The 141432-nt window shown below is 50.1% G+C and overlaps 2 protein-coding genes across 3 annotated transcripts; one reads left to right on the top strand and one right to left on the bottom strand.

Annotated features, from left to right (window-relative positions):
* The first annotated feature begins 17219 nt into the window (after nucleotides 1-17219).
* Nucleotides 17220-88510, top strand: GREB1 (growth regulating estrogen receptor binding 1). Its single transcript, XM_032430159.1, has 32 exons — nucleotides 17220-17621; nucleotides 22381-22500; nucleotides 24891-25067; nucleotides 31611-31793; nucleotides 33215-33358; nucleotides 34218-34346; nucleotides 37764-37877; nucleotides 38363-38506; nucleotides 40883-41068; nucleotides 44506-44856; nucleotides 45762-45890; nucleotides 46577-46705; nucleotides 47307-47504; nucleotides 48229-48409; nucleotides 49800-49995; nucleotides 51367-51503; nucleotides 58985-59324; nucleotides 60353-60468; nucleotides 61991-62190; nucleotides 63660-63749; nucleotides 66643-67271; nucleotides 69819-69921; nucleotides 72035-72193; nucleotides 73127-73269; nucleotides 76448-76609; nucleotides 78314-78518; nucleotides 78885-79059; nucleotides 81297-81515; nucleotides 82375-82510; nucleotides 84745-84945; nucleotides 85407-85545; nucleotides 86697-88510. The coding sequence occupies exons 1-32, from the start codon at nucleotides 17465-17467 to the stop codon at nucleotides 86858-86860; spliced, it is 5856 nt and encodes a 1951-aa protein (XP_032286050.1). The 5' UTR covers nucleotides 17220-17464; the 3' UTR covers nucleotides 86861-88510.
* Nucleotides 88511-93751: 5241 nt separating this feature from the next.
* NTSR2 (neurotensin receptor 2) lies at nucleotides 93752-102010 on the bottom strand. Of its 2 annotated transcripts, none has more exons than XM_032430090.1 (4): nucleotides 101369-102010; nucleotides 96959-97115; nucleotides 95281-95371; nucleotides 93752-94280 (listed from the first exon to the last, which is right to left on the bottom strand). In XM_032430090.1, the coding sequence occupies exons 1-4, from the start codon at nucleotides 101990-101992 to the stop codon at nucleotides 94112-94114; spliced, it is 1041 nt and encodes a 346-aa protein (XP_032285981.1). In that variant the 5' UTR covers nucleotides 101993-102010; the 3' UTR covers nucleotides 93752-94111. The 2 variants fall into 2 exon arrangements, with proteins under 2 accessions (XP_032285981.1, XP_032285980.1); XM_032430089.1 differs by having other exon boundaries at nucleotides 96959-97208.
* Between the last annotated feature and the right edge of the window lie 39422 nt (nucleotides 102011-141432).

A 141432-nucleotide genomic window follows, 5' to 3' on the forward strand; every position in this document is an offset into this window, starting at 1 on the left:
GAGTCGAAGCTCCCTGACAGCAGGGCTGTCCTTCGTCATTTTCATCACCGTGATGCCCGATAAAAGCTCAGCTCTTTGTTGAGCACCTACTATGTGCCAGGCAGTGAAAAGGTGCTTTCCAGTCCTGGGGTCATTTAAGCCTTCCAACAACCTTATGATAATAGGTATTATTATCCTCATTTTGCTGGGAAAACGGAGTCTCTCTGAAGTGTAGTCCCTTAACTACCCAGTGTATACGAGGCACTTAGTGGATGTCGGGTAAATGAGTAACTGACAGCTCCAAGCTAATTGATGGAAGGGAGAGGCAAAAGGAGAGAACTTGGCCACCATGAGCCGGAAGAGCTGGTCCCAAAAGTTCAGAGGCTTTGTACCTTTTGGTTATTCCTCTTTGCAATTTTCAAGCTCCAAATTAGAGGTGAGGTCGGGGAGGGAAGGGGATTTCAATGTAGGCAAATCACATAAGATGAGGGAATAGCTTTGTGACCAGTGAGGACATCAGCTTGACTAGTCCTAAAAAAAATTAAAAATAAAAGATAAATGGAAAAAGTGCCAGCCACTGTGCTAAATACTTTACTCCATTATCTTATTTGATCCTCACAAAACTCCTTTGAAGTAAGCCTTGTTATCTCGGGCTCATGACAGAGGAAACCAGAACTCAGAGAGTCAAGGAGTCTGCCCAAGGTCACACAGCTAACAGATGGGTGAGCAGCTGCCTGGGACTCCAGGTGCGAGCTTAGAACTTCCCTGAGGCGTGGCTACTTTCTTGTAAACAAAAGCAAGGGATGGAGATTTCATTATTTATGCTTGGATTTTATTTTGTTATTTGCTGGAAGGAAAAAACGGATGTTATGCAGGTTTCTTTTATGCTAACAAAACCCAACAAATGGCCTTATCCCAGGAAGAGATTCTGGCTCAGTCAGTGCGGGGAGAAGGCCAAGCAGGAGATGAAAGTTTTGGGGTCACCAGAAATAACCCACTAGGAGTGACTGGCATGTGATTCATGGTGGCGACCACATTTTCCAAACCAGAATCAGCACTCCATGCTCTTTGTGTCTTTGTTCAAGGATCAGAGAAACTCCAGAAAGTACTTTGTGTGCAGAAATATAGTAATACATTATAGTCGCTTCTGCTTTAATGAGACCTATGTGTTCCTAAAAATCACGGCATCGTGCAAAATTGCACAGTAAGAACCACAGGGCTTATGGGAAAATCGGGGTTACAGGCACGCCCTCAAAAACTTCATCAGTGGCACACTGGGGAAAAAAAGATACAATCTTCTTAGAAAAGGAAAGCATGGTTTTACACATGCAAAATGGTTAGGAAGTACATAAATACTGCCATAAATATGGAACTTTACTGTGAAGTGCAAGATAAACGAAATGAAGCTTTGCATTTGGAAGTGGGCGTTGGAAGGGTTGCAGCTTGTGAGTTATTGTGAAGTAGGGGAAGGAGGGAGGTGTGGAATCGTATGGAAAGTTCTAGCATCAGATGTGGATGGGCGTGCCTCAGCACGCACATGGTGATGGAGGTAGCTGGTGGATATTTGAGGGATGTGCGTTCTGTGAATTGTTAAGCAGCTCAGTTTAGCTGGGCACCATTCTTCTGCATTCACCATAGTGTTTCTTGCACAAGAAATCACTCCTAGGCGCACAGAAAATTCAGTGTTCACGTTGTTCTGTAATCTATTAATCTGTTGGTATGAATTTGCAGTTTAGAAACAAGTGTTATAGCAGAACTGTCTGTATACAGGAACAGCATAACAGAATGTCTAAAACTTGTTCACGTGGAAATGTGTGGCTTTCACATCCCCAGCCTGTCCACTCAGTAGCCATAGGTCCCTGCTACAGACTGAAGGTTCGTGTCCTCTCCGAATTCATATATTGAAGGCTAAGCCCCAGTGTGATGGTGTTGGGAGGTGGGGCCTTTGGGAGGTGATTAGGTCCTGGCAGGGGGCTCATGAATAGGATTAGTGCCCTTACAAGAGACCCCCAGAGAGCTCCCTTGCTCCTTCCTCCACGTGAGGACACAACAAGAAGACGGAACCAGGGAGCCGTTCCTCATGGTCACCGAATCTGTGGGCACCTTGATCTTGGACTTCCAGCCTCCAGAACTATGAGAAAGAAATGCTTTTTGTTGAAGCCCCTCTGGGTATGATATTTTTGTTAATAGCGGCCCGAATGGCCCAAGACCATCCCTCAGCTCCAAAACCAGGGGACAGCCTGGGTCACCTCGAAGGGCTCCTTCTCTGTAATTTTTGGGTCTCTTGTTGAATGGGCTGGTGACAAAGCATGGCCCTCCAGTCTCTCAGAGGATAATAAAATCTTTTTTTTTTTTTTAATTCTCTTTGTATCCCTGTTTTTTTCTCTGATTGCTTTAGTGTCTTTTCTTCTCCTGGATATTCTTTTCATGCTTCAGTCCTTCTTCAGATGCTGTGACCCTTGGATTTTCAAAATGTGTGTGTAAGAATGAAAGAGAAGGTCGACTGGGAGCCTTGTGTCCTCCGGGGGAGCTTGTAGCCTGGCAGGTGTTGCTTTTTGGGTGCCCAGGACAGGATCAGCTGGTATTCTGGAGGTTTCTAAATGCAAGACTGTGTCTATACTAGCGGGCCTAGGTCTCCTCAGTTGATTCAGTTTATGTCAAGAGGAACCCTGGGGTGTTTTGCCGGGTGGGGGGTGAATGCTTGTGTGCTGGCATTCTGCAGGTGGCCATAGGGTGGGAGTGGGGGCACCAAGTGCTCTGTAGACAGTATTTCAAAGAAGCTTCCTATTTTCGGAATTGCTTCTCCACTTAACACATGCCAGAGTACCGAGTCTCTGATTTTTTGTAGGACCATTCGGCTTCCCCCCGGGTATGTATCATACCGCGGTACCCTTCTTCGGCATCAGCCCACAACTTTTGTCTCTCTAGTCTGGCTTCTGGAAGTTTGTTAAACCTAAACAAAGAAGTGTAGTGCTCAGGTCTGTTCAGGGAGGTCAGGGCCACCACACAGTAGAAGAGATGCCAGAACTGGGTTTTGAAGGATGAGTAGGAGTTCATATCACAAATGAGGGGCAAGGGCTTTCCAGGCAGACGGAACACACAGTCTGCACAAAGGACGGGGAGGCATGACGAGGCAGGGAGACCACAGGAACTGAGCAATCAGCGTATGGCAGCGGCGGCCGTACCAGCACTTCACAGTTTGTAAAGCGGATCTAAAGGGACACGAAAAACTCTCAGGGAAACCTTTTATAAGAGCCAAGGCCTATTTATTTGTTAATGGTGTTATCATGACCTCCAGGGCACTTTGTTGGACAGGTGGAGGCTCTTCTGCCTTTTGAAAGTCATCGCATCTAGCCTTTGTGGTCAGAAAGAAAAATATAGCCAACACTTCCCAGTCTCAGATGTCAGTGTGGTGAATACATCTAGGCTCGTCCTAGTTCATGTGCAGGGGATTTGGCTGGGGGAGAATAGCATTTGAGGTGGATCAGAAGGAAGGGGTTTACGGCAGGGAGATAATGTTGGCATTGAGATCTATGGGATTTGCGGAGCTCTGTTCAGAAGGGAGACTCATACCAGAAACATCCTTACGGAGCCAATGTTTTGAGCTCTTTCCTCCTTACATTATCTCAGTGCCTTCTCACGTCAAAAGCCTATTTTGACAGTAATGGAAAAGCATAGTCAATTCAAAGGCATTGGAAATCAGACCTAACGAGGACACATTTTTCTTTGCTACTTTTCTCCTCAGGATGATGACAACTTAATACAGTTTATAAAGTTAGCACATTATAGGAAAGCTTAAAGAAGCATCACAAAAATCTTGAATTCTTTCATTTAGAGGCAATCACTGTAGACATTTTTCAATATATAAGCATAAATATAATATATAAATTGTATATAATGTATAGTGTATCATGTTATATGTAATATATAGTAACACGTGATATATGTTATGTAACATTGTTTAATATGTTAATATAATAACACAATGTTACTAATATATAAATACAAATATGTATTATAACATATAACATGTAATATATATTACATAAAAATGTGTACATATATATTTCTATAACAATTTAAAATCTTTTTTTTGCTGCATGTTACATCCTAAGTATATCTGCGTCATTTAAAAACTCTTCATGCACATAGCTTTTGTGCATGTGGATATTGGAGAGTGCATTAAGCATCCCTTTCTTGTTGGGCATTCCTGAAGCATCCAATTTCCCGCCATTCCAGACCGTGCTCTGCGTGGCAGACACTGCAGCAGGCACTCTGTGTGGTCGCCGGCCCCGTGGGTCCTTCTCAGACCCGACGGCCTCCCCAGATGGACAAAGCCCTGGGTGCCAGGAGTTTGCTTGGACTCCCGGAGCCTCGCTCAAGCAGAACCACCAGGGGGCGCTGCCCCTACCCTTGCTGGGAAGGTCTAGGATGAGTGGGGTCTACTCCAGCCCTTTCTAGGGAGACGCTGCTCAGCTGCGATATGGGGTTTTTCCTTCCACCCTGGAGCTCCTGGTACTTTTGGGAACTGGGCCTAGAAACAGCTGAGAACTCTTTTTGCTGACTGGAGCACTAACAAGAATAATCTAGCACTTTGGCCTTTGTCACAAAAGGTAGATGACATGAAAACCCCTGGTCATATCCAAGTCATCTTTGCGGGGCCAATAAAAGATACTGACAAGAAGCTAGAAATAAGCATTAAAGGTATTTAGCACAAATAAAGTGAGCTCCCATTCCTTCTTTCCTTTTTCTTTTTTGAAGATTTCATTTATTTATTTGACAGCTAGAGAGCACAAGCAGGGGGAGCAGCAGGCAGAGGGAGAAGCAGGCTCCCCGCCAAGCAGGGAGCCCGATGTGGGGCGGGGCTCGATCCCAGAACCCTGGGATCATGACCTGAGGCGAAGGCAGACTTAACCGACTGAGCCACCCAGGCGCCCCTCCTTTTCTTTTTCAATTAGGATTTGATGGGGATTCCTGGACTTTGGAGTCAATTACAACAGGATTGTGTAGGAAGCTCTGGCAGGAGCTGGTTTTTCTTGATTTCCATAGTGGAAATGATTTAAATAAAAGAAGTTTAAGGATGTGCATCTGTAGCTCTCTGGGGAGGTTTCCCTGGTGGGGTATGTTCCTGGTATTCGCGGAGATTATGTTCCTGGGGTCAGCGCGGCACCTGCAGCGGACTGGAGGGCCAGCTCCCCGTGGCAAAGCCCGTGCTCCTCCTCTGCTGACCCTTTGTTCTCTGCGCAAGAGTACGCGGTTCCACTCCAGGTACAAAACTTTCATGTTGTTTAAAAAGAGTCGGTTTGACTGCTGGCGGTTAGACTGACAGATTGGTATGTACCTGCGTGGAGAGCACTCTGACCCAGCAAAACATTTCAGCGCTAAGAAGACAGAGAACCCTGGCATCTGCCATCTGACCCAGCGGGAGCCCGGGGCAGATGGAGCTCAACTTGGAAGGTCTGCAGCTGAAGTTTTCTTTTTTTTTTTTCCTAGTTGTTGTTGTAGCCCCGGGAGCAGATACTGGCTTTGAAACCCTTCCCTTGGCTGGCTTGACAGCCTCTGCTTTTCTGGGCCGGGGCCGGGGAGCCAGGGTGTCAGGCTGACCGAGCCCTGCTCTCAGGGGCATTAAGGGCTCCCCACGCGATCAAAGGCGCAGCCTGGGGAGGCAGCACCCTCTGCAGGCGCTCCCACTTTGCCGAGTCGAGCCTGCTCTTGGCTGGTGTGTTCATGGGCTGCCTGAAATGACCAGCTTTTTGTAAGGTACGGTGCATCTGACTTTGGGAGTGGAGCACCCACTATGGGGGTTGGAAAGATTTGTGTTGGCTTTTTGCTTATTGTAAAGACAGCATTGGTCTGTGTCGAGGAGAACAGTGGCAAAGCATTAGCTTTCAGGAAAGTGCCGGGGAGCAGTGCACCGCTGAAGTCCACCGGATGAATTAGTCTCCTTATTTTTATTGTTTGCAATGGTATCTAGAGGGGTTGTGAATAATTAGTTCCGCACAGGGTGGACACAAAAGCAGCAGTGAGTATAATTATGAATGATATGCTAAAGAGATCTACAACCCTTTTTGGATCCTGCCTGGTTGTTTCTGGAGAAGAGTTTTTCAGTAGTCTCTTCTTTCCTGAAATTCTTCCCTGGCTTTCTTCTGAAGGTGCTTCTTCCCCAGCTGGAGGGGCCACCCCCACTGCTTTGGAATTCCAGGGGAGAGAGCTTAGGGACGGATGAAGCGCTCCCACGTCGTGAACAGATGTCTTCGTGGCGTCTTGGTGGTCAGGCAGCTGTGGGGAGGACAGCCTCAGATGGAGAGCCGGAGGATTAGACAGAAGTCAGCCCCTCGCCCTGCTTTTCTTCCTTAAACAGCACCTGTGGAGTTTATGAGTTCCTCCAGGGAAAATCGGAGAAATCTACATTAGAATGCCGTTTCCTGCCCGGAGGACTGTCAAAGAGTTTATAGGAGACCATTCTGCCGTCTGAATGCGTTTATGGCCATATCATATATTCAGGGCAGACTGTTCCTACACCCCCATTCTTCACGGGGGAGGGCCCCAGCACGCCTGTGGAAATTACAGAATGAGGCTGAAAACACCGGCTCGAGAGGGCTGCGCTTAGTTGTTGTTGTTTTGGGTTTTTTTTTTTTTTGTGAAACTTTGGACTCACCGGAAATACCCCCATGGTTGGGTGGTGGCTGAAGGATTCTTAAGTTTTGCTGTGGAGAGGTTGGGGGAGGAAGGAACAGGGATTCGTGGCAGCTCAGATTGGAGCTGGCGTTTGGGGGTGTTCTGGTGCGACTTTGGGGTGGGGCTGTGTCGCTGTGGCTGGCTGGGGCATGTCTCATCCCTTCCCGTGAGGCCCCGAAAGGGCCGCAGGATTCAAGGGGAAGGCCGTCACCTGCAAGGACGGGGAGCCCGAGGCCGGAGTGTCCGAGGTCTGCAGGTGTGTTGTGGGTGTGATTCGGAATTGGAGGCAGGTGGCGAAAGGGAAGGAGAGAGGGGCCTGGCAGGCAGCTGTGGAAGGGTTTTCTCTGTTGAGGCCTTGAACTCCAGAGCACGGCCTCGTTCTTCTCTGCCACGGTCACTTCTCTAGTCGAGGATGAGAGACGGAGGACACAGACAAGTGGGTACCAGACCAAAGAGCCTCTGCTCATGGGAGGGGCCCCGCAGGTGTTCGTGAGGGAACAGGCGGCCGGTCAGAGCATGGCTAGAGGATCCTGAGCACTTGGCTCAGCAAGCTCCTGTTTTCTGCATTGAAGTCGGCCCGCCTCCCTCATCCTGCATCTTCCACGGGGGCCAGTCTGAGCTGCAGTATATTGCAGTATTGTCCTATAGACCTTCCTGAGGAAGGCTCCGTGATCTCTGAAGTGCAGCCTATGCAGGTCTGTGGAGAGTCCTTTTCCTGGTTCTCCAGGGCTGATTCTAAACATGTTGGCAGGGCATAGTCTGAACTGGCCCCTCGCCACGCTCCTCCCCTGATCCACCACATCCATCCAGATCTGCGCCAGCATCTGGAAGGACCTGCCTTCCCCAGTCAGTGACTGGGTCCCACTGGGTCAAGCCTGGGTGCATTGTCCGCCTTCCACCCAGAATGCCATTTCTTCTTTGCAGCAAACCGATGCTCATCCTTCCTGATTCAGCTTTTCGAGGAGGCCCTTTGAGATTGACCTGAGATAGAAACTTCTACGCTCTTCTGTCTCCTTCGAGCCCCCTCCTTGCCTGTATCCTCGCCAAGGCAACCACCACCCTGTACTTTGCGCCGTAGTGTTTACCTGCTTTTCCTACACAACTGTGAGTGTCTTTAGGTTACGGACCCTGTCTGGTTCACCTTCACCCTTAGCTCCAAGTGGGAAGGAAGTATTTCTGCTATATATCCAAATTAGACTATTTAAGCCTTTAATTTTGAGGCTAAACCATGATCCTGGAAGGGGAAAGTTCACTTTTTCACCGAGGAGGCATAGGACGGGCCAGAAGTTGTCGATCTGTGGCTTAGGACAGACCCAGCTGTCTCAAGTTGGGGCTGAGCCCCAGGAGGCCTTCAGCTGTGTCTTCTCTTGGAGCTTGGCGTGGTGGCCTGGGTGGAGGTCGGAGGCTCTCCAACAGCCTGGGATGATTAGCAGAGTCAACAGCCATTTCTCTGCCAGATCTGCTCTCTGTAAGAAACTGCTCTGGACTCGGTTGCTGTCTCCAGCAGTTCAAACCCCCTAGGAGGTGGGAGACGCGCACTCTGTGTTCTTAGGAGGAAAAACCCCCCGGAGCCTAGTGGGGGCGGCAGCAAAACGGTGGGGGTGGAGGACAGAAGAGGGAGTCACACATTTGGCTTAAGTGGAAGCTGCAGGAAGAAGAGGCACAAACAGGGCGGGTGAAGCAGCAGTGTGTTCATGAGGAAAGAACAAAAGTGCACGTCTTGTACTTTGATGTTCAGCAGACAGGGTTTCCTTCTGACCCCGCTTGGAATAGGATACAATGAGGTCAGTTCAGGTGATGTACCCCGCGGTAGGGGGGCAGGAGCGAATAGGCTTTCTGGAACTGTAGCAGCAACGGCATCCCCGGGGGCCCAAATTAAAACCTCGGGCTTGTTTACTTGGAAGAGGTGGGGTTTTAATCCAGCACCTGAATGCTTTCAGACAGGACTGCGCTCCATTTTCATAGCGTCCTCGCTGTAACCTTCCACGGGTCCTTCCCCGCTCCCTCCTTCTAGGAGGTATTTTCTGGGGCCCTGCGGCGTCCCGGGGAAATGAAGGAGGTGACTAGAGTTGTTCCTGCTGTCCAGGAGCTTCAGGCTTTGAGACTTAGAAATCATGTCTCTGCTTGGGTTGGCACATTTCAGTCGGTGCCAGAAGTTGAATGATTTCCGCCGGAGTAGAAATTAAGTCAGAGTCTCTGGTTAGCATCTAGAAATTGGAATTATGAGCAGTTAATTCCAAATTTAGACAAGAAACTAGAGTTTATTAATATCTGTGTGCCAACCGCCCTCCGTATGTTAGTTGATTTGGCTCTCCCTACAACTCCGAAAGGTAATTCTTAGCCTCCTGTTACAAATGAGGGAGGGGTGGTTCAGAGAGGTCAGGTAACTTGTCCAAGGCCACACAGCTTGAAAATAGCCTAACTATGAATTAAGCCCCCGGTAGTCTTCCTCCAAAGTACATGCTAAATAGGTGGTAAAAACCACCTAGCAGGCAGATTATGAATGTTTTGCAAGGCCCAACTTTGAAATTCGTTTGAAGTTGGTAAAGTTCAACTTGACCGAGAGGCTTATCATAACTGGAAGGGAGCTGCGAGGCCTTCTCTGAGAGTCCCGCTGGTTTTGATCTAACTGGACACCATGACGAAAGACTGCAGAGCTTGTTCTCGGCACATCGTGGGCCTCCGTCTCTGTGCAGAGGGACTGAGCCAATAATGTGTGTCCTGGGTGTTTGGGAGAAGAGCTGGCTTGGACGAGTGTGCAGCAGGAGAGGTGTTTGCTTTCTATAAGGAGCAGAACGACGCATGTGCAGCACCCAGGGGTACGCAGAGCTGGGTGTCGTCTTAGGAAGGGTGTTCTAGCATCTTCCGCAAACTCTGTTAACTGTTGACAGATTTGAGCCCTGGGTTTAGGAAGAGGTGCCCCATTACTTAACTGATAAAAGCAAAGTGAAAAGTGCTCAGAAAGGAACTGGAGAATAATTGTGGGCTCAGAGGTCAGCTGGACACATAAGTCTTCGGATTCCCCAGCAAGTGTCAGTGAGCCTTTTAAGATAAACGGATTCTTCTGCCTCTTGGGCAAAACTTTTGATCTTCTATTCAGAAAGAAAGAAAGAAGACAAAGTCACTTTTCAAGGAAGGCTGAGCTGGAATATTTTTCTTTGAATGGGCTGGAGTCTGAGTTTCCTGCTTTAATCTCCAGGGAATGGCCAGTCGGGCTGACAGAGAGGCGGACACTGTCCAGGCCCCTGCTTTGCCTGCTTCCTCTCGGAGTGGTGGTCGGCCTGCCCCCCTCCTCCCTCCTGCAGACCTGTCTTCAGGCAACATTCTTAGAATGCTCTCGGTTTCCGTTGTCTGGCTAGAAATGTGTCTTTTTAAATGGGGCTTTTCTTTTACAGAGGCTTTATTTTCTTATCCCTGGCAGCCCCCTTTTTGGTAAAGCATCTTTCAGGAAAAGCCTAAGGCAATTTTTTTTTTTTTTCCTAAGCAAAAGTTTTAGCTGGCTGGACAAGTGAACATTATGAGAAAAACCCAGCAATTTAAAAAACGTCCTTGAAAGCAAAGACTCTCCTGCTTTGGGCTGTTATTGGACATTCTAAAATTATCCAAAATGTAGAACCTTGGATAAGTCACTTAATCTCCCCCTGCCTCAGTTTCCTAAAGTGAAATGAGAACTGTGCTCCGTGCATCTTAGAGCCTTGATGAAGAGGATCTAAAATGACAAATATAAGTGGAGTAGAGGGGCTGCACAAAGTGGCCCTGATAAATGATAGCTGTATTTTGATTTTAATATGTTCTTGGGCTTTACAGTGCTAAAGGAAATAATAAAGATAGGATAACAACATATGCTTTAAATCCCAGACTCCGTGTCTTCCTCTGCAAAATGAAGATAATCCTTTTGTCACAGAGGTGCTAACACACAGTAGCTGCTAGACAAATACTGGTTTTCTTGCTCTTCCATTCAAACTTGGGTCTCTCTCCATGTATATGTTTGTTTGTTGATTTACAAATTATACATGTGGACCGCAGTATATAGTATGTATTATTTACATTCTAAAACAGATACCAAAAACTAATTAAAATTATCAGATAAAATAGATATAAACAGAAGTGTTGCTATTTTCTTTTTCTGTGCTCCTTGTGGATCTAATGCTGAGATCTGTAGGAACTATAATGGGGACCTTCCAAGCTCGGTCACATGGTTCTGTGAGTACAGGTAGAACCTTCTCTGAGTTAACTGCAGGAGGTTATGGGCTCCCAGAGATTCCGATGTGTGTGCGTGCTTTGTCCCGTGAGGCCAACTTCCCGGCTTTGTCCTTCAGAAGTTTAGAGGAATGCCGTAGCTTTCTGTGAAATTGGGAAATGTCACTACTGGAAAAAGCACTGGAAGGGAATGGTAATACAGGTTTGTAACCCTTAAACAGGGTGTCTGAGATGTCCTATTCTTCGAATTGAAACTTCTTCCCGCTGCTTTGCATGGGAGACGTTCTTTGCAGATGGGCTTTCAGTTCCAGAAGGGGCAGTAGCTGTGTGTCATTAGACACGACTCCCAAACTTTCTGAGCTTCAGTTTCTTCGTCTGTAAAATAGCAATAAAAGTAGGGATAGAAATAATGGCCAGATAGGATTGTTGCTAGGATTAAATGAGAGAATCTTGAGGAAGTGCTTGGCAGTCTGGCCTGCCTTTGCTCTTGGTCTGTCGCCCGCCACCATCTTCAGGTGCCTTTCTACTGAGGTTCTGCATGTCTTCTTATGCCTGCATTTTATTTATTTTTTAAACATAACCTTCAGTTTTTAATAAGCGTGACTATGAACACAGTCTAAAAAGACAGAATTAGAACCTTTAAAATGAAAAATACCTATTTCTACTGCAGGTCCTGCTACCTAGAAAGGCAACTGTCTTTTAATTTTTTAGTTTTTTAATTCTTTTCTGGAATTTTCTACTTAACTTACAAATAACGTGTGCTGCAGTTGTTAATTTCTAGATCATCTTTATACTTGTCTGTGGCATATGAGAATTTAGCTTTCTCACGTTTCCTTCCCCCTGTCTCCAAAACACACTCTCCAGTGCACATACCCGGACACACACACATGCACACTCCACTTCCCTTTCCCCATCCTTCTGAAATAGTTCTATCACAAACTTTGCTTGAATCCATATTCAGCATAGACTTACAGCTATAATTAACTTAAATTTTCAGTTCCTGTATATCTTATTTTTCCTGCAGCTACTAATTGTCTCTATTTTTTTGTTTACTTGAATTTTTATGGACGTATTAATAATTCATCTCAATATTCTGATAGAACTTACAAAACTCCTTTTAACATAGTTCAACACATCGGATAGTCCGATCTGTTACATTGTTTTCTTCTTGGAGACATCCTTTCCTGAGCTGTTGTCCTTATCACCTTTGGAACCCCTTTCTCTCCTTATGCTGGATCCCCTGTCCTGGGGTCTCATGTTTTCAGATTTGTCAGTATTCTCTGCAGAAAGAATAGTTGGGAGATATGGTTTTGTTGTTTTGTTTTTTAGATCTTGAATTTCTGAAAATAGTTTTATTCTACTCGTACTTTGGATTGTTATTTTAGTTGGGTATAGAATTCTAGGTAGCACGTCACTTTCCCTCAGAATTTTTGAGGGCATTATTTCATTGTTTCCCAGGATCACTGTTGAGAAATCCAGAGTCATTCTGATTATTTTCAACTTGAGAATGTGCCATTTTTTTCTTTCTGGATCTTTGGGATCCTCTCTTTATCCTTGGTGTTCTAAAATTTCCTTTTTCATTTATTTTGCTGGGCCCTTGGGTTATTTAAATCCAGAAACTTAAATCGTTTGGTCCTGGAAATTTTTTTGGGTTATTTCTTTGGGAATATTATTCCCTCCTTTTTCCTTGTTCTCTTTTCCTGGAACTGCTATTGGACCATTGATTGATCTAATTTTCTTACCTTTCTTCTCTTTTGTGTCTTTATCTTCAACTCTGTCTTCTAGTCCTTCCAGTAAAGTTTAAGTTTCTATTATCATTTAAACAGTTTATAAGAGTTCATTTTTGTTTTCTGCATGTTTACATTTTCTTTTTTAAAGACTGTATTTTTTTTAGAGGAGTTTTAGGTTCGCAGCAAAATTGGGAGGAAGGTACCGAGAGTTCCCATACACGGTGTGCCCTGACACGTTCCTTGTTGACCTTTATAGCATTCTGTTCTTGTTTTGTGGATACAGTATTCCTCCGAGGATGTGAATTATGGTGGGTGTTACCCTTGCAGTTTTTGTTCACTCTCTTTTATCTGTTTTTTTTTTTTTCATCTCCACCTTTTATGTTAAAAGCCTTTGTGATGCTGATGATCTTTGGATGTCTGCTTGTTGTTAAGGAAGGTTTTGTGAAAGGTGCCATACATACGATGTAGCTGGTAGGGGGCTCCCTCATGGGATGCGATTAGATGTGGATCTGTGGCACTGTGGGTACCCCCAGTTTTCAGTGTCTGCCCATCCTTAAGCCTGGGTGTCAGCATTCTCAGGGAACCAAACAGGGAAAAGGAATGAGAGGGGAAGACACTTCGTCAATCATTACATAGACTAACCTGGTCCTCTGTTTTCAGTCCTGCACCCTGCTTGTCAGCTATACCCCTGAGTCCAGGTTCTCTGTGATTTTTATCTTAAGTAAGCCTCCAGGCTTTGGTGGAGACAGGGAAGAGGCTGCTGGGGGTGGGGGAAGAGTGGGGAGGGACTGGACCCCCAGGTCTTCAGCCCCACTTTTCACTGTGTTGCCTGCAGTTCTTAATTAAGCCTTTTCTGGCTTCACTTGTGGTTTGAATTGGTTTGCTTCCTAGAGGATGCCTTAGTTCTTACTCTTTCAAAATCTATCACCACTTCTCCTCTGCTTTGCATCTTCCAGATTGCTTGGGCCCATCTTGTCTGATGTTGTCTGCTCACTCTGTGCATGTGTGTATATATCCATGAATTCCTCCCTCTCCTCCTAGTGCCCTTTGGGAGGGAATAGAGCTAATGCGCGTATTCCATCTGTCCCCTCTCCCTGGAGTCTCCTCTCTCTCCTTTGTCTCCGTTTGTGACCATCCTTGATCTTCCTTGAAGTGCATGCCCCACACTTATTCTAATTGAACTTCAACCCAACCTAGAACTTGCTGCTCTTTGTAACGGAATGCTCTAAAGGACAGAGCTTGATTTACTGGTGCTACGGGAGGAGAATGATTATAGAGCTCTGCAGGTAGGAAGTTGCCACATAGGTCAGTTTTGCCGTCCCCCCCCCGCCGCCCCCTGGTACTAACAGAAGGGCCACAGAATTTGCATAGGATTCTCAGTGCTCCTTCTCCCTCCTTATTGACCCGTGTTTCCTTGTTATGATTTCAGATGCATCATTAGGTAGGGTGTGGGGTACCTTTTCTCTGTATTTGCTTATAGATACTAAAGCTTCGATGTTTGCTTAGGGTTGCACAATTTTCCATTTTTTGAGTGTGAAGACTCTTCTGTGCCTTGGTTCCTTTTGCGTTTCTCCTCTCCCTGCCCCAGGCTCCTTCCCTCCTTCCGTTACCCTTCCCCCCCTTCCCTCCCTGCTCCTTCTTCCCTGCACCCCACCCCAATTCTATTTCTTTTTTTTGAACAGGAGTTCCTTCAGGTTACTTATCATCTCCAAGGTTTGAATTTGTCATCTTTAGAATGGGCTTCATAATATCGCTCACCTGACCAACCAAACGTATTAGGCAAGGGAGCATGCACAGAGCCTTGCACACAGTAGCTGGACAGTGAATGTTCGAGTGCTTTCTTCCTCTTCATTGTTCCGTCCACATTAGGCACTGTCTACTCTAACTGGTGGAACCCTCTGGGCTCAGGGTGCCAATCAGCCATCAGGTGAGCGGGACAGGACCTTGGGAAGGTAGGGTATGGATGCCTCCATCATTTCTTTTGATCATTGAGCATGATTCTGTAGAGACACCATGTAAAACGGGATGGACTTAAAGCTCCTTTCTGTGTGCCTTAAGCTCTTTAGACAGACATCTATAGAAATAGACATTTGTGATGTTTCTAATTCGCAGCAACTTTATAGACTGCCCTGAACCGAAAGTAATGCAAGGGTCTCCAAATGTGGCTAGTAACCCCTCATTTGTGTATTGAGGGGTCAAGGCTTCCTTGCATCAGGTCAAGGAAAAAGGCAGACACGAGGACCCTGGAGCGCCTTCTGACCCGGGCTGTTTGGGGGGGCTCGGGCTATCTGGGGGCTCCCGGCAGCTGACCTCTTTCTCCAGCACCTTCTCTGTGCGAGGCTAATTCTGGAGGCTCATTTCCCCAGGCTGGAAGCAGGGGCTGGCCAAGGGGCCCTGTGGTCAGGGATTATTGCTCCCAGCAGCAAGTGTTTAATGGTTTTCATTTACTTGTATTTGGAAGAGGAAAGGCTGAGACTTCCTTACAATAGAGGTAGAGAAACAACGTGACTACTTGGCCCATTTTACGGTCAAGAGGGAAACCAGAGCTCTCTCAGGGCACGCCCATCTTGAAATGGCTCTGTGCCCAAACAAGGGAGGCTTTCCTATGTGCGTCTTGCATCTTAAGTCAGAGCGCCCTGTGAGGTGGTGGCTGGCTTGTGAAGCTGGGCTCACAGCTGGTGTGACCGCGGGCATCACTGTAATGTAGCACCAGCTACTACCGCTCTGTGGTCACGTTGGCCCTGGCATCTGCTGGGATTCTTTAGTCAAATGCTACTTTGAAAATCAGCAGTATGGTAGATGAGAAATATACAACGATATGGAAGTACTGAAGGATCTATCTCCTTTCCTCCCTTGAAGAGAGTTTATACGTCTCTTTTCTAACATCGGTAGGCTCTTTGTGAAAATCCATCTGGTATCCATCAAAAAGAAGCCCTCACATTTTAAAAGTTGAGTTTCTAAAGGCCACAGTCATGATTATAACCCAGTAAAAACTAGAAATAAGTAAGACTAAGGGCATCTGGATGGGCTCAGTTGGTTAAGTGTCTCACTCTTGATTTCAGCTCAGGTCTTGATCTCAGGGTCATGAGTTTGAGCCCTGCTTTGGGCTCCATGTTGGGTGTGGAGCCTACTTTAAAAAAAAAAAAAAAAAAGAAGGCTAACTTCCTGCCCTTCAATCTTGACTATTTCGAAATTAAAAATGCATTCCTGGATAATTAACCCTATTAAAGAGGGAATCAAAAGGGGGATTTCTGTCTCAAAAGAAATGAAAAGGAGAACACTTTATACCAAACCTATGTGCCATAGCGAAAGAGACATCCAGAGGAAAGTATGTAGCCTGAAATAGCTTCATTATTAAAGGAGGTGGAAAATAAAGATGATTTTAAGAAGTTTGGAAAAAGTACAACAGATTAAGCCAAGAGGAAACAGAAAGCTAACTTTAATGAAATAGAAAATAAATGGAAAACATTAGGAATATAAATTTAAGTGCTGCTCCTTGGAAAGTACTAAACAGAGGTTTACCACGTATCATCAGAAAGAAATGTCTGAGCAAGGATCTGCACCTTCACTCAATGGAATATGATGCGGTCATGACAGTTATTTTAAAAGCATTTGTAAGAGGATTTGAGTGAAATGTTCATGTCCAGTGAAAAGTGCAGAATCAAAAATTTCATTTATAGAATGATTATAACTATGTGAATATAATCTCCCATCTCCCTCCTGTCCCCAAGTTGTGAAGAAAATTAAGTCTGGAAAGAATACATCATCCTAGCATGGTGCGAATGAGGTGTTGATGCTCATGACAACACAGAAGGACCTTGAAAACATTGTGCTTATCTGAAAGAAGCCAGTCACCAAAAGACCATAGATCATAGGACTCCATTAATAGGAAATTTCCAGAGGCGGCAAATCTACAAAGGCAGAAAGTAAATTAGTGGTTGCCAGGGGCTGGGGCGGGGAGGGGGGGGTTTGGGGGATTAAGGAGTGACAGCTTAAGGGTATGAGGTTTCTTTTTGGGGTGATGAAAATGTTCTAAAATTGAATGTGTGATGGTTGCATGGCACTGAATATACTAAAAACCATTGAGTTGTGCACTTTAAGTGGGTGAATGGCATGGTATGTGAACTGTATCTGAAACTGCTACCAAAAAAAAAATCACAGTGGTTATCTTGGGGGATGGGACTATCAGTGATTTTTCCTTTTGTTTGTCCACCCTCTTCTGTAATTTCTAGATTTCCACGTTTTCCAGGTGTAATTCTACATTACTTGTATAAAGGAAATGGTAATGAGCTACAAAAACACTTTAAAGGAAGAATGTTAGCTTTTGGCCTTTTAGCAGAAAAGGCAGTGATGGGAAATCTGCTAGCCTACCTTCTGAGAAGGTGCGGGGAGGTCTTGTAATCCTGCAATCTGGAGATGGTGGAATTGTGAGCCGCCGTCCCAGACATAAAGTGGCGCGGGGCTATTCTTCTGTAAAGTCAAGGAAAATAAACCATCATTTGTCTGAGCTCTCTTGGGGGCTGGATCCCATCTCAGGGAAAAGGCGGGGCGGGGTGGGGGGGCGTGGTCTGTGGAGCCAGGGATGACGAAAGAGCCGGTTTCCAGCGCAATATGCGAAGAGGTGTCAGCCTCGGCTGTCTGAGTGCTGAATTAGAGAAAGCTGTTACTTCGGTAACTTCCTGTCATTGGCCAGCACTAGCTGGTGCTGAGAACCGCCCTCTCCTCTCGGCCGAGCGGGGCGATCCACGGCCCTTCCCTGGCCGTTCCCTCCTTGTAATTGGTTCACGTCTGCCTTTGGGCTTCGGGCGCAGCGTCAGTCTTTTCAACTGACGCTGAGATGTCATTTTAAACAGCATCCTCTGTCGTCCTTTCTGAAGATGGGAAACTCTTACGCCGGACAGCTGAGGACGACGCGCTTCGAAGAGGTCCTGCACAACTCCATCGAGGCATCCCTGCGGTCCAGCAGCCTGGTGCCCCGGCCGGTCTTCTCCCAGCTCTATCTGGAAACAGAGCCGCAGCTCTCCGCCCTGGAAGGTAGGAGATGCGTTGGGGTAGGTCCTGCGTCTGATGCAGCTCCTGTTGTAACAGAACAGGGAACTCGCTCCTCTCCCCTCTGTGTGGAAGAGTCTAGGAGAAAAGAATTATTAGAAAAAGAAAGGTGCACTGACCTTTTTCCTTGGCTAAGACTAAGTTTCGGCCATAAAGTTACAAGGAATGCAGTTATTCATTGGATAACGGGGGAAGGAAGAGGGCTGCATTGGATTGTCGTGAACTGGTTGTTACTGATGCTCTCATTAGAAGGTTTGACCTTCTCATTTGGGTAAGTCAGAAATTTTAACATGCTTTGGCCCTTGGTGATATTTTTTTCTCTCTGTCCCAGGATTCATGGCCATATCTTTGCAAAATAGTTTCTAGGTGGTTTCTCTTTGTGATCACAGATATAAGAGCCCTCTAGAAACTTTGAAAAAAACCAAGAATAAACCCTAATGAATTGAACGTGTGCCAGGAATGAATGAATCAATTATATTCAGGCATGGGGACAACTTTAGGATTTACTTAGCTATCTAGAGAGTAAAATGGTTGTGTTTTCAATCTTTAGTGTGTCTCTTTAATAGCCATGTGTTTTTTATGTCAGAAGTAACCCCACAGCAGTCCATGGGACTTTTGGTCAGTTTATGCCTTCCACTGGAAGTTCCCTGCAGACTTCACTTCGATATTGAAGGCAAAAAGTCCCGTTGTTTGAAACAAAAATAAATCAGTTAAGAAGGCATGCATGCAGTATGGCAGATCCTGTATTGGGGTAGTCACCATGTGTGTGGGTCAGTGTGTGTGTGTGTGTGTGTGTGTTGGCAGGGTGTGGGGATGGCTGGCTGGGAGGGTTGCACATAAGGGAAAATGAGGCACAGAGCTGCTTGTGTGGAATCTGATAGTTCCTTATTCTAGCAGGGACACACAGTTCCTTGTGTCCATCTTTGAAACGTCCTTACAACGTTAACTTTACAAACAGCCACAGTAAGGACCTAAAAGAGCTGGATGAGGGTCTGGGAGAAACCGAACCATGCTCAAAAGCATGAATTAGGAAAACCAAGAATTCTCTGTACATATTGAAAGTACGCACGTTTTCCAGCAGGGGAAGCGTCCCTGCAACACAGGGAGGAGATGAGAAATGAGTGGGGCATATAGCCTGTGTTTTTGGCTAGCTGACAGACTTATGTAAAATGTATGCATTAAACAGTCAGCCTTAGCTACTTTCAGTACTGAAAGTCTTTGTTGCTAATGATAAATTAATGATGGTGACAATGATGACTTAGTCCATGTGAATGGCACTTTAAAATGTACAAAGTTCTTTCCACCTGCACCTACTAAAGTGATTAAACCCCATGATTTGGGACGCTGGGAGATGGGTTTGCTTGGAGGTTGCAGTGTCGAAGGAGTGCCCGAGTCAGGGAGTTGCACCCTTAGCTTTGGCAGCTCCGTGATAGAAAGGGGGCAGCAGGTGGTTAAGTAGGCGGGGGTGGGGGTGGTGTGGTGCTCACCTGGGGGGAGAGAGGGGGAGAGGAGAAAACCCTGGGAGGTTCCCTGCCAGCTTTTCCTTCTGCCTAAGATCTCTGCGGACTACCTGGGAGGCTGCATCTCGAACATCCTGACTTGTTAGGATGCCCTCCCCTGCCGATAGGGCATTGGGCAGGTGGCACTTTCCGGGGACAGCTTTGAGGCGTCCCCTTCTCGTGCCTCCTGTGTTGAGTGCAGCAGGCGCCCCGCCAGCTATTGGTGCAGCCCCCCTGTATGAAAACCAGAGCAGACCCTCCAGCTTTTCCTGTTCGTCCGCAAACAGAATAGAGAAACCCTCCCGAGGGGCAGGAAGGACAAAGGAAGGGTCTGGTGGGAAGGGGAGCACTCTCTTTTTTAGTTTGCTGGATGTCACCATGAACTGAACACACAGCTCTCCCCCTGGATTCTGTGTTATAAAACTTGGCGCCGATGGCTTGTCCTGGCCACACCTTGTTTTGTCTGTCTGTCTGCCAGGGTCTCTTACTGCTGTCCTTCCTCAGACAATTACATTAAAGATGGTTTTTATGGCCAGGCTGCTGGTATCCTAAACACCCCTGGGTCTGTTAACATCTTCCGTGTTCCCGAGCAGGGGCCTTATGACTTTGTTCCCTGGATTAGAGGTCTTACCACACCTCCTTCCAGGGGAAAAGGCTTTTATGGGCTATTTACTTTTTTTTTTTTAGTTTTTAGAGAAAGACCAAACAAAACAAATCCCACTCCAGTGTTTTGAGATAAGTATTAATTAATTAAACAAGATGCGGTTAATTCTTGCAGCCTCACCCTTCTCAAAATGTCATGTGGTTTCTTCTTGTGGAAAGGAAAGAAAATTTAGCTCTGCAGAGTGAAGAAGTGGGACAGCATCTCTGGGCGTCTGTGTTTTCGTGTTAAGGTCCTCAGCTTCCAATGCGGTTGGTCTTGTCTGACGCCGTGGTCATGGCCCCCGCCCCCGCCCGACCTTGGCCAGCAGTCTGGTCTGGTCTGCTCCCGGCTGTAATAAGTCTCCTCACCCTGGCCACTGCCTGACTGATCCCATCAAAGGCCCTGGGATGTCTGGTGTAGACCTTTGATCTTTGAGGTCTGCTTTCTCATCCACTGGATTCTGAGCTCTTTCTTTGACTTTCTGAGGCTGAAGGACCTCCTCTTCCATTCTTTCAGAGAGACTGAATTCCTCTTCCATTTGGCTTTAGCAGAATAACTGCAGACAGGCATTCCTGTGTGCCCTCAGAGCTCCAGGGTCTCTGAGTTCTCGCTTCTTCTTACTCAGATTGTTGGGGTCTTTGCCCTTCCCTCCCAGCCTCTGGAGTCTCGGCTCCGGGGGGAGAGTGGGTGGTGCAGCCGAGCGCTCTGTGCCGCCCACTCCGTAGGTGGCCGCAGGACAGTCCCAGCCCCCATGGGGCCCTGTGCTGCGTAGCTGGCGCCTGGGGTCTGGGCGGGACTCTGTCACTTAGGCTAAAGCCACTCCATGCCTGCATTTAATGGCAGGAAGGAAGCATCCGAAGGAAGCTCCGGAGTTTATCCCCACCACCCCCTTGTGTGCTTCCTGGGTAATCTTTTTATGGTCTTCCTGCCACCTTGGTGTACTCTAGGCTCAGAAAGACGAGACACCAGGGTTCTTCACTTCCCGCTCTGACCTACCCAAGGTCATGGGCATGAGCTGGCTTAGAATGTTCAGTTTCTTCTGCCTCTTGTCTCATGGGCACCTTTAAAATGGTGGCCACTGTACTGATTAAATCACATCAGGAAGACTGTGCAACGCTGAGGGCCGTATTCCCCCACATAGACTATAGCAGCTCAAAGTGGCCCTATATAACCACCTCATTTTAAAGATGTGGGATCTGATGCACAGAGAGGTTAAGTAACTTTCCTGTGGCCACACAGACAATGGCAGGCTTGAGAACTGAAGCTTGAGTTCCCTGATTCCCAGCCCCTCTCTTTCCACTGCACACGATTCCATCACTAACCTAGAACCACTTAACCCACTGGATGGACGGAGGGTGCGAGAGCCGAGGAAGAGGAGGTAGGAGAAATGGGAACACAGAAATGAGCACTAAAACAGGAGGCAGAGAAACAAAAAAGAAGAAAAACTGTCTTCCAGCCCAGCCCATTTAAGGATGCTTGTAATGACCCTATTCCATGTAGAAGGTTGCATGCTAGTTACTAAATGACATTTAAACCTGGACAAGTTGAGAAAGATTTTGGCCAAAAATGTCTATTAAAAGGAGTTAGGGTGATACTTCCATAGCCTGGGAAATTCATTTAGATGAACCCCCTTCTCGAGCAGTGCTGGGTAAACGGGGCCTGAGGGTGTATGCCCATATCAGCTGGGCATGGGTCTCCCGGGCACTGCCTCTGCACGAGCATTTTGTGGGGTGCCTGGGTCACAAAGATGAGTGAGGGCAGGGACCCCACTCTCTGGGAGCCGAGAGTCTGCGGGGAACGACAAGAAGCTCTTTTACCGCCGCGATGGAGTAGGGAGCAGTGGGATTTCCACGGCCAATCCCTGGCTCTTCTGGCCAGTTCCGTGTTTGCCAGGACTCCTAAAATGCGACTGCACTTAAAAAAAAAAAAAAAAAAAAGTTTCCTAAAGTCATAACATGCTTGGCCTTGTTCTGAAATGGCACTTTGTGTGTATGTGCCAGATTTGGGTGTGTTTGTATTTCTAGTCCTGTCTATGCATCCACTCTTCCCTTGGGGATAAATAGACACGTAGAGTTTATATGACGGAGAGGCAGTTCACACTATATTTTGTATTCTAAGTGAAGCTGGATAGTCAATGGCAGAACATCAGCCGCAGGACATGGGCCTCACATGCACCTGGGAGCCTCCTGGCTGTGCTTCTTAGCAGGTCACCGAAGAGCTGTGGGCCAGTCATCGGGTCCCTCTCTGTAAAATGGTCTATATCTTAATCTTTGGCACCTCCCGCAGAAAGATTTTTGGAGTGCTTCATGTGCCATTCTTATCAACCAGTTATGTCTGTATTGAACCCTCGTGCGTGAGCAGACTCGGGCAGCTCTGCTGGATGGAAAGAGAAGGAACCTGAATTTGAAGTCACGAGGCCAGGCTTGGAGCCTGAGTCCGTGACCTTGGGAAAGTCCTCTGACCTCAGCTGTCCCCTCTGAGCAGAGAGAGGCATGATGCCTGACTCCCAGCGTGTCTGTAGGGATGGGTTAATTATTAAATGGCTGCGACTTGCTGACCCCTTGCTTCTGCCTGTCTCCTCCCTCCCCTTTGCCACTTCTAGGTGGTAGCCGAGTGGACAATGAGGACGAGGAGGAAGAGGGAGAAGGGGGACTGGAGCCCAACTGTCCCCCAAATCCCTACCAGATGCACCCTCCACCTGAAGGCTGCTGTACCATGGACGGTAAGGCTGGCCCGTGGGCTCCCCCCAAGCCCAGAGTCTGCGGCTGTGCGCCGGTGGGTCCCCTGTGCCCCTGCCCCTGGCTACACCATCCCGGGGACTGTCAGGCTCACCAACCCTCGGCACTCTTTGGACAGCTCAACTTTACAAATGGATTTGGGTCCAACAGTTCATTTTTCTACATTGGTTGTTTGGAAACTAGAATATATTTCCCAGTTCGGGTCTGCTTGCGCTGACGTTTCACTCAGACTGATTAGTAAGAATAATCTTTGTCCGCGATCGTAATTTACTGTTGAAGAAGGCAGATATGTGTTCTCTCAGGAACCCTGTAGAATCAGTATGTTACTCCTGTTGCAGTGTTGAGGAACCAAGGCACAGAAATGCCAGGTGGGGGGCACCTTGGTCTGATGATAAGAGCTCGTGCTCTGCACTCAGAGAAACTTGGAGTAAACCCCTGGCTCTGTCACTCACTAGCAGGACAGACTCTCTGAATGGTGTACGTTCATCTGCCCTGTCCCCATACCAGCTGAGTGATGTCACTAGTCAGTCAGTTAATTCAGTAATGATTGGGGCCCCCACTCTGGAAATATGGAGATAAAAGGTACAAGAGCTCCCAGTTTAATGGAGCTATGTAGGTAAGCAGACACTTTGCACACGACGTGGGAAGTGCCGACAGGGTGGGGTGGGCAAGCAGGGGTGCCTGGGAGCACAGGAAAGGTTCCTTACATGGGTAGAGAGTTTAGGGAAGGCTTCCTGGAGGAGGTGGCCCGTTATCTGGGTTTTGGAGGATTAGCAGGAGTCTGTGAGAGGGTTGGGAGAAACTGGGACATTCCAGACAGAGAAACAGCATGTGCAGAGGCTCGGGAGGGTGAGAATATAGGCCATCTGGGGAGCTGCTAGCAGCTTATTTAGGTAGGGGTCTGAGGTGTGGCTGGGCAGGGCTTGGTGCAGTGGTCAGATGGGGTGTAGAGGTCCCAGGCGCCCTGTGTGTGGGCCTGGACTTGACCTTGTGCAGGATGGCGGCAGGGGAGGCAGTCAGCCCTCACCGGGGCTACTGTTCCAGGGAGAGAGAAACCGGCACAATGGTTCTTCATGAGGTAGGACTTCTAGTGTCCACATGTTAAGAGGTCACCTAATTAAAGAAGGAAACTGTGAACTGTCCAGTGGTCATTATAGTGATTTTCAAAGAATTCTCCAAGTCGACGTAGTAAACACTCTGTCCATGGCCTGTTTTCCTCCAGCTCTTCAGAAGGAAGGGCCCAGGCCATGTAGGTAGAAGGCCTGTAGGGTGCTTGACCTCAGCCTCAGGACTTTGCTTAGCTTCCCTAAGACAATGAAGGGGAACCACCCCAAGCTGAGGGGCGGACCTGGCTCTATCCCGGCCCACCTCTTAGCAGCTCTGAGCAAATCATGGAACCTCTCTGAGCCTCGATTTCCATCTCTGCAAACTGGGGGCTGAATCACTTCCCCAGAGGTGATCCAATGAGAGCTTTTGCAGAGCTTAACCTGGTCCAGTGCCTGATGCACAGTGAGCACGGGCTCCGGGCCTGCCAACCTCCCCGCCCCTCAGGGTCCCTTCGTGGCCCTCCCCCGGGGGCAGGTGGGAGACTCTGGACACAGGTGCTGTAGATGGTGAAGCGGGTGCATGCCGGAGGGGTCTCTTCACGCTGTAGAGTGTTGGCAGGAAAGCCTTGGGACCGTCAGGGTCATGTTAACTCTCATTGTCTCAGTCGGTAGCTAAGGATGGAACCGACCCAGGAGATGGGGCCGAATGTGCCCTCATCCAGGAAGACCTGGGAGAGGACCCCTCTAAATAAATCTCAGCTGTTTCTTTCCTTTTATTTCCAGATATTTTAGGGCACTTATTATTCAAATGGGAAATATATTTAAAAGCTCTAAAATACAAAATGTTCAAAAGGGTATAGAGTGCAAGCCTCCTTGATGATCACTCTCCTTGTGTCCTGGTCCCAGTCCCATCCCCAGAGGCAGCCAGCATTACCACGCTCTGGCTCTTCCTTTGTGACATTTGCCTATTCCTCATACATGTGAGAAATGCAGGGTGTAAAATATACCACGTTACTCACAATTTCTTATGGATTTATCTTGGATACATTTTAACTGACCACCACTTGTCTACCATTTTTCCTGCTGAGTTTCACTTGTACATGAATATTATATGGTGACACGATAGTCTTCAGAGGAATTAACATGCAGCAAGTGTCCTGAGTAAATATGGTTATAATTTTATCTCTTGGAACTAATTTTAAAGTCAGCCGCACGCAGAGGTGAGGTTTGTTCCTGACAAGATCTGGAATGTCCTCCCTTTGCCCATGCAGAGCCTGGTTCTGGGGAAGCCCCTTGGCACGCATGTGAGCCCTGTCCATTCCTCCTAGGGTTCTGCCAGGCGGGGAAGGACCTGCGTCTTGTCTCCATTTCCAGTGAGCCCATCGACGTCCCTGCAGGCTTTCTCCTCGTGGGGGCCAAGTCCCCCAGCCTGCCGGACCATCTCCTGGTGTGTGCCGTTGACAAAAGGTTCTTGCCCGATGATAATGGGCACAACGCTCTTCTTGGTAAGTCCCTTCTTTGCGGTTCCATCTGCATTTGGGGCAGGGACAAGGGAGGCCTTTGGGGGTGGAGGGGCAGGCCGCCTTTGGGGGCCTCTTCATCAGCAGGTCCTGGCTGGCCCTGTTTGTGTTTTTCAGTTGGCTATTTCTGTGTGGAATTGGAATATAAATGAGATTTATTTTAAAATGTGATGAACTTCCTATAGAGAACCTGTCCTTTAGAATTAACTTTTTTGGATGTTTGTTCGTCACAGCTTTTCTAAGTGCCTACCTGTGTCAGGAATAGGATACGGACCTGTCCTGGGTGGTTTCAGAAGCCATCAGACATGAGGTGGAGGGAGAACAGGGCCGAGTGGGTGTTCTGCTTGCAGAACAGTCATACCTTCTCCATAAAGGAGGGAGTGATTCCCACACGTGCTCGTGGCTGTTCGGCAGTCTGGCCCCTTCACCAGGCCTGCTGTCTCCTTTGGAGGAGGACCAGGCAGGTGGAAGGGCCGTAATGATCTGGTCCAGATATAGCATCAGGAACAGTCTTCACTGTGGAACATTTAAATTTCGCGCTTGATCCAGCCCCCAAAGCTGAGTAGGTACATGCACGTCAGTGGTATTTATTGAGCACAGTTTATGTCTGAGGCATCACGTAAAGGACCCGAGGGGAGGAGAGATGGAGGGGAGGACAAGAATGGAGCCACAGAAAACAAAGAAATGGTTCCTGCCTCGAGGAGATGCGGCGGTGGGTTAATGCTGGGAAGCAAGGCAGGTGAATGTGGGTTGCAGGGACACACATAGCTCTGGGACAGTGACCCGAGAGAGAAGAGGTTCAGGCCGGTGTGGGCTTATCGTCACTAGTTCTTGAAAACAAGAATAATCCCGGAAAATTCACTCCGCCCGAGAAGCTCATGGAGTCCTTCCGTCTTAGGTTTAATTTGCTCATCGAGCCCACTCAGGATGCAGCCTGCTGGTAGGACAGTGCTGGTGACTTGGTCAGCGTTTGATCTGGTGGCAGCCGGGGCTCCAGCTGAATTCCACCACTTTGTGACTGTAAAGGAATTGTGAGGGCAGTAAATCAAGGAGGTTCTGGGTCTTGAAAGGTGGAGACAAGAATCTTTCAGTGCATTGGCCGCCAGCCCCCAAACAGCTCTAGCTCCTCAGGGGGCCAGTGCAGAGGAAGTGGGGTCTTTGTTAATTGCTCGCCAAAAAGCCATCGGAGGTGGGTAACGAGGGCTGGTTGGTAATAACCGATGCTTTCTTCTTTTAAAATAACTTTATGCTCTCAGCTTGCACACTTAACACTGTTTAGGTTTCCTGCAATTAACCCTGATGGCTGCACAGGCAGGGTGGCCCTGCAGCGCTCCCCGGGGCCTGGGCTCAGTGCTTTTTAGTGATCTATAAAATGGAAGCTGTGAAGCATCTTGGGGGAAGGAATGGCTTTAGCTCCTAATTTATAATCCCCCCCCCAAACTATAATGAAGGGAATCGTGTTTTAGTGACTTTGAATCAACCGAGGGATTTTTGTCTGAGAAGATGAAAATCTAGGTGTATGTTTCCAGTTGTTGACGGTAATTCATTGAAATTGGCTGACAGCTAAGACGGAAGAAAACACTGAGCTAGAATGTTCATTTTTTTCCTTTGGGTGTAAATGAGTCCTGTGTTCATTCAGCAGGCAAAGCATTGAGCGTTCACGGAATGTAGACCCCGGATGGCAGGTGGGCTTTCAGTTTAGCCCCGGGGCCCCAAAGTCAAGTCCAACCGGCTCCTTCCCTGGGGGTTTGCCACCTGGTGCGAAAGCTCAGGCAGACAGGGACTCAGCTCAGAGAGCTGCAGAAATAAAGCTTAAACTACATCTCCGTGCCGCACGCTGTAGCTGGGGGGCTACGGAAGGGCGCACTGAGCCCCGGTGACGGGAAGGGTGTCTCCGAGGGTGTGGTGTTTGAGCTCGGCCCTGAAAAATCAGTGGCGTTTTGCCAGTCAGAGAACGATAGCAGCTAAACATTAATAGCAGCCACCTTACTGAGCACTGACCGTGTGTTGGAAACTGCTCAGTAGGATCACATAAGCCGGCGCGGTGGGTACCTTATTATCTGGCATTTGTATGTGAAGAAATAAAGGCACAGAGAGGTTAAGCGACTTGCTCAGGGTCACCTAGCTAGTAAATGGCAGGTCCTGAATTTGAACCCAGGTGCTCTGGCCCTGGTCTCATACTCCAGAGGACGGGGTGCTCTCGGGCAGGAGGGGGGGCCATGTGCATGAAGGAGGATGGTGTGCTGGAGAAACAGGGTGGAGACTGGGTATGGGGGCTGCTTGGGCCCCACTTGCGAAAGGCTACGGTGCCCGGGAAGTCTTTTTTTTTTTTTTAAGATTTTATTTATTTATTTGAGAGGGGGGAGGAGCAGAGGGAAAGGGACAAGCAGACTCCATGCTGAGCAGGGAGCCCTACACGGGGCTCGATCCCACAACCCTGAGATTATGACTTGAGCCAAAACCAAGAGTTGGATGCTTAACCAAATGAGCCACCCAGGCGCCCCAGGAAGTCATTTTTAAACTGTCGAAGTAGAGAGAAGACTATGATAGTATAATGTATCTGTTTTTCTCTTCAGCAGTTACTAACACAGTTGCATTTCACTCCTAACTCTTCCTTCTCTACCCTCTGAATTATTTGGAAGCAAATCCCAGACCTGTCATTTCATCTGTAAGCATTTCAGTGTGTATCTCTAAAAAGTAAGGGCTTTTTGTTAGAAATCCTGTACCATTATCATACCTAAAACATGTAACAATCATTCCATAACATCAGATATCCAGTGTGTTCAAATTTTGTCTTATAGTTTTTGTTTGTTTGTTTTTACAGTTGGTTTGTTTGAATCAAAATCCAAACAAGATTCTCCCAAAGCATTTGGTTGACCTGTCGATAATTTTCTCTTCTTGTATAGGCCCCTCCTTCCTAGTTTTCCTGTAACAGTTTCTATGTTTGGAAACGTTCAAATAAGGTGATTGCTATGTTTTTAACTTGCATTTTAGAACGATCTCTTGGAGCTCACATGAGCAACTGATTTCTTCCCCCCCCCCCCCCCACCTTCCCAAGGGAGAACTAGAGGCTGGGGAAGTAGTTCTGAGCTTTATTGTAGGATTCTAGAGAATCCCGGGGTCTTGTTGGTTATGTTCCAAGCCTGCTAATGTACCATCAGCGTTAGCCCATCTTTCCATGCCCATCATCCCCATCCCGTTCCTGTCTCATCTGAACCCCGACTCGGTCCTTAAGGCTTTGCCCGCCACTCGGGTGTGGCATGTGCCCGCCTATGAAGGCTCCATCCTTGAATAGAGCTCGGAGCCCCTCTTGAGGTCCGACCTCGCCTGCCAGGCCCCATTGAGCCCTGCCTTGCCAGGAGGTCTTCCCACAGAAGGGAGAGCCTGGCTCCGTGTGTGGGAGCAGTGATGGTGCTGCCATGTGTGGTCACGAGAGACTCGATTTTATGGACTGTCTCTTGTGCTGTAGGACATCGAAGGAACCGTGTCTCTCGACTCTGGATGTTTGTGCCTGGGAGTCTGAGGATTCGGGCTGCATCCCATGCTCTCTGTCTTCTCAAGAGATTATCAACTCCCCAGTCCTGAGGCAGATTTCCAAAGAGAATGGCTCATTTTATGCATCCTTGTGAAAACTTTTATTGCCTTGCAGACAATTTCCTGAAAAATTAGAATTACCTCATGTGTTCAGCTGGGCTGATTTCAGCCATTTCCCCCATCTCCTGGGACTGGTTGGGAAGCCGTCCTGCGGTTTTCTTGATCAGCCCCTTCCGTGGTCCCAGATCACCTCTCCGAAGAGCAGCCTATTCTCCTGGCCAGAAATTGTTGCCAAAGCAGGAGAGCAGCTTGCTTGCTGCCTCCCTAAATATTTGCTGGACCCGGTTCCCCCTTCTGAACCACAAGGAGGGGTTCGTGATGGTCTGTGCTTCCCGATGGTCTGTGCTTCCCAGCCCTGCGTCTGAAAGGGAGCCGAGGTTCCACAGCCCACGTTACTCATGGAATGAGGGCCTGACATCCGTGTAGCTGCTTCTGGATGGCCATGCTGGCCTTGGCACGGCGCTCCTGGCATCCCACAGCCTTGCAGTCATTCTTGTCCACCCATCTTTTCAACACTTGGTGTTGGAAGATTTCTCGGGGCCTCATTCTTTGATGGCAGTTGAGCTGTGCATATCGTAAGGGATCCAGGTTGGAGATAAAGGCATAAATAAAAAACAGTAGGTTATTATTTCAAAGAATATGCAGAAATCCTAAAGTGTTCACATGGATCGTTACGTTGTTTCTCCTGCCTTCCCTCCCGATATTTACTGACTGTCTACCATGTGCTGGACGCTAGTCTGTGCACATAAACTTACATGTACACACACAGCCCGCACCTACGTGCACTCACACCATGATGCCGGTGCTTTGGAGCACGGGGATAGTTATGGGGGAAAAAGACGTGAAATTTCGATAAACATAAAAGAAGAAGTTACCATGGTCTTCTGAGCAGTATAAAGAGCATTATAGGGGGTTGAGAACAGCAAGCTTCAGCCCTTTGGGTCAAGGAAAGCTCTGAAGAAGTCGACATTTGAGTTGGGCATTGGGTGACAGTGGGACACACACAGGTGGGGCTTCTGTAGGAAGGAGCATGAGCCTGGAGGCAGGAGGGTGGTGGGAGTGGGCAGGGGGGTCCAGTTGGCGATTTGGCAGAGCAGAGTGGGGAGCAGGAGTGGAAGCTGGAGATGGGGGTTGGGTAGGATTCGGGGTGGCCTTGAATGTCATGTCTGTGGGTCTACACTCCGTTCTCGTGCTAGAATGGAGCAACACACTGTCTGCATCCCCTTTGGACTCTTACATAACCTCTCTGGTTCTCAGGCTTCCCCAAAGAAGGTTTTGCTGTCCCGACTGACTAGTTGTTATGCCAGTAAAGCTGAGTGACCTGTCTAGAGGACAGCAGATGACCAGAACGTCCCTGGTTCTCTGTGCACGTTCATTCCCTTCCTGTCCCCATAAAAACAAGTAAATGGAGAGCACGGTGTTTGACATTTCTTGGTGCCTTGTCTCTTTGCTCTGGTGCACAGAGAATGGATTCTGGAAGGTTTCAACCAACCTGTACCCATCCTGTGGCTCGACCAAGAGACTTGTCCTTCTTTCTAAGGCCTTTGAAGGAATATTAAATTTGCTTAGAGTAAAAGAGATCAGAAAATCCAGTAAGTTTCTGTAACGTAGATGTCTCGTTTCCCCGTGGAGATGTGGTGAACCTTCACTAACATGTTATTTTGAACGTTAGCCAGAGGCCTCAGGAATACCCTGTTTAAAAAAGCAGAGTTTGTGCACATGGCCATATGGCCCTCCTGGGCAAAGTCAGAGTGACCTTTGTAAACTTGCAGTCCCTGAATATGACAAAATAGATTAGTCTCAGCTTCAGGGGCTCCCCTACCAAAGGACTTTGTACCATGGAAACCAGACGCACCAGTGGGCGAAGCGAGGTCTTAAGGAAGGCTTTCTTGAGATGGTGGGTGTGAACACCAGCAGCTGTAGGGGGGAAAGGCAAATCGGCCCATTTCTCCTCTGTGAGCCAGCGGTTCTGAGGATGGTTTGATTGGACTTGATAGTTCATAAAGCTCTTTTCATGCGTACTCTCTGGATTTTAACTGTTCATAGGAGGTAGTTTTGTCATGGGGCAGCCTTTCTGGGGCCTCACAGCTGGTGGGAACCTCTGTCCCTCCCCAGGAAGGCCCATTCGGGCCTCAGCAGCGGGACTCCGGCACGGTGACGGCCATGCTCTTGCAGACGGTCTCCGCTCCCTTGGCTGCCGGGCCCCCAGCATTCCCTTGCCGCCATTCTGGCTGCACCATGGAGCTCTCCTCATTTCTTTTCAGCAACTCATGGGATCGGGGTGCGATCTGGGGCTCCCAGGAGGTCTCTCAGTGTATCCTAGGGTCGAGATTCTGTGACTGGAGATAGGGACGTACCACCTTGTTACAGGTACTTGATCAGTGTAGACAGTTGAACACGACAGTTCTTGTCTTGTAAAGTTTGCTCTGTGTAACAGGCTTTAAAATCTGCCCCTGGGGCAAGTTCAGTCTTCCAAGCTTGCCGGGGCGGGGCGGGGCGGGGCGGGGCGGGGGCGGGAGTTGTCCATGACTAAGTCTTCTTGGTCCTTCTTCTGTTTGAGTCGAGGTCATACTGACCCCTGGCCCAGCATAAGGTGCCAGGGACATTTGCCTTGTGGAATTTTCTGGTTGGTGGCACAGAATGAGGATAAGAGTTTCCATTTTTTTTTTTTTTTAAGATTTTATTTATTTTTGACAGAGGGACAGAGAGAGTGTACAAGCAGGGGGAGAGGCAGGGGGAGAGGGAGAAGCAGACTCCCTGCTCAGCAGGGAGCCCGATGCGTGGCTCAATCCCAGGACTCTGGGATCATGACCCGAGCCGAAGGCAGACGCTTAACCGTCTGAGCCACCCAGGTGCCCCTCCATGAGGTCTGTATTATTTGAAGAGGATATTGAAGGTAAGTTGGAGACATTCATGGTTTGTTTCCTCCCCCAGGTTTCTCTGGGAATTGTGTTGGCTGTGGAAAGAAAGGCTTCTGTTACTTCACAGAATTCTCTAATCACATAAATCTTAAGTTGACCACTCAGCCCAAGAAGCAGAAACACCTGAAGTATTACCTGGTCCGCAATGCACAAGGGACTCTCACCAAAGGACCTCTCATTTGTTGGAAAGGCTCAGGTGAGCACTTGGGCTTTGAGCAGGGTTGGGTGGGTGAACCGGGGGGTGGGGGTAGGGGTCTTCCAAGCGGGCCCAGGTGCCAGGCAGCAGGACTTTGAGGAGAGACTGCTCTGCAGGCATGATTGCAGGCCAAAGGTCAGCCCCGGGAAATCACAACGCCGCTGTGTGTTATGGGTGGGTCTAGTACCTGCCGAATTGCGTGGGACATTTAAAAGCTGATGGAGGGCCACACCGTGCTGTGCCTTCTTGTGGCAAGTGTTTGGGGCAGACGTTCTCAACCGGGGGTGATTTTGTGCCCCGTGGGACATTTGGCAATGCTTGGAGACCTTTATCATCCTCATGACTGGAGAGCGCTAGCTGTCATCTGGCGGGTGCAGGCCAGGGACGCTGCGGAAATCCTGCATCGCACACAACAGCCCCCCACAGAGAATTATTCAGTCTAAAATATCAGTGGTGCCAAGGCTGAGAAACCCTGATTTAGAGGAATAATGGCTTGAATTATACTTCTCTCTCTGTCCTGAACTCTGTGAACAGAATAGAAAGGCCAGCCTTACAGTCCTGTCTTTGAAGAAGTTCCTGGGCTTCTCTCCTCCCTCCCTGTCTCCCCGTATCACCCATGGCTAAGTCATCTATGGAGGGAAGAGGGCGGTGGTGGGGGGGAATGGATTTTCAGAGGCCCAGCCATAGGTGGTCCCTGGTCCCTGAGATACCCCCCCTCACCCAGTTGTGGAGGGACATGTCCCAGGAGGGGTCTCTGCGAGAACCTTTTGTCCCTCACTTGTCTGCGTTGGCTTACTTCTGGTCGCCTGGCCTCCCCCAGCCAGCTGCTTTGAAGAGAAGGAAGGGCTTCAGGAGGGGCTGGCTCTGGGCATTCCTCCCCACCCCTCTCGTCTTCTTAACATCACTTGATAAGTATTTCTTGAGCTCCTGCTGTGTGTCTGTCATTTTCTAGGTCCTGGGAGGCAGTGGTTCTTCCACTGTGGGACCAGATAAGAGTCTGTGATCGCTTGCTGTGACCAAGTTCCTCATCAGCTAGATGCACCACTGCTGGGGTCCATCTTTCCGGCAGAGGGTGACTTTCAGGATGGAGTTGGAGGGAGCCGGGTGTTGGCTCTTCCTCTCCTTCTGAGTAATAGTCTGTTCTTTCCTTGGACTTGAAGGGCAGCGATGGGGTGACTCATTTGTGTCATCTCAAATGCTCACGATGCCTCCCACTCCTGATAATCAGAGCTGTCCCCCAGACAGATTCCCCTGGCCTTGGCACGGAGCACCCCTGCCTCCCCCTGAAGCAAAGCTAGGAAGGTGTTGGCACCATTTGAGTTATCTAGGTATCTAGCTCTCTTGTGGGACAAACTCCAGTCTAGAAAGCATTTCAGAACCGGTGGGGAATTGGTTTTCACCCATGCATCTTGCCCCCTTAGAGTTCAGAAGCCGGCAGACCTTGGCCAGTACTTGCTCGAGTTCCCTCTTCCCGCCCGCGGAGAGCTCCGGGCCTCTGGCTGCCTTCTCCAGTGAGCCCGTTCCTGGACCAACGCCGAGCATCCCGATGGGAGCCCAGCCTGCAGGTGAGCGGTGGGCGGCGAAGCGCCAGAGGTGCTGGATCTGTGGGCCTGACGTGTCCCTGGCATGTCCCTGGCGTGTCCCCAGCATGGCGGCTCGATGAGGCAGCCACACATTCTTCAAGATAAATAATAGGCGTGCTTTGTCTTCTTTCCCAGAGTGCCTTTGTGTTTCATCTTGAATTTGTAGTAGTTTCCGGCACAGCGTGCTATGTTTTTCATTTGGAAAGATGTCCTTCGTTCCTGTTGGCTACGGAAAGTGATCCCCTTGTTGGTGGTGTGGTCTGATCAGCATGATTCAGACACAGGGCAGCTGGCTTCAAAACCATGCTCTGAACCCCCTCATCGTGCCACCTCACCCACAGGAAACGTTTTGTGCTACCCCCGACTCTGGAGTGCCTTCTAGACCATTCTGGCTGATGTGGGCATTTAAGCAGTGCAGTGAGGCTCAGAAGAGCAGTACCCCCAACTTCCCCCAGCATTATCCTCAGGCCCGGGGAGCCCCAGGCCCCGTGAGCAGCCTGGAGCTGGGTGACTGCAAGCCTGACAGGTTTCCTGAGCATGTTCGGTACAAGCCTGAGCTGGGAGGGTGAGGGGGAGGTAGGCGGAAGAGCCTTGCGTGCACCCCTGGGATTCAGGGGCCCCCCTGGCTCCTCAGGTCTCCCTGGTCCTGCTTTCACCCAGGCCGTGCTCATTGGAACAGGAGTGTGTGTGCGTGTGTGTTTGTGTGTTCTCAGCAGGCAGAATCACTTCTTGGCATAAAGCTCGTTTATAAAAATGGAAGAAGAGTAATTTCCTGCTAGCTGGGCTCACGGAGCGTCCTGTGAACTGACTTTGCGCCCCCCTTCTCTCTCTCTGCTGCCAGGACCAGCCTCTGAGCACCCCTCGCTGATGGCAGCCGTGGGCCCAGCTGTGCTCAATGGCCGAGATTCCCCGAAGCACCACCAGCTGGCGAAGAATGACCTGTCGGCCATGCCGCGGCCCTCGGCGCTAGGTGCCGTCGCCTGTCCAGGGGGGTCGCGTTTTCCTCCGGGCCAGGCTGTTGTGGGGGTTGCGGGAGCCACCGTGCTGGGGCCATGGCGCCTCCTGGAGTTGGTGTGGCGTAGAGGGCGAGGCAGGACCAGCCAGCAGGTGCCTCCCGAGTCTTGGGGGCCATCCAGGCCCCGGTGCTGGGTGGGACCGCAGCTTCGGCCACCGACTTGGGTGATGGGTGTACCCAGGAAGCAGTGGGCGGCCAGTCGCCTGTGGGCTACGCATCAGGAGGGCTGTAGAGTTCTGGAGAAATAGGGGGCAGCGTGGTGTCAAGGGAAGAATGTGGGCTCCCAAATCAGATAAATGTGAAATCGAAACTCAACCATGTCTCTTATTAGTTGGGGGATCTTGGACAAGCCTTCTGACTAAATCGTTGCCTCATCTGGAGATAAGAATTGTGCTCTTAGGGCAGCTGAGAGGGTCAGATGAGGGGCTGTATGGAAATTCAGGGCACATCTGGAGGGCTTCCTGGAGGAGGTGACAGCTGAGCTACTACTTACAGTTGGGGAAGCAAGCGAGGTGGTAAGGGAGGGAGCGTGGAAGAGGATGAGGAGGTGAACGAAGGGGTTAAGCAGACCTTCTGCTAGAGCTGAGGCCATGGAGTCTGACTCTGGGCTCTGTGCTTGCCCCTCCGTGCTCGCGGGAGCCATTTAGTGAGCCAGGCTTCCCTCTCTCCTCCTCCATGCACAGAGCTAAGTGGATTTGGGGATCCAAGACTATCCACTGGAAGCGCCCGTAGCAACTGTCCAGCCCCACACTCTGGTAGAAGAGGAACGTGAGGCCCAGAGAGGCAGCCCAGGCTCGCCCAGGCTTCCCTGCTTCTATTACGTGGCCAGCAGAGGACTTCCCTGGTGGGAGTCTCCCTCTTAGTTGAAGGACCAGTGTCTTTTCTGAATTGGACCTGAGACTCCCCAGTCCTAACCAGCATGGAATCCAAGGTCAAGCCTTTGTCCCTCTTCCTGCAGAAGGAGCCCCAGGCAGGCCCCCACTTTTCTTCCTGTGACTGTGAGGTGCTGAATTTAGGGTGGCCAAGGACCAAGCCTCTGGGACGGTGACGGCAGACCTGACCTGTGACACCTGCCCTGCCCAACCTTCACCCAAGCAGCAGGGGACGAGGGCCTTGCTCTGGTGAATGAGGAGCGGTGTGGGAAGGAGAAAGCCCTCAGGTCCCTAGCAGCACTCCAGCCCTGCTGGAATCTGGCCCCAACCAACCTGTAGAACCTCATTCATTCCCTGCTGTTTCTGCTCAAGACCTCCACACTCGGGCTGTGTGGGAGGGTTCAGTGCCCTCCCCGTCCTGTCTCTACCCCTGGCCATACATCGTGATCTCAAAGCGTTCTCCCCACCCCGCGGCTAACCGCGGCTAACCGTGCCTTTCAGGACGTAGCTCAGGTGTCCCCTCCTGCAGGAGGGCTCCCTCCCTCTCTGGGATGCCCCAGGTGTCTGTCTCCCTTGCCCGGCCATGTGTGTCCTGCAGGTAGCGAAGTTCCCGAGAGCAGCGTCGGTGTCCTCCCCATCTTGGGGCCCCTGGCGCCCGGCTGCCGTGGATGCTGACTGACTGGAGTTGTTTTAACAGCATAGACAAAATGGCACAGGTCCTGGGCCCTCCCGCCCGCTCTGGGGAGAGAGGAAATCAGGTTTAAGAAACTGTTTCTGAAACTACAAGAGGTCTTGAATATGGGCTTGAGGGCTGTGGCTCAGGGGTTCTTAGCGGAGAGGTACTGCCCCCTGGTGGGGGCTGTTAGCAGGTGCCCAGGATCCTTCCTTGGTGGTCCCACCTGGGGGTCCGGGTGCTCCGTGTCCCGCAGTGAGTGGTCTGCATAATGAAGAATTGCTCACCCAAAGTGCCAAGTAGTGACCCCCTCCCCAGTACCGGGAGCCACCACGAGAAATGGTCCACGTTGGGAGCGCAGGGACAGCTCTTGGGGCCGTCACTTTGGTAGAGTTGATGAGCTGAGTCCACACTAGGGGCGGCTAGAACTTGTGTCCCAAAGGGGAAAATATCTGTAGACCTTCCGTCCTTAGTGTCGAGGCCCAGCGCCTCCTTGGTAGTTTAATGTGGTTTTCGGGGCGCTGGCATGTTCATGCCTGTGGGAGGGCTTCTGTTGGCACTGGAGGATGGATGTTCGGGCAGCAGAAGCTGTGGTCTGAACAGAACGGCTGTGATCGTAGCTGCCTCCCACATTGCCAGTGGGGGGTGGTCGACAGAGCCCACCTGCTTGAAAGCTCTGTGTAAACAAAGTACCTTGTATTTTAACTTTTTATTCACTTTATTCGTTTCTGATCAGTCTAAGGAAGAGGTGAGAATAACTTTATTACCTTGAAGAGACTCTAGAGCAATAACCCTCAAACCGCAGAGCACTCAGGCATAGCCGGGGCGCCCGGGAATAGTGGCAGTTTTCTCCCTCTGGTTTCCAGAGATCCGGTTCTATAGGTCAAGGCAGGGCCCAGGAGCGGGCAGTTTTAACGAGCCTCTGCTGCTTCCGTCCAGCTCCTTCTCAAACCACATTTACAGAAACGTTGCTCTAAACTATGGTTTTCAACCCCGGTTGTGAGTTAGAGTCACCAGGGAGCTCGGGGCCCTCACGATGCCTGGGCTCCCCCAGGTGCTGGGTTTTGGTTTACTTGGGATAGATAGGCTTGCGTCCAGGCACGGAGAGATTTAAAGCTTTCCCAGGTGAGTTTATCATGCAGTCATAGTTGAATGTATAGCTCTAAACGTCGGGGAAATTTTGTGTCAGATTGCTAAAAAAAATATGGTAACCGATCCTTGATGTTTTGAACATCAAGCGCGAGTCACGCACATGCTGTTATCTAGAGTGGGCAGAAATGACTCGACAGCAGCAGCGAGCTCCGAGCACCGGCTTCTGTTCCCCTTGATTTTTTTGGTCTGAGGCTAGTGGTCAAGGCTAGGGTGGGAGTCGAGCACAGGTGGAGCAGTACTGCCCCCCAGTGGTGAAGCTGTGATGGTGGATTCAGTGGTTGGTTTGCAGAAACTCATCCTCTTACTGGAATGTTCAGAGGAGGACCGGGAGGAGGATGTGATCTTGGGGGCTGCCAGTCAGTGGGCCCAGACTCTGTGCTTTATGTGCATGCTCTTTGGTCTTTATCAAACCACCTTTCACGGTCAGGTTTATGATCCCATTTTAAAGAATAGGGTGCCGAGGCTCAGAGATAATGCTCAGCACTTGGGTGGTTTGGAATGAAATGTTTACTGAAAGGGACAGGATGTTTCCTCATGCCCAGATACTTCACTAAAACGGCTAAGAACCATTGTAAAGCTCTGATGTTTAAAAATTGCAGGTGTTCTCCAAATCAGGGGAATGTTTTGAAACTCATCCTTAGTGACAGCCTAATCTGTACTCTGAATGTCGTCTAGGTATCTTATCAAACTCCGGGCCCCCCAAAAAACGCCACAAAGGGTGGTCTCCAGAATCTCCATCAGCTGCAGATGGTGGCTACTCCCAGGGTGGTGGGAACAGAGCTAAGTATGGTAAGTGACAGCGACCTCGCCAAAAGTCCAAGACTCGGGGGCCGGTGGTGGTGCTGGTGCTGAGGTCTGGGGGGGGTGTGTGCACGTGCACACCGTGTGAATTTGTGTGAATTGGCGAGGATGTTCTAGGGGGCAGACTTGGGTATGACCGAAGGGTCTCTCATATGTTGGAGCCGCACAGCAGAGCCCAGGGTCCTTGTACAGTAGTAAGCTAGCTCCTCGACCCTGAAGAAATTTAAAACGGGCTTGCCTGTCACGTGGCAGAGAGATTGAAGAGGAGACTGTGTTGTTTGGTGGGGAAGGTTGGATCAAGCGACCTTAAAGATGCTTTGACCTCAGGAATCTGTGATTCCAGGACTCAGCTGTTCCCCTAAGTAGGGGTAAACATCAGGCTGCAGCAGATGTGTAGGCCGGCCTGACGTCGGGTCTGCCAGAGAGGGAGGCCCGTCCCACGCGTCTTCCTAACACTCTTGGCGTGTTTCTAGAGAGCGCAAGCATGTCCTGCGTGCCCCAGGTTGGCTTGGTGGGACCAGCTTCGGTCACGTTTCCTGTCATGGCCTCCGGAGAGCCGGTGTCCGTTCCCGACAACTTGCTGAAAATATGCAAGGCCAAGCCGGTGATATTTAAAGGCAAGTATAGCAGTGGGACAAGTGGTGGAGGTCGGGGAGCCTGGAGGAGTCCGCAAGGAACAGGCAACAGGCTGAGGCCAGGGGTGTCCTCCTGAGAAAGCTCTAAGACCCCGCCCAGGGCAATGAAAGAACAAAGCAGACCAGTCACTAGCGTAGCCCCTGATCAGATGCCGAGAGTTCTAGAGCTGGTCACGGTTTTCCACAACGAGCCCGGGAGAAATGATTCGGTTCCACGATGTCCATCTGTTCATTCATTCACGCATTCATTCAGTCAACCTCACTGAGCTGCTGCCCCGTGAACAGGCCCAGTACGAAGCACCAGGGATCAGAGACGGATCCATCAGCCCCCTGCTTCAAGGACCCCTGGTCGGGCGGATGGTCCTGTTGTCACCCTGGGCCACTGGTATATTTTGACTATGAAATCTGACTTTGGGAAAGGAATGTCTATGGTCACCCTGTGGAAGCATAAAAGAAAACTAGATTCGATCTGTTTTGTGACAGTTGGCGTCCAATGTATGCTGCGTGGAGGTAGATGTTTGGCTCAGCTAAGGAAGTCCCTCTCCAGTGAAGCAGGAGATCTTGAAATGTGAAGCTTGGGCGGGACTTGTTTGATGATGGTTTTCACTGGTCCCTCATGCTGGCCTATGATAACACACACGCGTGCATTCCGATCCTTAAGTTAATACTGTATTTGGTATCGTGTTTGTAGGAAGAGAGGAAAGAGGGTGGTGGGAGAGTGGGAGAGAGATCTTACAGGCAGTTAAGAACTAACAGAGGCACTCCTTTTTTCTAAAAAACCAAAAGTGGACAGGGTATTTAGGAATAAGGGTGCAAATCTGGGTTTTGGACTGGGCATGAGACAGGGCCAATATCCCATTGGGCCCTGTTAGCTGATTAAGGTGGAGGTCAGCACGCAGCAGCATTACCTATGTTCTTCGCATGGCCATCTCGTGTCCGTGGTAGGCCCTGAGAACACAGTGATGGGAGAACAGAGCACGGTGATACGGGCAGGACCTGCACCTGCACCTCCCCCGAGCCAGAAGCCCCAGGGAAGTCGGGGTGAGGGTCCAGCAGACCTGTGTCTAATGGCTAACGACCTCAGATGGAGACCATCCTTCTTGTTCCTCAAGTTCACTGCACTTCCTGGCGCAACTGCTCTGTTCGAGCCATGAGCTCTTTGTAACATGCTTGCTTCCCTGGCTCTCCCCTCCCGCCCCCCCCCCCCCCAGGCCCAAACCCCACCTGTGCTTTAAGATCCACCCCCGTGCCTTCTCTGTGAGACTGCCTTAGTTTCTCTTTCACCTGGGCCCCCATACAGCTTGAATCATAATGCTGGTGAGCAGTGGCACCCCCTTTGTGGTCCCTGGTCCAGAGAACCAGCCCCCCCACCCCCAGGACCTGTTAGAGGCGTGAACTCCCAGGAGCATCCCAGAATCACAGTCAGGCCCCATTCCTGAATCCTAAGCTGTGTGGTAGGGTCCAGCACTCTGTGTCTTAGGCTGCCTTTCAGGGGATCCTCATGCACCCGCAGGTTTGAGAAGCAATTCCTTGAGGGTGTGATCTGTCTCAGTCATCAGATTCTCCCTGGAGCCAAGCACGACGCCTGCACGTAGCATACAGCGGGCGTTCAGTAAGTGTGTGTTTGGTGCGTAAGTGTAGACCGCCTGAGTACAGGACAGCACACACGTATTTAGCACATCTGATCATCTCAGCAGCCCCACGGGGACTGCGTGTGTTCACCCCATTGTACAGATGTGGAGACTGAGGCTTAGCGATGTCAAACTTCCTGCCCAGGGCCCCCCCCAGCTGGTGCACCGTGAGGAGGAGAGTCCAACCCAGCCGGGCTCTTCCGCCTCTGGGGGTTGTCATCAGAATGAATCTATAACGTGCGCTAAAGTGTTGGTCAAGTTCTGTCAGGGCCTGGAGCCTCTGGCCTGTACAGTGATTTATTTTCCTAACCCAGCTTGCTCAAGAGCCCCGGGAGGATGTGAATCAGCATCCCACATTGGGGAGTCGGGGCGGCGGGGGGCAGCTGGTTGGCAGGCAGTCAGCAGAGAGCCAGAAGGTGCTGCTTCCACGAAGCGTTCTGTTGTCCGTGCTGAGGAGCGGCCCGGGGTGACGCTTCCGCCACGGGCCTGTCCCTCTGGGCCGCTCACGTGTGAGATAAGGCAGTGAACACATGCCACAGCCCTGGTCCGTTATCCGAGCCGCTGCGCCAGCTCAGCAAGGGCCGGAAGTCCGAGGTCTCCCCAAAACGGGGCACGAGAGTTACCCCAGCGGCATCTGGCCTGCACGCTTTGGCCCCCTTGTGTTTGGAGATGCCACACGCTGTGCCCACTGCCAGCTGCCGAGCGGACGCGGCTTCTCCTTCCGCAGGCCACGGGAACTTCCCTTACCTCTGCGGGAACCTGAACGACGTGGTCGTGAGCCCGCTCCTGTACGCATGCTACCAGAACTCGCAGTCCATCTCTCGGGCATATGAGCAGTATGGGGCCTCCACCATACAGCCCATCTCAGAGGAGACACAACTCCTGCTCACCGTCTACTATCTCGTGCAGCTGGGTGAGTCTCCCTCCCGTTGCGCGGGAGTCGCTGGTACACTAATCAGCGGAGTGGGAAATGCAGAAGCTGATCGCGGCCCGTCACCCGGAGCCCTTGTGAAGCCACGGGGCCCGTGGGGATGGAAGCCCGGGGAATCCGGGCCTGGGCAGGGCTTAAAGTGGGTCAGAACCTCTGGAGATAATCCAAAAACCATGCACCTGCCAATTCAGATGCGCAGAGGGATCAGGGAATAAAACAAAGGCTCTGCCCTCAGGAGAGTATATTCTAGTGGGAGAGGAGCCGTAAACAGGCAGAGCGTGTGAGCAGGGAGAGGGAGCTCTGTGTGGGGGGGATTGGCTCAGCATCACGGAGAAGGGCCTCTGTGACGAGATGGTGTTCAAGGGGTCTGAGGGGGAAGGGGGCCCAGAGGGGCCCGTGAGGAGGTGGGGGAGGCGAGGGAGAGGCCCGTGAGGGCTGCGGGCCAGGCCTGGTGGCTGTAGCACAGTGGGGGAGGGGGTGCCGGCGGAGGGGCAGGGCCTCGGGGTACGGCCAAGAGTTTGCACTTGAGACACACTGACAGACAGCTCCGTGTCCGTCAGCTCCGTCCGTCAGCTCCGGCTGCCATAGCAGAGTGCCTCCGCCTGGGGGCTTAAACGGCAGACATTTATGCTTCAGGGTCTGGAGGCTGGATGCCCAACATTCAGGGTGCCGGACGGTCGGGTTCTGGGGAGGCTTCCCTTCCTGGCTTGCAGACGGCACCTCCTCTGTGTGCCCCCGGGCCCTTCCTGGGCGCATGCGTGTGGGGAGAGGGACAGAGGGTTCCGGTGTCTCTATTCATACCACCACCGGTCCCACTGGACCAGGGCCTCACCCTATGACCTCACTTAACGTCAGTCCCTCTTTAAAGGCCTTATCTCCAAAGACAGTCACAATGAGGGTTATGGCATCCACATATGAGTTGGGGAGGGGGCACACAATTCAATCCGCAGCACCTCTGGAATGCATATGATCTGACCTTCACTTCCAGAAGACCACAGCGGCTGCTGCGTGGGGCTGGGTGGTGCAGGGGCTGTGTTGTCCCAGTGAAAGTGGGAGGTGGCTTTGACCACTAAGGGTCACGGGAGGGTGGCGCTGGATTTTTTTCTGAAGCTGTAAGGGCGGTAGGCTGTCTGTCTGAGGGAAGGGAAGGAACGGTGCAGCCTGGGTTCTGCCCTGAGTCCCCAGGTGGATGGTGGAGCCAGAGGGTGAGCATAAGTTCTGCCTTGGCTGTTTCGAGTTTGAGATGCCCGTGAGGCTGCCGAGGGGCGAGTTGCAGGATTTGGCTGGACAGGACTTGAGCCCCAGGGAGAAGGTGCAGCTACAGTTTGGGGGACACTGGCCCAGTGATGATCTGCACTGAAGCTGGGAGACTGGAAAAGAGCCCCTGGGAGAAAGGTGCCGATGTTTGAGCTCCGGGGCACCCCAGCAGTCAGAGATCTGGAGGAGGAGGTGGATGGAGAGCCGGGGAGGCACGCGGTTGGGCGGAACCTTGAGAATGTTGCCTGGAACGGTCAGGATTCTGGGAAAACATGGCGTGTGTCTTGCTCTTCCTCACGATCCACAGTTCATGCATCAGTAAGCCCTGCTTCGTCCCAGACCCACCCTTGTCCACCTTCCCCATCGGGCCTTCCTTGCCAGGGAGCTGCTCTTATCACGTCTGTTACAATTGTGAGTCTGATCGTATCTGTTCTCTGCTGGAGCCTGCCGAGCTTTCCTATCACACACTCAACCCACGCTGGTTCCAGGGGCCACGTGATCGGCCTGCCTCCCGCAGTCCCTCCAGCCCTGCTGTCCCCCCAGGCATACCAGTCTCCCCTGCGCTGGCTGTTCCTTTGCCGAGAAACACGCCTGCCCAGGACATTTGCACGACTACTGCTTCATGGCCTCCGAGTTTTGGTTCGTATGTCATCTAGAGAGGCCTTCTCGTCACCGTATCTAAGACAGCGCCCCCTCCCCAGGCCCCCGTGGCTCTGTCTACTGTTTATCTTGTGTTTAGAGCACTAGCACCCCCAGAAATTACATGCCATGTGTATTTGTTTACTGTAGGTGCATGTCCCCCGCTTAGGATGTAAGTGCTGTGAGACAGGATGGTTGATTTCGTTCTCGTCTGTGTGTCCAGCAGTACCAGCCATGTAAAGTTGGCTCTCAGCACGTGTTGAAGGAACACTAGACATGGACGCAGAATCCCGTGAAAGCATTTCAGGAGAGGGACCAGCCCCCTGAGTCAGTGAGGCCAGGAGCGGAGTGAGGGCTCATTATTGGCCATTGGGTTTGGGTGTCTGGAAGCGATCGGCCCCTCTGATGATGAGTGCATACGAGGAGTGTGGGGACAGAAGCTGTGCATGCGCTGTGGGGGGTTGGAGAGAGGAGGTGAGGAAACAGGCGTGGTGAGGGTAGACAACTCTCCCAAGAGCTTTGCTTGGTGGCGGTGATTCCACAAGGGGGTGTGGGCTCAGGGGCAAGATTTTAGAGATGGGAGGTCTAACAGCTAATCTAATAAAATCGTGGCCTAGCCAGGTGAGGGGGTGGTGTGATCCCCGTCGTTCAGGTCAGGAACCAGTATCCTAGGATAGCTAGCTCTCGGTCTGAGCTGGTGCTGGGTAGAGCTGGGAGGGAGCACGTCTTCTGAATTGAAGTGGGGTGCTCTTCCTTCAGCTCACCCAGATACAAAATTTGGACAAAGGCACCAGAAAATGTCTATAGGAAAGAAATGCTAGAAGTATTCAGTCTCACTAGGCATCTGAGAGGCACAAATGAACAAATCAAGTAATGTTTTTCAGTGAAATTAATACCAGCGATGGTATCGAGTGGAGCTAAGGGTGCAGTAAACCCAGTGTCCTCACTGCCCTTAACGTCATGGTGGGTTGGCACACTTGGACCACCTGGAAAGAGCCCGATCATGTGTACTAGCTGGCTCTAGAAGCCCGGTTTTGAGAATTTAGGAAGTTAGTAGGTTCCATCCCTGAAGACGTGTGTTGTGGAGGTATTTATAGCAGTGGTTATTTGGAAGCAATAGAAAGATCAACAGTGGAGACACTGCTGAGTAAGTGGCGGTGAATCGCTCGAAGGGACCCGGTGTGCCCAGCGACAGTGACACCCGGCTCTGCGCACAGGGGCGGGGAACGAGACAAGCCCTGAAGTCGGAGGCTTCAGTCTTTAGAGCGATTTAGAACCTGTCGCTGAAAACCAGACTGAGAGACAGGCAGGACGAGCTGCGGCGTGGTTAGGCTGGGGAGCGCGGGGCTGCTCGCGTGCCCTCCCGGTGCTCGCATCGCAGCCTCCCAGCCTCTGTAAGACGGTGGAGCCCGAGTGATGCGTGCTGGGTTACTGCCGAGCCCGCCCGCACGCCTCTCCCCAGGCCCGCGCTCCGTGCTCGTGGGCGGGCGCTGAAGCCTCTCGGGCCGTCTTGTTGTTGCCAGCAGCCGACCAGGTGCCCCTGATGGAGGACCTGGAGCAGATCTTCCTGCGCTCGTGGCGCGAGTCGCACCTGACGGAGATCCGGCAGTCCCAGCAGCCGCTGCCGCAGCGCTGCCCGCCCGCGCCCGGTGCCGCGGCCCCGGTCAGCTCGGCGCAGCTGCCCTGGCTGGCCGGCCTGGCCGCTAGCTCCGGCAACAACAGCGTGCACATCATCGAGTGCACCTACTCCCTGGCTGAGGGCCTCTCGGAGATGTTCCGGCTGCTCATCGAGGGCAAGCTCGCCAAGACCAACTACGTGGTGATCGTCCGCGCCTGCCGCAGCCCCGCCATCGACTCCTGTGTCGCGGTCACCGGTGAGCCCCGCGCCCGAGCGTGGCGGCTGCGGGAAGAGCAGCTGTGTCCTCTTCCGTTGCAGATCCGCGCACTTTGCCTCTTGTGGCCGGGGTTTGTAGCAGCAGTCGGTTAGGGACTGCGGTTAGTGCCCTCCTGGTGTGAGGGGCGCGTGCGCTGGCTAGCGCGCCGAGTTAGGATTCGTTCTTCCTCCGAGTGGAGGGTGAGCATCCCCATTTCCCCCTAGAGAGCCTGGGCAACTCTGGAGCCCGGACAGACGGGGTGGAAAGCCCGGCTCCACGCACCTGGTGATGTGACTGGTCCCTCCCTGACTGTGGCCCTCCGTTGCTTTAACTAGCTAATGCAGAACAGCAACAACAGCGATCTTGTATGATGTAGACTAATGAGTCAATTAACTCAATTAATTAATAAATTATACAAGTACTTATTGAAGCCCTACTATGTGCAGCCGCTGTTCTAAGGGCTGGGGACACAGGCACGAAGACAACGAGGTCCCTGCTTCCCCGGAGCGGACATTCTGGCGGGGGAGGCAGACGCCAGACACAGCGCAGAACATCTCGGGTGGAAGGGCCAGGGGATGGAGGATCCCATTTGGGAAGCTGGCTATTAAGAGGAGTCAGGAGAACCTATCGACAGAGGTGACGTTGGAGCAGGGGCCTGAGAGAAATGAGGAGGCAGGCGATGTTGCCACTGGGGACAGCTGTGGGGCTCCGCAAGACCATGTGGCAGCACTCTGTGCCTCCCACGTTGTAGGGAATCAGGAGGCCAGGGCAGAGGATGGGACTAGGCCGTTGTCTGGGGATAGGGAGAGAAAGAGAAAGAGAGTGGTGAGCACAGACTCTGCCATCGAGGGGCTCACGTGCTAATTCTAAGTGGAGGGGCCCAGTGAAAGTTGTTTGTTTTCCAGGAAAATACCAAGCCCGAATCCTTTCCGAGAGCCTTCTCACCCCAGCGGAGTACCAGAAAGAAGTCAATTATGAGCTGGTTACGGGGAAAGTGGACTCCTTGGGGGCCTTTTTTAGCACCCTCTGTCCAGGTAGGCTTGTAGTGAGACAGGTGTAAGTTCACAAGTGGGAGGGGCAGTCCTCTCGGAGCCCGTTCCCTAGGACCTGCTGAGGCCGGCCTTGGTTTGGATGTGCAGGGTGACCCCTTCATTCTCCGTGTTAGCATTTACGACCCTTTCTGTGGTGGTCTCTGGCTGGTCATCTTCCTGCACTGACTGGGTTCTCCTAGGTGGGGGGGGGGGGCTTGTGGTTCCTGGTTTTTGGGGCACACGAGTGTCCTGTGCCTCTTCCCCTGTACCTCCCCAGCCCTGTGCACTGTGGCTCCCTACCCCCCCCCCCTCTGAATTTCTTGAGTCTTTGTGTTCTATGCTGTGAATTCTGTGCCTTCCTCCCTTCTTTGCCTGGCTCCTCACCCCATTTCCTCCCAGAAACTTCTGCTGACCCTTCCTTCTCTAGGATGGGCTCGGACCCCTTCCTCCTGTCCTTCAGCACCTGGCTCTTCCTTCTGTCCTGGCACCTACCACCTCACAGTGCAATTTTCTCTGACATAATCGCCTTCGTTACTAGGCTATGGGCTCCTCGACTGGATGGGCCATGTCTTCTCTATTTCCATTACCCCAGTCCCGGACAGTGCCTCATACGCAGGTGTCGCATGGAGGTTTGCTGAGTTTCACTGGGATGGAAAACCCACTTCTGTTGTTCTCTCTGTTTTGGGCAGAGGGTGACATTGACATTTTGCTGGACAAATTTCATCAGGAAAATCAAGGCCATATTCCGTCCTCACTTACTGCCTCCTCTGTCACCAAATCAGCATCCCTGGATGTTGGCGGAGCTCCGGCATGCACAAGTGAGTGATGTGGGGAGCCTGCGGCCAGGATCTGGGCTGACGAGACAGCACCCAGGGGGCGCCAGGGGGCTATGAGGAAGCAAGGCAGGGCATTTTCTGAACATCAAAGTGGACTGATAAATAATTTTTATTTTAGTCTTTAAAACACTAGTAGTCTCATCCTACCCTGAAATGGATGCTTGTACACTTTTCCAGAGATGGCGTATTTCTCTGTGTAGATTTCCACCTTATCAGTGCATCATTGAAATATGTTATGTATCCTGAGTTCCCGAAGAGCTGTGATGGTCTCCCTCTCTTCCAGAGAACTCGCAGCCTCTTCCAAAGTCCTGTCTCAGGGTCAGCTTCCCTGGGATGCTGTCTTTGTCCCCTTCAGGTAGAGAAGGTCACTGCCTCTGTGCTCCCTGAGCACTGTTGATCCTTTTATTATTAAATTCTGAAAAGTATGAAATGTACATAGCCCAGAGTAGGCACTTGATAAATGTTGGTGTGATCCCCCTTTGGTCACTCTGTGCGCTAGGCAGGGCCCTGCTGCTGGATTCCCTAGCAGACGTCCAGGGTGTTGGCCCTCTGCATCTCACCTTTATGGGGCCTCTGGTTCCAGGTTACAGTCTGGAGCCCCACCACATCCGGCCCTTCCAGCTGGCCGTGGCTCAGAAGCTCCTCTCCCATGTGTGTTCAATTGCGGATTCCAGCACTCAAAATTTGGACTTAGGATCCTTTGAGAAGGTGGACTTTCTGATTTGTATTCCCCCCTCCGAAGTGACCTATCAGCAGACCCTGTTCCGTGTCTGGCATTCAGGTACGGGGCATTTGGGGGGCAGGTTGTGGTGTCTGTGTGGGAGAAGCTTTGATTCCCTTAATTTCAGATTTGGAATTGAAATACCAGTCTTTGCCTCTAAAGTAGGTAGGGCAAGGATTAATACCCCCATTTTATAGATCATGAAACAGATGCTCAGAGATAGCAAATTGCCCAAGATTTTATAATCCATTAAAGCAAGAACCATGACTTGAATTTCCACTCTCCCCCACTCAGGTCAACAACCCATGTGTTGATATCCTGCTTCAACTTCATGTACTTTCCCTGTGCTTTCAAGGGGATGAAATATGAAAAACACAAAGAGTCAATGTCTTCACTCAGAGGATTTGTTTTAGGGTTCCACGGCCTTCAGGCTGGGAGATGATTTTGCTGGGGATGGCGGGGAGGTCCCACCGAGCCTAGGATCACCAGCCTCATGAAGCCAGCTTTGCTATACCCCCTGGGTGGGCCACTGTGCACACACCTCGATAGGAAACAGGCCCGCCTCTTCGCCCAACTCCTACACAGACATACGTGTGACCACGGTGTGCATGGGGTCAGGTGCCCCGACTCCCCCACGTCTCCCACATCCCCGTAGTTTTGGGGCCGGCCAGAATGCTAGCCGGATAGCAGGTGCTCACCAGGTATCTGTTGAGTGAATGAGAAACGAGTGACAAGGGTTTTACTTGGCATGGATTACTTGTGATGTACTTTTACCACGTTACAGGGGTTTTACTGGAGCTTGGCTTGGAAAAGGAGTGTGTGACTAAGCAGAGGGTCGAACAGTGTGTTTTGAAACTTGATGCCGAAGCGCAGACGAAATTTAAGTCCTTTCTGCAAAACTCCTTTCAGAACCCACATACGCTCTTTGTCCTGATCCACGACCACGCCCACTGGGATCTCGTGAGGTGAGAGTGGCTTTGGCACATGGCAGGGTTGACGGGTTCCTTCCCTGAATTAATATGTGGATGACACTCAGGCCTGTGGGTACAAGCCTTGACAAGACGAATGATGTTGGGGTTTTGGCATTTGTAAGCAGATGCCATGGATGTATTCCAGAACCTTAGAGCTGCAGATTATCTCGGGGGACATCTAGCGGAGCCTCTAAAAGATGCTATCATGATCTAAGGCTCAGGGTCACAGGGCTGGGGTGCGGGCAGGAGGGTGTTAGTACTGAGCCGGCCTAGAACTAGGGCCTCCTTTTCTGTACCCCACCTGGCGACAAGGTGCGCCCTGGTGCGGGGAGGGGATCCTGACTGGAATAACTCCCCTGCTGATGGAGGCCCCATTGGCTTCAGTACCGAGGGTCGCAGCTGGTGCCACCCTTCTTTAGGGGCGATTTTATGGACTCAGTTCAAATGAATGTAAATCTAGATGCATTTTAGATGCTGTCAGGCTCGGAGTCTGGCAGGATTCCTGATTTACCAGGATCTGTCATCTCCCTAGACTGGCCCGAGGGTTGTGCATTTAGACATTACCACTGACTGGGTGGGGAGGGGTGAGGAGGGAAGGGAGATCCTGGGTCAGATCGCAGAGGAAGGCTTTGATTTCTCACGGATGCAGAAGCATAGGGCTGGCCAGAACCTCAGAGATCACCTATACGCAGGGCATGCGATATAAGGTCCCTGCATGGGCTCGGAGGTATTTGAACGTCCTGAGTTGTATAAAGAGCTATCTTGTGAATATTCATTTGGGGGGTAGGTTTCTCAGAGTAGCCGCCTGCCACCCAAAAGCCGAAGAGTTTTCTATTCTGCTGGGTGGCTAGGACAGAAGGCTGAGGTCATGGCCTGCAGGGAACGGCTGAGCTGCGCTTGTATCCTGGGCCCCTGGTCCAAAATGCTTCCCCTTCCTGGTCCTGTACCTTTCAATTTAATATGGAATGTACCATTTTATATTCTCTGTGGATCGTTTCAGGTCAGAAGGAATTTAGGGGAAAGAATTTAAGGAGACAAGTACACACTCAGATGGGGCCAAAGGAGCATTCCTGGGTGAGAAGCCCTGCTCTACAGGAGTGGGTGGTTTGTGTACCCCGCAAGCAGTCCTCCATAAATACTGTTCCCCTGGCTAAGTTTTTAATAAGCAACGAGGGTCAGGGGAGTCCCGGACAGGTGCCTGCAGTGTGGTCATTTTTTTTTTTTTTCTTAAATTTTCCTGGGCAGAGCCAGAAGCCTTGATTACTTGCACATTTGCGGGTGGGGCTAGTTAGAAATGTATTCAACTGCTTGATCCTTGTAAAATTACAGAGCAGTTTTCGTCATTCCACTCACTGTGTCTCCCCCGCCCCCTTTCCTCCCTCAGTAGCACCGTTCATAATCTCTATTCCCAAAGTGACCCGGCCGTGGGATTGGTGGACAGATTGCTCAATTGCAGGGAGGTGAAGGAGGCCCCCAACATCGTGACGCTCCACGTGACTTCCTTCCCTTACGCGCTGCAGACACAGCATACCCTCATCAGCCCTTACAACGAGATCCACTGGCCTGCATCCTACAGTAATGTGAGTGCCACGGGGCTGCTAGGCCTGGTGTCCCCGTGACCCTTGAGTCGGGAGAAATTCTGTTTAGTAAAAACCTTGATTAACTGGTGTAGTTGGGGGTCAAGAGGGTCTCCTGTTTCTTGGATCTTTCATGTGACCCAGAGTTAGATTTAAACCCTTCCTGGTCTTTAGAAACTTTCCCAAAGGATGTTAGTTATCTTCCCCATCTGAGGACATGTACTGTTTAGTCTAGAAGCCTTGGAAAGGTTCCTGCTTTTCCTATCCCCACATCCTTAAGCTGCAAGGCTCAAAATCCCCTTCCTCAAATGGAACAAACCTCCATAAAACCTGGTGAGGTTTTGGTTTATCCCCTGCCTTTTCTCATCAAAATAGAAGGCTACAACTGATAATTTGAGACTTCTGAGAATAATTGGAGAATTCTGGGTGGTTGGATTCTACTTAATTATACAAGTAACAAGCAAACCTCAAATTCTAGACTTTTTGGGGGTGTCCCAGACTCATCTGAGGGACTTACAAAGATACTGATGCTTGGCTTCAGTCCAGCAGACTTGGAATCATTGTTGGTAATACCAAGTGTTTCTGTAGCACTTTCGTGAGCTAGGGAGGCACTGTTCTGAGTGCTTTATCGTATGAACTCCTATAGGGGGCAGAGGCTAGGATGATTTCTGATTTACAAATGGAGAAAATGAGGCAGAGGAGGGTTGAGCTAGGAATGTTAGGTCAATGGGAGTGAAATTGATTAGATAAATGCATTTCTTCCTGCTGATTTTAATAGCAAGCTGAACGCAAGATGGTTGATGGGCCTATTCCTAAAACTAGCTTAAAATTGTTGGAAAGAAGCCATTTTAACCAAGAAAGTTGTGGGTTTAAAACACAAGGCTGATGTTTTTCTTGGCAGAGACACTAGGGTCAGATGAACGAAGAGTCTTGACTGATATGGATGCACCATCCTTTAAGTATAGAGTGCTCCGTGCTCTGGGTCTGCAGAGGGAAGTAATATATAAAACGTCAGCTGCAGGACTGCAGAGTCAGCACAATTTATTTTTATTTACAAGATTCTATTTATTAGAGAGAGAGCATGTGCATGTGTATGCACATGAGCTGGGTGAGGAGAAGAGGGAGAGAGAACATCTCAAGCAGACTCCCTGATGAGCACGGAGCCTGACATGGGGCTCAATTTCTCGACCCTGAGATCATGACCTGAGCCAAGATCAAGAGTAGGATGCTTAACTGACTTGAGCCATCGAGGCTCCGCACGTCAGCACAATTTAGATCAAGATGCCTGTGCCAGCCATCTATGTGCCCAGCGTGTGAATCTCTCCATCCCCGCAAATGCAGTGTTTGTGTGACTGGTGTTCTTCTCTGTTTTAGGGAGTGGACTTATATCCTGAGAATAAGAAGTACTTCGGGTTGTCAGAGTTCATTGAGTCCACCCTTTCGGGACACAGCCTCCCTTTGCTCAGATACGACAGTTCCTTTGAGGCCATGGTCACGGCATTAGGAAAAAGGTACATGTCTCTGTTGGAAGTTACTAAAATGCTCAGGAGTTGAGTGTAAGCTGAAGAGTGTGCAGCCAGAGAATTCCAGGAAGGGGGCCACCTTCCTCCTTTCTTGGGTGACTCTGTCCCTCCACTAAAGGGACCCTGGTTTATTTCTTGCCCTGCCTGTGGGGCCAGTGATACCTGTCATGCCGTTGTTCCAGAATGTTTTAGAGATGGGAATGGGCAGTGATATGTTGGAATGTGGGAGGGTGTGTTTGAGACACGGGGAAGCCAAGAAAATGGGAGGAGGTAAGACACCAAAAGATTTAAAGGAAATGATAGTGACAATCATAGTTGGCTTCATCCTTTCATGTCCCATGTGTATCATCTGCCGAGTGCTTATTTTATACTGTTTGCTGTTCCAAGAGCCTCGCCATCTCTCTTAGCCAGTTGCTGTTATTATTTCCATTTTGCAAATAAACTGAGGCTCTGAGAGACCCGCATGACTTTCCGGGCCCCACATCTGGCCAGTGACAGAACTGGCCATGAACCCAGCATCAGCCTGACTCTACAGCTCACCCTCCGACCCATGTCATGGCAGACCGCTGAGGCAGGTTTTAATGCTGCCATTTCTCAGATGAGGAAACCGAGGCCTGGGAGGTTAAGTGATTGCCATCATCACCCAGTTCATGCGCCATAAAGCCAGGCAAAGGTTTACAGACTGGCCATTTCTCAGATGAGGAAACCGAGGCCTGGGAGGTTAAGTGATTGCCATCATCACCCAGGCAAAGGTTTACAGACTGGCTACTGCAAAACAGAATGAGTGGTTCTGCCACGGGCTCTGCCACCTTCCCTCATGGCGCCCTGTTCTCTTGTGCCAACAAAGGGATTAAATTAGATGTGGGTTTCTCAAGCTGTGTTCCAAGCTGTACTGCTTGGGCTGCATGCAAATAGCTCTTAGGCCAAAAGGGGTTCCATGGTCAATGTGTTTGAGAAACCTTACATTTAAGGTTTTCTTTTCCATGAGAGTTCTCCGAGCCTTCTGTTGCCACACGTGCTGTCAGTCCTGAGGAGGAGGCTCGAATGGGCGGCATCTCCGGTGTGTGCCCTGGGATCAGTATTCCCCAGAATGCCTTTGAGAAGCTGAATCCGTTTCAGTGAGGGGATGCTGGTGGACTTAATCCGCTCTCCACCTCACACGTGGGCAGCTGGGCGCTCATACACTTGCTCAGGGAAGGAGCCCTGCCTCTGCCTCTCTGCCCTGCTCTCCTCATGCAGCAGCTTCTGTTGGGTGCTTGGTGAACTGTCACTTTGGGCCCAGTACTCGACGTTTATTGCCTAAAATATCCTCATGGCAGCACAGTGGAATAGGTACTGTTATCCCTGTGTGGCAGAGGAAGGAATGGACTTAAGTTGGGTCCCCTGTCCTAGGTCACATGGGGGGTTGGTAGTGAAGCCAGACCTAATCCTTGTCACTTGACTCCAAAATAGTGGAACCACCAAGCCATATGGAGCAAGGTCTCATGGCCAGAAGGCCAGACTGGCCGCGGGACCATACATTCTGGCTTTACACTTAGGAAAACGTGAGTTTTAACCTTTGGCAAATCACTGAACCCATATGAACTTCCATACCTTCACCTATGAACAAATCTACTTTTCTAGTGGCTTCTCATGAGAGTTTGATGAAACGGGAACACATGCAGACTCAGGAATAGTTGTGTGCTGGGAGGTCAGGCTCCAGAATCACGCTTCCTGGGTTCGAGTCCTGGGTCTGTCACTTACCAGCTGGGAGACTTTAGGAATGTTTCTCATTCCTCTGCGGGGAGAATAATGTCTACCAGATGGGGATGTTATGAGGATTAAATGAATTAATACATACAAAACTTTTTTTTTTAAAGATTTTTTTTATTCATTTGAGAGAGAGAGAGGCAGAGAGAGCACAAGCAGGGGGAGAGGCAGAGGCAGAGGGAGAAGCAGGCTCCCTGATGAACTGGTAGCCTGATGTGGGGCTTGATCCCAGGACCCTGGAGATCATGACCTGAGCCGAAGGCAGACGCTTAACCATCCGAGCCACCCAGGCGCCCCTAATACATACAAAACATTAAGAGCATGCCTGGCGCACGTTATTACATGCTCACGGCAGCTGCAGCCAGCACCGACACGGCTTTGTCCCCACCATCACCACTGTCACCATCGTCCTCACCACTGTCCTCTTCCTTTCTTGCCTCTCTCCCCCTCTGCTGAACCGGAAGTGTTGCGCAGAGATTAAGATTTCCATTTCACTAAGTGAGAATAGGATAGAAAACTCTGGAATGTTGAGTCCTTGGAGACTCTTAGGACCGCCTAGGAATCATTTAACCCAGCCACCCCACCCCGTCTTATAATTGTGGGAATTGAGGCCCAGAGAGGGGAAGTGATTTGGCCAAGGTCACACATCCTGTTTGTGGCAACCTGGATTATAGCCAGGTTTGATGTTCTCTCCACTGTGCCATGCTGCCTTTCCCAGGAATCCTCTATCTGGAAATCTCTTGAAACAGGCAACTTGGACAGAAGGCACTAAGGGTAAGAACACATTGGTTACTGCCTCTTGCCACGATGTGCATGGCCAGCCTGTTGATTTGCCTTGTGTTGCACGCAGACCCTAGCATGTGACTGGGAAGTCTGCTTGCAAGACCATGAACTTACTGGTATTTAAGAGATTTAGACATTTAACAACTCCCATTTTTATTCCAATATGTTTTCTGTGGAGCTTCCTATAGGGCCAACCACAAAGGCTTAGGGGTAGGCACATTCTACCTATACCTGCTGTTTGGAGCTGGGCTAATCCCTGCCTCCCACACAGTAGTTCTTTTTTTCTTTTTTTTTTTTAAACAATAGCTTTAGTGAGGAATAACTGACATTCAGTAAACTGCAGATATTTAAAGTGTTCAATTTGGTGAGTTTTGACATATGTAAACACTGGCAAAACCTTCACCACAATTAAGATAATGAACAAGAGTTTCCTCCTACCCCTTGGTAATTATTCCTTCTTTGCGTTTCTCGCTGTAGACTATTTGCATTTTTCTGGTGTTTTATATAAATGAAATTATGCAGTATATGTCAATAGTTCACTCATTTCTCCAGTGACCGATGATGTTGAGCATCTTTTCATGTGTTATTTGTCATTTGTATGTCATCTTTGGTGAAGTGTCTCTTGATGAATTGACTCCTTTATCATTATGGAATGACCCAAAGAATATTATTCTTTGTTCTAAAATCTACTTTTTCTGAAATTAATATAGCTACTCCAGCTTTCATTTGATTAGTGTTAGCGTAGTTTATAATTTTCCGTATTTTCACTTTTAACCCACTTGTGTCTATATTTAAAGTTGTTTTCGTATAGACAGTGTATAGTGGGGTCTTATTTATTTATTGCATCTGACAGTCTGTGACTTTTAATTGAGGTGTTTAGACCATTTACATTTAATGTAATTATTGATGTGGTTGTGTTTAAATCTACCATCTTACAATTTTTCTATTTGTTTCATCTGTTCTATGGACTCCCTTTTTCTGTCTTCTTTTGGATGAACTGAGCATTTATGATTTCATTCTCTCCACCACTTGCTCATTAGCTGTAACTCATACGTTCTTTTAGGTGTTGCTTTAGACTTTATGGTATATATTTTTAACCTACTTTCTATTTCAAGTGATATTATACCATTTCATGGATAAGGATCTTACAGTAGTATATCTATTTCTCATCTCACAGGCTTTGTGCATCTATGCTCATACATTTTACTTAAATACGTTATAAACTCCACAATAAATTACTTTTGCTTTAGATAGTCAATTATCTTTTAGAGATATTTAAATAATAATAATTTTTAAAAACATCTTTTATATTTATGCACATAGTTACTACTTCCAGTGCTTTTCATTTCTTTGTGTGGATTTATCTGGTTTTGTTATCCCTTTCTGAAGGACTTTTTTTCAACATCTGTAGGGAAGGTCTGCTGGTGATGCATTCTTTAAGCTTTTGTGTGTCTTTATTTTTACTCATTTTTGAAAGATATTTTCCCTAGGTATAAAATTCAGGTAGTTTTTTCTTTCAGTACATTAAAGATGTTGCTCTACTGTCTTCTGACTTGCACTGTTTCAAACAAAATCTGCCACCATCCTCACCTTTGTTTCTCTCTGTAATGTGCCCTCCCCTCCCAGCTCCTTCCATCCACTGACCAGGCTGCTTTAAAAAATATTTTAATTTGTTACTGGTTTTAAGCAATTTAAGATATGATTTGGTATAATTTTCTTCATGTTTCTTGTACTTACTTGAATTTTCATTACGTCTGAGGAAAAATTCAGTCATTATTTCTTCAAATATATTTTTCTACATTCTCCTTCTCTCTGTTAGAGTAATCCAATAACACATACATTAAGCTGCTTGCAGTTGTTTCATAACTCTCTGATGTTATTGTTTTTGTTTCCCTTTGTTTCATTTTAGATAGTTTCTGTTGCTATGTTTTCACATTTACTAATCTTTTTTTCCTGCTGTGAGTCATATCTGGTTTGTTTGTTTATATTTTTTTTATAAAAGCAAAGGAGTCTTATATGACAGGAAGAAATTCTTCTCCTAAGAGAAGAAGTTGTCTTCTAAGAAAAGAAGAAAGACAATTTCAGGTAGCACATGCATGAATGTATATACACATTGATGAATTGATGATAAACATTTACTTGTGTTTGTTTATTAATCAGGGTTCTACCTTGCAAGTGACAGAAACTCAACTTGAACTACCTTAAGAAAAGGAGAGAAATGTAGTGAGTCATGAAATAAAAGGAGAGGTTGAATAAATAAACCACAGAATGTCAGAGATGCAGCTGGTTTCAGGAGCAACTTAAGTTAGGTATTAAACACTGCTGTGACTCTGTTGTCTTGTCTTTGGTACCTCTCTTTGTGTTGGCTGTATTGTATCTCATTGCACTGGCTTCTTCCATGAAAACATCACCCCTCATTGCTGCTGAATTACACAGTCTTCAGCTTCTAGAGGGGGACTGATTGTTTTAAACGTTGTTTGAAAAATTCCAAGAAAAGACTGATGACCTGTCCTGGGTCAGGTACCCATCCCTGAATGCATCTATTAATGCTGGCAGGGCAGGGCAAGTCCAAATACCAAGATGGTAGCTCCCATGAGAATTTAGGGTCCAGTTCATCTTCTCTCTCAGGCTTTTTAGTTTTGATCTCTAGAATTTGAGTCTTTTTTATATCTCCACTTACCATTCTTAATCTTTCCTGTAGTTTCTTAAATGTATGGAATATAGTGACAATAATTGTTTTAATGTTCTTATCTACTAATTCTATTATTTGTGTTATTTCTGAGTCAGTTTCTACTGATTGATTTTTCTCCCTCCTTATTATGGGTTGTATTTTCTTCTTTAAATATCTGGTAATTTTTGAGAGGATTCCAGACATTGTAAATTTCACCTTGTTGGGGCTGGATGTATTTGTATTCCTATAAATCTTCAGCTTTGTTCTGGGATATAGTTAAGTTACTTGGTGATGGTTTAATCCTTTCAGGTCTTGCTTTAAGCTTTGAGCTTTGTTAGACAGGATCAGAGCAGTATTTAGTACGGGGCTTGGTCCCACTACCAAGGCAAAACTCTCTAAATATTCTGTAATGTTCCACAAATTCTGAGGTCTTCCATGCTGGCAATGGGAACAGGAGTTATTCTAAACCCTGTATGAGCTCAAGGCATTGTTCCTTTTAATTCTCTTGGATGATTTCTTTCTTGGCCTTGAGTAGTTTCCTCACCTATATGCACTGATCACTACTCAACTGATGACTTGGGGGACACTCTGTAGCTCTCCTGAGTTCTCTATTTGTGCAGCTTATTCCTCTCTGGTACTTTCCCCTGTGAACTCTTGCTACTCGATTTCCCTGGACTCCAGTGTCTTTCCTCAAGTCAGGGAGACCACTGATGCTTTGCCTGGGTTTCCCTTTCCTGACCACATTCCAGAAACTTTTTTAAGGAAGAAGCTGGGGGCTCCTCCAATTTTTCCATTTCTAAGGATCACCGTCTTTCACTTCCTGATGCCCAATGTCTTGAAACACTCTTATTTCATATATTTGTCCAGTTTTTTTGTCATTTCAGATGGGTAAATATGGTTCCTGTTCTGACTCTCCTTGTCCTTTGAACAGAGTTGAATGCTGGTACTTCCCACCATATCAGAGATGGGGAGAAAGTATGCTTCCTCCCAAATGACATCCTGCCCTTCTTCATCCCCCTTCATCCCACCTTGCTCAGGGTGACAAGGGGCCACCACAGTGGGGGCAGTACTGTAGGGCAGGGGAGACCGTGCATTTTCCACCCTGCTCTCTTCTTTTCTTCTTGGGCACTATTTGGCCAGTGCACCAGGGGCAGGGCAGAGCAGTCCTTGGACTGCTGAGTCCCCTTTGTGCCAGAATCTGCAGATCAGTCATGCCTTCCTGAGACAGCAAGCCAGCTCTCCAACTTATAGAATCCATGATGTAGTTGAAATGCTAAGGACAAAGAATGAAGAAAAGGAGGAGAATAGTAGACAAGAGAAGACCTCAGAAACTCTGTGGAAGGTGACTGATTGCCCTGATAGAACTCTCGGGGTGGCATGGCCATGGTAAGGGGCCGATCTTTGTAGATCGAGAAACTTTTTTTATCTTCGCCCCAAAAAGCCACTGTGTCAGGGGATACATTCCAGCGAAATAAACCCACAAGAGCATCATGTGTAAAGCAGATGTCAATTTGTTCCTACAGAGAAACACAGTGGCCTCCAGGGATGGCCTCCAGATCTGTTTCTGATGCGTGGGTCAGAAGAGTGCTTGCAGGGCATGTGGTCTTGGCGGGGTCACCACTTTTTTGTGGAAACACAGATGGTAACAGTTTCTGAAGCCCAAACTGGGGTTCTTGATTTGACTGAGTATGTTCTGATTTGTAATTCATCTGTCAAATCACATCTAGTTACATTTCTGATTACTCATTGTGCTTGAAACAGACGCAGAAATGTGCCTTCGGGATGGTCGCCCTCAATCTGGGGAATGTGATCGCTGCGCTTACATGCTGATCGCTAGTGGTTCTATTTTCAGTGGGAACTGGGGGCAGATTACTGTACAAATTAAGCTGATGAGAGATGAAACCATCATTTGTTTCATTCACTCCTCTCTTTGTTCATTGCACAAATATTTATTGAGCCGCTACTGTGCACCAGGTGCTGGAAAGCACAGAGAAACAGCAAACCTATGCGCTTCTTTCCTAGCTGGAAGTGACAGAGCAATTTTTGATTTGACTTCTAAGGAAGGCTTCCCTTTCAGGTTTGAAACAACCAGCTTCGAAAGGAAACACAACCTGGATGCCACCTGGGGGTCACCGTGCCCGCATCGCTGGCTGTGTTGGGTCCCTCGTTTGCTGGGCGCAGGCCCTGCTCCTCCTCCCGGAGCACTCCGGGCATCCTGGAGGTGGCCAGCAGCCCGGTCACGGCTCCGTGTCTCTGTTTATTGCAGGTTCCCCCGCCTGCACAGCGCGGTGATCAGGACCTTTGTTCTCGTGCAGCACTACGCGGCCGCCATGATGGCTGTGAGCGGCCTCTCGCAGATGAAGGACTACACGTCGGTGGAGACGCTGGAGATCACCCAGAACCTCATCAACTCCCCCAAACAGTGCCCCTGCGGCCACGGGCTCATGGTCCTGCTGCGGGTGCCCTGCTCGCCGCTGGCGGCCGTGGCCTATGAGCGGCTAGCCCACGTGCGGGCACGCCTGGCCCTGGAGGAGCACTTCGAGATCATCCTGGGCAACCCCAGCTCTGGCATCACTGTTGGGAAGCACTTCGTGAAGCAGCTCAAGGTGGGCGCTGGGGGCAGGGACAGGAGGGGTGGAAGGTGCCTGGGAGAGGAGGGGGGAGGGGTGATGGTGTGGTGATAAGCACCTCGGCCCCCTCCATGCTTGGCCAACCCTCTGGCTGCCTCTCTTGCCCCATCCCTACCTGCAGTACTAAATTACTTATAAATGTTGCCCCCCGCCCCCAATGCATTGTCTTGCTCTTTTTTTTTTTTAATGATTTTATTTATTTGAGAGAGAGAAAGAGCGAGCGAGCACGAGTAAGGGGAGGGGTGGAGGGAGAAGCAGGCTCCCCCCTGAGCAGGGAGCCCAATGCGGGGCTCGCTCCCAGGACCCTGAGACCATGACCCGAGCCGAAGGCAGACGCTTAACCGACTGAGCCACCCAGGCGCCCCTTGTCTTGCTCTTTTAAACTTCTGGGCTGCCGCGTGCCTTTCATTCTTCCTGGGAGTGCTTCTCCTCCTCCTTGGTTTAGCCAACGCTTATAGGCCTGTAGAACTCAGCTCCTGTCTTTTCCTCTTTCAGGAAGCCGCCCCTCCCTGCCTCCGGGTTCTCCTCTGCAGTGGGGCTGGCGTGGTGCTCCCTGCCTGTCCTCTGGCTCTTTCCAGGCGGTGGAGGGCAGGGACCACCCCCATAGTCCTCAGGCCCCCCCAGACTAGCACAGTGCCTGGCCCCCAGCTTCTCACTGAACCCACAGAGAGGTGAGGGAAAAAGCAGGAGGGTTACAAAGAATCCTGAGAGAAGAGGTGAGCAGGAACCGAGGGAGCGGCATGGCTGAGAAAGCACAGTAAAAAGGTTAGACCAATTGAGGATATGCACTTTTCTTCCCGAGGATCAGGCAGCACATATTCTGTGGATCGCTAACACGTGCCGGGCAGTGTGGCTGGGAACGCAGCCGTGAAGCAGACGATGTGCTTATCTGTCCTTCTCACGAAACGCTTTCAGTCAGGAGGAGGACACCATAGATCTGTCAGAGCTGGGCTAGTCCGAAAGTAAGGAGTCTCCCCGCCTTATTGCTTTTTAATTATCCGCAGATGTGGCAGAAAATTGAGGACGCGGAGTGGAGGCCTCAGACCTACCTGGAGTTGGAGGGCCTGCCGTGCATCCTGATCTTCAGTGGGATGGACCCTCACGGGGAGTCCTTACCGAGGTCAGGGGAGGGGGCTGTGTGGCCCTGGGGGTCTTTGAAGAGCCAGCTGCCTGTACCCACAGCTCTGGGGGGGTGGTCGGGCCAGGCTTCCAGTGCCCAATGGCAGGTGGAGTCTTTACATTCAGAGTCATCATAGAGTTGTGCATTCATCATGACAGTTTCCCAGCCTGTGGCACTGAAATGTGTCTGAGGTCTGGGCAGCATTTTCTAATTCTCAGACAGGCACCATTTGGGCTCACGGGGGGTGGGATGGCTGTGGCTGGGCCCGGTGGGTGGAGGTCTTCCAGCTGGGGTTAGGGTTTGATGCCTCCCTCAGTTTCTCCCGTGAGGATCACCATGTGCATTGGGGATGACTGTTCTGTTTAGGAAAGTATCTGATCATCTTGGGGGTCAAGGCTCCACTTCTGGTATCTCGCTGCTGGGATAGCAGGGCCCTCCCGGTGTAGGAGGTGTTCTGGGAAGTGGGGAGGCAGCTGATGCCCCTTAGGTAGAGCTGGTTTCCACATACACAGCTGACTGTCTCAAAGGCTGTGTTCCTTTGGAGACCACGGCCATGGAGAAGTCAGCTGCAAGCCCCCTCAGTGTCTCCTGGGGTCTCTAGGCCGTCACATGGACAGGTAGACACTCAGGACAGAAGGTCACTGGGCCTCCAGTAAGGCAGTTCCTTGAATGGGTGGCAACAGGTTGGCTCCTGAAGATTTACTTAATACCATGGAGAAGAGCAGGTGGCCACGCACATCTTTCCGGGTATAACCAAAGAGTGAGAACTGACATTTATTGGGTTCCTGTCATGTGCTGGCACTGTACTAGATTCTTCTCATGTGCTGTATTTCATTTTACTCTCACTGCTATCACCCTGAGGGAAGGTAACATTTGTGTCCCCTTTGAGCAGTGAAGAAATGGGACTTACCGAGATTAAGCCTGGTGGACCATGGACTCTCGGCTGCCCGACTCCAAAGCCGGGGATCCTTCCCCTGGGCCACCCCACACTTACACGAGGGCTACTGCACACAGTGTCCTCACAGGCCGGGTAAAGGTGACTTGATTGTCACCCTATCCCTAGCATCTAGCACAGTCCTGGCACATTTTAAGTGCTGATTGAATAATTAAATGTCCACTGACTGCATATAGTCTTCAGACAGTGCACTTAGATGGCTATTAATATTAATTCTCATCTTTCAGATGAAAATCTGAGCCTGCAAGAGGTTGCCCAGCTTGTGGAAGTTTCTGGCCCTAGAAGTAGCAGAGCTGGGGTTCAATCTGCTTTTCTTCTGGCCTGAAAATGCTCTCTTGATGACATGCAGGACAGGGCTGAATCCATAGCAGGTGCCCCAGGAGACTTACTGTTAAACTGACTTGGTTGCCAAGGGCTCACTGTACTGTGATCTGCTTTTCTGTTTGCACAAGTCCTAGGGCCCTAAAGAGGCGGCAGGGGGCTGATCCCGATCCCCATTCCCCCCAGCGCTGGGAGTGGTGCCTCATTGTAGAAGACCCTCAATAGATACCTTCTTGTTCCCTCCAGGTCTCTGAGGTACTGCGACCTGCGTCTGATAAACTCCTCCTGCTTGGTGAGAACAGCCCTGGAACAGGAGCTGGGCCTGGCTGCTTACTTCGTGAGCAATGAGGTTCCCTTGGAGAAGGGGGCCCGGCACGAGCCCTTAGAGAGCGACGCGGAAAAGCTGAGCAGCACAGACAACGAGGATGAGGAGCTGGTGACGGAAGGTGAGGGGTGGCAGGTCCACCTTGCCTGCTCGTCTTGGGGGCAGCCTGCACTTGTGTGGCCCTGGGGCCCGTCTCACGGGCAGCAGCTCCGATGAGCACTATCTAGATACGTTTTTGCAGAAGATGGCACACCCCTGATTGCATTCAGATTTTGCTCCCCCCCCACTTTTGGTGGTATGAGAAAATGGAAACCCCGATTGCTTCTTCCTAGCTCTAGAATTCTTAGAGAATAGGAAGGAAAATTGCGATTTCTCAGGACTCCGTTTCCTACTCGGTTTGACTAGTCAGTGACTTTACTGCCCCGTATAAGCTTTGCTCGCGTATTTCCCGTGTGAACCAACAGGTTGGGTTTATTATGAAGTTTGATGAGAAAAGGCCGGTTTCATTCCAAGACATGAAAATCCAACACTATATTTTAATAGGACACGTAAATCAGAGCAATGCAAGGCATCTGACTGTTGTCAACAGTGCAGCAAGAAAAAAGACAAAGCTGTTTATAAACGCATGGGACGTGTTTGTGGGGTGTGATGCAGGGTTGGAAGACCCGCTTTCTCTTCCCGCTGCATCTGCTGGCTGTGTGACTTGGGACACGTCGTGCTTCCTTTACTGGCCTCAGATTGCTCACCTGTAAGACAGAGACTAAAAGGCCCCCGGGACAGACTCTGCTGGAGCTATAGCAACCTTGCACAAATGTGATTGTGACCCTGACATTAAGATGCCTCAATCTCCCTGTTGCCTGTGGGATGAATCCGCATTCCTGGCATTTTACAGCCTACCTCTCTAGTCTCACTGCTTCTCACACAGTACCCCATGCTGTTAGTCACACTCAGCTCATCGGGGTTCCCTGGCTGTGCTCTGCTCTTGTCACCTCTGGGCCACACAGAGGCTCTCCCGTGGCTTCGAGCTCCCCCTCCTTTGTGCTTCACTTAGAAACCCCTGCTGGCCCTTCAGGGCTCAGGTCGGGTCACTCCTTCCAGAAAGTCACCTGCTCTTGCCTTTCTGTGCCCGGCGGGAGCCTGGCCTCCAGGCTCCCAGGTCTCTCTCTGCGCTCCTTACATCTGTAGCTGTGGCTCGTGAGAAGGGGCCTCCATGAGCCGTGAACGCCTGACTGGCCTGTGTCGCCCCCCTTCTGTCTCCTCGGGGCTCTGTCAGAGGCGGGCGCCTGCAAGATGGTAGCTGGGTGGGTGGATGGATGGATGGATGCATGGATGGATGGATGTATGCATGGATGCATGGATGGATGGATGCATGGATGGATACATGGATGGGTGGGTGCATGGATGGATGCATGGATGGATGGATGCATGGATGGATACATGGATGGGTGGATGCATGGATGGATGCATGGATGGATGGATGCATGGATGGATGGATGCTGGGTGTGAACACACTTTGCAAACTCTGAAGTGCTGGGCGAACACACGAGATGATGGTTATGAGGCGTTTTCAGCACATGTGTCTTGAAACAGGCCCCACCTCGGAGAAGAGGAGCCCGGTGAAGAGGGAGAGGTCCTGCTCCCACGATTCGGTGTCTTCGTCCCTCTCCTCTAAAGCATCCAGTAAGTCTCCAGGTGGGAAAGAGTGCACATCTGGATGTTTCTTTTGAGATTTCAGAGAATGAAAAAAGATCTTTATTTTCACCTAGAACTGGAAAGATAAGGGAATCTTTGAAGAACTGGAGCTTCTTAGAGATTGTGTCTCTGGATTGGGGTCTGGGACGTGAGGAGTTTGGGCAGGACGTCAGAGTTCCTGGGAGAAGATCATGGACTCTGTCTCCCTCCGTGGCCTGTGCTGGGCAGTGTCCCCTTGCTGCTCTCCCGGCAGCTGTTGGTTTAGGGAATCAGCGTGCCCTGGGGGAGGAGAGGGGCTGGGGTCAGGTGTTCTTGTCGAGTCTAAAGGCAGAGAGAAGTGGACACAGATTCCCTGGGGGAAAAGCAACAAAAGGCAACAGGTGGTCCCTGAGCCCGGGACCCAGACCACAGGGAAATGTGGGTAAAATGCCCAGTCTCTGCCTAAGGGATGCTTGGTGTCTGGGAGCAGTCAGGACTGGCCCACGTGAAACAGCATTGCGGTCTTCCTGTGCAGCCATTACCGAGAACCGACTTGGTATCTGAGTCAGGGCAGAAAGAGAGATGAGCTACAGACCCGCTGTCAGGGTGTTCATGGTTCCTCATCAGCCGTGTGATAGCACGACAAGGGCTGCGTTGCTGTTTACACACACACACACACACATGACGTGGGACAGTTGCATTGCTGTTTGCACACACACACACACACACACACACACACACATGACGTGGGACAGTTCCGTGGATGGAGAGGTAATTTTGCCTCAGGTGGGGGCAGGTTTAAGGGTAGGGTGCGGTCCCTGCAGGGGAGCGGGCTGGGTCGCCACAGCCCCGCGGCCCCTTAGAGGAGGGCCTTTGGGTCTCAGAGGAGAAGATACTCAGGATGGAGGAGGCTCGGGCTGTGGAGGGGCATGTGGTGCTTGGGCACAGGGCGTGGTGGTCCCTGGCTGTGGAGGTCAGAGAACACCGGGGGATTTGGTTTCCTGTCTTCTGTCCCCTCCTCACGCAGCCCACAGGTGACAGTGAGCCAGGCTGAGGGGGGTCTCCCTCACAGTTGTGCCCAGAGGGAGTCAGAACGAGGACTCCTTCACATCCTTCTGCGGCAGAAGGGAGACCTAGTCCTCGGCTCGGGGTAGTCCGAAAAGCCAAATGCTGTAGCCTCTGGTGTCGTCTGCCCCAAACAATATAGGGAGCTGGCGAATGGGTGAGTGAATGAATCTGTGCTATTCAGAATAGAGAGGAATCGTGCTTTGTTCGTCCCCAGTCCTGGTGGGACAGCTTTCTAGAAGGTTCTGGGGACACACTGGTCTGTGCAGCATCTTCAGGAATAGAATGTCCAGGCTATGAGCCAGGCTCTCTCCTTCTGGAGTTCTTCATTTAGGTGAGGTGACTTTCTTAGCCAAGACTCCTCGGAAGAAGGTCCTGAGGTCTTAGGGGTCTCTGATGAGATGCTTCTCATGGCCTCGGCTGCCATACATTTCAGAGATGAGGGAATGGAGGCCCAGGGAGGTGAGACTTGGCCGCAGCCACCGAGTCAGGGTGGAGACCTGGGTGAGGGTGGGTCTCATCTTTATAGACTGATAGTTTCCCTGGATTCAACTGGGGACAGACCAACTGAGGTTTGGGGGTGGACGGAGAGAAACGTCCGTGTGGGTGTCCATCCTCAGGGTCCTACTGGGCTGGCCCTCACAACCTAGGGAAGCGGATGAAGACACTGGGGTTCCCTTGGTCTACTTTTGGAATCTTGTGCCTCTTTGATGTCCTTCAGGCCCATCTGTCCCCCTTGTCCCAGGCCAGTGCCCGGGTCCCTCACAGCCTCCCCATATGTGCTCTTCGGGCTAGTCCATTGACACTGAGCCAGTCACTTCAAGTGCCTTGCCCAAGCGCGAGGTATCTCAGCAGGAGCCTCCAGCCGAGGGGGACTAGCCAGTGCTGCATTTCCTCCTTCCGTGAGCCGTCTGGAAGGGCGCTAGATGCAGGCCGTGGAGCCGAGTGGTAGGGCCCTTGGGGGGAGCTCAGATCCAGAGGGGAGGTTGCCTGAGCGGCGTGGTGCGTGGGGTGCAGGCTGAGCCAAGTGCTGCAGGGTGGCCAGAAGGCCTTTCTGAGGCAGGCCTCCCTGGGTCTGTCTTCTGTCCACACCGTCTCCTGGGAAAGGACAGAGTTAAGACAACGATGCAGTGTCCCGTCTGCCCTGCTTTCTGCGGGCCCGAGGTCTGCAGGGCTGCCGTGAGCTGCCACGCGAGCCCTGGTGCGTATGGCTGGGATGATATGAGAGAGCAGGGTGCTGCCCGGTATGTGGCCACACTCCCCGAGGCCTCAACGTGGTGCACGTCGGGGAGGGGCGGAAGGAAGTCCTGGCTCGGCTGGCTGCTCTGCGTTTCCTCCCCCGATCCTTCGAAAAGCTAGGTAATTCCAGCGTTTGGTTAAAGCCTCCTGAGTCCTGAGTCCCGCGCGGCTCCCTGGCAGTTTGCACGAGAAGCTGCCATTGTGCTGGTGCAGAGGCTAGATGTGAGCTCCCCGGGGGGACAGCGGGGAGCAGCGTCCCGGGAACACCTGCACAGGGCGTGCGCAGAGCTTGAGCCGGGTGCTGTGGAACAGATTGGGTCGGGGCTTGCAACGGAGAGGCTTTGAGGCCGTGTGCAGGGTGCTGGGGTGAGTGTGGGGTGAAGTCTCGCCCCGTGACACCGGCTCTCTCTCTTCAGCAAGTCGTGGCTCTGTCCTAAGACAAAAGTTTCTGTGTACCCAGAGGGGGGATTTCGTTTTCGTTCGTCGAAGTTCCCAGTGATTGTCAAGTACGGGTACTTTGTGTCACAGGAACAGGAGTGGTGGGCGGTTTGGTGAGGGTCCTTCCTGGGGCGTGACTGACAGGTGCATCCCTCCCTAGGCTCGGCGCTGTGCGGCGAGTCCTTGGCTCAGCCCGGGCCACCGTCGCAGGGGGAGCGGGCCAGGTCGCCACAGCCCTGCGGCCCCTCGGAGGAGGGCAGGGCCCCCGGGGAAAGACAGAGGCCCCAAGCAAGCCGGGGGCCACCGTCGGTCATCAGCAGGCACAGCCCTGGGCTGGCCCCCCAGCCGGACTCCGGCCTGAGAGCCAGCCAGAGGAGCGTCCAGGTGTCGGTCACCCCGTCGTCCTCCCAGCTCTCCTCCTCGGGCTCCTCCTCCTCGTCTGTGACCCCCGCGGCCGGCACGCTCGTCCTGCAGGCCTCCCAGTGCTCCATGACCAAGGCCTGCCGGCAGCCCCCCATCGTCTTCCTGCCCAAGCTGGTGTACGACATGGTCACGGCCACCGACAGCAGCGGCCTGCCCAAGGCCGCCTCACTCCTGCCCTCCCACTCAGTCATGTGGGCCAGCTCCTTCCGCCCCCTGCTCAGCAAGACGATGACGTCCACGGAGCAGTCCCTCTACTACCGGCAGTGGACGGTGCCCCGGCCCAGCCACATGGACTATGGCAACCGCGCCGAGGGCCGCGTGGACGGCTTCCACCCACGCAGGCTCCTGCTCAGCGGGCCCCCCCAGGTGGGTGCTGCCCGGCCGGGGCCTGGGCTGCGTGGGGGTTCTCGTGTTCACGCCCACAGGGGCCGGTTTGGGGCTGACAGCATCCCCTTAGTCACATCTTGCCATTCTGACGGCTGACCCCACAGTGGGCGGGGGCTTGGGGGTCGGGACCTGCCTGCCACCCACGGCTGGCTCATGTCCAGCCTCGGACCTCAGGTGCTTGCCTCGCGGGATGTGGGGGCGGAGAGCTTCTCTGTGGGTGCTTCTTCAGACCCTGACTCTGCTCTTCCCACATTAGTTCATTTGGTCCCCACGGCCAGTCTGTGCCAATTAGAACCCCCCCTCCCACCCCCACCCGGGGTTCTGCACCGGAAGGTTTTGGTGAAACGTATTGGGGAGGCAGGAGGCCTGTCCCTATCCCAACCTCTCACCTCACTGTATTTTCCTAACAACAAAAGACCGTTGCAGTTGTCAAAATGGGAGACATCTGCCAAGTGCTGGGAGCGTGTGAAGATGACCGTGTCAGGTCTTGGAAGGGGCTTTGTCAGAACAGTGCAGAGGTGGGAGGTGGGCTCGAATTCTGCCTCAGACAACACCTGGCACCCTGGGCAGGATCCAGCCTTCTCCGTGCCTCAGTGTCCTCTCCGAGAATGAGGAAAAGAGTAGCACCTGAGTCAGAGATGTGAGCAGTAAACGAGAGAGTAACCACAGGGTGCCTGGAGTACAGCCTGACCATAGAGAGCAGGTAACTGTGGGGTCAGTTACTGCTGTTTTCACCCCCATCAATACCGTCCTGTCCCGTTTCATGATGGCTGCCTTCGGACTCAGCCTGTTAATTTCCTTACAGTCTGCTCCAAGAAATGCAAACCCGCAAAAACATGTACAAGAATTCTCATTTTAGGATTGTTTACAATAGTCAAAAACCAAACTGGAAACAACTGAAGTTCCATTGGTCAAGGTCGGTTGAATAAATTTGGGTATAACTGTATTACACAGTTCAGCCATAGAAGGTTGGAGGTAGATATCTAGATACTGACACTGAAATTGCTCTAAGGTTTTAAATTGAAAAATTTGAAATTGAAATTGAAAAAAATCGAGTTACAGAATAATATATACACAGTGTAATATCAATTAGGAAAATAAGTATTGGTGTGTACGTATATGTCTCTGTGTGCGGAAATACCAAAAAAAAATTCCCTGGCGGAATTGCCACTGAAGAGGGCGTGGGCTTTGTAAACGTTCTTCTTCACCATCACTCTGTATTTCTTGAATGTTTAAATGAATGAGCATATATTAACTTTTTATAAATTTGAAAAAGGGGATCCAGGTTTCTCCATACTGTCATGTTATTGAATGTTATCTTAAAAAATTTCACCCATTTGATAGGTGAAAAATAGTCTATTATAGTTTTATTAAGGTTGAATATATATACTTATGGGTCACTGCTACGACTTTCACAGTGATTTTTCTGGTGTGTTTCTCTTATTTACTTTTCCTTTAGGCATTTGACCTTTTCCTGTTGCTTTGCAGGAGCCCTTTAGAGATTATAGATGTTAATCCTTTGTCTATTATTACATGTATGGCAAGTATTTTCTCTGAAGGTTCACCCGGTCGTATTTCATATTTTCTTTTCTAAAGTTAGTTATTTCTGTTCATCCACATTTGTTGAGTACAGAGTATGAGCCAGGCATTGAGCTGAGAACTTAGAAAGCACATTCCCAGAGTAACAGGGTGGGAGGTTAGCCCACAGGTGCCCGTTTAACCACCTGTGACCAAAGTGAACTAAGACTCAATAGTGTCCTAGCCTGGTGTGTGGCTGAGGGAGTGAGGGACTCTATGATACAAGAAGAAAAAGCAGGAAGAGAAGAAAAATCATTTTCTTTTCCTGGCCTTAGGAGGAGAGAAATGAGATGCCAGACTTTTAAGTCTTGCACAACAGATTTTGTTCTCTTATTAGAGACCTATCGATTAATGCAAGAATAGCAATCTAATTATGCAAGATTCTCTTTTTTTTTTTGAGAGAAAGAGTGCAAGTGCATGGGGGGGAGGGGCAGCAGGAGAGGGAGAGAGCAAATCTCAGGCAGGCTCCATGCCCTGCAGAGAGCCAGATGCGGGGCTTGATCTCACAACCCTGAGATCCTGACCTGAACCGAAATCAAGAGTTGGACTCTTCACCGACTGAGCCACCCAGGCGCCCCCATACGAGATTCTTCTAAGACATTATTACGCTTTTTATTGTCAGTTCATCTTTTGAAGCAACCTTTCTTCAGTTTGCTATTAAAGTCCTATTTCTAACAGCTTAGAAAATGTGGCCAATGAAAAGTAGAGATGCATTGCCATGATTTATAAGCAGGCAGGTCTGCTGCTCACGGGAGTCCTTCTGTGGCCTGCCATCCTTCTTTAGGTCACATTTCCCCTCAAATGGCTTTGCATCCCCCTGGCTCTTGCTTTAATGAGGTGGGGTCTTGGAAAGAGATAGGTGACACAGAGCCTGTCTGGTGCTCCAGCTGGTGCCTGCACGTAGACAGGCCCTACTGAGCGTTGGCTCCAACTCCAATGTCTTCACAGATTGGGAAGACAGGTGCCTACCTGCAGTTCCTCAGTATTTTGTCCAGAATGCTCATCCGGCTGACGGAAGTGGATGTTTATGATGAAGAGGAGATCAACATCAGTGAGTTATGCGTTGGTGACCCGTGGGCTTAGAATCCTCTTTAATCAGTTTCTCGGGTGACTTGATGTCTTCTCCCATCTAGATGGAATTTTCAGATCAGTGATCCCACTCATCCCGGGGGCCTTGAGGGGTGCTTTTTTCTCTCCCTTGTTTGCCATTGTTTTGCTCAATATCAGAATAGCTCTGGGAGGCCTTCGTGGAGATAAAATTGCTACGCTGAAAATAACCGCTGTTTACTGCGTATCTTCCAAGTGTCCGGCACTGTGCTGGATACTTTACATAAATTGTCGCATTTAACTTTCTGCACATCCCAGTGAGAATAATTGCTTATTTCCTGATACGTAACATGCTCAGGCGCCCAGCTGGGAGATGGCAGAGCTGGAGCTGAACCGGATTTGATGGCTGCTTCTAGAAAGCAGGGTTATCCATCAGGGGAATTTCCCACTCAGGCAGCTGAGCGCATAGGTCCACATCTTAGGGCAAAATGGAAGTATATGATATGTGGCGAAAAGCCATTTCTCCTTATTCAGGGAACAGAATTTGCCCTGATTAAGGTAAGACTCCCTTTGAACAGGGGTTTGATGCTCCCCTACCTCCTTGTGTGGCCTCCAGTGGCTCATCCACGTGGTCTGGTAAATGAATCTGTTGCTTTGGGAATTAAAATTTGCGTGAGGAGGCCTGTCTGTGTTGCAAAGAAAGGGAATGAGTAGATTGCACTGGCATCTAAATAGCACTTCTCTTTATTTTTATTGTATACATTTGAAGTGTACAACTTGATGATTTGATACGTGTATAACATTGTGAAATCACCACGACGATCAAGCTAATTGACATGTTCATAGTTACCATGTTCACTGCAGTGTTATTCACTGTAGGCAAGATACACAAACAACCATGTGTTGTCCGTTGATGGATAAATGTCCATCAGCAGATGGATGGATAAAGAAAAGCGTGGTATATACACCCAATGGAATATCATTCAGCCTTAAAAGAGATGAAAGTCCTGCCATTTGCAAAGACATTTCTTTAGATGTTCTTGACTGTGTTTGAGTTTTGACTTGGAGAAAATTTGGAACCAAGGAGGCTCATCCATCCCTTAGTCTTTCCTTTGAAGGAAAGAGGAGGGAGGCTCTTCATCCAAGCTCTGAGCTTTCACACCTCCCCCCTCACAGTTTGGAACTGAATTTCAGATGAAAATCAGACCTGTTGAGTCTCTGTGTCCTCACTTTCTTGGATATCCCAATGACAAAGACAGGATTTGAGCCCAGTTTGTTCAACTTCAAAGCCCATTTTCTCAGAAACTCTCCTATTGCCTTGGTTTTCTCTTTGGGAAAGCATGGATAATTGCTGTTTTAAGGGGTGTTGTGAAGATTAAGATACATATGAAGCACTGAGCACTTATTACACACGCAATAAACATGCCTCTCCCTCTTCTTTGTTTGTTTCTTCTCTTATGGACACGCACTCTGCCCATGTGTACATACCATGGCTATAAAAATCAATACATTATGTAATTTTAGTTGGACCGTCTAGATTTTTTTACTTTTTTAGCCAACCAGCACTGAATGAGCATCATAGATTATACCAGTTATGAGGTAAGATGTAAGATAGAATTTGGGCCATGAGTAGTGTTAGCATTCAGAAGGGAGAAACCAGTGGGCTTGAACACTTAGGCTTTCTAGAGGAGCATGAGGAGTTGGTCATATGGCTGTGTAGCATTTAGATGTAAGACAAGAACGAGAACTATGTTAGGTTCCATTGGCAGTGGGAACCAGTATGCTGCATATGGGGTGGGGCTTGCTGGGGGGATGTGCAGAGCAAGCAGTAGGTATATTGGGAGGAGCTGAAGTCAACATGGGAGCCAGAAATGCAAACCCATCCCACAGGAAACAGCACAGGCCATGGATAAGAGGTAGACCCAAAGGCACCTCTTGCTTCCTTGGAACAATCCTGAGAATGCGGTATGTTCCAGGAGCCTTCCAGATACAGTAGCATCCCCTGGTAACCCACAGACTCAGCAGCAGCTCTCCCGCAAGCATCACCCATGTACACATTTAAAAATCAATCATTCTCACTTCCTAGTTTGTCACCTGTGTTTCTACCAATCTTACAGATCTCAGAGAGGAATCAGATTGGCATTACCTCCAACTCAGTGACCCCTGGCCAGACCTGGAGCTGTTCAAGAAGTTGCCTTTTGACTACGTTATTCATGACCCGAAGTATGAAGATGCCAGTCTGATTTGCTCCCACCTTCAGAGCATAAAGAGCGAAGGTCAGCCCCATAAACCTCCACCTTCTTCCAGAGTACGTAGGAAGAGCCTCTTAAAGGGCTGCGCTGAACTGTGTTGGCGATGAGCTCAGTTGTCTGGTGGTGGGAAATAACCAGTGGTGCCTGGCAGAGAACTGAGGTCACTGCCTCAGTGGACAAGGACGGGCTCTTCCCGAGAAGGCAGGCTGGCGGCTCGGCACATGCGGACAGTGATGAGCACGCTCCTGGGGGTGTGTCATGGTCAGAATATCCTCAAGGTTCTGGTTAATAGGGGATATGAGACATGGATGTTAATGTATGAATTGGGGTTGTCCTAATGAAGCACACATATTTCCCTCTCTAGCCTCAGTGTCTTGTTTTCCCCCTCCTCCTTCAGGGACCACTGACTTTCAGGGTATTAGCACCCCGCAGGGCTTCAGGGTCACCGTCAGCAAACACTGGATATGAGTGGGCTAGTATGATTTTAAGTGCAGGCTAGGAAAGTTGGGTGAGTGGAAAGGGAAGGAGGATACTCACCAGTCTCCGTGTCACACCAAGAATTCTATCTTCTCTCTATCTGAAGCACTTTCACTGACCAATCCTTCACATAGACCAGTCTCTAATCCAGGTTTAGGGTTAAAATCTTAATCTGGCTAAGTCATTTTGGCAAACCAGAGCGATTCATCTGCAAAATGGTATCTGCATCCGAGGTCGGCAATCCATTTGCGTCGTCCTGGAGCGCATCCTTGACTCTGTGTCTAAGACATTTGTAGGTCCGTCAGGAAGACCCCGTGTGAACAGTCTGTTGGCTTCTCCCGCCGAGTCTCGGCTGTTTCGGACCGGGTGCCGTCACGGGAAGTCCTATTACAGCACCTCTGTTCCTTGCGATCGGAAGAGCAGCGCGGAGGGCAGGCTTGTTCCGCTTGCAGCCGCCCTGTGACGCTGCGTTTCCTGCAGACAGGGGCACGTCCCGGAAGCCCGAGGAGCTCTACGTGCGGCGTCAGACGGCGCGGATGAGGCTGTCCAAGTACGCGGCGTACAACACATACCACCACTGCGAGCAGTGCCACCAGTACATGGGCTTTCACCCCCGCTACCAGGTAGGCCGCGGGGCACGGGGCCGAGTCTCCAGGAGCCCTGGAGCGGGCAGCTCTCCCGCACGCTCCATTTTGGCCGACACCCTTGGTTCTCTCTTCTCCTGATGTTTTCAGTTTTCATTCCAGAGCAGGATGTGGAAAGTTCTGGAAGCCTTTGCTTCCCGGTCTACGTGTATCTCCAGTTCCCTTCAGTGATCTCCAGAGTTATTGCTGACAGCACAGAAACCGTGATTCTCCTGGGATTACACGTTTACTGGTGGCAGAGTTAACTGACTGTGCATGTCTTCATTTTCTTGACGTTCTAGCAGTTTCTGAAGTGAGTTCAGTGCAGCAGACTGAGTGCTGATGTACCAGTCAGAGCGATGAATAAACTCTGTCCCCATAGTCAAGACTCACAGTCTGGGGATGGAGAGATGCACGGGCACAAAACCTCAGAACAATGAGGGGCTGGCAGGAAAGGCAGTACTGGTGAAGCGTAGAAATTATGTAGAGAAGGCGAGCAGTGTGCACTTACTGAGCACCTACTGCATGCCAGGCAACGTGCTAGGCACTTTTGATATGTCAGTACTTCCTCTAACCTTTTTACGTGCTAGAAAATGATACTTTAGACACTGGGGTAAATGGATAAGGCTACTGACCCCGGGCTCTGGCTGGTCACCTGGAGGTGTCCGTGTTTAAGCTACACCTTCACCCATTCAACACCCACCAGAGAGGAAACTCTCCTGTCTGGTTTCTTACTTAATTCTCACTAAAACCCTGCAAGGCAATAACATTATCCCCATTTTATAAATGAAGATACCGTCTTGGGCGGGGAGCAGAGGAGAGGGTTTTGAAGAATCAATAAGGATTTGCCAAGGGACCGAGGCAGATAAGAGAGGGAACCCGTGTCACCAGTAGAGGGGAGACATGGGGTCTCTGGGGGAATTAGAAGTGATTTTAGTCGGGCATCGCTGGACCCTAAAGTGCAAGGGGTGGGTGGTCCCAGGAGAGGACACTGGGAAGGTGGGCCAAGAGAGTACACCACAAAAGACATCAGGTTCAGTCAGAGAAGGACAAATACATATGATCTCACTCCTATGTGGAATTTAAGAAACAAAACAGATGAAAGTAGTGGCGGAAGGGAAGGAAAAATAAAATGAAATAAAAACAGAGAGGGAGGCAAACCATAAGAGACTCTTAACTCTAGGAAACAAACTGAGGGTTGCTGGAGGGGAGGTGGGTGGAGGGATGGGGTAATGGGGGATGGGCATTAAGGAGGGCACATGATGGTATTGTACACAATGGGCAAATCACTAAATTCTACCCCCAAAACTAATAATACATTCTATATGTTAACTAAATTGAATTTAAATAAAACATTTTAAGAAAAGGCATCAGGTGCTGTGGGGAAGGCGGAATGGGGACATTTTCAGGGAGAACTCCAAGGAGTGGTCTAATGTGGGCAAAGCTGCATTTTGCAAGTTCACAGAGGGCCTGTGAGGCCGGTCATGAAGAAGCAGATAGCAGGCAGGATTTTACAGTTAGTGTTTCATTTCGGACCTAAGTGAGGGAAAGGGGAGGAAGGAGCAGCTGGGGCAGCTGGAGGTGGTGGGAGCCAGTCAGACACCTACGAAGCCCCCAGGGGTGTGCAGGATAGCTCAGGCCCTTGGCTGCTTCCAGAAGGCTCTGCGGCAGCCTGAGCACGGGCTTGCCAGCTCTGTCCCTTTTGCAGGGGGGAACAGCAGATAGTGGCTTTAATTTTCCCAAGTCTGCCCGGCCTGGAGCTCAGCTCTCACTGAAGTAGCATCAAGACCGATTTTTTTTAAACTATTCAGTTGTACTGGAGACAAAATTAGAAAATGCATATGAGCAGTTTTTTAAAGAATTAAAAATAGTAATTCTGTTTGTTCCAGATAAGCTGTCCTAACATTTCCTCCTTGGAGATGAAATTTTTCTTTCAAAGCAGAGAAAATATAAGTGAAAACGTTCTCTTAATTTTGAAATTTAAAGAACCGGAGGAGACTCATGGGTTTTAGTCACGGTCACTTCGGTCGGTGTCCGGAGTGAATTAACAGAACCGAGCTCTGGAGACCCTGGGCTCCGGCTGGACTGCGCCCCTGTGTCTAGGGGCGCTCAGGTCTGGGGGCCACGGTCGCAGGGGGCTCAGAACCAGGCCACGTGAGGAGTGCTGAAGGGCACACGCCTGCTGCCTGCTGGCCTTTCCAGCCTCAGTTCCCCCTGCTGTCTTTCCCCCTCTCTCAAGCCTCCCTGATCTTTTTAATGAAGCTTCCTCAGTTACGTCCCCCTTTGCTCCCTCCCCAAGTCAAAATCTATTTCTGTCTCCTCTCTGCTCCCAAAGGGCTCTGTGGTTCTAGTGGAGCCACAGTAGGAGTTTATAGTTGGGGTGTCGTGTGTGGTCTGCCTTCTCCAGGCCTTGGGGATTCTCAGGAGTGCAGCGCACATGCTAGTTGCCAGTCTGGGGAGGGACTGTCCACTGGAGGCGGAGGGGGGTCAGGGAAGGAGGCTTGCGCAGAGCCATGTGGCACGGGGGGGGGGGGGTGTCACACCAGGGGGCAGTGCAGGCAGACAAGGGATGAGGGGATGGGAGGGTAGGCCTGGGGATAGGAGTGAACCCAAGATCTCTGAGTGTCAGTTTCCACATCCATACAGTGGGAATGGGGACGGTACCTGCTTCATAGGATTGTTCGTTACGGCACCATAGGGATGGAAGGGGGCCCAGACAGAGTGAGGGTGACAGGAGTGTACAAGTGTATGCACTCACTGACACGGTTTTATTAATATGTTGCTATGCATAATGCCTGTGATGGAAAAATACATTTATTAGAATTAAAAAATGAGATCTATGGTGTGAAAGCTTTTGTTGGTAACCTAGCATGCCTCTGGGTCAAATCCAGAGTCCAGAAGGGCTTGGCATCTAAAGGGGCATCACTGGGTGAAGCACGATCAGAATTAAAGATGGGAAGGTCTCCGTCTGAGTGGGTGTGGGCTCCACTGTGTCTGCCCAGTAACGAGACCTGGGTGTCCACACTTTGTACCGGAGTCAACCTGTGGTGGGTTTCTCGTGCTGTGTGGGGCGGTGGCAATGAGCTTTGTGTTGTCATGCCCACGATGGGCCTGGGTTCTTCTGGGAAGTAACACCGGACTCTGATGACAAGCTCTGTCCTTTCCCCTCACACCTCAGCTCTATGAGTCCACCCTGCACGCCTTTGCCTTCTCTTACTCCATGCTAGGAGAGGAAGTCCAGCTCCACTTCATCATCCCCAAGTCCAAGGAGCACCACTTTGTCTTCAGCCAACCCGGAGGCCAGCTGGAGAGCATGCGGCTGCCCCTTGTCACAGACAAGGTACTGGCTCTGAGTCCGGGGGTGACATCACAGTGGCCGCGAGTGACCGTTGAGCAGGAGACCGGAGCTGCCTGATGAGTCAGGGGCAGGTGGGGCAGGTGGGGCAGGTGGGGATGGATACGGTGATTGGACTTGGAGGAGGCTGGGGAGCGCTTGGGCTTTAGGGTCACTCCGACTCCAGTTTGAACCTCGCTCTCCCATTTTTGAGTTGTGTTATTGAACCTGTCCCTGAATACTGCTGAGCCTCAGTTCCCTTGTCTGTGAACTTGGGCAGTAGTAATTCTTGCAGGAGCTTCCGGTGAGCATGATTTGGAATGACCGACGTAGGGCACTGCACAGTGCCTGGAGGATGACAGGTGCTCCGTAGATGTTCATCCCTTCCCCACCTTGTCTTTACTGCTGTTACAGAACGTCTGAAAGAGGCCGAGGTAGTAGAATAGTGTAGTGGCCCCTGCAGGCCTGTTACCTAGCCGACACTACCTAGCCTAGTGTCTCACAGCCAGCCTCGATCCGTCTGTCCTTCTCTTCTGCCTTCCTCTGTTATTTGGAAGCGAATCCCAGATGGTGCATCACGTCATCCATAAAAGATAAACTTTCTCCCTTTTGAAGAGGGTGTTCTTCATAACTCATTGTGTCTGTGACCGGCGTCCTTAGGGACGCTCCTCCTAGGGATGCCTGCTTTGGTAGATCAGCCTGACACTCTCAGGGTCAGCTTGCTGCCCTCCCACCAGCCCCAGCCACTGTCAGCCTTGTGTGGAACGCTGCTTTTCCTTCTCTGGGTGAGAGGGCCCGTATGATGGGGTTTGAATTGCCTTTCAGACCCAGCAGGCTTCTACCGAGCATTGAAAACATTTGTAAACAACCAATGGGGCCTTTATTATAGGGTGTCTCCGACTCCGTGGGCTGGGGTGGGCTGTTGCCCTGGTGGAGGATTTCTCTGTTAGCCCCCTCACTTTTCCAGCCAGTGCCCACCAGAACTTCTGGGCACCAGCTACATCACAGCCTTGTAGTGGGTGCTCTGAGGAACTCAGAAGGAGTAGAAGACCTAGCTCGGCCAGACTGGAAGAAAACCTAGTTATTTATATAAAAGATTCACAACCCGAGTGTATAAGGAGCTAGACTGTATGGATAAGGGATTGAGGGATTTAAATCATCCAGAATAACATATACTCAGCACACAGTCGATGCTAATTTGGCAGGGTAATGCATTTGGGTAATTGATAGATGCTAGTTAGTTTGGGTTGCATAAGAAAACCATTCCCAAACGAGTACTTACTTAGCTTCTGATTCTCTGGGCTAGCAGCTTGGGCTTGGTCCCGCCGTGTGGTGACCCTGGCTTGGATGCGCTCACTCACGTCTGTGCTTAGCTGCCAGGTCAGCTCGGGGATGGCCGGGGAGGGTGGTTACCGTGGGGTGCCCGTCCCGTCTCTGCTCCCTGTGGTCTCTCCTCCTCCGGCCGCCAGCCCCAGCTCATCCGTGAGAGGGTTCTAAGAGAGGGCGGAATGTGTCAGTCCTCTGGAGGCCAGGCTTGGAACTGGCATACCATCATTTTCACTGTTTTTTTGGTAAAAGCAAGTCCCAAGGCTAAGCTGGATTCTAGGCTCCATCATTTGATGGAAGAGGCTGCAGAGTCACTTTTCAAAGGGAGGGGAGTGATTGTGACCATGTTTACAAACACTTCCCCTCGTTATTCCTGTTTTCCAGAGTCACGAATGTATAAAAAGTCCGACATTCACTCCAACCACTGGCCGTCACGAACATGGACTCTTTAATCTGTACCACGCTATGGATGGTGCCAGCCATTTGCATGTGCTGGTTGTCAAGGAGTATGAAATGGCTATTTACAAGAAATACTGGCCCAACCACATCATGCTGGTGCTCCCCAGTATCTTCAACAGTGCTGGAGTTGGTAGGCATTGTTTAACTTGCCCTACTCGGTAAAATTTCTGTGAATGGAGGCTCGGGAGAATATTCTAGAGATGAACATGCTTAACATTTTTCATCAAGCTTTTTGATTTTTAACACTGCTTTGATCTGCTGGAATATTCTTTCTTCTTTGATGTTGGGTTATTGGCTTAATTCACATTCTCTGTGATCAGCAAGGAGAAGCAGACAGGTGTGTGTGCAGGTTGGTGACGGAGATGAGAACCATCGGGAGCTGGCTGGTCTCAGGGTGGGCCTTGATGAGCCGCTCTAATTCTCACCGGGGCTCTGGTCCTGTGTGGGTGTCCCCGGAGGACAGACCGGAGAGTGGGAGTGGTTTTGCCCATTTCAGGTGCCGCCCATTTCCTGATCAAGGAGCTGTCTTACCACAACCTGGAGCTGGAGCGGAACCGGCAGGAGGAGCTCGGGATCAAGCCACAGGACATCTGGCCTTTCATCGTGATCTCCGACGACTCCTGCGTGATGTGGAACGTGGTGGACGTCGACTGTGGCGGGGAGAGAAGCAGGTGAGACGCCTCCCCCGACCCTGTTCCTTTTCAGCGGGGGAGTCTCAGCCACCATCTGAGGACCACGGGGGGGACACCTCATCTTAGAAGGCATGGTGTGTGGTGGACAGGGCCCTGCATGGGGCAGGCTCCTGTTCCAAGCCCAGCTTTATTTTGAGTTTTTAATTGTGTTGATGTATCATCAATACAGAAAATCACACAACATATAGTCACTATATGTACCTACGGGGTTGTCTGGGTGGCTCAGTCCATTAAGCATCTGACTCTTGATTTCGGCTCAGGTCACAATCTCAGGGTCGTGAGATCGAGCCCCATGACGGGCTCCCCGTTCAGTGGGGAGTCTGCTTCTCTCCCTCTCCCTCTGCTCCTCCCCTCCCCTCCTTCTCTTCAGGCACACGAGCACTCTCTCTCTCAAATAAATAAATCAATCTTAAAAAAAATAAAGTATATGGGGCGCCTGGGTGGCTCAGTTGGTTAAGCAACTGCCTTCGGCTCAGGTCATGATTCTGGAGTCCCGGGATCGAGTCCCACATCGGGCTCCCTGCTCAGCAGGGGGTCTGCTTCTCCCTCTGACCCTTCTCCTCTCATGCTCTCTGTCTCCCATTCTCTCTCTCAGATAAATAAATAAAATCTTTAAAAAAAAAAAAAAAAATAAAGTATCCACAAAAAATGAAAGTATGATACATATCCAGAAATTTTCACACACTGAACACCCATTTAACTAATTCCTGTTTGAAGAAATGGAACATCACGAGTGCCCTAGAAATTCCCTCCTATAGCCTCCCAGACCCTGCCCCCTACCCCAGCCTAACTCCTAAGGCCCAGGTGTATTTTCATTTGCTGTGTGACATTAGGGTAACAACTGAACTCTTTTTGGGTTCTAGTTTCCTCATCTTTTGAAGGGCACTAAGACCTGTGCTGGAGGTTTGTCGTGAGGGTAACTTAGACTCTGAATGGCGTGCCTGGAGGTGGGCAGGAGGGCAGCACGGGTGGAAAGGGCTCGGTAGATAGACTCCCAACATCATTGGTAAAATAGTTCCTTTTGTGATTTTGCCACATGAATGTTTCAGTTTAGTGTTGCCTGATTATTTTTGGCTTTTTTTTAAAATGTTTTTAAAGATTTTATTTATTTATTTGAGAGAGAAAGAGAAAAAGGAACAGGGGAAGGAGCAGAGGGAGAGGGAGAAGCAAACTCCCCCCTGAGCAGGGAGCCCGATGAGGGGTTTGATCCCAGGACTCCAGGATCATGACCTGAGCCGAAGGCAGACATTTAACCGACTGAGTCATCCAGGTGCCCTTTGTTGTTGTTTTTTTTTAAGAGACATTAGGTTCGTTTACTTCTTTTATGTCACTGATATCCTAATGAAACAATGACCACTGATCACTGTTTTTCTAGAAAAAGGTGTTTTCTGAATGATAGAGCTACATGTGGCTTATGGGAGTAGCAATTCCGCTTTGCTTCCAATATTCTCCCAGACAGTCTTCCAAAGGCAAGAGCTTGGCCAAGGGCTGAGACGGGGAGAGAACTGGCTTTCATTCTGCCTTCCTGAATTCCATTCTGAAGCAGCAGTTAACGTCCTGGGGTTTGGGGCTGGCCAGGGCCCTGGGGAGTTTATTGAAGCCCCTTGGTGGGGGAAAAGCAAGCTGGGGTCCAGAAGAGTTGAGCCGCGTGCCTGGGCCCAACTCCTCGCCCTGGAGCCCCTGCCGTCAGCCCCCTCCCTGGTCATCAGGTGTCCCTGTTGTCTTCACAGACTACAGACACTGGCAGTCCAGTTGGGGTGGGCGTTGGTGCACTACTTTCTTCCTTCCCATCCCCTCCCTGGAACGCATGGTGGAAAGCTTGGCGCTCTCCCCACCGCTTGACCTTCATGTCTGCAAACCGGAAATGCAAAGCGTTTTAGCACAGGATGGGAAGAAGGGCTTCGGAGACAGCATTGTTTGAATCCAAGTCCTGTTGAGTCACACCGGGCAAGTTACTCAGAGCCTCTTTTTCCTCATTGGTAAAACGGGGGTGATATGTCCATGGCATGAGATTGCCGTGAGGATAAATGATAGTAGATGTGACGTGCCCGGGCTGGCGCCTGACACTCGGGGGTGGTCGTGACAGATTCCAGCCGACCAGCCCTACCTACCGGCACATAAGCTCCCGTTGGAAAGCAGCCCCCAGGCCAGAGCCAGAGGGCCTTGCTGCTCTTGGCGCCTCAACCCAGGGACGTCAATCTTCCTCTTTCGAGCAGGGAATTTTCCTGGTCAGAAAGAAACGTGTCTTTGAAGCACATCATGCAGCATATCGAGGCGTCCCCCAACATCACCCACTACGCCCTGATTGGCATGCGGAAGTGGTCCAGCAAGACGGGGAGCGGTGAGGTGCATGAGCCCTTCTCCCGCTGCCACGTGCACGACTTCATCATCCTGAACGTGGACCTGACCCAGAATGTGCAGTACAACCAGAATCGGTGAGTCCTGCCCGGCTGCGGCCGTCAGCACAGCCCGCGGGCCCAGGGCCCTCCAGCCCATAGCACTGGTCTGGCCCTGCTTTCAGCCCTCAGGTTTAAAAAAAATTTGGCATCGTATAATTTTGTGGAGGGGAGATTTGCATAAGATCCTGCAGTTTCCTTCCTCAGTCCACGTAGTGACAACATATGTGCTACATTGTTTTTCTTGCTTTTTTGTCTCCTTCTTGGAACACATTGCTTTAAAACTGAAAAGTAACTTCCGTGTGATACCCTCTCCAGGTCTAGTCACAGAAGCGCTCACATCTGAAGAATAACCCACTTGCTAACACTTACCAGGCGTCTCCGTAGGCCAGGCGGTGGGCACACAGCCAAGATGGCCCTTGTAGGAGCGTCGATCTGGAAGCCAGGCCGCCCTGCTGGGAATCGGGGTTCTGCCACTTACCAGCTTTGCATTTTAGGCACAGGCCTTCCATCTCTGAGCTTTGTTTTCCTTGGCTGTAAAAAGTGGCTCCTGTTTTTATTCCGGGCAGTTTGTTGTTTTCTCTTTAAGCAGTAGATGAAAACCAGTGTTTGTGGAGTCCCTCGCGCAGGGCCTGTGGCATCGGGTCAGCCCCTGGGCGTGCTTCTGTCCCGTTAGCCTTGGGTATGCTGCCTGCCTTGGGGCAGACAAGCTACAGCTGGGCCTGCTCTCCTTGTTTGTTTTGCCTTATTCACATGCCTCTGCATGGTAGGAAGGAGCCTACCCCACCACTGGACGCCCCCCCTCCACAGGGGCACACCCTCCACGTGGCTGGTGGGGTGTGTGGGGGGTGGACGGCTGCATCCAGTCCTATCCGCTCCCTCCTTTGCTTCTGAGCAGGTTCATGTGTGACGATGTGGACTTCAACCTGCGCGTGCACAGCGCCGGCCTCCTGCTCTGCCGATTCAACCGCTTTAGTGTGATGAAGAAGCAGATTGCAGTGGGTGGGCAGAGGTCCTTCCACATCACGTCCAAGGTGAGTGCGCCCACCGAGTCTGCTGCCAGGGCTGCCGTGGTGTGCGAACAGGCTGGGAGCTGGGGGGAGGCCGGTCCGTGGCGTGGGCTTGATCGCTGGCTGGTGTGAGTAAAGGGTTTTAATTGGGAGCCTCGGGAAGGGAAACGTGCTGTCGGGTTTCTCTTGAACTCAGGTTCTCATCAGCACCTGGTACACATCCTGCCTACACTCCCGCCGCCGACCTAGCTGTCCTGTCACTGTGCTCTGTGCTCACTGGTCTGGCTTCCCTGCTGGAAAGAGCTCCTGGGGGCGCGGGGCGCCATGCTCATCTCCAGGCCTCCGGACAGGGCCTGGCCAAATAACTGAGCGCACCAACAGGCTGGCTCAGTAGCTGTGCTGTGCACGAGCCAGCCTCCTGGTGGGGAGAAACGTGGTCTGATTATGGCCGTGCTAGCTGCAGAATTGGAGGTGCAAAGTCGCAGCAAACCCTCAGAGGTCTGTGTCTTCCAGGAAGCCATATGGGGCTGGCATGTCTCTCCGATCCCTGGGCCAGAGCCCCATTCTCTGCTTTTTCCTTCCATCTCACTTGAATGTTGCCCTGATGCTGGACCTCAGCCAGTCCCAATGCCACCTGCCTCCTCCCAGCCTCTGTCCTTCCTTGTCTCCACTAAATCCTCATGTGGTGGCTTACTTATCCTGAGCTGGGCCAGGTCTGAATTCGGATACCAGTCCCCAACCCCTACCCATCTGCCCCTTCCGATCAGCAGGGAGTGAAGCCTTCTTTGAAAGGGAAAGTCCATGCTCATTTCTCTTAAAAAGTAGCAAGACATTCAAATAAAAGGTCTGTACCTCCAGAAGAACTTGCGAATCATTAAGTCCTACCCACCCCCACCACTAAGATTTCTTACTGAAATTGTGTTAGATTTATAAGTTTAATTTTTAAAATTCTGATCTTTGTCACATTAAGTCTATCAAAGAGCCTGATGTGTTTTTGAAGATTTTATTTATTTGAGAGAGATCAACAGAAAGAGAGATCACGAACAGTGGGGAGGGGCAGAGGGAAAATCAGACTCCCCGCTGAGCAAGGAGCCTAATGAGGGGCTTGATCCCAGGACCCTGAGATCATGACCTGAGCTGAAGGCAGACGCTTAACTGACTGAGCCACCCAGGCACCTGGAGCCTGTTATGCTTTTAAAACTAATTTTTCTTTATATTCCTCAGTATCATTTTTTAGCTTATATATTTTATCTTCATTCCTATTTTGAACATCATCTTTTCCATTGGGTTTAGTTGCATGTTGATATATATAGGAGAGCTGGGAACATTTGGTAATCATTCATCTGAATGAAATAACTTATTTTCATTTACTCATTAAGTATTTACTGAACACACCGTCCCTTCAATCAGGAGTGTAGAGCCTTGCAGCTGAGGCAGATGTTAAGTAGGTAGCGAGGTGTCCTTGTGATAAGCACTGCTGGGGTGATGTTTGTCACAGGGAGACCTCCCCGTGCGAAGGGTGGGGGTGGGAGTCTGTGTGAGTGTCCCTGAGAAAGTGACATTAAAGCAGAGACCTGGGGTGGTGGTGGTGAGAAACGGCTTCATATCCAGGTTCAGGGAAGAATCTGGGCGAAGGAGCTGAGCGGCTGGGGCAAGGAGGTGAGTGTGGAAGAAACATAACGGGCAGGGAGAGTGGCAGAGATGGGCTGAAGAGAGTAGGCAGGGCCTTAACAGCCATGGGAACATTCTGGACTTTCTGTAGGAGTAATGAGAAACCACTGATGGGTGTCCAGCGGAGGATTTGATGAGTTTGATTTATGTCGACAGTCCGTCTGGCTGCAGCCTGGAAAGCGTGTTGGCTCTGGAGTAGGAGCTGGTGGGAGAGGATTGGCAGGGGTCAGCAGGACGTGCAGCGGGGGTAGGTGGGAGGCGGATACGATCTGGGGGCCAGGAGGAGGCCGAACCTGCCCAGAAGTTTGCATCCTTCGATTTGGGGGAGAGTTCCCAAGCTCCGTGGGTTCTCTTGATTTTTCTAGACCAGACGGCCAGTTTTCTGCATGAAGTGATCACTGTGGCAATTCTTCCTGATCACATTCATTAGTTTCACTTGGGGAAAAGCCCAATTTTTCTTAATAGAGAATTTTATGGTTGAAGGTTGGGTTCTCCCCTGCCAGCCCTACCCTGCGACTGAGCCTTCCGGGCCAGGGCCACTGCCCCCGCCCCCAGAAGCCTGGCTGACCCCACGCCTCCCCGCGCAGGTGTCCGACAGCCCCGTGCCCGTCGTGCCGGCCCAGTACATCTGCGCCCCGGACAGCAAGCACACGTTCCTCGCGGCCCCCGCGCAGCTGCTGCTGGAGAAGTTTCTGCAGCACCGCAGCCACCGCTTCTTCCCGCTGTCCCTGAAGAACCGCAGCCACCCTGTGCTCTCGGTCGACTGCTACCTTAACCTGGGACCTCAGGTGACTTTCAGACCCCCCCCCCCCCCCCCCCCCCGGCTGAGCCCACGAGTCCGCCATGTTCCTAAAACAGATGCGCCGCCGTCCAGGACTCGGACTTGTAACTGCTACTCAGCTCCTTTGCCTCTGGTGTTTACCTCCCTTTATAGCTGAGAGAGTTTAAATGCTTTGCCCCCGATATCATAAATTAGGAATGAAAGCCGACTCTGATGCCAAAACGCTTCTGATGCTCGGATGAATTAGTGAGTAGATAATCGGGAGAAATTTCCTGGAACTGATTTTTAGGATTTAGATTTGAAAATGACACTAAATATCGTCTCTGCACCTGCCCCCCTCCCCCCCTACCCACCAGCAGCCTTGAGCTTGACCAAGCAGTTAGTCTTTGTTGGATGCAAAGCCCTAGCGTCATGTGGTTGAGAATTTCAGGGAAAACAATGGTTTCTCTTGGATTTCTTCTTTTTCAGATTTCTGTGTGCTATGTGAGCTCCAGGCCCCACTCTCGAAACATCAGCTGCTCTGACTTCATGTTTAGTGGACTCCTGCTGTACCTCTGTGATTCTTTTGTGGGAGCTAGCTTTTTGAAAAAGTTTCATTTTCTGAAAGGTAACTGCTCATACCTTTTACTCTGGACCTTGATTTGAATGCCTTTCATTACCCAGTGCATCTGAGGAGGTGACTTCTGGTCCTCATCCTTATTTGCCTGTGGGTAAACGGAGGCTCAGAGAGGAAATATGACTGCCCCAATTATCCAGGAAAGTACAAGAAGGCTGGGATGCAATCCCAGGGTGACTCTCATTCCCTTGTACCTGCCTGGGTAGAGACAAGACACATCCCCTTTCTTTTAGGCAAAGAGATAGTTTCACCTTCTGTGTTCCTCTTCAGCCCAGATTCTTAGCATCAGCACCCAGTTCCCTCAGTTCCTTCCTCCTGGTACCCAAGTTCTTCCTCCTCGTCTCGGGGGTGTTGCCTACTCTTTGCCTTTTACTCTGACCTCCCTCCTTCTGTAGCTGTTGTCATGCTAGAGGTGTTGAGAGTGACAGACATTGATTCTATAGGACATAAAAAAATGGTTTCCAGCCAGCTGGGATCCCTCACCGATCTGCACTTAACCCTGGGCGTCTTCACTCTGACTTTCTCGAGCAGGTGTTTCCTGAGCACCAATGCTCTAAAAGGCTTGGGAAGTAAGAGGTTTCTAACACAGTCTTTGCCTTCGGGAAACATTTTATGTAACAGGAGGACAGGATGTGTGGGTAGGAGGGAGACAGACCAACAGAATGAACGGATGAACAAGCCAGAGTGATGGATCGATGATTCGAGAAGTGGAGAGAAGGGAGAATTCCCAAGGCTGGGCGGGGAGCGGGGGTTGCTGCGTCGGGCCTGGATGCAGGCAGCTTGCATGGGATGAGAAGGTGGGGTCCCGCTGGGAGGCGGGCTAGCACAGGGCAGTTCACACAGGGCTGGAGCTGGGACCACTTGGTTTGCGATCAGACCCATGTGTCTGCTTCTGGTTCTCTCCCCTTCCTTCCCCCTACTTCTTTCTGGACCTTTCTTCTGGCCTCCCCAACTAACAATCGCACTGTGTGTCCTGTTAAGATTATGAAGCGTTCCAAAAGTCACAGGCCACCTGGTGGTCTGGTCCTTTCCTCCCAAGCAGCATCATATTTCCTTATTGCAAGTAGAGCGCAGGCGGTCGCTTGCATTTGGATAAACTCACCTGTTTTCTTCAACGCCTCTGCCATTGCTCGTGCATGCAGGTGCCACCCTGTGCGTCATCTGTCAGGACCGGAACTCCCTGCGGCAGACGGTGGTCCGCCTCGAGCTGGAAGACGAGTGGCAGTTCCGGCTGAGGGACGAATTCCAGACCGCCAACGCCAAGGAAGACCGGCCGCTCTTCTTTCTGACGGGGCGGCACATCTGAGGGCGACAGCAGCAGGTTCTCTGCAAGAGTGGAGCCTTCAGAACCTCATGCGCTTGAGGCTACAGGAAATCTGAGATCCCTGGGTGCTTGAACTGGAACGGCCCCGGGACTGGTGTGCTGCCCCCTCGTGCTGTGTGCTGGGAACCCTGGGCCGGGATGTGCACGGAGTCTTAGCGAGAGCAACGAGGAGGAGTTGGTGGTGAGCAGGAGCGCAAACCCATGCCTGCCGGTTACCGGGCCAGACCACGTGGCCCTGGGCTCTGTTGAAGCCTGTTTCATGAAGAACAAACTGTTGCCTGCTGTCATGTCATCCATGTGCTTCCATGGACAAACCTGACTTTTCTCTTAGTGCTAAAGGATCGCTCTTGGATTTTCTCACAGAGGAGCCAGTATTTTGGGTGAAGGATAGGATTTTGGCTATGTGGGTTTCCTTATCACCTACTACAAAGCAATATTCCAGAAGAACATTTTAAGTACAAAGGTTGGAGATAGGAAGAAACTAAGGTCATTTCCTAAGAATTATGTAATTGCCTACAAGTTTGCTCTTCTAGAAGCTAGCCCAAAGGCATCAACTCTAATAAAGTAAGGCAAATGGTTTTACATCAGAGCACATATGATTCTATTAAAATAAAATAGTATAGGGTCAATACCCTACCTCTTAGAAAGGGCAAAAGTGAAAAGAAACTTTCTTTAAAACAAAAAGGGTTTCAGAAAGGAAATTAGGGTTGCTGAGGTTGACCTGAAGAGACAGACTTTGCCTTACAAAGGAAAGAGGACCAAATTGCTTGCTTTGAAACAACAAACACAACCAAAGTGACATAGAAAATAGTTGGTAAGAGCTAAACTTTTGACTGTAATTTACTGAAGCTCAGTTTTTCGTTCCTTAAATAGCTTGTTTTCTCTTATGAGTTCTTGGCCTCAATCAGAGTGGAAGGGGGCAGAGCAGAGAAGACAGCAGGAATGTTCCATGATGCTCACCGGTCCATTTGTCTGCCAGAATGTGTATCAAGCCAGCGTGTTAGAGTCTCCAACCACAGGCCACGCGTTGGACCATGTGCTTTTACAGTTAGGATCCTGCTTAGTCCTTCCAACAGCCCGCGTGGGTGCAATTATTCTCCACTTGGAAGACGAGAGGGTTCAGATGCAGAGAGCATATACCTCTCTAAGATCACAGTGCAGGAGAGGAGCGGAAGGATGGACGAGTAGACTCCTGCATCCTGGACCAGAGTCTGTCTTGCCCTGCACCACAGTGCTTTTGGAGTGTCCCTAACTGAAGAAAGAATTTAAAGATATTTAGAAATGAACCATCAGAAGGCATTCCGACACATCCATCTCAGACATTTATAAGCACTCTAATGGATAACTGTCCAAGAAGAAATTATTTTAAAAGATGATGCCAAAGAGTTAATCTTTTTTTTTCCCCTAAGGAAAAAAAAAAGCCCACGAGTATAAAAGATTAGTTCAATGTTTATAAAACGATCACTTTGTATATGCCATTATTCCTATCTTGGAATAAAAACTTACCTTCTTTAGTTATATTTGTCTTTTGTGAATAGCAGCTTCTGTGCTACTCTTCCCATTTTATTAATTTAAACTTGAAAAAAAAACCCAAAATATTCTTGTTTGTTCCAGCCTTATAAATAAAAGATAGAGTGCACTTACGGTTTCTTTGGTAAGTATTAATTGCATTATTTTGAGAGGAAATAGTGTGGCCAGTGATCTCCAGGGGCTCCCTGTTAAAATCTCAGAAAAGACAGTTTTAGAAAGGAAATGATAAATCCATAAAAATAAACATATATTCACATGTGGAGGAATCTCTGAAAGAGAAAAGCAGACAAAATTAGGTGTACAGAAGAGCAGAAATGAAGGAAAGCACAGCTCAGACCATGCAGAGAAACCTGCATGGGAAGATGGGGTCAGGGGTGCTGTGTGCTTCAGAGTGGCTAAGGAAGCTGGAAGGGGGCTTGGGGCATTCATCAGGGTGATTATAGTTTAGGGCAGCTGGGCTATTCGATTCCTTCCAGCTCTTCTGCAACACTTACCGATGCCACCAACGTGGGCTGAGCAGGTGGCCGTTGCTAAGGCAGAGTGTGGAGCCTCAAGGAGGAGGGCATGGGGGTCCAGACTTTCGTGAAGACAAGCTTTTGGCACACCCCTCTCCAGGGCATTGTCCTGTCCCCCACAGTCATGTGGGGGCAGTTTACAGTAAACAAAATAAGCAAACAGGAACTCTCTAGTCTGGAAATCAACAAAAAACTAAGACTCCTGAAAAAGTAAATGTTATATAGTGAAGGGTGATAACCTCAATAAAGAGTCAATAAAGCAAACAGAATCCTATAAAACAAGTGTGATTAAGATCAGAACACAGTGAAATTATATGGTATCCAGAACAAAAAAGATGGATTATAGATCTTGGAAATCAAAACTAAAACCTCAGTAGGCAGATGAAATAACCAGACAAGCTCAAGAGTAAAGTAGCCGGAAGGTGCAGCTGAGGCGTGGGGATGGTGTCTCTGAGAAGGCAGCAAACAGGAATGTTGGTGGTCTGTGCTAACACTTGACTGTTCCCCTTGCTCACGGCACATCAGCCATCTGGCTCTCCTGGCCCACTTGGCCACTCCCAGGCAAGTACCCACCTCAGGTCTGTTGCTTCCTCTGCCCAGAACGCTTCTTCCCTTCACATCACTCAGATCCCTCATAGGTCCCCTCCTTAATGAGGTCATCCCCAATAGAATACATTTTGTTTAGTGTTTTATTTGTCTTTCCCCATGGAAGTAGGAACTTTGTAAGACAAATTCACTGCTGTGTCCTTGAAGACTTGAATATGCCCAGCAAATAGTAGTGCTTGTGCCCATCAATGGACTCTTTTCTGTCTTAGGTGCTTCCAACATGGGAGCTGGGAGTGGGAGTGGCTGGTGATGGAGGAACTGATGAGTGAAATTGAGCTAAAATTCTTGATTTAATGGGATGGGATTGATTAACATGTTAGCAGAAAAGAAACATTTAAATATATGTTAAAAAATACAACAGTAATCTCTGGATGTCCAACATCTAAAAAGTAAAGGGAGAGCAACACCAAAAAAACCCAGTGTATGTGGTACAAGGGAAGAACAGGCTGGGGAGGGGAGAGAGAAGAAACTTGGTAAATAAAGTAGTTGACAGAAACACATCCAAATGTATCCCTCATCACAATAAACATAAATGGATTAAATTCACCTAATAGCAGCTGGAAGCTCTGAGACTGGGTTAGGAAAGCTAACAGAATGGGCTTCAAAATTGTGTTATACGCAAACAATGAATCATGGAACACTACATCAAAAACTAATGATGTAATGTATGGTAATTAACATAATAAAATAAAATTTAAAAAAAATCCCTTTTGAAAGATAAAAAAATTTTTTTTTAGAAAATTAAATGGGTGAAGAGATACTTTAAAGTTCAAAGTTAAACCCAAAGAGATGATAATGGTCACAAAACTTTGTAGTTATGCCAGCACTGCTGTGAAATCTAGAAAGCTAGAACAGGAAAAGAATAGGGTAATAATGGAATAGTTGCATAACCATGATTGGAGACTAGTGCATCTCTCCAGAAATACAGACAGAAGACCAATAGAAATGAGAGTCGACCGACACAGCAACATGTGTGATTTAAAGTCATTAACCTCCAAAGAGGAGAGAATTCCTGTGGAATAGAAATTCCAGGAAACGTTCTGGAACCAGACAGAAGTGATGGTTGCATTACATTGTGAATGTGCTAAATGACACTAATGGTAAATTTTACCTGTATTTTGCCATAATAAAATTAAAACTATTCCAGAGCATTGGAAGATACTGAAATCTGTACTTCTGCAAAATCAGAAATAATAATCACCCTCAAACCACATAAGAATAATAAATACACAGACGGTGGCTCTTTTTTCCTGAATACTTCCAGCAATTTGAGAACTCTTGCAGTAAAGGAAGAGAAATTGGGCTGTAAGAACAACGTTCACATGGATGTCAGAGTTCTCCCGGCAGATGTGGCAGAGAGAGGGCATGGAATTTGAAACCCAGAGACTTGGTTTCATGCCTTGATTCCTTTGCCAGGTCACCTGGCCCCCTGGAGAATGTGTTAGCTCTGAAATGAGTAACAGTCGGTAGCAAACATTTTTGAACCCCTACTATGTGCCAGGCATTTAACTAGGTGACTGATTGCTTATTATTTAATCAACAATACTCTGAAGTAGATACCAGTGGGAACATCTTCAGATGAAAAAGCTATGGCTCAGCGAGTTTGAATGACTTGTCTAAGATCACACAGCTACCAAGTGACAGAACAAATCTAGATTCATGCCTACAGGTGTAAGCATTGTTCCACTAACATCACAGCTGCTTTCCATCTTGAGTAATTTACTTCCACCATATGTCTCATATTAGAAAGGGACTGTTGGCTTCAAAGGCTCTCTGTATGATAAAAGTATGGATCCAAAATTCTTTCATTGGGAGAGGTGTTGGGTTGCCTGTGGGAGGTAGTGCTGGATGCCAGCATATAGCCAATATATTACATTATGTATCATCCTGAGTCTGGGCAATCTCAGCATTAATGTTTAGAAACGTTTTAATAACAAGATTTGCATTAAACCTTCCAGATCTGGCTTTAGAGTCTGCAACAGCTCTTTAAGGAAGACATGAACCAAGGGCACGTCCAATGTCAATGGCTTTCGTTTCTTTTTTAGTCTACTTGCTTAGGCAGACTTCCCAGCTCAGAAGGAATTAGCATTTTAATTAACAAAACAGTTGGAAAGCCAGTGCAGAGTTTTCAAGCCCTTCATGTCTAGAGAAGAAACAAGAATCCATGACTACATTTGTCATTCACTGAATATACTGTCCCAGTTTCCCTTTGCCTTTCTTTCTTTAAATTTCTCTCTCTTGGGATCTCTGGCCACTTTAACTCTGGTTCTTGCTCTATAAAAGGATCTTTCCCAAGGGTGGCAGTCCACCCTACTAAGAAGGGTGGGTTTGGTTGCTGTTTTGGGTTGAATCACATCCCCGAAAATATATCCAGGTCCTAACCCCGGATACTTAAGAATGTGATCTTATTTGGAAATAAGGTTGTTGCTCATGTAATTAGTTGAGATGAAGTCATACTGGAATAAAGTGGGCTCCTAATCCAGTATGGCTGGTGTCTTAAGAAGAGAGTGAGTAGCAGAGGAAGGCTGCCATGTAACCATCAAGACAGAGGTCGGAATGATGAACCGGCGAGCCAAGGATTGCTGGGAACCACCAGAAGCTGGAAGAAGCAAGGAAGGATTCTATTCTCAAGTCTTCGGGGAGCATGGCCCTGCTGACACCTTGATTTCGAACTTGTAGCTTTGAGAACTGTGAGAGAATAGATTTCTGTTGTTCTAAGCCACATACTTTGCAGTGCTAGGAAACTCATACAGGTGAGCAGTGCATCCTTCATCTTTCAAAGTTTGGTGGAAGTGTCCTAAAATTCTGGCACTGATGGGAAGTCATGGCTGTAAGACTAAGGCTGATGAAAGGAACACCTTTGGGGTCTCTTGATCTTAGCCAAGCAAGCCAACGGTCCAGCCAACCACACAAACAGCTTAAGTTGTTTAAATACAGAATTAGAAAGATAATTTGCATTTGGTGACCAAGAGCTTCCTTTATATTAATGACAGCCACTATTAACCGAGCTCTTTCTGGTGCTAGGTACTACACTTTCAAGCATTTTTTCATATTTATGATACCATTTAATTCTTGAAACCCAGGGGATAATTGTTACGATGTCTATTTCACAGACTCGACATGAGGCCCAAGCCAGTGAAGGAACTTAAGTCACACAACTAATAAGTGACAGAGGGAGGATCCATCCCACGCTCTGGGCTCTCTGGACGATAGGGGGAACTTAATTTCTACTTGAAATTTGTTATTTAGATATCATACAAACAATATTATACCAACAAATTAGAGGAAAACAATGCAGGTTTCCCCGCCCTTCACCAGACATCTGAGTGTCTGCTGCATGGCAGGCATCATTAGGTTCAGATCCTGGCATGAAGAGAACAGAAACCACCCCTGTCCTCGGGTCACTCGTGCCTCCTTAGCAAACCCGCCATTTTCACTAAGGGCTTCTTCATTCTAGACCTTTTCTCTGCATCTGAATGATTTCTACATAATATCATCATGTATTTTTGTATCATGTTCTTTTTTAATAGTACAACCATAATGTTTATGTTGCTGAATAAGATTTATACTTATTATTTAATGGTGGCCTGACAAATAGAATTTGTGGAGTGGATTATCATGATTCACTCAGTTCCTTCGTGTTGAGCCTTTTGTTTCTGTTGCTCTTTGGCCATCAGACTCTTGGGAAGCAGCAGGATGCACTGGTGAGCCTTATTGCTCTCTCCCAAGCCTGGCCTTCGGTCCCTGAGTTACTAAGTAGTGGGAGAAGAACCTTCCTTAACTTCTCTTTGCTCTTGTTTTCCCACATAGAAGGTGGCAGTGGTCATGAGCGTATTCCCAGGATCCCCCAAATAAATAGTAGTTTGGCACCCTCCTGCTTCCGGGTCAGTCACACATCTGTCCCCCCACCCCGGGTGGTCCCAATGCCTGGTGTCAGGCAGTCACGCTGGCCTGAGGCCAGGGGAGGGGAGTGGGTGCCCCCGGGCCCTCCCATGGCTCATGGAGTCCTACTGGGCAAGACTGGAGAAGGTTACTACAGCTCATGTGATGTGACAATGCAGTAAGCTTCTGGAGCACTGTCCTTTGTCATTTGGGGAAATTCTTAGGACATCTGAGCCCACAACTGATGAGCATAAAGCTACAGGAGAATGTGGTGGACATCCAGGAGAGTGAAAAACAGCAATAATAAGAACAGTAACAACGATGACAAAAATATGCCAGCCAACATTTATTATTTATTATGCACTAGGCACTGTGCTAAGCACTTTAATCTTCAAACAACTCTAAGAGCTGGGTACTGTTCATCTCCATCACACAGAGGGGAAGACCGAGGCTCAGCGTGTAAGCGACTGGCCTGCAGATGCACAGCTGATAAGTGGCGGGGCCGGGGGTCCAGGTGAGTGCATCTGACTGCAGAGCTTGAGTTACTTATGGTAACATTGCTTGTCTGAATGCTAGATGACTGAGCGGTCAGTCACTGTTTGCTTCGTTCATTCTTCTGTTTCATCCAGGTCGGCGTGCCTGGGGGATCCCCGGAGCCCGAAGCTGGGTCCATTCAGGGGGGCTCCGGGGCTCCCTGGGGTCATGGCTCCATGCGGTGGTGCTCTCGACACAGGGAGCCTAGGGCTTTCAGGAAGAGTTTTCTGAAGGAGGACGACACGACGTTGTACAGGACAGGGGTCACCGCTGAACTGACGTAGAAAAGCGTGTTTGTCACCAGGTAGAAGTAGTGATAGAAATTGTAGAGTGTCCTGGAAGAGAAACCCGGGAGGTGTGTTAGAGGACCTGCACCTCCTCACAGGGTCCACCCCTTTCTTCTAGAGAAAGCATCTCTCCTCCAAAGGGCCAGGTGAGGAAGGCCTGTTTTCTGCTACTGGGAAGCATGGTGTGAATTCGATAAATGGTCCATCAACACCAGCTGCCCTTGGCAGGTGCGCTCCACCCAGCCTCTGAGTCCCTGTTCCCCGTGCAGTTCTCGGTGCCCTGCGCAGTGAAGGGTGCACCTGCTGATTGACAGGGGCTGTCTCCTAGCCCGCTGGGACGCCGGGAGCCTTGTGCTGCTGGGGGTGGTCCAGGAGACGTGGCTTCCCTAAGAAGTGAACGTCTTTCTGAGAAGCCATGTTCCTCGCCACAAGGATTCTCAGCTGTGGGGTGGGCTTTGCATATGCATTTGAATGTAAGGGGCACTAGTTGCCCTCGAGGATGAGGCATCTGTTGACACAGCCATTTCCTTGGAGACTACATGGATCTCTCTTCTCTTGGATGTTTGCTTTCCACTTAGGATCAGAGGCATAGTGATTTCCCAAAGGAAGACAGTAGATTCTCTCCTCTTTTCCAGTTGTGTCCCAAAAGGCATACATGGTCTGGTCTCTGTCTAAGGGGCCCTTGTTAGCTCATGGACTCAGGGAGGCTCTGAGGCTTCCTTCCCTCTCCTTGCAATAGCAAGGCCCTCCCCCTGCTCCCCCACCCGAGGGCCTCTCCATCTTGTGGTCAGGATGCCCATAGCCCTGGTCACCACTGAGACTTCTCACTCACGTGACCTTATCAGTTCAGTGAAGTTGCTAGAAAACGCCCTGTTCCCCACCCCCAGCTCAGAGAGTTTGAGGGCACAGACTGGGCAGGACCAGCTAGAATGGAGGCCAGAGTTCCAAAAGACCCAGCAACTGGGAATCCCTGTGGAGAGCATAGAAATTCCTAGGCCCAACCCAGTGGCCCTTTGCCTACATTCTTGGGTCCCTCCGCTGCACCTACCCAGTCCACCCGTCATCGGAAACGTAGCAGTACATGAGCCTGCGGACGTGATACGGCATCCAGCAGAAGACATACACAGCCACAATGGCTCCTGCAGAACAGGTCGGGGGGGACAGAGCGACAGAGAGCAAACGTTCCCACTTATGCCGTCTCCAGGGAGGAAGATGCCAAGGTGACCGCAGCATTTCCCTGGAATTTGTTCCCAGAATCCAGGGGTTGGGAGGGAACTTCGAGGCTATCTGACATTCTGATCTGAATCTGAAGCCAAACCTGATGTTACCCTGATGTCTGGGTGAATGCCCACTTTAACCCCCACCTGTACACCAACATGCTTCTAGAAACTTCTAAAACCTCTATAACCTCCTTCTGACCGCCAGAATATACTCTAAAAACCAGGGCTAGATGTTCCCACCTGATTGGTGTCTAATGGCAGAGACAACTGAACTTAAATGTCCTTCTGCCTCATAAAGCCTCTTCTGTTCCTTTTTCTGATTGACTGATGGTCCACAATCCATCTAGCTCTCAAGTCATAAGCCAGATAGTCTGTTGATTTTGCCATCACCCCCAGATCCAATCTATTAAAAAGCTCTTCCTTAGCATCCCTTGATTCCTCCCTCCTCACCTCTACTGCCCCACCCTAGGGGCTCATATCTCCCGTCCACTGGACTGTGACAGCACTTTCCGAATTGGCCCCTTTGTCCCTACCCTTATACCCCTCCCATTCCCTCCCCTACACCTGCCCTGCCTGGCAAATCCATTCTGTAATCCTGTGTGGCCTCTGGACCAGGGCATCAACATCAACTGGGAACTTGGTAGAAATGCAGAGTCTCGGGCCCACCCAGAGCTACTGAATCAGAATCTCTGGATTGGGGCCCTGTAGCCTGTGTTTTACAACTCTCCACACTGTTCTCACGCACACAGAAGCGGAGAAGCATAGCCTACACTCCAGAGACTGATGAGTAAAACCTATCTCTAAAGCAAATCTCCCTGCATTCTTGGGCATTGACTCTCTATGCTGCCTGTTTTCTATAGAGGAAAGTCCACGCATGTCATGGGCTGCCTCTGTTCTTGTCACATCACATGACATTTAGCTCTTGCATTGCTGTCCTATGGATGACACTGGGGGCATTGATGAGAGCAGACCCTGATCTCTTATTCAGTCTTCCTAGACCTTAGTGAGTACCTGCATTACTGTAGGTGTTTGGAGAGACCTGTTTTCCTGTGCCTCTTAATGTTTCCCCTACAAGGCCAAGTTGGCCTAGATACTTAGAAAAACCAACCAATAATCAATGTTGTATCAGGGAAAGCAGGGAGTTGGTGGGGAACTGGGCTGGGGACCCAGCGGGTCTGAGTCTTCCAGTCCTGGGCAGCAGTTCCCTAACTATAGCTGCTCCTTGTATCCATCCATAGGCTAGACTCCCTGAAAAGTAACCGGGTATCTGTTTGTCTTTATGCATTACTCCCTGGAGCAGATGGGGGTTTCATGCACAGAATTCCCATTCTAGCCTTTAATCATACCACCAAACCCTGTGGTCATACAATTCCCCTGGGGCATAGAGAAAAAAATGAGGCCTGGAGAGAGGTAGTAACTTGCTCAAGGTCACTTGGCCAGGGGCTAGGGGAGGCATCCTTGGAGCCCCAACTCTTCCACTCAGGGCAGTGTTACTGAGTACTTAACTGAGAACCTGGACGCTGTGCTGGAGACGGCGGAGCCGGCAGGAGTCCTTGTGTCTCACCAGGCTGGCCTGGCCCCCCAGGGGGGGCGTCCTCCTCTCCTCACTCGTTAGCTCCACGTGGCTGGGGGTGGGGCTGCCCGGGGCAGAAGTGGATGGCACCTGGGAGCAGAGGGCCACCAGGTGGCTCACAGTGACCCCGTTCAGGAAGGCAGTTAATGCCAAGGGGAGCACGAAGGATACCAGCACATTCACCTGTAAAGGTAATTCCATGGCTTATGGTGGTGGCACCAAGGCTCTGTGATGCTCTGGTCATCAGGCTGTGCCTAGGGCCCAGGAATCTGTAGCAGCAGGAGGGGGGAGGGCGACAGCAGGGCTACAAGATAAGGTTGAGAAGCTTCTCAGAAAGATGGAAAAGAGCAATAAAAATAGGAGACACAACAAGAACATTTGGGATTAGTTGAGGGCACTCATCGTCTACGTAATAGTGGGTTCTAGAAAGCAAATAGAGAAAACAGAGGGGAGGAAATAGTTTTTCAAAATAAACCACATTGAAGAAAGTTTTTCTAAGAGTGAGAGATATAAGCTTCCAGATTGAACGGCTGCTTGGGGGCCCAGAACCATGGATGAAAATAAGCCCACATTGAGGCCTGTTCTTAGGACTTTTAGCATGCTGTGAGTAAAGAAAACCTTGAAAACTTCCAGAGGGATAAGACAGGGCACATACAAAGGATGGGAACCAGAATGGCATTGGACTTCTTTAAGGCAACGGTGGGAGCTGGAAAACCGTGGAGTGATGCTTTACAACTTGTGAGGAATTCTGTGCCCGGCCATCTTATGTTCCATAATCTGGAACATTTTCAGACATGCAAAATTGCACTTTTTTTTTTTTAACCTTCTGTGGAACTTTTCTCAGGTCACAGGAGGTTACAGGAGAATATATTCCATCAAGATAAGGTTGTAAAGCAATAAAGAGGGAGACCCAGGATCCAAAAATAGTGTATGTGGCAGAAGAGCAGAGTGATGGAAGATGATGCTGCACATCCAGTTAGATTGGAGCAGGAGAGGGGGCTCCAGGGGCGACTGGAGGATGCAACTGACTGTTGACTGGATGGGTCTGGACATACTGAAATAGTATTTATGCTTCTAGTAGAGGAGTAAAACATGCCTGAGAAATAGATCACAGGAAACTAAGCCAATTGAAAAAAAGACCATTATTGATGGCAAGGAAGCAAAGGTAACATTGGAAAGGAAATATAATAAAATATATGACATGGTTCATCTGTGAAGAACGTTTTGCATAGTTGCAGTACGTAAGTACTGAGCGTAAGACGAACCTTATTATTATTGCACTGGAGGAGCCGTGAGAAGTGTGTGGATGCAGGACGAGGAGGGTAGGGATGCAGTGCAAGAGAGCAGAATGCTCTTTCTCTCCGGTTAGAAGACACTGCATGAAGTGTAAAAACTGCAAAATCAAGCAGGCATGTTCTTTAGAAATATGTAGGCAAAGAGCAGCAAAAGCTAAGGGTGGACGGTAGCTGCCCCTCAACAAGAGAATATAAATCAAAGTGTGAAAGGGCGGTAAGGGAACAGCGTTTTATGTTACAAGCCTTGTGACGTAATTATTGGTTGATATTTTTTGACTTTTGAAAAACAAGCTTATTATATAATACCTTGTTTTTTAAATGTTTAATTTTTAAAATTCTAGGTATATGGGGCGCCTGGGTGGCTCAGTCGGTTGAACGTCCGACTCTTGGTTTCAGCTTAGGTCATGATCTTGGGGTCGTGGGATTGGGTCCCATGTCAGGCTCTGCACTGAGCGCAGAGTCTGCTTGAGATTCTTCCCCCTCTGCTCCTCCCTGTGCTCATGCTCTCTCTCTCTCTCTCAAATAAACAAATAAATAAAATCTTAAAAAATATTCAAAATCTATGTGTTATAAGGTTTTTCCTTATTGGTTCTGTGTGAACATTTTGTTTTAAACTGAACATTTTAAGTTTTTATTTTTTTAAAGGATTATTTATTTGTGGGGGGAGCAGGGGTAGGGGCAGAGGGAGAGGGAGAGAGAGAATCCTCAAGCAGATTTTGTGCTGAGTATAGGACCCCACATGAGGCTTGATCCCAGGACCCCAGGATCACAACCTGAGCCGAAATCAAGAGTCCAACCCTTAATTGACTGAGCCACCCAGGTGCCCCTAAACCGAACATTTTATTCTTTTACTTTTTTTTCTGTTTTTTTTTAAAGATTATTTATTTATTCATTTGAGACACAGAGATAGAGAGAGAGAGAGATCATGAGCAGGGGGAGAGGCAGAGGGAGAGGGAGAAGCAGGCTCCCTGCTGAGCAAGGAGCCCGATGCGGGGCTTGATCCCAGGACTCTGGGATCATGACCTGAGCCAAAGGCAGAGACTTAACCATCTGAGCCACCCAGGTGCCCCTTTCTGTTTTGTTTTGTTTTTAAGATTTTATTTATTTGAGAGAGAGAGAGTGAGCGAGCCAGAGAGAAGGAGCAGGGGAGAGGGAGGGAGAAGCAGACTCCCCACTGAGCAGGGAGCCTGATGCAGGGCTCAATCCCAGGACTCTGGGATCATGACCTGAGCTGAAGGCAGATGCTTATCTGAACCACCCAGACACCCCTAAACTGAACATTTTAATAACATTTTAAAATCAGTAAAAAATATCTGGGTTGGGTGCTGTACCTTTTTAAGGAGTTATCACTCAATGCTTTTTTCTTAACGCATGCTCACAAATCAGCAGCATCAAGAGAAAAATAGAACACTAAGTGACAGTCATTTTAGTTTGTTGCAGAGCCAAGCAGGGTTTTATCAGCAACAACATACTTATTAACAAATTGTAATTTTGATACCCATCAAGACAGAAATCTAAGGTAAAAATATATTCATCAGTTAGTAATTAATCTTTGGGAGCTTTGAAATACTAGACAATTTTTTGTACTTTCAAAAACTATGAGCAATTTTTTTGTGGTCAAAAAGCACTGATAAATATGGACAGTGAGCGATAAGACACTAAAAAGGAAGGTGGACTGAAATAATCCTAATTTGAGTTTGGTTATTTTGTTGTGTTCACATAGACTGTGTGTCTCAAGTTAAATATTTTTTAATATACCATTTGTCGAATAATGCTGTTACCGTGAAGGAATTCACTACGCATAATGTCAAAAGCTTGCCCCTGGCACATTTCACGGTTTCTATTGCCTTGGTCAGTTTGCACCACATAATGTAAACTATGCAAGCAGTGTATTCACAGCACAGACCTTGCTTGGCTCTCTCCCTGCCTTAAGCCCAACTCCAAAATAGGTGCAGCCTGGAAGCTACCACCCTAGTCTGTGAAAACTGGTGGACCTTGGCTACCACGCCTTTTGAGCATGTGGTTCCTGGTTCATTGCCACGGCCATACCAGGGTGCAGAAGGGAGCTACACAGACCTAAGGCAGGAGCTCCAGTGCTCTGACTATTCAGCTAGATCATTCTGCTGCAACTCAGAATCTGCATGGAGGCTGCTGGGACTCGATGGGTGCTCTAGATAACGTGGCTCTGTGGCTGTGATGTGCTTGGGCCGGCATGGCGGAAGGCAACGTGCGGACTGGACTGATGGGGTCTCAGGGCATGATTAGTCCACCTGACGTGGTAGGAGCAGCCCACTATTGTCAGTGGGGCCCCTCCTTCTGACTGTGGTCTAGAGTCCCTGCATGACCAGTTTCATTAGTGTCATTACTGTTCTGCTTGCTGGTGTGTTTCTGCTTTTGTTTTTGTCTTCTTTATCATCAGGTCCAGATTTGGGTAAGGAATGTGACAACCCACAAACATGTCTGATATAGGAAGTGGATTTTTAAAAATTAGCGATCCTACCTTGTTGCTTCTGAGTAATTCTCCATAGTGACCATAGTAAGCAACTTCTGAAGCCAAGTGGAATGTTTCCTAATCAGGTTTAACTTTATATTTTTCCAAATTCTTGTTAAGGCTACAATTAATATATGTATTTCTTCTGAAATCATTAATATTGAATATTCAGGCTTTGCTTTTATATCTCCACAAAATCCCATTAAACTGGATATGTCTGCAGTGAGGCTGAATGAAGATGGTTAGTTTTGATGATAAAAAAGTAAAAGGCTGGAGTGGATTATGAAATCTATATTTTTACAGCACCCCTCCCCAACAATTCTTATGCCCAGTGACGTTTGGTCATCACTCTTGCACCACTGGGAAGAGCGCAGACTTTCAGAATTAGTTTTGAATTCAAATCTGGACTTCTCTTAATGCCTCATTTTTGCCAAGCCTCTCTGCAAGTCCTCTGTAAAATGGGGCAGTGAGACCCAAATTTTCGGAGTCGGGGCGGTCGCGAGTATTAGAAGTGAAAACACCGGCCCTTTAGCACCCCCCCCCCTCCGCCCCCTTACCTGAATGAAGACCCGGAGCGTGGTGCGGCTCACCAGCACCGTGCACACTCGCGAGGCGGGCTCCGGCTCCCCGTCAGCCGTCTCCAGCTCGTACTTCTGCCCCATGATGATTGCCATGGGCAGGGCGAGGCCGAGCGAGGCGGCCCAGACGAGCGACAGCAGGCGGCGGGTCCGGCGCGGCGACAGCAGGCGGCGGGCGCGCAGGGGCTGGCACACGGCCAGGCAGCGCTCGGCGCTCAGGCTGGCTACGCTGAGCACCGTGGTGTAGGCGCACAGCTCGCGCACGAAGTAGTAAGCGCGGCAGCCCAGGTCGCCGAACGCCCAGGGGTAGTGGAACCACACGAAGTTGTAGAGCTCCACGGGGACGCTGACCAGCAGCAGCAGCAGCCCGGAGAGAGCCAGGCTGAGCACGTGGTAGCGCAGGCGCCCCGGGGGCCCGGCGCGCCCCTTCAGCACCACGTGCGCGGACAGCGCATTGCCCGCCGTGCCCAGCGCGAAGATGAGCGCGTAGAGAGCGGTGAACAGCACCTTGGCCCAGAGGCGCGTGTCCACGCCCAGCCGGGCGTCCAGGCTCAGCGCGGGGCTCGGGCTGGGCCTCGGGGGCTGCGGGTTGCTGCTCTCCATCCCGCTCCCGCGGCCGGCGCTCCCTCCCTCTCACTGCGCGGAGACCGGGCGAGCTGCCCAGAGAGGAGAGCGAGCGCCTCCTCCTCGCCGGGAACCTCCAGGATGGGAGGACCCGCCCCCCCCCCCCCCCCCCCCCCCCCCCCCCCAAGGGTGCCCCTGAGCAAACGCCGGGCGGGATGGGACAGCGAATGTGAGCCTGTTGGCTGCGTTTACATTTCTCCGTTCAGTTCAACCCACAGAAGCGCTGGGTGCTGGATGGAAGGTGATATAGGGGCGTTGGGCCTGACTTACCAGCTGTGTGAACTTGGGCAAGTTTTTTAACCTCTCAACCCACTTCTGCATTTAAAAACTATTGTCTACATTGCAGAATCTCCGTGAAGATTAAATGAGCCAATCTGTGAGAAAGCTCCAAGCCTTCAGCATAAATAGGCATCCCGTGGGTACCAGGCACCTGGCCCGCTTGCACCGTGCTGCTATGTGCATGTCGTCCCAGAAACAGCTGGTCAAGGACTTGCCAGAACGTTGGCACTTTGCTGTTACTCTGCTTGCTAAAGGGCTGTTTGAACACCACACTAACATCCTCCAGGGATTCCTTTGTCACTGGTAGATGCATCCTCAGGGTATCAGGCTTTCCAGGCTTTTAGGATGTCATTCCCATGGAGCAGGGTGAGGAAGTGAAAAGAGTGTGTTAACATGCTTTAAAACCTTTCATTGGTCTCTTTCCTTAACCCTTGTAAATGCCAGAACTTTAGAGTTAAAAGGCCCTTAATTATCTTGCACTTAGAACCCCTGATCCTTACTAGAGCCAAACACAGGTCTCCTGATTTTTTGTCTTTGGCAAAGTTGCTATGCCCCACTGGTAGTTTAATCTTCCATCCAGATATATAACCTTACAGTCACATTGTGGGCTAAGGATGCAACAAGTGGATTTTTGGGGGACACGATTCAGTCCACAATAAGGATTCCATACATGAGTTTTAGACAAATTTTCTTTGAAGCAAAAATCCTATATTAATAAATTTTTAACTCTTTACTGGGTTTCGTGTAGCTCAGTAAGGCCTGTCGGATCTGGAAAAAGGCAAGTTGCTGCTTCCCTTTGGAAGACTTCTCCAAGTACTCAGTCTCCCAAGGTCTAGGCTGGAACGGTGGAGAGGACAGGGGGCTTGGGATCAGGAGAGGTGGATAGGAGCCTCGGCTCTGCCGTTCACCAGCTGTGTGTCTCTGGCGAGCCATCAGCCTCTTACTTTAGTGTGTTAGAGCACTGAGCAGATAGGAGTCTTCAGGACTGGAGTCCCTGGGCTGTCACTACGGGAGTTCAACCTTAACTCCTACATGGTAGGGAAGTTCAAAGACAAAGGGAGTATTTCCTGGTTTTTCACTTGTGGCCCTTGTGGGAGTGTCCAAGAGGTGAAGGAGGTATTGTTGTCTTTTTAGGACAGCTCTCAGTAAGCATCCTCTGTCATGTAGAAAGAGGAAAGTTTCTTCCGTGGCTTCGATGGATGAGCCTCTCCAGCCTGGTCAGAGGCAGCCTGCAAAATGCAGTTACTGTGGAAGTGAGGAAGAATCAGCCCCATTGACTCACCCCGTGGGTTCCCCCTGTGACCATGTCAGAGGGCTCACAATTTCTCTCTTCACCTAGGGGACCACAGCAGAGTGACCAACGTGCCTTCTGTTTGTAAATCTCATTTGCGGTCCTTCTAAGCTGAAAGTCTACTCAGGGAGTGTATCTACTCTCTGGATGCTCTGGGCCTAGAGCTTGCTTCTTCCATCCCCATATGAACCTAATTTTGCCTTAGAATAAAAACAAAACATCACTTGTGTTAAGACTGGTTTCAGTCTATATTGGAAGACTGATCCCTGATATCCTCCACTGTCTATGTTAGCATCAAAATCTTGGCTCTCCCGTTGAACCACATGCCAGGCTAAATGATTCCACCTCTAATTATGCCGCATATAACTCAGAACCACTCAGTGCTAGAGGGATCCCCAGGTGTGGGCAGCTGTAGAAATACAGCAGTTCTGAGTCCAGGGATGCCAGAGATGGAGAGATGCTGTTTTGGGCTGTTGGGTCAATCATGTAAAGTATTAATGAGGCATCCTGGCCAGGCCAGGGGGTCTCTGAGGCCAGGACCCTTTGCTTGCTTTGTGTGCCCGGATTCCTGACCTTCTTGCCTGTTATATGCAAGATATAATCAAAAGGGTGTCTGCTATGGACTGCTTTGTGTCTCCCTTCCCCAACTCGTATGCTGAAGCCTACGCCCTAGTGTGGCTGTATTAGGAGTAAGGAAGTAATTAGGATTAAATGAGGTCAGAAGGGTGGGGCCCTGATCCCATAGGATTAGTGTCCTTACAAGTGGAGGTACCAGAGAGCTCCCTCTCTCTCTGCTGTCTGAGGACATGGTGAGAAGGAAACTGCCCGTCAGGAAGAGAGTTCTCAGCAGGAGCCAAATCAGCTGGCGCCTTAATCTTGGACTTCCAGCCCCCAAAACTGTGAGCAACTGAATTTCTATTGGAGCCTCCCAGTTCGTGGTACTTTGTTGCACTAACACAGCTTCCAATCCCTATGCAGCTTTGGATCCTGGTGCCAACCGATGACCTGGAGAGATTATTTGCTACTTGAACCTTGAAAAAAAGAGTTAATGCCTGTTTCCCTCACTCCAGGATTGAGTTATGGTAGGAATTTCTGACTCAGATAAACAGAGTTTACCTTCACGGCAACCACAGAGTGTGTGTGTGTGTGCACGCATGCGTGTGTGTGTGTGTGTGTGTGAGAGAAAGAGAGAGAGAGAGAGAGATAGGCAGGCATGTGCACGCACACACACACATCTTCCCTTCATTATGCATTTCCATATCTGTTCTTTATTCTTCTCCGCTCTGCCCAGGGTTCTCTGGCTTCCACGTGGGTTCAGCTCGTGGTGGACAATGAGAAAGTGGGAGGAGAGAGTTGAAGGTTTTGTTCCTTTCACTTCCTCCCCGCTGGATTACCATGGATTGGCCTCAACCCTTGGCACCCTCCACCAAAGCCCCTGCAGGGGTCTCCTCCAGCTACTTCATGAACTAGCCTTCGATGTCTGCTGTCATAAATGACAGTAAACTGGGTGGCTGCAGACAATGCAAAGTAAGTACCTTACAGTTCAGTAGGTCAGGGTACAGGTCTGGCGGGGCTACCACCAAGGTGTTGGCAGGGTAGGGTGTGTTCCTTCTGGAAACCCTAGCAGAGAACCTGTGTCCCTGCCTTCCGGGTGCTGCAGGCTGCCAGCGTCACTGCCTTGGGGTCTCCTCCTCCAAGTCAGCAAGGTCGTGCCACATCGCTCCCGTGCTGCCATTTCTGCTTCTCTCCTGCCTCCTCCTCCTCCTTTTAAAGACCCTGTGGTTTTATTGGGCCCACCTGATACACACAGCAAGGCTAGAGACTGCGGTGACAGGCAGCGGTGATGGGCGTGCTCCAAGCTTTGCAGCGGCAAAGCAGGAGGAGGGTTCGGGGCGACTAGTCAGGTGATTGTTTGGAGATAATCCAGAACAGTCTCCCCATTTTAAGCCCAGCCAACCAGCAACCTTAATTCCACTGCAGTCTTAATTTCCCTTTGCCGTGTAATGTGACCTCCAGGATGTGACATGGACACAGGTTCTGGGGATTAGGATGTGGACACCTTTGGGGGCTGATGCCCTGCCCCCTACACCTGGGCTCAGGCCACTGCCCCCTCTTCTTTCCCCCCGCCCAGGCTGGCCTTGGCCCCTCCTCTGGCTGATGCTGGTCTTGTCAGAGCCCCCTGGCAGTCTTCCTCAACTCTGCCCATATCCTGTCAAAGGTTTCTTTAATAGGTTTCCTTAAGGACTCAGCTCAGGTGTCCCATCTGTTTTCTACTGGGACCTTGACGGATCTAGTGTGTACATGGTAAAGGACTCTTATCCAAAATACACACAGAACTCTTCAAGCTCAACTATAAGAAAACCAAGAACTCGATTAAAAAATGAGCCAAAGACCTTCGCAGACACCTCAACAAAGAAGACACACAGGTGACAAGTAAACATATGAAAAGATGCTCCACATCATAAGGCATCAGGGAGATGCAAATTAAAACAACCACGAGGTACCACTACGCACCTATCAGAATGGAGAAAATCTGGAATACTGACAATGCCCAATGCTGGCGAGGATGCGGAGTGGCAGGAACGCTCACTCACCGCTGGTGGGAATGCAGAACGGTGCAGCCACTTTGGAAGACAGTTTGGAGGTTTCTTACAAAACTAAACATGCTCTTCCCAGACAATCCAGAAATTGTGCTCCTTGGCCTTTACCCGAAGGAGTTGGAAACTTATGCCCACACACAAACCTTATGTGCGGACAGATGCTTGTAAGCAGCTGTATTCATAATTGCCAAAACTTGGAAGCAACCCAGATATTCTTCCGTAGGTAAATGGATGAACCAGCTGTGGTCCATCCAGATAATGGAATAACAGCTCTAAAACGACATGAGCTATCAGACCAAGAAAGGACACGGAGGGCAGGAGGGGTGAATAGGTGGGGCGCAGAGGATTTTTAGAGCAGTGAAACACTTGTGTGATACTAAAAAGGTAGATACATGGTAGTACACGTTTGTCGAAACCATAGACCATCCCACACCAGTAATGAACCCTAATGTCAACCGTGGACTTCGAGTGATATTGATGTCAGTGCAATGGTTCATCATTGTAAGAATTGTACTATTCAGGTGCCAGGATGATGGTAGTGGGGAAAGTGTGCATATATGGGAACACAGTATATGAGAACTCTCTATACTTTCAGATCAAATTTGCAGATCAACCTAAACTACTCTAGAAAAATTAAGTTTATTAAAGAAAAAAACCCTACCTGACGTGACTTTTTTCCTGTTCTGTGTCCTTGCCACCGTGTGAAGGACTGTTGGAGCCAAAGAGGAGTAAGGCCCGTCGAGGGGTCCCCACAGTAGTCGGGATGATGCAACACAGACTCACAGGTAAGTCACCTCCCTGGCACGCTCTACGTGTTGGATGAGGAGGACTCTCTCCACTTCTTCCTGGCCAGGGGAGCCTCCCTGACCCTGTCTCCTCTTCTGGGAAAAAGCAAACTGTGATGATTAGAGATGGCATGTGTGAGCAAACACTAGGCACCTGGAAAGGGCTCAGAAATGTCCATTTTGACCTCATCCTTTCCCTCAAACATCAAAGGATGGAAGACTCATTATGGGGTGGACAGATCCAGGAAGGCTCCATGGAGGAAGGAGGTCTGACATGAGCCCAGAAAGTGGACAAATTTGAAAAGAAAGAGAGGAGGGGAAGGGCATTCCAGGAAGAGGTCAGAGCATGAGCTAAGGGAAGATGGGAATGGAAAAATCCAGTGTTCTTGGGGAGTGAGCAGGTGCCTCGCAAACTCTGGCCTGGCAGCCGGGGGATTCTTCATAGCTGGGGGGCACACGGCCGGGGAGGTGTCTCAGGGGAAAGTCAGCTTGGTCCTGGCCACGGCCACTTGGGGCACTGATGGAGTCTCAGGAGCTGTAGGGCAGGAAATGATGGAGAGTCAACAGCTGATGGAAGCCCCTAATAAACACAGGCTCAGTTTCTTCTTCTGTAAAATGGAGCTATTAATGCCTACCTCAACGTTATTGTGAGGATTAATAGTTGCTACTTTTTTTTGAGAGTCTAACCCACGCTAGGTAGGCATCGTGTCAAGGACTCTCCGCACATGGCCTCAAGTGTCCCCACAAGAACCCGAGGAAGGAGAGACTTTATTTTTATCCCTGTGTTTCCCAGATAAGGAGACAAAGGCTCTTAGAGGCTGAGGGAATTGCCTTGAGTCAGAACTGCTGCTAAGGGGAGGGTCAGAGCCAGAGCCCAGGTCTGTGTGACTCAGGTTGTGAGGTCTGCGCGTCACCTGTGCTCCTGGGCATCCCATCAGTGCTCACGTCCCCACTTCCAGGGGGACCGGCCAAACCAGTGCTGGCTCTCAGCGGCCTGACATTGCAGCAAGACACATGTCAGCCGGATCTCCGGTGGCCGACCCGCACGGCCAGCAGCCAGGGCGTGAGCCTGCCTGGGCTCGGAGCTCTGAGGACCCCGCTCTGGCTCGTCCCTCCCGGAGCGTCCACAGGGCTGCGTCCTCCGAATCGATGCCGTGACACCGGCCTGCTGTGTTCAGAGTAACTTCTAGTCTGTGCAGGCCCGTACCTCCGCCAGGTTTCCGGCTAAACGCTAAACACGACCAGGTATAATGACTCCCAATCTTATCACCCGTTGGTCATGAGGTTCTTAAAATATCTTGACAGGATGAATTAAAAATAGTAAGAGTGGTGGTGACCCAGCTCAGTAAAAGTGTTTTAAAGTGTGATTCTCTCCCTTATAGTAAATGACACTCAGGGTGTTCAGACTATGGGTGGGGGCGGGGGTGGGCACCCGGCTCTGAGGCTGTGCACACTGGTCCCTTGCTAGCACTCTCTGTGCTTCTCTGGGTGAGCAGGGCCAGGGGCACCAGGGTGGCCAGGACTGTGGTGACCTGGAGGCCTGGGATTGAGTCCCTCCCTGCTCCTCCCCGGATGCAGCACCTGGGGAATCCACTGCCCCCAGAACCTGTAAAGGGAGGGGCACTTTCACCCCTCGCATTAGATAGGACACACCTTTCCTGTGTTCTAAACTTCACTCGCCCTACCAGCCCAGGGGGGCTCGGGCTCTGGGTCAGGTCCTCTCTGGAGGGAAGGAGAAAGAGCCGTGAAGAGTGAAGCCAGAGAAGGCTCGGCCTGGGAGGAGTTGCAGAAGTGGGGCTGAAAGACATCAGGAGGTGGTTGGCCTTAGTGTCAGGGTCACCCGTCCCCCGTTGCAGGGACATGAGGAGGAGCAGAGCATGGAGGGCGAGGTCTTCTCTCGTAAGAGTTGAGTCAGGGAGCCTGACTTGTCACTATTCTAAAGCCCCTTCCTTTGCCCTGCTGTGCTCTCAGGGGGCCACCCTCTCCCTCTGGGTGGGATCTCGAGGTGCTTGTCAAACCAGGTCAAAGCCCCTGCCCCTGCCCCTGCAGCACGCCCTCCGCCCCTGGCCTTGCCCAGGAACTGCCCCCATTTTACGCCCGCCCTCGCACCCTGCTGCAGGTCCCGCTAAGCCCGGGGCTCCCATGAGCCCAGCCCATCACCACGGATCCAGGGCTCCTGGTAGGATTAGAGCTACACTTCCAGCACCGTATTTGAAGTCAGGCTGGCTCTGCTCTGCCACTGCCCGCTTTGTGACCCAAGGCCGTTCTTCAAGCTCCCATGGTGCGTCTGCAGCCCCGTAGGGTGGCTGTGTACAATATATACCAGAATGCGGTTGGAGTACTTAGCTTGGGGGGGGGGGGGGGGGATTTGGGGGGGGGGGGGGAGAGTAGGGGCCGGGGGGGGGGGGGGGGACGGGGGGGGGGGGGGGGGGGAAGGTATTCGAAACAGGTGAGCTGTCGCCGTGCCTGATGCTGCTGCGTGTGATGGAGGGGACAGCGGTGGCCTCTGGGGGAGGGTTCCAGGAACCCAGGCTTCCTGACTCCCTGAGGTGTGCCCAGGCAACTCACAGGAACGGGATTGGAGGAACAGAGAGAAAGGATCCCCGGGGCGGGGGTGGGATCCGGTGGTGGAGGGGAACGTGAACACTCTGCTCCCTGCACTGCGGGCAGCACGGGAGGCGGTCTCTCCAGCACCTGCTGCCCTCAGCCCCCCACCTCGGCCCCTTAGAGCTGTGTGCCCTGGGGGGACTTAGTCCATCTCACTGACCGGAGCTGGGGTCAGGGCTCCCCCCCCATTCCACCGAGCTCACACAGACTGGCGTGTGCAGGGAATCTCTGCATCCTTCAGGAAACAGGAGGTGTCTCGGGTTGTTTGCTAGCCAGTCCCCAGGTGGGAGAGGATTTGCAATTCAACACTCTGCTCTTTTCCTGAGCCTTGTGACTTGGCCGGGCTCCTGGCTGTAAAGGGAAGCCGTCTGCTCTGGGCTCCCTCCCCCCCCCCCGCCCCCCCCAGCCTCCCAGCTCTGGAGGGGGTGAAATCAGCCGCGTTGGGTCACTGATCTCTGGAGCTGGGCAAGGAGACAGCCAGCATCCTGCGGGCCGGGCCATGGAGGAGCAGGATCGTGGCGGGTCTACCTGGGAGCCCCCACAGGGCAAGAGCTCCCCGGATTCACCTTGGTCGTGGGTAAGGGCCAGGGCTTGGCCGGTTTTGCACTGCGCCCCCCCCCCCCCCCCACTGGGAGCGCTGGGTGGGGCCGCGGGGGACGGGCTGTGCCCAGAGGCACTCACTTAGTATTGAGGCAGTCACATTTCTCCAAATAAGAGGTGGGACCAGCTGCTCCCCTGGGGCTCCTATGACGTGGAGACGGCATTTATAGAGGAGGTTTTAGAATTTACTCAAGAATTTAAAGGCTTTTTTTCTGTGCCTTGGATGGAAAATGAACAGTGATTGCTTCGATCACCAAGACAGGGGCGCAGGGTGTTTTGCGGGCTTCCTACCCGCCAGGCAGAGAGCTGGGCACTCATGCTGCCTTCCGTGTGCGTGCGGGTGAGGAGGAGAGGCCCCAAGTATTGAAGTGACCTGCCCTTGTGCAGTCATGTAACCATGGTGTCCCAGAGGCTGTGATGTGTGTGCTGTAGGCCCCCACCAACCTCCAAAGCCAGAGGTAGTACCGTCCTGCCCTTTTGGAGCTCACCCTAGATGCCAGGGCTTTGGTTCAGAAGTAGTTATTTTCAGTTTAAGCCCCAAAGCAGTAGAGGGTGATCAAATAACCCCAAGTAGAAGTGGGCACTGGGCTGTGGCTTTGGTGAGAATTCATGACTTGCTGTTTCTTCCAGAGGCTGGGGGGTTTGGTTGCCGTGAAGATAATGTGTGAACACCACCCCCACCCCGAATGGTATTTGGGACGCCCATGACTCTCTGCTTCTTGTCTTTAGCTGCACAAGGCTGGGGTTGTGCTGGAAGTTTCTGCGTGACTTGGAAGCAGAGAGAACTGGGGCTTTCTGCCTCTGAGGGAAATAGAGTGAGGGGTGTGGCATGCACAAGGCTTTGGGTTCCCCAAAGCACCTGTCACTTCAGTCACATGCATCCTCAGGGTGGTTCCTTCCCCTCCAGGGGCAACAGGCCCTGTTGGGAAGTTGCTGTGGGTGATCAGGCTGAAATGCAGTGGGGGTGCTGGACCGAGAAAGGGGGCTCAGGTTCTGCTCCCACCTTGGCCACCATTTGCAGCTGGCCCCTTGGGCGAATATTTTCTATCCAAGAGTGGACAGATGCTGGCAGAAGAGTTCCCCGAGGCTGATCACTGACCCTCTCTCAAGAGGCATGCTGAGGACAGGAATGGGACCACCCCCAAGGAGTGTGGTGTGGACCAACAGCACCCACACTCTGATTAACTAGACTGGTTCTGTGGGTAGTTGGGGAGCAAGATGGCCGGGTCTTGTTTCCATTCCTGGAATGGCTCTCTCACCCAGAGCAGCCCCGTCTTCTGCGAGGCGCGAGGGCAGCACTGCTCCCCCATAGTGCTCGCCCACATCCATGATGGGGACACCTAGTCTCTGCCGCCCTGAGTCACAGGTCTTATTATTGTGGGCATCTCTCTTGTACGGCCCATGCAGACACTGTCATTCCCATTTGACAGTCGAGGAAACTAGCTGTGAATTTGGGACTTGCCCACAGGAGCTCGGGGGCTGCTGGGAGGTGGGGACAGGAAGCGGGTCCCCTGGGGCCAGCACAGGCCCTGTTATCGAATCCTGGGCACTCTATAGACGCTGTGATCTGGGGACGCTCTGACAGTATCCGTTCTTTGTTTGTATGTTTTGGTTATTAGTTATATTTCCTGATTATAAAAGCATGTTCATTATAGGAGAGTAAATAAGATAGTGAAATGCCAATCATCCACTGCTCGGGGAGCCTAGGAACTTTGTAAACAGAGGTCACGCTTCAGCTCCCTAAAGGCTCATTCTAGTTAAGCCACAGAAAGGATTTCAAATCCACCTCTTGTCCTTTTTTATTCTATAACTCTCTTAGCCCCCACCCTGCCCTGAGCGCTTGATGCAAAAGCCCCAAGCTGCATGACACCTGCTGTGTGACTTTCTGCCTGGGGTGGGGCGGGGGGAGCTGGGGAGGCCTCTCTGGCAGGAGGGAGTGACGGGCCGGGCCGGTGGACCCTGGAGCCGCTGCCCTGGCTCCTGCAGGGTCTCCGCCCCCAGACGCAGGGTCTGCAGGGGCCCCAGGCTCAGGCTGTGCAGGTGCCTGGGAGAATCTGACCTGCGGTGCGGAGGACGGCAGCTCCAGTGAGAGGGCTGGCCTCCCGCTGCTGCTGGGGGCGGTGGTCCCGGACTAGCCCGTGGAGGGCAGGGGAGGGCCAAGTCCAAAGTCAGGCTGCAGCGAAGCAGAACTGGAACGCAAAGCAGGAGGTTGAGGCAGACACTCAGGTGGACTGACTGCAGTGCGGGAAGGCTGAGGAGGAGGCTGCAGTCTGGAGAGCCGGCCAAGCAGGGCGGGCGAGGCTGGAGCTGTCGCTGCCAGGGCCGGGAGCCCAGGCTGGGCTGGTTGCTTCTGGAAAGGGTAAAAGTGGCCCAGCCATAGTGGAGTGCTTTCATTCCTGGGGCTGGAGAAGGGCAGCTGATAGAGTTCTGAGCCCTCGGGGACACCTGTTAACTTGGCACCATGTACCTGTGGCCTTGGCCGTTAGCATTCCCAGGGACTGTGGGCTTCATCTCCGGGCCCTGAGCATATGCAGAGCCCATGGGGTGCAGAGGGATGGGTGAGACCTGGTCTCTGCCGGCAGGAGGTCAAGGCAGAATGTGAGTGGGTGGGCCTGCTCTCCACCAGCTGCCAAGTTCACAGGAGCACAGATCAGGAGCAATTCCAACTGGCAGGGCCAGGGAAGGCGACTCAGAAGCTGACATTGGAGCCAGGCCTTGGAGGGGAGTAGGGTTTCAATAAACAGAGCACAGGGGGTGGGGTGGGGGGGCTGGGGGGATGGGGCCTTCTAAACTGAGCGTGAAAAGAAGGCTGGGTTTTGAGAGGACAGGGTGTTCTCCTCAAGCTAAGGCTGCAGGTTTTGTTCCTCAGGCCACTGGGGAGTTTATTACTCCTTAGCAGGGGCGTGCATGGTGCTTTTCATCTTGGTCAGGCGCCCAGGCTGTGAAAGTAAGCGAGCAGTGGCCAAATATGTGGGACCCAATGTGCAACCAGTGGGGGGGGTTGTACAGGAGCCATAGGGTCTGGGCTCAAGCCCCAGTTTTGTCACTTACAAGTTTTGATTTCCTGGAGACTTAGTTTTCTCATCTGTATAATGGGGTGTATGCGACCTAATAATATAATACTCACAGGTGCTTGGTAAATGGAGCTATTACTAGTAATGACACTAAACCTGAAAAAAGATAGCCTGTAGTTATAGGTTGGGCTGCAAGTATCATGTTGAAGAGAAATCAGATCAGTTACACTTGGATCGTTGGTCTTAGTAAGCAATGTAAGGAGGAAGTACACAAATCCAGACACTTTGTCTCCTAATATGGAGAATCTGGAGTGCAGTCTTCATTCCAGGTGTTTTAGCTCGGCATTCAAGGCTTCCCCAAAGCTGGCCCCCCCTTCCTTCTCTTGGCCATGTTCTCTGTTCTCAAGTGCTGCCCACCAAGTGCCTTTCTTTAGGGAGGTGACCATCAGGAACCCAGACCCATCCTGCCACCTCCACCCCTGTAGACCTGGGGCTGGGATCTGGGTCTCAACTGCCACAGTATGTTTGCTGCCTGGACTTCTTTGACAACGCTGACTGGAGGCCTAGGCAGAGGCCAGATAGTACCCCCAAGGGCTCCTTTTTTCTGGGACTTCTGGGGCCCAAGCCCCTGACCGTGGTGGGGACATAGGAAGACGGACTCAGGGAAAGGGTCCACCTCTCCCCAAAGCCCCAGATGACCTGAAACACGTTAACCCACTCAAGAGCCTTGGGTGGGCCTGAACCCTCCCAGCCTGGTGTGTGTGGATGGGGGAGAGGGGCAGAGAGAAAAACCGTAGGAAGCGATCCTCATAGCCCTCCCTCCTGGGGAGCAGAGTTCTGGCCGCCTTGCCCCTCCTCTCAGGGTCCGGGGCACCCCTCCATCCCTCCTTCAGGTGGAGCAGTAGGGGGTTCGGAGCGCCCCCTGGAGGCAGCACTCTGCCATTACAAACAGCCAAACCACCAACCCTCCTGTAACACAGCCCAGCGTGAGGCCCATGTGACTTACTTGTGAAGATTCAGAAGTTAGGATGAACATGGTAACTCAGTGGTGCACAAAGCCAGCAATCACTGGGTCCAGTCTGAATTCCGCACCATCATATTTTTTTTGTGATTTACCTCCTTGCTGCAAACTGCTGTCAGCATACGCTCCGCATCTCGCACAGAGACAGGGACCGTCCCTCCTCTTTCTCAGCCCAGTGCCGTCCTACTCATCCTTTGACGCCCAGTGCCGATGCCACGATCTCTGAAAAATTTCCTGCAGCCGTTGAGGCTGCCCCCCTTGCGTTAGGTTACCCCATGTTCTGCATGTTTCTGATGGAGACTGATTTGTTTCCTTTTATGAAATCGGATTCGCAGGGTGACAGGCCCCAGACATTGCTTTTAAAAGCCTGCAGCTAGCACCTTCCCCTCTCTGCCGGTTATGTTCAGTACTTATGTACCCACTCTTACCCACTCCTTCCCGCTGAGCTGGGAGCTCCCCAGGGCAGCGAGGGTGTCTCTGTCTTGGTGTCCCCACAGCACCGAGTGCAGAGCTGTGTCAGCCTGGGTCAATTGGGTTCGAATCTGTTGTTCTGATGTAATTATGTATTGTACCCCCTTTTGCTCTCCGAAGTGTCTGGAATGGAATGATCACCCTGCCTGGCACGTACCTGTAAGACCACACCTGTGCCTGGCTTTGCTGCAGTCCCTTAACCCACAGCTCATTCCGAACGTCCTTGCTCACTGTCACTCAGGGGCCCCAGTCGCCTCCCACACCCCTCTGGTCAGGGCTGGAGCTGGGTGGGGGCTTTGTATGGTGGGAGACGTGTTTCATGCAAAGATTAGGATCTCAAGTCAGTGCGACAGGCAGAAACTGTGCGTGTCCAAGTCTGTTAGGATGTGGGTCCCCTGCAGCCGCCATCCCTGGGCACGTCAGCAATGATGTTTGGGGGAGGAGATTAAACGGACTCCCTGTTCGGGTTCACAGCCTAGCTCTCGAGCCTGCTGGCTGGTGACTGACCTTCCGTAGCCTCATTTCTTCATCTGCAAAATGGATTTCCTGAGACTAAGTGGGTTAAAATCTGTGAAGCACTCAGTATGCACGTAACTGGTGTCTCTTATCAGATGCAACACGGGCCTGTTTTCTGGAGCCTTGGAACAGATTTCTGTTCCTTCTGCGAAGCCTGGCACGGGGGCTTTTTGGCACAACATGATCTCTCTCCTTGAGCGTTCTACTCACATCAGGAGGGTGAGCTGTTTACTCTATGAGACCCACCGAGGAAGTGAGACAGTTGGGGAAACAGCAGCTCTATACTTTCTATTCCAGACCTTTCTGGGGAATTACCCCCAGGAGTGAAAACCGCAAGAAGAATCGCCATGCACTCTTGAAATTATTACTATTTTTCTTTCCCTCCCTCTCTATTTTGCCAACGGTATAAATAACTAAATGCATTTAAATTGAAAGTATGTATATGATGAGGGCTCCACTCTTTGCCAACAAGAAATGTATTTTTTTTTGCCCATGTATATGCACTATTGAGAAGCAATATGCTGAGATGCTCAAGAGCCATAGAGTTTGGAAAACCGGGGTGCAACCCTAGCATTCCAAATGACTAGATATGTGACCTTGGATAAGGTCACTTCATTAGAGACTCAGTTTCCCCGCCCTGCCTGGTTCTGTGAGGCTCAAATGAGTTATGTGAGTCACAGAACGTTGCAAACTGTGGAGCCCCTACAAATACAGTTTAACCGTCGGGGGTCTGCCATGCGTGCTCTCGGCCCCGTGCACGCTATAGAAGAAGAGCAGATGGGGTCGAATTTAAAGGCGAGGCAACGAGCTGAGAACTACATGAACTAATGTGCATCATGTTACGTGAATCACGTCTATTTTTGTGTTCTGATCCGTTAAAACGTGAAACAATGGGACTGAAAGCCCGAGAGAAGGGGCTGAGCAGGCACGCCCCACACGGTGAGGTCGGGACACAGAGGGCTGGTGCATGCAGAGCCGGGAGCCGCCGCAGCGAGGCAGCTCAGGAGGCCGGCTTGTGGTGGCAGGTGGGCCTGGAGCTGAGCCGCAGGGGTGGGAATGGGGGCTGGGAAGAAAGAAGGAGCCACAGGTGCACATGTCCGGCTCTACGGAGGAGGGAAGACCCAGGCAGAGCTGCCTCTCCAAGTGTACCTATCACCTGCCCCCCACCGCCCCTTCCTGCCTTGACGAAGCTGCTCTCAGCCTCCCCGCTCATCCCTGAGCCCCCACCCAGCTCCAGCCCTGACCAGAGGGGTAGGGGAGACCACTGGCACCCCTTAAGTGGCCATGAGCAAGGACCTCTGGGAACAAAAGGTTCTTCGTCTTTACCCTTGGGCTAACAACCCTGCTTTGCTAGCTTATTGTGCGGGTAGAGGGGGTGGGGTTTGGACCATCTTCTTAGTGTTCTCTCAGCAGCTACATGACAAAGATATTGGAAGGAGCTGTGCAGAAAGTATAAATGCCCTGACAACTCAGCAGGGACGGAACAGCCTGTGAGCCACAGGCTGGGGTCACGCTGGCCCTCAGTGACCTGAGTGGTGGCCCTGGATCTGAGCCGCTGTCCTGAGCTGGAACTCCTGCCTTTTTCCAGAGCCAAGAATGCCTCTGACGTCAGCAGGCCCGTCTGCGGGAGCAAGGGCCGGTCGGGGCACGTGACCGTCTTGTCTTTTGCTCAGGGAAGAGCCACTGTGACGCAGAGCTGGGGCGGGTGAGGGGGGGCTGGTGCCAAAGTCTTCAGTGGTGCTCGGTGAAAAAAGAGCAGGACAATGTTGATGTGACTTTTTCTTGGGAAAGATTATTATTTATTGTGAGAGAATGTGTATCCCATTTGGGGGATGTTAAGGTATCTTTCTTTTATGAAAAAGATTATAATAGTATATGCATTTTCCTTCCTTGTTTTTTTAAGAGAGACAGTGGGGAGGGGGGGGGGGGGGTAGGGGGAGAGAGAGAGAGAATCCCATGCATGTTCCATGCCCAGTGCAGAGCCTGATGGGCTCGATCTCACAACCCTGTGATCACAACCTGAGCTGAAACCAAGAGTCGGACGCTCAACCAACTGAGCCACCCAGGTGCCCCTCCTTCCTTCCTTCTTAAGATAAGAAGTTGACAACTCTATGTCAGTTGTGGTCCCCTGGACAAAAATAGTAAAAGATTATTGTCTTTTTGTTCCATTGTTCATTCTGGTAATGAATATTCATTAGGTTTCTGCTATGTTTCTAGGCATTAGACGTGGAGCAGTAGATGAACCAACAAATATCCCTGCCCTCCTGGGGCTGACATTCCAGGTAGAGGGGAAAAGAATGAGCAAATGAATAAGTAAAACATGTAGCAGATGGAGAGGGGGTGATGGGGGGACTTGAGCAAGGGGAGGGGGACAAAATGGGAGAAGGATGTGGCTTTAAGGGAGAGGTCAGGTCAGACCCCCCTGGGAAGGTGACACTCGAGCACAGCCTGGAACCAGGTGAGGGAGTGAGCGGAGCGCACAGTAGGTGTCCAGGCCCTGGGGCGGAAGCTTCTAGGCCCATTTGAGGAACTGCAAGGAAGCCAGTGTGGTTGGAGCAGAAAGGAGGAGCTCATGTCGGAGGTCCTCCCCCCATCTGAGCTGAGCATCATAGGGTGTTGGGCTTGATCCAATGAGACAGGATGTCATGGGGGACTTGGGGCTGCCTTGGACTGTGCACATGATGGGGACCAGGCTCCTGGCCCTTGGCTGGTGGCACCATTTCTGAGGCTGTTGTGATAATCGCAGTGGTTGCAGGGGAGGGGTGAGAAGGGTTTGGAGTGGAAGCCAGGGAAGGTCTAGGCTAGAAATGTAATTTCAGTCTTTGAAGTAGAGAGTTTAAGAACTCCAGACCTGGTGCAGTCCCTCATTTTGCAGATGGGGAAACTGAACCCTCCAGAGGGCTCTTGGCATGTTTTCTAAGACTAAAATCCTAGTTTCTTGACCTTCCATGCAGGAAAAGTACATAAATTCACTTTGAACTTCTCTTTGCACTTGACACTTGGTCTTGTTGCTCTTTCCAGATGTTTCCCTTCTCTTACTCCTTTCGTTCCTTGAGTTTTCTCCCCATGCCTCTGCTTATCTAACCCTGTTTCTTCATTCATGGTTTATGCTCAGCTAGTAGAGAACCTGGAGGAGGGATCACCACCACTGGTGGCCTCCTGACCCTTCAAGGTCTTGTCCAAATGCAGCTTTGCCTTGAAACCCCAGCTGGGAGTGGTGCTTCCATTCTCAACCATCAGCTTCCTTTTGGAACTTGGCATGCACTAATTTTCACTGGAGTTATCCAAGACTGGTTCCCCGCCCCCCCCCCCCCCCCCCCCCCCCCCCGCATACAGCAAGTGCTTGGCATTTGTGGAAGGAAGGTGAATGAACGAAATGACAAGGTGAGCACATCCGAGTCCTTATCATTTGATCATTTGATGGTGAGCTTTTGCTTGGTCTGGTCTTCATTTATGTGCCCAGACCACCCCGCCTATCCCATTTTAGCTCTGAAATCATCCACAGCCATCAGGCTGCCCTTTGGGGACTCACTGCCCATTGTGGGTGGGCTGCCCTTGGAAAGGGAGGAGACACAGTTCACGTAGGCCCCAGGAGGAGCCCAGAGATGGCTCTGGAGTTAGTCCCAAATGGGAGCTGAAGACCAGAATATTAGGACAGATAGACTCTGGGAAAGAGGCAGGCTGGTGCCAGATTGTCTGGCCCAGATGAGTTACTCCCTAATGCCTGAGGCTGGTGGATATTGGCCGGAGGACAAGTGTTGTGTGGTGTGTTTTATGGGTGAGATGGTCTGATTTAAAGGCACAGGATTGGGGTGGATGATCACTGCCCGGGCACCCTGAGCAGAGCACATGCCCACCAGGAAGAGCATACCCATCCCATGCGGGTGAACGAGAAGATGCCTGTGCCCGAGGCTCCATGGGCTCAGATGCCATCCTCCTGTTATTGTCTGCCCTGTGTGAGGCCCCGCAAATACATGCCTCACGGGGTGTGTGGTTGGAAGTGTATCTGTGCGGATGAACTGGTATGGCTCTTGCAACAGAGAACCTTGTTACTCATCTTTCCCCTCTGGCCCTGGCAGCCGGGGGCCGAGTTGTGTTCAGTGCTCAACTGCACGATTATGTAGAGTCTAGATTTCAGGAATAATTCCCTCTGTTCCCTCCCCTTCTTCTAAATCCTGCTCCACTCACCGCTTTTGATCTGTTTTCAAACAGTTCTATTACTTGTTTTTTTCTTTCTAAGCTGCTCGAGATCCTTTTTGGATTTGATAACAGATGTAAGCCATTCATAACCAAAAGTTTGGAATAAAATTACCTATTTTTAAAAATTTTATTTAGACAGGACTGACATGAAAGCAGGGTGTTACTGGACGTTACGGGGACGTGACTGCTGAGGTCCCTGGTCGGGGGTCTGGAGCCGGGGCTCAGGAGGGGCGGAAGGATGTGATGTGTCCTGTAGCAGCCCCTGCCAGGTGGGACGGGAGGGGGTTGCCCGTGAACTTCTCAAGACTTTATTGTTACTGGAATGAAGACAGAGGAGAATCGTATTCAGCAGGAGAGGAGCATTGAGAATTTGAACAGTCCGGGGATCCGGGTTCTAGGCTCGCCGTATGGCTCTGGGCAGGGCTGCTCTCATTCTAGGGCAATGACCCCCCCCCCCCCCCGGTGCCGGGGGCTGTCTGCAGCTTACAGGAGACACTGCATGTGCAATCGCAGGCGTGGGGTGCCCTCTCTAAGGCAGTAGCCTCGCTGACTGTCGTTGGCGGGGGAGGCTGCATTCATCAGGCACTTTTGGAAAACGAGGGCGAGGCAGGGCTGCCGCAGAGTATCCTGAGGTCTGTGGGCTGTTGGAGCACGGGCTGAGGGGCACGTGGGGGCTGAAAGCCGACCTCCGCTTCGCTCCCCAAGCCTGCGGGGCTCTGGGACTGAGGCTGGCTGGCACCGTCGGGAGGAAGGACACCTTTGTGAAATCTGTTCATCCAGAGGGGTCCTTCTCGTTCACTCTGCCGAGGGGCTCGGGTGCACTGTGGCCCGGGAAGCGGCCTGACCATGATTTCCAGCACCGGCACTCCCCAACCTGGAACGCTTGTGGGCAATGAGAATATCTGCAGACGGCTCCCTGAACTTGGAATAAACATGGGGCACCTGGTGAGGCTGCAAAGATGGTGAGCTTGGGGCCCTCCCATCTCAAGTTCCCTGGCCTCTCCCCACACCGACCGCCTCCTGCTCAGCCCCGCCCGCCCTCCCTCCACGGCCACCCTCGGGCTCCATGAAAACGCTGGAGACCAGCTTGACCACTCTGAAATCACAGGCTGGAATTGTTTTTTTGTTTGTTTTTTTTGTTGTTGTTGTTTTTGTTTTTAAGTAAGCTCCACAGAGCCCAGCACAGGGCTTGAACTCACAATGACCGTGAGATCGAGACTTGACCTGAGATTTGAGAGTAGGTTGCTTAACCGACTGACCCAGCCAGGCGCCCCATCACAGGCTGGACTAACAGTGTGCAGTCTTCAGATTGGTGGACCGAGACTTGCCGCATGGGCGTGGCTGGGAGGACCCTGTTTCCATGCCCTGTTACATCCTTCAGGCCCTGTTTTTCCTCATTTACCCCCTAAAAGAGCAGCCCTTTGTAGGGAACATTGAATTGCTGTCAGCTGGTGGCCCAGAAACCCCCCCCCGCCCCCCAGAGGGCGCTGTCACGCTGGGGGTCCTGGGACAGGCACTTGGGCAAGGATCAGGTCCCCTCTGCCCTATTCAAGTGGGGGGCAAATGAGAAATGAGTTACTACATAAAACATTTTCTGCCAACAATGGGAGAGTTTTGTTGAAATTCTTGAGTGAATTCTCTTTATCTAAGGACACGGTGATTTGAATTTCAAAGTCATTCAAAATAAAGGCAATGGGGACTTGGTGAGTTGGTGTCTTCCCCTGATTTGACCTAAGCAGAAATTGCGTTTTATTAATAGCCGTTTGATAGACACTTCACAATTAATGGTGAAGCAAGACGGGATCAGGTTTCTGGTTTTTATCCAATTAGAAATGCCCAATGGGTTAGAGGTCACCAGATGAAAAGAGAGAGAACAGTAAGTCTTGCATGGTGAACACTGAATAGCTGCCTGGTATAACAGCATTTTGCAAACATATGAGTTATTCCCAGTTTATAGGTAAATGAAAGTGCTTTCACAGTGATAAGTGTCCAGGTGTATCATTGTTGTTAACTGAGTGCTTTTTATATGCTAGGCACCTGTGAGGCATCTTCCCTTTTGTCTTATCAATCCTCCTCCTCCTAATAATAATAATAATCAGTGGATTATTAGCCTCAGTTTACACACAGGGGAGCTTAGAGAGATTATAACCAGCAGCGAAACCGAAATTCCAGCACGGGCGTCCTGCTAAAAAGACCCTGGTCTCTCCACCAGGAAGGCTGCCTCCCTGGTTTTCTGGGGAGAACATTTGTAGGAATGAACTCTGACCGTCTTGGGAGCCAGTTCTCCCAGCCCACTTGTCTCTGCTTAGCCCTGATGCCCTGGGCTGGAGCGTGATTCTCCAGCAGGGACCATCTCACTTGAAGGCTGGTCACTTTCCAATGAAGCCTAGTGCCTGGTGCCTCTTCAATGTGATGGTGGATGGGGTGGGGACTAGCAGAGAGACACTGCTCTCCATGGGCCCCATCCTTGGAAACTTTTTGATGAAGGAAGAGCCTCGAATGTTGGATTGGAAGAGGCCTTGCTGTCTGGTCATCTGATCTAGCCTCACATGCAAAGCTGGCCTCACACGAGTCTTGAAGTTGCTCTCAGTCCCGGACATCAGAGTCATGGGCTTCCCAAATAATACAGAATCCGAACCTACGGAGTTGGGTCCAGGCATCTCTGTTTTTCTTAGAAGTTCTGCTGGTAATTGTGCTGGGGGCTGAGACATAATCCCATCACATTGGGCTCTCAGGCTTTCACCTTCTGCCCCCTTGTTCATGATATTCCCTCCCCAGCTCTTTGTCCAGAGAGTTCTTACTTGTCCTTCAAGGTCCAATTTCCTCTTCTGCCCTTGGAGACCAAATGAATCTGACGTTCCTCTGCTGCCTGTTGTCATTTGTGTCTGTCAGTCTACGGGCTTACTTACTTCGTTGTACTGATTGATTCTACAGTTTTTTTTTCCTCTACTGGAGTATGAACTTCTTAAGAACAGAAACGGTGCCGTGCAGATCTCTAGTCTCCTAGCACCTAACAGGTTCTGGGTGTGAGAAGAGGCTCAGTAAATGGAAGTGGGAGGTTGAGCATTGTCAACTCATGATCTTAGCTGGACCCTCTGATGCTCCCCAGAATCAGCTCTCTCTCTCTCTCTTTCTAATACATAAAATGTATATTAATAAAATAAATACATCTAATGTAATGTAGTAAAATATATGTAAATATAATAAATACATAAACACATGTAATATATACTTATATATAATTTATACATTATATTATTATATAATAAATGGAAATATATATATATGTATATATGTATATATAATTTTTTTAGGTGACTATGTCCTTCTAAGATATGCAGACAATATTCATGACCCTACTATGTCTTTTCTTCTCCAGACTACATATGCCCAGTTCCTTCCACTGGCTAATTGTCATGAGATAGATTTCTGGTTCTATTGATATCCATTTGCACTCTTTGGGAGGACTCTAGCTGCTCAGTGTTCTTCTTAAAGCTTTATCTGACCAGTGCAGTGGCTAATGAATGGCCTCTGGTCTTCTTTGTTCTGGATCTCAAACATCTCTTTCTGTTTTCTAAGATCAAAGCATTCATAGTTAACTGCTGGTGGGTAGGGTTTTCTTATCTAGTAGTTATACAGTTGACTTTTTGAGACTTACTATATCTGCCTTAAATATCATTTCACCGATTTTAGACCTGTGAAAGTCCTTTTGTGCTTTAATTTTGTTCTCCAACATACTGATTTTATTACATCTGAAAATCTGCTTTCCTTTCCTGACTTCTATTGAATTGATAATTGAAAAAATATACTTTTTCCATTCTGTTTTCCATTTTTCCTCAGAAGATTTCATGACTACAGATTGAATTCCCATTCTTTTAGTGATTCTCCTTAATTTTTGGATACACCCACTTAACTTATTGTTGAATGTAGTTTAAAATTATTTGTTATTTCTTTTTAAAAAGATTTTATTTATTTATTTGAGAGAGAGCGCGTGCACACGCATGAGGTGGGGGGAGGGGCACAAAGAGAGGGAGAAGCAGGCTCCCAGCTGAATAGGGAGCCCGATGCAGGGCTCAATCTCAGGACCCTGGGATCATGACCCGAGCCAAAGGTAGTCACTTAACCGACTGCACCCAGGCACCCCTAAAATTATTTGTTCTTTCTATTCTGCCAGATATCACCTAGACCTTACCTTACTTTAACCACTACTGAATGCACTCTCCTCTTGCTACTTTTGTTCAGAGCTTTGGTTTTTGCCTAAAAGAAATTCTAAAAATTTTAATTATTTTTCAGTATAAAATTTAATAATGAAAATTTCCAACCTCTTGGGTCCATATGGGTACTTCCTGCTATTTCTTGTATCTCACACCTGCCATCTGGATTCACTTTTCCTTTTGCTGGTGTACATCACTTGACTGTTCTTTTAGTGCAGGTTTATAGGAGATAAATTCCTTTAGTTTTTGTATACTGAAGGTGTCTTGCTTGAATAGTAGTTTAGCTGAGTATAAAATTCTAGGTTGATAGGTTGACAGTTGTTTTCCTTTGGTATGGTATTTAAAAAATACTAGTCTTCCGTGAGACTTTTAAAGTTTATCCTTTGCCTTTTATGTTCTGCTGTGTCACTACAACATGTGTAGAATTATTTTTATCTGTCCGTCTCGGTGCTCAGAGTCTAGTGTCACTCATCACTCAGGTCTTTCATCAATTTTGGAAGAATATCAGACATCTCTTCAAAAGCCTCTCCTCTGTGATTTCCTTTTTCTGTTTTCTGGAACACTTCTTAGACACAAACGGTAGCCTCTCACTGTATCCTCCATCCCCTTCCTGCTCTTTTCTTTCTTTCTTTTTCTCTTTGATGTGCAGTGCTGGTTGAGTTCTTCCTTACTATATTCTAATTCCTTATTTCCCTCTTTTACTGGCTTTTTCTTTTTAAGATTTATTTGATTGATTTATGAGAGCGTGCGAGTTGGGGGGGAGGAGCAGAGGGAGAGGGAGAGGGAGAATCTTAAGCTGACCCCTTGCTGAGAGCGGAGCCCAACTCTGGGCTCCATCCCAGGACCTGAGATCATGACCTGAGTGGAAACCAAGAGTCAGATGCTTAACAGACTGCACCATCCAGGTGTACCTTTTAATGTTAATTTCAGTGACTATATTTTTCATTTCCAAGACTTCTAACTGGTCCTAGCTACTAGTTTTGGTTGAATTTTCATATCTTCCTGTTTCCTAATTTCTCTTTTTAATGTAAGTTATTCCTCAACTGGTATCCTTAAGCCTTATGCTTATTAAAGTCATTGTGAGGCTGTTCAATGAAATGAATTTGGTGTGAATCCATATTCTTAATGGTTTTTGGTTTGTTTTTGTATTTTTGGCTGTCTTTCCTAGCATTATATTTCTTCATAAGTATCAGAAGTTTTGTTTTGGGGCTCAATTTGAATGACTTCATTTTTATTTTTTATTTTTTATTTTTTTAATTTTTAATTTTTATTTTTTTTGCTTTTTTAAAATTATTATGTTATGTTAATCACCATACATTACATCATTAGTTTTTGATGTAGTGTTCCATGATTCATTGTTTGCGTATAACACCCCGTGGTCCATGCAGTACGTGCCGTCTTTAATACCCATCACCAGACTAACCCGTCCCCCCATGAACTCTCAGTTTGTTTCATTTTTAAATTTGTTATTGTTTTCTTTCCTCTCATACCCGCCGCCCTCCCCAGTTTGTTCTCCAGCATCAGGGCTGGGTGACTTGAGAGGCACACCCTCAGTCTGGCACCCTGGACACACCCTTGACTAGTTTTCTCCCAGGCCCCAGGGGCACAACCCAGAGCCAGGCCTCATAACAGCACTGCAGATCTCCTTTCTCGTGGTGCTACTGGGGACATTTTAGACAGACGCTGAGCCAGACAGCCACTCAGTTTGATTCCTGTTTGAAAAGTTATGTCATCGTCCTCCCACTGCCCTCCATAGCCTTGGCCCAAAGCAGTTAGGCTACAGAAATGTTCAAGTCTCTTTTGCCAACAGCGGGGACTGAGTCCCAGGACAGGCTTCAGTATGGCCCCTGTGTCCCATCCCACATGACCCTTTGCAGGTGCTGGCCACACCCTCTGCTTCAGGATCAGTGCCTCGTGGACCTGCGGCTTTCCATTTTTAATCTGTCTGTGATTCATGAAAACACTTTCTTTGTTTTTGAGCCTCTCTGTGTGATTTTGCTTTATCCTTTGATATACTTGGGTTTGGATCAGAGGGTGGGATCATTCAGAGTACAAATTCACTGTACTATCTTGACTGTAAATTATGACATGCTTTCTGTCTCAACCCAACACTGATAAAATGTTTAAGCAGGAAAGGGCAAGGCTAGAGCTAGTGGTATGACATTCGCGGTCTCCATCCAAGCTGATTTTCACGCTCCCTAGGAATGTCAGTATAAGTAGCTGTAAGTATTAAAATATTATCCAACCCAAGTTATCCAATCTATCCTTTCGTGTATCATGAAAGATTTTATCAAATGCCTTGTTGAAACTATTACATGTCCGTGTGTGTGTGTATGTGTGTGTGTGTGTGTGAGATATTCCCCTGATTTGCCACCGTTAACTATCCTAGGGAAAATAAAATGTATTTTCTTTACCAGCGCTGCTCCCTGGGAATTCTGGTGGTGGCTTCTACTGTCTTACAGGTTGTCAATGTCCCTGGCTTCCCGACACTGAGAGTGACTCACTTGGAGCACGCAAGGTCAAGTCCACACGGTGAACATGCCCTAAATGGGAACATTGCCTCACTATGTATCCCAAGGAAACACTGGCATATTCAAAGCAAAAAGTCACCAGCTCTTACTCTCCCCGGGGATTTTGAATATTTTTACTTCCTATGAAAATGCCACTGGAAAGTTGGGTCCCAGTTCCTTCTCTTTGCCTTTGCTCTGGCGCCTACAGGCTGCGTGACGTGACTCAATAAGTCCCTCTGTACCTGAATGGCCTGCTGGGAGGGCAATGCAGGGCTTCCCAAATGCCCCAGTCCCCAGGGAGCTCTGAAGAGCTCCTGAGTTCTGCCTCTAGAGATTCTGACTCATCAGGGTCGGGTGGGGCCTGGGACCAAGTAATGTTAGTGAGCTCCCCAGTCGATTCTGATCAGCAAGCAGGCTTAGATCCTGAGTCGTAATGTTTGTAAAGTGCTCAGCGGACAGCTCTTGGACACAGCCAATGCTCTGCAGGGGTCTCCCTGTCGCTTCCCTTCTCCCACATTTCCACCTCTCCTCCCCTAGGCCCACAGCGCTCAGGTGTTGCCCACTTGGTGTCCCAGAGGAAAACCACAGGACAACTGGTTTAAATTGCTCTCCTCCAGATGTTTTCCTTTGATAAAAATAGTCAGGGGAAAGGGCAATGCTTAACTCAGTTTTCATTTAAATTCCACCACCACTGATTTGGTCTATACTCTGTACCCTTTATGAAGCCCCATGGTACATAGACAAGTAGGACTCTGGCTCCGCCCTTGAGATCTTGGGATTATATTGCCGCCTGAGAAATTTAAGGCATCGAGTCCGGCTAACGTGGGAGACAAGTCTCATTTATATTTTATTTTGTTTTGTTTTACTTTACTTTATTTTGTTTATCTTCTCTTATTTTATTTTATTTTAATGTTTTGAGAAGTCTTATTTTGGGTCAGGGGCCTGCCTTCCTTATACACTTAAATCAAACCCTAGAGGCTTTCTCAGGTCTAGTGTCCAGTTGAGGATAAAGTCAAGATGGGTACGGTAGGTGGAGCTAGAGAGTCAGAGAAATAGAGAATGCAGAGAGCCTGTCCTGGGGGGGGGTCTCAGGAAGGCCAGGTAGGCAGTCATCTTCCAAAAGGGCTGTGCACCAGAATCCCTGAGCAATTTGTTTAAAAACAAACAAACAAACAAACAAACAAACAAATAAGACTACAAAATTCCAGGTCCCATCCCTATGAAATAAAATTGCTGGCATTGAGCCTTGGTCACGTTTAACACGTTGCCCATCTGACTGATGTGCAGTCAGGTTTGGGAAGCACTGATCTAGAGATTCTAGAATAATCTAAATGTGAGCCAGGCTCTGCTGAATGATCTGGTCAGCGGTCTGAGCTAGTTTGAATCTATAGTCCTGTGCTTTTCAAAGTGTGGTCCTCAGACCAGCATCTGCATCAGCATCACCTGGGAGCTAATCAGAAATGCAAACTTTCAGACCCCACCCAAGACTATCAAATCAGAATCTGCAGTCTTTCTTTTTAAAGATTTTATTTATTTATCTATTAGAGAGAGAGGGGAGAGAGAGCAGGGGGAGGGGCAGAGGGAGAGAGAGACTCTCAAGCAGACTCTGCACTAAGTGGAGAGTCCAACATGGGGCTCAATCCCATGACCCTGAAATCATGACCCCAGCTGAAACCAAAAGTGGGACACTTAACTGACTGAGCCACCCAGGCACCCCAGAATCTGCATTCTTAACAAGCGCCCCCAGCTGACTCAGGCGATTCGGTGTGTGAGAGGTTGTGAGATCCGTGCCTCTTGTTCACATTGGCTCCATCCCTGGAATGGGAGCGCCCCGAGGCAGGGATTTTGTTTGATCCTTGACACCCCTCTGAGCCTGTTTCCTCCTCTTTGCTGTATTTTCTTCTCAAGGTTGTCAGAGGAACTCATGCCAGACTCCCATATTACATTATGAATTCTTTGAGGCAAGGGCCATATAGTTTTAAAATTTCTGCCTGCCCAATGCCGAGCATTGAATGAATTCGTCATTTTGGCACAGAGAATTATAGAATCCTTGAAGCAGAAAAGACTTTGTAGAGTGTCTAGAACGAACCACTCAGTGAATGGGTGAAGAAATTATGGTCAAGTGACCTTTCAAAAGATGCTGTTATCCTTGCATAAGCCTACATGAGGGGTTCACGTGAGGATTCAGAGACAGCGCCCCGCGACAGCTCCCACTCTCTGTGAGGTCCTTCTACCCTTGGAACTACCCTTCTACCCTTAGCTCTCAGTCTTTGTGAAGGTCCTCCAGCCTCTCTGACCACAGCCATCTCCGGGTCCTCTGAACTTCCATACCAGCGAGTGTGTGTATCACTCATCTGCCATGAATCCTGAACTGGCTTCCTCCCATGTTCCATCCTTGCTGTGTATTGTTCTATAGGTTACGGTGTTCTCACACTGTGGGTATCAGGCTCTTGGAGGACAGAACCACAGCTCTCTGTGCTCCCCATCTGCTTCCCAGCCCAGCACCTAACACGGGATGAGCACATAATAGGAATGGCTAAGTTTTTGAATATCGATTAAGTTTTTAAAAATAGGAAACCTTTTATATATACAAAAGTTATGGAGATTACTGTAATGAAGACCTGCATCCCTACTACTTCCTTCACTGATAAAAAAAGATTATTATAGTTGAAATGTTCTAGGTACCACTTTCCAGTCATTTTCTCAGCCTCTGTGAATTTCCATGACACCTCATCATCTGTGACACCATGGAGTTTCATTGTTCGGTGTTCCTGCCCATAAAATACGGATCCTAAAACCAAGGTACAAGGCAATCATGAGGCTGTAATTCATTCAATTCAGTTGCTCAGTACTTATTGAGAGCCTATCATATGGCAAGTACTGGCTAGAAACTTGGGATGCATCAGTGAACAAATCTGGCCAAAACAAAGCAAATAAAAAATAAAGCCCTGGCCTCATGGGGTTCACATTCTGGACAGTCCATCAGCAAGAAGTATAATAAATATGTCAGTTACATAATGTGTTAGAGGTTAAAAGTGCAATGAAACTGGGTACAAGGCTCAGGGATTCTGAAGTGGGAGGGCAGACTGTGGTCAGGAATGGCCTTGGTAAGAAGGTATTAGCTGAGCAAAGATTTGAAGGCGTTGAGGAGCTGGTCATTTGATTTTGAGGGAAAGGTGTTCCAGGTAAAGTGAATAACAAATCCGTGCAAGGACCCTGAGGTGGAGCATGGCTGAGAGGAGCATCAGGGGAGGGTAGCAGAGGATGAAGGTCGGAGGTGGAGGGAGCATATAGGGCTCTGCAGGCCATTGTGAAGACTTTGGCTTATACTCTGAGCCCTTGCAGGGTGTGGGCCAAGCAGTGATGTTTTCTGACCTCTTTGGCTACAGTGTGGAGAGTAGTTTATAGGACGAGAAGCAGGAAGTCCAGTTGGGAATAAACCAAGAAGTAAATTGCAGTTAACCAGAATGGTTACCATTGCAGTAAACCCAAAGAGAGTTAACCATTGTAGTAAACCAGAAGAGAGAGAAGGGGGTCAGCCTAAGGTGAGAGCTGGGGAGGTGGTGATACGTGGCCAGATTCTGGACATGTCTTGAAGACAGAGCCATCAAGATTTCCTGAGGAATTAGGCGTTGGTGTGAAAGAAGGAGTGAGTTTGCTCCAAGGTTTTTGGCCTGAGGATCTGGACCCTGCAGGTAGAACCGTGTGGGGGGCAGCTGAAGTTTGGACTTACTGAGTTTGAGACACCTGCCAGATACCATAAATGGAGATGTCAAGTAGGCCGTGGGTACATGAATCTGGAGTTTGGAGAGAAATCATACACACGGGAGTGTATGTTTGGGAGTCATGAGCCTTTGGAAGGTCTTTAAAACCATGAGACTGGATAGATCGCCAAGGACTCACTGTAGGTGGAGAAGAACAGAGACCCAGAGAGTCTGATATCCTGGAAGCCAGGTGAAAAAAATACTTCAAGAAAGAGGGAGTGAGAAATTGTGTCAAATGGATCAAAAGCAAGGTTGTGGGCCGAGGATTTCCTACTGGATCGAGCAACATGGATGCTGTTGGTGATGTTGCTGGGGACCGTTCTGGTGGGGTGGCGGGGGGGGCAGACCCCTGACTGAGGGGGATCAAGAGGGAACAAGAAGAGTGGAATTGAAGAAATGAAATCGAGCAGACGACCCTTTAGAGGAGATTGCTGGAAAGGCAAACAGGCGGACAGAGGATCAGGTCACGAGATGGTCTGGGATATGCAACAAACAAAACAAAGCAAGAGGATTTTGTGGTTGACTGGATTAGTCCGGTAGAGAGGGGCGAATCGGTGCTGTATCGAGAGGCTGGCTGTGAGGAACGGAGTGCTTCGCCCCACGCCTTGTGCAGGGAAGGCAGGCTGAATTTCTAAGTCGTGATACGCAGATTCCCGCAGGCCAAAGGAGGGAGAAGGAGGACCAAGCCCGACTTCTAGCTTTATCCACACCACTATTAGCCCAGAGTTGCCCCAGGGCACCTCTTCTTGGCCCTGCCTCGGGTCCCAGGCCTCCAGGAGCTGCTACTCTGAGCTTCGGCACCCTGGGGCCCTCTCCAGCGATTCAGCTGCCTTCCCTGGGCAGCCTCCCGAATCCTGATTCGCCTTCCCAACTGAGCTCAGCTGTGCTCCCCTGGGCCACCCTCCCTGGGCTCCTGCTACACCGTGCTCCCTTTCCCAAGGTTCTCCAGGTCAGCATCTCCAGAGCAAACACCTCTGGCCCCGACAAGGTGTTTGCTCCCGAGAATGGAGCTGCGTCTCGTGGGAACAGCCGCAGAGGCCCCTAGGGTCCCAAGAAGGATGATGCCCGTTTCTGTGGAGCTCTGGCTTATTCCTTCTTTGCTTTTTAAGCAGTGCTGTCATTCACATAGGCAGCGCTGAAACCGGAGGCCAGCCTCCTGCCTCTTCCAGAAAGCTCGCCCAGCTCATGTGTTTGAGGCCGCCCTGAGCCCTGAGCCCTGCTCCAAGCCGGGCTAGGGCAGCAGTAGCCCCTGGAGGCCTGTGGCCAATGCAGGGGCCAGGCAGGAGCACCCCTGACCCTTCTGGGCTGGTACGGGCTTCGGCCGGAAAGCCTGCAGCTGGCCTGAGAGGGTGCATCAGGACTCAGGAATTCCTCCTGCCTCCCCCGTCCTGGCAAGCTGTGTTTGCTGAACCCTGGGGACTTGTGTTTCCTTCCTTGCCTGCTGAGGCCTGGGGACAAGGAAAGGCCACTGTTCAGGGGTGGGGTGAGTAGAGAAGGGTTTGGTTGGTTGCCGTGCTGGCTGAAAACCTGACTCCCACCTAATTAGGTCAGCCTTGCTGGCTGTGGGCCCCGGAGGACCTGGGTACCAAGGCCCCTCTCACCAGGCCAGGAGCAAGCCCCACCTCATGCCACGAGGCAGTGAGACGAGAGGGCAGGCCCGGCTTGTCGTGCTTCCCTCAGCTTTGGGTGATTCGCCAACCCAGGAGCTCCTGGCTTTGCTTGCCGTCCTGGCTGGCTGAAGGCAGGCCGGTGCTGGTCAGAGGGTGTCACTGTGTTCAGCACTGACCACAGTGACAGACAGCCTGTCCCTCTCACATGCCGCTCCCCACGGCCCTGAGTCGGTGGGGACGTGGCTGGCCGTGGGCTGGTCAGCTGAGCTCCGGGGTGTTGGGGCAAGCGTGGAGGAGTGGGGGCACGCTGTGTCCTGCCGAGTCCTGATTCCTCTGAGGTCACGGCCTCTTGTTTGTGGCCTGATCTCCAACTTGGCCAGCGTCCAGCTTCACGGCAGCTCTCAGGAGACCAGATGCTTTCGTAGAAGGGACTGGATGTACTCCAGGTCGGGGGCTTCCTCAGTTCTTTATAAAAGTCCCTCCCAGAATCCGGGCTGCTGTGACTGGCTCCCGGACACCCTCCTCTTCTGAGAAATTCGAGAACACTATCGAGTGGATCGGATATCTATCTCCAGACGCAGCAATTTCCTCATGTTCAAGTTTATTGTTTCCGTAGGGAAACCCACCCACTTTGGGGCTGATACTCATGCTCGAAGCTCAGCTCTTCATGTGCCTGATGCTCTACATCCAAAGCTGGGGACATGGGCAGAATTCCTCTCTCCTCTTGTTCGGAAATGCCCTGTGCTCTTCAGCAGGATGGCTGCTGGCTCTTTTTAGAGGGAATAAACCTTGTTTATGAGGATCCTTCTCACGTGAAACCTGGGATATTCTGGACAGCGCCAAGGCTTTGCGCATTTTGTGCACAGAGCTTTGTCACGACTATAGATGCTGGATGTGAGCTGCTAATTTGGAGTATCAGCTACGTGCCCAAGTTCATACTCTCCCCACACACTCTGAGCCTCCTTTAAGTCACATCCATGCATAGGTGGTCCTCAGACGCCTTTGAACCCTTGTGTACATGCAAAATACTGTGTCGTCTGTATCTCTTTCTAAAAATGCATCCATAAAGACCTTTTTAGGGAGAACTTCCTTCCTGAGACCAAGTTATTAGACGTAGCTGAAAAGAATGAAGTGCGTTATTCTACCAAGTTCAACTTGGCGTGAATTAAGATTTGACTCAATGGCCCACGTGGCTTCCAAGCCTTTGGGGAAGTCCTGTCAGGGTGGGGCCGCACCACAGACTCAGCCACCTTCCTGACGTAAGGGGGTCTGGAGTCCCTGGAGGGTGTTTAGGAGAAAGATGGCAGCATAGGGAGGAAACAATCCAGACCTTCACGCCACTTCCTGGGGCTGCTTCTTACCTTCTCCTGAAGCTCCGACTCGTGTGAAATGCAGAGCCCTCAGGTGGGCCCTCTCAGACACGTTGAGAAACTGTAGGCTTATGGTCTGTGAGCTCTAAGTGTAGTCTGCCTGCTGGCTGACCATGCTGCAGTCACATTACTCACCCGCCCTGCCGTTCATGCACCTGTCATTCAGCTACTGGTCACCGAGCGGCCACGGTGTGCCAGGCTCTAAAGAACAGGAAGACTAAGGCTGGTGGCCGCTCTTGGGGGATCCCCTAGTGTGGTGGGGGACAGGCCAGCCAGGCGGTGTGACAAGCACCAGCACTGAGGTGTGAGCAAGGTGATGTGAGACGCTGATGAGGACCTGACTGGTCCTACCTGCGGGAGGTGGCCGGGCGTCCCGAAGGAGATGCAGGGTGAGTAGGAGCCGGCCAGCAGAATGAGGGTTTAGGGTGGAAAGGGCATGTCAGCTGTGTGGTCTTGGGGAAAATTATGCAACCTTTCCGAAACTCCGCGTCTCCAATACAAACCAGGACGGTAGCACCCACAGCGAGGAGAGAGGAACGATGGGGAATGATAGGGATTGAATATGGGAGCTCTGGGCACACGGTGGGTGTGTGTTCTTATTCCACACTGAGGAGGCTGAAGGTGTGGATGCTGTCACCTTGACGCACAGGATGAAGTCCCTCTAAGTGTAGCTTCTAAGGGTCACCATGCGTCAGGTGTGACTTGGGTGCTGGGGGCTTGTTGTCTAGAGGTCACCTGCAGTTCAATTCATTCTCCCCCAAGTGTGGCCCCCAGCATCTGCTCAAGGGCAGAAACACAGCGCTGCATCGGGGGGCCCCCTTAGGCTTGACCAACCTCCGTCAGGTGGCATAGTGCACGGGGGTCTCTCCCTGCTTGTGTGGCCTTCCCAGGCTCTCCTCCTGACCTCTGTCCCATCGTGTGCTCTCTCTGGCCTGGCCCACTGCCGCCCCTTCGTGCCCTCCCCATGGGCCACTGCAGCAGCCCCCCCGGCCCCTCTGGAGGCACTCGGTGGAGAGGGAAGAGCAGAGGCTTTGGGGTTGGACAGACTTGGGTTCATTCACCCCTTGGCCACTGCCATCACGTGTGACCTTGGGCAGGTCATAGAAAGCTGGTTGGAGCCTCAGCTTCTTCATTTCTAGGTTGATGCTGATGAAACTCTCTCACAGGGAGCTGGTGAGGCCTCCAGAGACCCAGCACGGCTCTCAGCGCCAGGTGGGCACGCACCCGGGGGGGTGGCTGTCCGTAGGGGCCGACTCCCTGCTCCCAGAGCCGTTGCACATTCCTGGGCGTCCAGGCCGACCCTCTGTAGCCTCGGCTGGTCTCACATGGTCACTTAGGGCCAAACGCCTCAGTGACACCTGTTTCCTTCCGTGTCAGTCCTCAGCTCCTCTTCCTGAATTCCAGAGTCCGTGCTGTTGCTTAGCCCCGCTTTCCACGCTCACTCTGTGTTCTTGGCCCCCCACTGGCTTGCAACGATGACAGTATTTATGTGTCTGGGTGACCGCACCTTCGTTTCTGCTTGCCACGTCCTCCCTCGTTCGCCTCGCGAACTCCTGATTGATCATCAATGCCCAGCTCTTCTGCGATGACTCCCGACCCTCCCTCATCTTTCCTTAGGAGATTTTCCTCCCTTGGGGCTACCCCAGCGCTTGGTTTCGGCCTCCACGATAGCACCCATTAGGTTGGATTACTCAGATGCATTTCTGCACCAGTTTTTCCGCCAGACTATGAATAACTCAGGTGATCAGGTCTTAGTCATCTTGTATTTGCTCCAGTGATGAGCTCAGTACTTAGCACAGGGCATGGCATGTAGCATGTGCTTGATTAATGTAGGAGCGGACTTGACTAATCCAGTCCTTACTGGTTTCTCTACATTCCAGTTTGTCCACAGCACCTGGCCCAGGTGGCACACAGTGGACTCTCAATAAGAATGAGTAACTGCGGGACGCCGCGGTGGCTCAGTTGGTTAAACGTCTACCTTCCGCTCAGGTCATGATCCCGGGGTCCTGGGATGGAGTCCCACATTGGGCTCCCTGCTCAGCGGGGAGCCTGCTTCTCCCTCTCCCACTCCCCCTGCTTGTGTGCTCGCTCTCTCTCTCTCTCTCTGACAAAAAAATAAACAAAATCTTAAAAAAAAAATGAGTAACTGCATCATACCTTTAGTTACACCGTTTGCTTATAGGTAGTAGTAGTAGTAATAATAATGATAATAATAATAAAATACGGCATTTATTGAATGCATAATACATAAAGGTTTCTGTGTTAAGTGGTTTAACTTCATCCATGTTTCATCCTCATAATTACAATATATTCTGATCCCCATTTTATAGCTGAAAAGCTTGAAGGACATAAAAGTTAAATGACTAGATTAAAAAAAAGACTAGATCAAGGCTACACATTTAGTTCGTGAGGGGTCTAGGATTTGAGCTCAAGCCTGTCAGAGTGTAGAGTCTATATTGTGGTCCCCCGATGGAAAGTTACCTGTATCCCTCATCGGTGCATCCAGGGCTGATGTGCCGGCCGGCTTTCATCAGTGGCTGTGCTAAAGCTGTTCCTTAACTATTTTGTGTAACCTCCTCTCCCCCTCCCCGCACCCCCCCGACATAATGTCACTGCCTCGAGGTTATCAGGGCTGTTTCTGCTGAGTTTCACCTTCTGGTCTTGCGGCATCGGGATGACAAATATTTTAAGTGTACCCAAGAGCTGTTTTACTCAGGTATGTAAGACACACGGACACGGAAATGACTGGCATGAAGGAAAAATTTGAGAATACTCACAGAGCCCTCGAAACAGGAAGCATGACACCCCCCACACAGGGCCGCCCGTGGAAGCACCAGGCGGGTGAAGAAGCGCAGAGAACAAGGAGAAAAATGTGGGCAGGAGCCTTTACTGTGGTTTCCAAGGGAAGGAATCGACAGGCAGGACTGGCTAGTGTGAATGACTTCCGCAGGCTCTGGGCCTTCGGGCTGTTCCTGGTGGTCTGGAAGCTGGCAGGTGGCTGGCCACCGAGTGGGTGAGTGTCTCATCAAGGAGGTGGTTGAGTTATGGGCTCTGGATTGGTTGGTTTGTATAGGAAAGGCTTGCTCATAAATGTCATCAAGCTCTGGGACCCAGAGAAGCCAGCCACGGAAAGCAGGATTTCATCTGAGTCACTAGTAAAGAGTTTTTTATTTTTTTAAGATTTATTTATTTATTTGAGAGAGAGCACTCGCGCGCCACGTGAGTGGGGGAAGGGGCAGAGGGAGAGGATCTCAAGCAGACGCCCTGCTGAGCATAGAGCCACTCTCAGGGCTCGATCTCACCACCCTGAGATCATGACCTGAGCCAGAACCAAGTGTCAGACACTTAACCGACCGCACTCCCACTAGGTGCCCCCCAAAGTTTTTTATTCTTAAGAAAATAAATAAAAATGGCTGATATTTCTTTTTAATCCTAAGAGTAAGTGTTCTGTGGTATGGAGATGGCGCTGGTTTCTCTCCTCGGCTAGCCTGGAGGGGCAGTCTCCCCATGGTCAGCAAGGCCCTGAATATTCAAGCAACGAAATACAGAAAATAAAAGACATGGTTAATACACCAAGGAATGCGGATGCTTGAGAAAGATAGGCCTTGGCTTACTTGGCCTGGCCTAGCTCAGAGGGGGACCCTGGTGTGTGCTCAGCGTCTCTGCAGGAAGAACTGTGTGAGGAGTGTGCTGGGGGGTTATCGGGGGGGGGCTGGGTCAGCCTCCTTCCCTCTGGCCTCAGTTCAGAAACATTCACACCTGTTTTGCTGTTTATTTTACCCCTTCCCTCACCCCCCCACCCTCCCCTCGTTTCTCCCGTGAGTCTCCCCATTCAGACTTGGATTTCGGGAAACTGCTACGTTAACCTCCACTGGTGGGGGGGGGGTGGTCGATGGAGTTGGGAAGGGTGGGTGAATGACCCCCAGGGTTGAACCCAACACCTGATTTTTCTGCAGCATCATTTCTCCAAAGTAAGTTACCTGACTTACGAAAACCACCATTTGTTCAGTGAAAAGGGGGTTTCAAGATTATGTGGTTTGGGGAAATGCTACATTCTAATTCCCTCGTGGAGACTGGTGATGTACGGGGATGTTGTAAGGGCACTGAGAAGCTCTGAAGGAAGATCGTCTTTATCTCGATTTTCTCTAATGTTTCCGGTCTGTCTCTCCACCATGGAGCTGATTTTGTACAACGCTCACTACCATCCCCTGAGAAGCTGTTGGGGACTGCGGCCCGGCTGGGCGATGGCGTGGCCCCAAGCTGCCCACTCGCGGACTCGGGGTGAGCGATCTTCCAGACTCGGGAGGCCAGGGCTTCGGGGGCTCAAGAAGCCTTGCGTGATTGCCCTGAGAACCCTGGGGTCTAACCTTGGCCTGACCCTCCCCGGCGCCTTCCCTGCGCCCCTGGCCCTGCCCAGAACATTGTACTGGCTCTTCCTTGCTTCTGGATGCCTAGCTCCTGGCATAGTGCCTGGCAAACAGCGGGTACTCAGTGATAGCTTATATTCATTTAATTTAAATTAAATTTCCCATTAGAGTCCTCTAATGAGAGGCTCCTTTCTTGTTTTCCAATTAATCCTGTCCTAGTAGAGACACATACACATGTGCATACATTTATGGTCTATGTGGGTTCTTTCCATAAACAGGCAAGGACACACTCAAATACGGGATTAGATTTCACGCAGAGGAGCCCACCTCATAAACGCACACCCACACACCCATGCGCACGCACACCCACACATCAAACACACAGAAACGCAAACTGTGTAGACACAAGCAAACACAGACACACTGGCAGAAACAGGCCCAATCCCTCACTGGCCGCAGATACGCAGATGCCATTTTATACATAAACACACAGAGAAGTGCAAGACAGACCCCCTGTCCCCCAAGGCACATGCCCTGTTCTGGTCATTTATTCCTCCAGACCACAATGCCTCAAAGCCTAACAGCTTAAAACAACTACTTTCTCAGATCGAATGAGTTCATGGGGCCAGATTAGGGCAGGACTTGGCTGGATGATCCTTGGGCTCCCGTGTGTTCCTGAGCCGATCCGCTGGAGCCTGACTGCTGTGTGGCCTGGTCGGGTGGTGATGGAGGCTTCCCTCGCGCGGCTGGAAGGCCCGGCTCAGCAGGACTGCCTTTTATGTGGCAGCCGCATCCCCCAGAAAGAGCCTGCGGAAGGTTGAGGGGGACACGGGAAATCTTCGTACGACCCAGCCTCTGGAGTTGTAAAGCTTCACCTGTCCTGCGTCTTGTTGAGCACGCAGGGCCCTCAGGCTAGCCCAGATGGGAGGGCCGGGCTGTTGGACTGGGCCTGCGGCGGGCGGGGCAGCGAGAATCCGAGGCCATCTGCAATCTGATGCACACACGAGCGTGCACGGACGCAGCCTACACATCCCAGGTGAGGCTGGAGCCTTCCTTACTGAGCACCCTCCTGGGCGTGGCATCTGGGCCCGAGGTGGTGGCAGTGGTAAGGGCCGTGACCTTGACAGAGCTGGGCAGTGCGCCGCCTCCTTTACTTGTCTTTCCAGTGCGTGTGATGGAGGGCGAGGCTTGGGGAAGAGCCTGTGATGGGGTCACGTCTTTCTGGGGAGGGATTTCTATCTGGGAAGTTCACGTCTTTCTGGGGAGGGATTTCTTTCTTTCTTTTTTTTTTTAATTTTTTTATTGTTATGTTAATCCCCATACATTACATCATTAGTTTTAGATATAGTGTTCCATGATTCATTGTTTGTGCGTAACACCCAGTGCTCCATGCAGAACGTGCCCTCCTCAATACCCATCACCAGGCTAACCCATCCTCCCACCCCCCTCCCCTCTAGAACCCTCAGTTTGTTTTTCAGAGTCCATCATCTCTCATGGTTCGTCTACCCCTCTGATTTCCCCTTCATTCTTCCCCTCCTGCTACATTCTTCTTCTTCTTTTTTTCTTTCTTAACATATATTGCATTATTTGTTTCAGAGGTACAGATCTGAGATTCAACAGTCTTGCACAATTCACAGCGCTTACCAGAGCACATACCCTCCCCAGTGTTGATCACCCAGTCACCCCATCCCTCCACCCCAACCCCCACTCCAGCAACCCTCAGTTTGTTTCCTGAGATTAAGAATTCCTCATATCAGTGAGGTCATATGATACATGTCTTTCTCTGTTTGACTTATTTCGCTCAGCATAATACCCTCCAGTTCCATCCATGTCGTTGCAAATGGCAAGATCTCATTCCTTTTGATGGCTGCATAATATTCCATGGTATATATATATACCACATCTTCTTTATCCATTCATCTGTTGATGGACATCTTGGCTCTTTCCACAGTTTGGCTATTGTGGACATTGCTGCTATAAACATTGGGGTGCACGTACCCTTTCGGATCCCTACTTTTGTATCTTTGGGGTAAATACCCAGTAGTGCAATTGCTGGATCATATGGTAGCTCTATTTTCAACTTTTTGAGGAACCTCCATACTGTTTTCCAGAGTGACTGCACCAGCTTGCATTCCCACCAACAGTGTAGGAGGGTTCTCTGGGGAGGGATTTCTATCTGGGAAGTTAAATTGGGTCCCTTTCTCAGGTCCCTGTACGGGTGTGCTCAGAGTCTGGAGTCACAGACCATGCCATGGATGCCCAGGAGAACACAGAATGTCAGAGCAGGAAGGGGACATATCCTGTCCACTCCAGCCCCCTCGTTGTACACACAGGGATACTGAGGCCAATGGAAGGGGCCAAACTGGTCATGGTCATGCAGCTGGGATCCCACAGTCCCGGGTCCTCTGAGCCCTGGCTCCCCATTGCAGGCCTGTAATCCATGCGGTTTCCTCTGCCCGGGCCCCAGGGGCTGAGCACCCTCCAGAGACAGGTGCACCTCTGTGTTAAATGTCTGGGTGAACACTGGGCCCTGGGACAGGGCAGCCACTGCTGGTCAATGGTGAGGCCTGGGGGAGCTCAGCTCTCACACACATGGCCAGGAGGACGTGCCAGGAACAGGTGAAAGCTTCCCCTTAGTGATCCAAGACATGAAGCCACTGGAGAGCTTCAGGGACCAACACTGCCTTCCTCTTTCCCTTAGGAAAAGTACAAAAATCAGGCCGCGCCTAGCCCCCATCCACACCAGTAGCCTGAAATGCGGATGGAGTGATGCCCTGGCTTTGAAGTCAGTCAAACCTGGGTCACATCCTGGCTCACATACCCTCGATTGCTAGCTCTGTGACCTTGGCTAAGTCCCTTGACCTTCTGAGCTCCAGCATCCTCATGTGTCTATGAAGAAAATCATGCTTTTATTCTTCCATTCAGCAAGTATTTATTGAATAGCTACTATGTGCCGGACACTGCTGGGGATCCGATGATAAGGACGACAGGCACTGCCCCTTGTGGAGGAAGCTGTCATTAGCTGAACAGTTAGGCAAACAAATGTAGCTTTACAAACTGCGTTAAATGCTATGGAGAAGTGATAAGGGTGCTGTGAGGGGGTGCAGTTATGATGTGATCAAGTTGAGGTGGCCAGGGACAGCCTCTCTGAGGAGGTGACACTTGGCTGTGGTCTGCTCTGGCAGTGAGTAGTAGCTAACCAGCTGAAATGTGTCTCAGGCAGAGGAAATGGCACATGCAAAGGCCCTGTGGCTGGAGGGAGTAGGTTGAATAGGAGGGGTTAAAAGGCCAGCGTGACTGGGTCAGAGAGATCACAAGGAGCAAGTGGGAGATGACACTGGACAGGCGGGTGGGAACTTTGTTCACCAAGTTAAGGAAGGGTTTAAAACGTTGTATACATTTTATATATTTACTTGAATGGTTTTAAGTGACAGAATCAGATTGTCAAAAAGATGACCATGGCTGCAGCATGGAGATTGAACGGCAGGATGGCAAACAGGGATGTGGGTGATCCCATTAGGAGGCTGTGCCAGACAGAATAATAGTGGTCCCTCAAAGATATCCATGTCCTAAGCCTTGGAACTGTGAATATATTAATTACATGGAGAAAAAGAACTAAGGTTGCAGATGGAATTAAAGTTACTCATCACTGACCTTAAAATAGGGAGATTATCCTGGATTATCCGAGTGGGCCCAGTGTAATCCCATGAGTTCAGAGAGCGGGTCAGAGAGCTGGGACTTTGGAAACACTTGACATGCCCTTGCTACTTTGAAGGTGGAGGAAGTAGTCTTTCCCTCATTTTATAATTGAGGGGGAAAGGAATTTCGAAGACACAAAGTGATCTACTCAACACCAAGCATTATTAAATATTGTATCCAGGGCTTAGATCCAATCCCCTTGACTACAGACGCCCTTACCATTGCTGGGGGGCCCAGGCTGGGGCCTGACTCGGTCTAATTTCATCACTACCTGTAGCGTCATCCACTTCACCCCATCCGCACCCTCCCCCCCAACCAGAACAAACCGTCTTCTTTTACTTCAAGTTGTATTGACCGAGAAAAGAAAGGGGAATGTGTCATTGGAATCATGATGTAGGAGGGCAGGCGCATTTGGACTTACAGAGTTTTGGAGATAAAAAAGAGTGTAGGAGTCGCCTAGTACAACTCCATCTTGTGACTGCTGCAAAAATTGAGATCCAG

This window comes from Phoca vitulina, unplaced genomic scaffold (assembly GCF_004348235.1).
Source record: "Phoca vitulina isolate PV1807 unplaced genomic scaffold, GSC_HSeal_1.0 scaffold42, whole genome shotgun sequence".
In the NCBI taxonomy this organism is placed as follows: domain Eukaryota; kingdom Metazoa; phylum Chordata; class Mammalia; order Carnivora; family Phocidae; genus Phoca; species Phoca vitulina.

What these genes read in the sequence shown, in the direction of transcription:
- GREB1 (XM_032430159.1), top strand. Translation starts at nt 17,465, where the DNA reads ATGGGAAACTCTTACGCCGGACAGCTGAGGACGACGCGCTTCGAAGAG. An exon ending in GGCCTGCATCCTACAGTAAT is followed by an intron (nt 49,996 to 51,366) that starts GTGAGTGCCACG and finishes TCTCTGTTTTAG; the next exon opens with GGAGTGGACTTATATCCTGA. An exon ending in TGTGGCGGGGAGAGAAGCAG is followed by an intron (nt 79,060 to 81,296) that starts GTGAGACGCCTC and finishes TCTTTCGAGCAG; the next exon opens with GGAATTTTCCTGGTCAGAAA.
- NTSR2 (XM_032430089.1), bottom strand. Translation starts at nt 101,992, where the DNA reads ATGGAGAGCAGCAACCCGCAGCCCCCGAGGCCCAGCCCGAGCCCCGCG. An exon ending in CGCTCCGGGTCTTCATTCAG is followed by an intron (nt 97,209 to 101,368) that starts GTAAGGGGGCGG and finishes TTACCTTTACAG; the next exon opens with GTGAATGTGCTGGTATCCTT. An exon ending in TCCGATGACGGGTGGACTGG is followed by an intron (nt 94,281 to 95,280) that starts GTAGGTGCAGCG and finishes TTTCTCTTCCAG; the next exon opens with GACACTCTACAATTTCTATC.